Source organism: Necator americanus, chromosome III (genome assembly GCF_031761385.1).
Source record: "Necator americanus strain Aroian chromosome III, whole genome shotgun sequence".
Taxonomy (NCBI): domain Eukaryota; kingdom Metazoa; phylum Nematoda; class Chromadorea; order Rhabditida; family Ancylostomatidae; genus Necator; species Necator americanus.
In genome coordinates, this window is record NC_087373.1 from 3,655,554 (window position 1) to 3,798,812 (window position 143,259).

At 39.8% G+C, this 143,259-nt stretch overlaps 15 protein-coding genes across 29 annotated transcripts; 9 read left to right on the forward strand and 6 right to left on the reverse strand.

Annotated features, from left to right (window-relative positions):
- Nucleotides 1-2,139: 2,139 nt before the first annotated feature.
- RB195_008515 (uncharacterized protein) lies at nucleotides 2,140-17,790 on the forward strand (the record flags this gene model as incomplete). Of its 5 annotated transcripts, XM_064195053.1 has the most annotated exons (8): nucleotides 2,181-2,190; nucleotides 2,588-2,652; nucleotides 4,932-5,053; nucleotides 5,522-5,583; nucleotides 6,503-6,579; nucleotides 7,063-7,168; nucleotides 7,320-7,483; nucleotides 7,746-7,847. In XM_064195053.1, 8 exons carry the CDS (start codon nucleotides 2,181-2,183, stop codon nucleotides 7,845-7,847), a joined length of 708 nt encoding a protein of 235 aa, XP_064046200.1. The 5 variants fall into 5 exon arrangements, with proteins under 5 accessions (XP_064046199.1, XP_064046198.1, XP_064046200.1 ...); XM_064195055.1 differs by lacking the exon at nucleotides 2,588-2,652 and having other exon boundaries at nucleotides 2,140-2,190; XM_064195054.1 differs by lacking the exons at nucleotides 2,181-2,190; nucleotides 2,588-2,652; nucleotides 4,932-5,053; ... (3 more) ...; nucleotides 7,320-7,483; nucleotides 7,746-7,847 and adding exons at nucleotides 14,112-14,174; nucleotides 14,607-14,728; nucleotides 15,267-15,328; ... (2 more) ...; nucleotides 16,961-17,147; nucleotides 17,689-17,790.
- A 2,546-nt stretch (nucleotides 17,791-20,336) lies between these two features.
- RB195_008516 (uncharacterized protein) lies at nucleotides 20,337-20,684 on the forward strand (the record flags this gene model as incomplete). 2 transcript variants are annotated; one of them, XM_064195058.1, is made up of 1 exon in its annotated part: nucleotides 20,337-20,684. In XM_064195058.1, one exon carries the CDS (start codon nucleotides 20,337-20,339, stop codon nucleotides 20,682-20,684), a length of 348 nt encoding a protein of 115 aa, XP_064046203.1. The 2 variants fall into 2 exon arrangements, with proteins under 2 accessions (XP_064046203.1, XP_064046204.1); XM_064195059.1 differs by having other exon boundaries at nucleotides 20,343-20,684.
- A 3,719-nt stretch (nucleotides 20,685-24,403) lies between these two features.
- RB195_008517 (uncharacterized protein) lies at nucleotides 24,404-32,319 on the forward strand (the record flags this gene model as incomplete). Its single annotated transcript, XM_064195060.1, has 8 exons — nucleotides 24,404-24,454; nucleotides 27,367-27,488; nucleotides 27,986-28,047; nucleotides 29,520-29,582; nucleotides 30,564-30,655; nucleotides 31,615-31,732; nucleotides 31,884-32,041; nucleotides 32,218-32,319. The coding sequence occupies 8 exons, from the start codon at nucleotides 24,404-24,406 to the stop codon at nucleotides 32,317-32,319; spliced, it is 768 nt and encodes a 255-aa protein (XP_064046205.1).
- Nucleotides 32,320-40,831: 8,512 nt separating this feature from the next.
- On the reverse strand, nucleotides 40,832-41,092 carry RB195_008518 (uncharacterized protein; the record flags this gene model as incomplete). The annotated part of the gene is made up of 1 exon (XM_064195061.1): nucleotides 40,832-41,092. The coding sequence occupies one exon, from the start codon at nucleotides 41,090-41,092 to the stop codon at nucleotides 40,832-40,834; it is 261 nt and encodes an 86-aa protein (XP_064046208.1).
- On the reverse strand, nucleotides 40,832-43,769 carry RB195_008519 (uncharacterized protein; the record flags this gene model as incomplete). 3 transcript variants are annotated; one of them, XM_064195063.1, is made up of 5 exons in its annotated part: nucleotides 40,832-41,183; nucleotides 41,331-41,627; nucleotides 41,760-42,167; nucleotides 43,323-43,569; nucleotides 43,625-43,634. In XM_064195063.1, the coding sequence occupies 5 exons, from the start codon at nucleotides 43,632-43,634 to the stop codon at nucleotides 40,832-40,834; spliced, it is 1,314 nt and encodes a 437-aa protein (XP_064046207.1). The 3 variants fall into 3 exon arrangements, with proteins under 3 accessions (XP_064046207.1, XP_064046206.1, XP_064046209.1); XM_064195064.1 differs by lacking the exons at nucleotides 43,323-43,569; nucleotides 43,625-43,634 and adding an exon at nucleotides 43,663-43,769; XM_064195062.1 differs by lacking the exons at nucleotides 40,832-41,183; nucleotides 41,331-41,627; nucleotides 43,323-43,569; nucleotides 43,625-43,634 and adding an exon at nucleotides 43,663-43,769 and having other exon boundaries at nucleotides 41,747-42,167.
- A 7,476-nt stretch (nucleotides 43,770-51,245) lies between these two features.
- RB195_008520 (uncharacterized protein) lies at nucleotides 51,246-59,419 on the forward strand (the record flags this gene model as incomplete). Of its 2 annotated transcripts, XM_064195066.1 has the most annotated exons (9): nucleotides 51,246-51,272; nucleotides 51,340-51,461; nucleotides 51,889-51,950; nucleotides 52,527-52,603; nucleotides 56,023-56,135; nucleotides 56,323-56,446; nucleotides 56,687-56,779; nucleotides 59,037-59,174; nucleotides 59,357-59,419. In XM_064195066.1, 9 exons carry the CDS (start codon nucleotides 51,246-51,248, stop codon nucleotides 59,417-59,419), a joined length of 819 nt encoding a protein of 272 aa, XP_064046210.1. The 2 variants fall into 2 exon arrangements, with proteins under 2 accessions (XP_064046210.1, XP_064046211.1); XM_064195065.1 differs by lacking the exons at nucleotides 51,246-51,272; nucleotides 51,340-51,461; nucleotides 56,687-56,779 and having other exon boundaries at nucleotides 51,929-51,950.
- Nucleotides 59,420-64,484: 5,065 nt separating this feature from the next.
- Nucleotides 64,485-75,258, forward strand: RB195_008521 (uncharacterized protein; the record flags this gene model as incomplete). Of its 2 annotated transcripts, XM_064195068.1 has the most annotated exons (8): nucleotides 64,485-64,604; nucleotides 68,125-68,246; nucleotides 68,525-68,609; nucleotides 71,263-71,350; nucleotides 73,791-73,882; nucleotides 74,553-74,670; nucleotides 74,822-74,979; nucleotides 75,157-75,258. In XM_064195068.1, the coding sequence occupies 8 exons, from the start codon at nucleotides 64,485-64,487 to the stop codon at nucleotides 75,256-75,258; spliced, it is 885 nt and encodes a 294-aa protein (XP_064046212.1). The 2 variants fall into 2 exon arrangements, with proteins under 2 accessions (XP_064046212.1, XP_064046213.1); XM_064195067.1 differs by lacking the exons at nucleotides 64,485-64,604; nucleotides 68,125-68,246; nucleotides 68,525-68,609; nucleotides 71,263-71,350 and adding exons at nucleotides 71,838-71,915; nucleotides 73,573-73,669.
- Nucleotides 75,259-80,346: 5,088 nt separating this feature from the next.
- On the forward strand, nucleotides 80,347-86,489 carry RB195_008522 (uncharacterized protein; the record flags this gene model as incomplete). Of its 2 annotated transcripts, XM_064195070.1 has the most annotated exons (8): nucleotides 80,347-80,397; nucleotides 82,421-82,573; nucleotides 83,351-83,478; nucleotides 84,049-84,110; nucleotides 85,017-85,108; nucleotides 85,779-85,896; nucleotides 86,048-86,205; nucleotides 86,388-86,489. In XM_064195070.1, the coding sequence occupies 8 exons, from the start codon at nucleotides 80,347-80,349 to the stop codon at nucleotides 86,487-86,489; spliced, it is 864 nt and encodes a 287-aa protein (XP_064046214.1). The 2 variants fall into 2 exon arrangements, with proteins under 2 accessions (XP_064046214.1, XP_064046216.1); XM_064195069.1 differs by lacking the exons at nucleotides 80,347-80,397; nucleotides 82,421-82,573 and adding an exon at nucleotides 84,796-84,897 and having other exon boundaries at nucleotides 83,309-83,478.
- RB195_008523 (uncharacterized protein) lies at nucleotides 80,887-81,274 on the reverse strand (the record flags this gene model as incomplete). Its single annotated transcript, XM_064195071.1, has 2 exons — nucleotides 80,887-80,979; nucleotides 81,038-81,274. The coding sequence occupies 2 exons, from the start codon at nucleotides 81,272-81,274 to the stop codon at nucleotides 80,887-80,889; spliced, it is 330 nt and encodes a 109-aa protein (XP_064046215.1).
- Nucleotides 86,490-92,101: 5,612 nt separating the features above from the next.
- Nucleotides 92,102-92,623, forward strand: RB195_008524 (uncharacterized protein; the record flags this gene model as incomplete). The annotated part of the gene is made up of 1 exon (XM_013437415.2): nucleotides 92,102-92,623. The coding sequence occupies one exon, from the start codon at nucleotides 92,102-92,104 to the stop codon at nucleotides 92,621-92,623; it is 522 nt and encodes a 173-aa protein (XP_013292869.2).
- Nucleotides 92,624-96,081: 3,458 nt separating this feature from the next.
- On the forward strand, nucleotides 96,082-97,871 carry RB195_008525 (uncharacterized protein; the record flags this gene model as incomplete). The annotated part of the gene is made up of 5 exons (XM_064195072.1): nucleotides 96,082-96,134; nucleotides 96,796-96,824; nucleotides 97,055-97,173; nucleotides 97,471-97,528; nucleotides 97,672-97,871. The coding sequence occupies 5 exons, from the start codon at nucleotides 96,082-96,084 to the stop codon at nucleotides 97,869-97,871; spliced, it is 459 nt and encodes a 152-aa protein (XP_064046217.1).
- A 10,236-nt stretch (nucleotides 97,872-108,107) lies between these two features.
- On the reverse strand, nucleotides 108,108-110,789 carry RB195_008526 (uncharacterized protein; the record flags this gene model as incomplete). Of its 3 annotated transcripts, none has more annotated exons than XM_064195073.1 (5): nucleotides 108,108-108,248; nucleotides 109,517-109,633; nucleotides 109,703-109,831; nucleotides 109,971-110,117; nucleotides 110,688-110,789. In XM_064195073.1, 5 exons carry the CDS (start codon nucleotides 110,787-110,789, stop codon nucleotides 108,108-108,110), a joined length of 636 nt encoding a protein of 211 aa, XP_064046218.1. The 3 variants fall into 3 exon arrangements, with proteins under 3 accessions (XP_064046218.1, XP_064046220.1, XP_064046219.1); XM_064195074.1 differs by having other exon boundaries at nucleotides 110,688-110,738; XM_064195075.1 differs by lacking the exon at nucleotides 109,971-110,117 and having other exon boundaries at nucleotides 110,688-110,738.
- A 1,681-nt stretch (nucleotides 110,790-112,470) lies between these two features.
- Nucleotides 112,471-113,106, forward strand: RB195_008527 (uncharacterized protein; the record flags this gene model as incomplete). Of its 2 annotated transcripts, none has more annotated exons than XM_064195076.1 (1): nucleotides 112,471-113,106. In XM_064195076.1, the coding sequence occupies one exon, from the start codon at nucleotides 112,471-112,473 to the stop codon at nucleotides 113,104-113,106; it is 636 nt and encodes a 211-aa protein (XP_064046221.1). The 2 variants fall into 2 exon arrangements, with proteins under 2 accessions (XP_064046221.1, XP_064046222.1); XM_064195077.1 differs by having other exon boundaries at nucleotides 112,696-113,106.
- A 2,545-nt stretch (nucleotides 113,107-115,651) lies between these two features.
- RB195_008528 (uncharacterized protein) lies at nucleotides 115,652-116,329 on the reverse strand (the record flags this gene model as incomplete). The annotated part of the gene is made up of 3 exons (XM_064195078.1): nucleotides 115,652-115,728; nucleotides 115,801-115,950; nucleotides 116,314-116,329. The coding sequence occupies 3 exons, from the start codon at nucleotides 116,327-116,329 to the stop codon at nucleotides 115,652-115,654; spliced, it is 243 nt and encodes an 80-aa protein (XP_064046223.1).
- A 9,813-nt stretch (nucleotides 116,330-126,142) lies between these two features.
- On the reverse strand, nucleotides 126,143-132,520 carry RB195_008529 (uncharacterized protein; the record flags this gene model as incomplete). Of its 2 annotated transcripts, none has more annotated exons than XM_064195079.1 (14): nucleotides 126,143-126,163; nucleotides 126,247-126,331; nucleotides 126,901-126,962; nucleotides 127,653-127,823; nucleotides 128,095-128,185; nucleotides 128,244-128,345; nucleotides 128,534-128,636; nucleotides 128,694-128,835; nucleotides 129,003-129,153; nucleotides 129,229-129,328; nucleotides 129,584-129,649; nucleotides 130,427-130,520; nucleotides 130,629-130,755; nucleotides 132,264-132,520. In XM_064195079.1, the coding sequence occupies 14 exons, from the start codon at nucleotides 132,518-132,520 to the stop codon at nucleotides 126,143-126,145; spliced, it is 1,572 nt and encodes a 523-aa protein (XP_064046224.1). The 2 variants fall into 2 exon arrangements, with proteins under 2 accessions (XP_064046224.1, XP_064046225.1); XM_064195080.1 differs by having other exon boundaries at nucleotides 132,264-132,361.
- Between the last annotated feature and the right edge of the window lie 10,739 nt (nucleotides 132,521-143,259).

Genomic DNA, 143,259 nt, shown 5'->3' on the forward strand with positions numbered 1-143,259 from the left:
TTAATTAAAGGATAAAATCACTGGCGTATCAACCCACTTGGGATGCGCAAACGCAAACGTTTTACTGGAATTTGTAATCGTTGAGGTTTTTGAAACGCGTGTTGGTCTATACAATGACTTGCGGGGTTAGCCGATAATCAACTCAGTATTTTCGTCTTTCCAGACAGGTCTGATGCCAATTTATCGACCCCAGAGGGATAAAAGGCTTGGTTTGCCCTAGTTCGGTTTTGAACCATGAAAGTCATGAAACGGACCTCTAACCGACTGCACCACTCGGCATGGTTAAAAATATTTGGATAAATATAACGGACTTACTCATTGCCAATCTTCGTGCGTGAGGTAGATGCTTACTCTTCATGTCTGGGAGTGCTCTACAATCATTCGGAGAAGGAGCACACAAGAGCAAGAGTAGTCATTTCAATAATTTGCTCAAAAAAAATTTGTGTTTATGCCAACATCCACAGGAAGATTCTTTTATTGTTGTAATTAGTTACAGCAAACAGCTCTTACAATGTTTAAAGTCGCTCCACCCGCCGGAACTTCGCCAATCGTAAAACAAAAATGACTGCTCTTTGGATCCCAGATGGGCACCTTCTCATGATTGCGCTGAAGAAATGGAAAATTGCGGTTCTAAGTATTATATTCTCCCTTAAGCGTGTGACTTCGAAGAAGAAGAAAAAAGACGGTTTAATCGTGGCTCAATGACACACGAAACAGCAGTGCCTGGGTGGGAATTTGCACTATCAAAGCACCAATAATGGTAAGTTTTCAGTTTGCGTAACCTTTGTTTCAGACATTCGAAGCATGACTTCAACACTGCTTTTGTTAATTATGTTCTGGAAGACGTCCATTCCGGCAAAACTTCTGCTTTTTCCCCGTCAGCACACCTTTTATCTTATACTTCTTCCATAAACTATTGTTGGTCAGCCTACAGTGTGCAACAGAGATCGAGGGAAAAATTGGTTGCCGTGAATTATTCCGATAAACGTAGTAGGAGCAAAAAAGAGAATTAAAAGTCATGGACACCGTCTCGTTGCTAAGAATATCCGTTGTGGAAAAAAATCGTGATGTACGACCCACTATAAATATATGGAAATTATTCGCTGGCTGCTAAGAGATGACATCTAATTGCTGAATCATTGCTGCCAATGCCACATAAAGATGTCCCCATACGTGGACAGGGCTACCCAGATAAAAGCACTGGCCGGAGCTGGGAAACCGGCACTGCCATTCTTCTCGTAACGTTATCTACCGAACGTTTGTACCGATTAAGTCTACACGGAGTCGGTTACGAAATCCTACATTCCAGTTCAGACATAAACAGACATAATAGCAATGCAGTTTGCAGTTATTTTCTTTCAAAAAAAGTGCAACAATATTTCTTAGTTCGCTTTTCTAGTAGTTAACATAAACAACATAAATTGATATATGAAAAACCTGAGGAAGGATTATTTGCGCTTTTCATCTTTTACGTTTGCACCTCCCTATAGCTGTTACAAAATTGAATAAGAACTTAATAATGTTGCTGTAAAATGAACCTGCTTCCGATTCTGTTCAAAAATGAAAAACCTTTCTTGAATTCAGATTCTGACGTGCATTAGATAATCCGGACCGTTCCAATCTGTGCATATCTAGCTGATGGCACAGATACTCCATCTCCGGATCTTTTTGTAATAGGGAACTGGGTCCAGCGGTTATCGCTCAATTTTCTCTTATTTTGCCTAAAGTTTTCGCGGAAATGATTGGATTCACACACCGATAATCTTAACATCGAAACTCATCGAATTCAATCAAAGCGGTAATGTCGCAACCGTACAAATAAGGGTATGATTTCACTTTTAGTTATGGGTTAAGTAGCGCCTACTACTGCTCTTCCATCGTCAAATATGTGCAATTGCATATATGTTTGTGATAAAAGGCTTGAACAACACAAACACAATCCTGTTCATTTTTGGAATTTTTGGAATTCGAATAGTTTTGGGAATTTTAAGCACACTAAGCATTTTTCCTCTAAAATTGCTGGACTCTTCCTCTGGATTCCATGCAAATGTTTTTTTTCTTCTAATCCTTTCTCTTTACTTTTCTTCCTGTTCTATTATCGTATTTTCACTGAAAAAAATGAGTTGATATTACAGCAAAATGGTAGCACTCTGTGTTATGTGGTTCATCGCATCGACTGGATGGAAACAGGTACGAAAATTCTTTCTAAACTTTCGTGGACAGCAATGGTATATGATATGTGTCAGTAAACGCTACTGTTTCATACATTGATTTATATCACAATTGGTCCACGGTGCACGCCGTATGTCATATTAAGATGAAAGAGATTAGTACAAACTGGCTCACCTTAATTTTGCATGTTAGTTTCCGTTTATAGAGACTACAGAAATGTGAAGGATAAAAGATAGAGTGTCTGGATTAATCGATCTGCTTGGGATGCGCGACCGCGGTCACCTCAATTCAGTATCGTTTGAGGTTTACCCACGTGTAACTAGCCTGTACAATGAGTTTTCAGGTCTAACTGATGTATCAAGTCAGTATTTTTAACCAAACAACAAAACCCACAACGCATATATACACTTTGTAGATATCATCGAAGACAACTTATCAAGCTGCCACAAATTGAATACGGCAGGATGCGCCATTAACCAGGTTGTACGTTTACGTTTGTAAAAATTAAAAGAAAACGTCATGTCATTGAAGAAGCCATTGCACATTTTTTGCAATCGGGCTTAAGAAAAAACCCTTCTGGGATCCGTGCAAACTTCCAGCACCCCTATTCCAAACAGGACCATTTCCATTTATAAAAAAAAACATTAAATAGACATTTACTGAAGTGAATAAAATATAGTTAGTGTACGAAATACAGCACGATGTACAGTAACGAGCGAACCGATGCGATTGGTGATCGCGTCACCTTGACTCTGCTCTTAAAGGTCTTAACCCCACGAATCTGAGAAGGATTTGAAGTGGAGTATTCTTATACGGGGTCGTAGATTATGGAGAGAAGGGTGATTCCATCTATTTCTTTCTAATTGCAGTAAAAAACGGCCCGGGAGATACGGCTTCGAGCGTTCCGGCGCGCTACTTTCAACAACAAGTTCGGTTGGAACGGGCCAGCCTTGTGCACGCGCCGCATCTTCCGGGCCATTTTTACGGCAATTAGGAAGAAATGGACGGGATCACTCCCCCCTCTCCATAATCTACTATCTCGTTTACGAATACTCCATGTCGTGCCCGGCACAACTTTCCCAGCCAGCCGGCACCCTCCCTTACGCGGCGCGCGGGAAACATTGCCATTGGCAATGTATTACGGTAACCCTCCCACACTGGCCGCAGTATATAAGTGCTGGCTCCGAGCACTCGGGGTTCCAGTTCCTTTTTTTTTTATCATTTCTAGTGGTGTCGTGATTTCGGGTTCGTCTTTTTCGATCGATTATCGCATCACCACCGCATGTCCGCATATACTATTTAACCCTGGCTGGCTGCCCCTGGGCCCGAACCACAACCACCTACCATCTATCGCCGAGAACCACAACCACTTAGCCGTTGAAAGGCTTCTATATTACCCCGCCGATTATGTCGTGTATTTGTGCATTGCCGTGCAGTGTCGTTATAAGAATAAACCACGTATGTATAACCACTTTTACCACATTATAACCACGGGGGAATGGGTTGGAGGTGGATCAGGGGGCAGCCCCGAGGCCCCCGAAGGGTGAGCCGGGCAGGGGATGGGACCATAGGCACGAGCCCGTAGGGTCCGGATGGGCTAGGCCGCAATTCGGTGGCTAGCCCAGCGCAGGCCCCTCCGGATCCGGACAGCCGGCGCTGGGACCTACCGCCGATGCCCACCGCTCCTCTTCGGAGCGGACCCGGGGCACGACACTCCACCTGAAATCCGTATCACCTCGGATTCGTGAAGTGGTGCCTAAAAGCTGATTCCCACTTAGGTGGGTAGAAATCTTGTTAAGTTTAGCTCTCTGCAGAAATAGCTTGTTCCTTCCGCAGGTTTGAAAAAAAGGAGAAAAAAGGATAGCTATTATGGTAGCTGAATGAATATTATGGTATGGGTATCTGAATGAGTCTGAAGGTAACAGTGGATGGCTACTTCCGTTAGTGATATCAGAAATTCGACGCAAAGCGCAGTAATATAAATCCCCATTTCAAGGTCTGATTAGTTTATAAGAGCAGCTTCCAACAGAAAATAGATGGGCACCGCTCAACGTGTGCATAGCATGAGCAATCGAAACAAACGTTCTCTTTTATGAAAATTGCTATCTCTTTTAGCTGTGGATGCTTTCACTTCTTTACTTCCTAAGTGTACATATCCCTGCTTCCCTCCTAATTTTTTACTATCTTGTCCTCAACACCACGAAAAGTGTGAAAAGTTGTCGTGGGCAGATTTTTATTGTCAAAGTCTTCGCTAAACAAGCTGTCTTTTCTTTGATTCCATCTAACATTTGGAACCATTTCTTGGGTCGAAAATCCGTTTTAGGTCCTTGGAAGTGAGTCTTTGGAACAAAAAATCGCTTGTTAAAAAAGAATAGCTCATCTGCAAGATTTTCCGTAACTCTCCTAGATTGATGTTAATTTATCCCTCAAGAATGATGACGGGGAATTCTCCAATCCCCGAAACAAATCCTTTCAGGCTTATGTGAAGACGCTGAAGCAGATAGTAAATAAATTCTTTAAATTCTCGATTACCTCCCACCTGAAAAGATGTGCTTTAATGATGCTTCTTACAGGATCAGAAAATTTTAGCCAAATAATCGTAATTTTAGACTACTTTGGGGCTATTTCAGAACTTCTTCATTATCTACAGCCCAAACTAGTATCTTTTAGAAAAAAAACTCAGTTTAACTTATCGTTTTAGCATAACTAGAATTTGAATGAAAGCAAAGGACCAGTTCTACGTCAATCTTAGTGCTTAGGGTTCATGTGAGCTCTTCGAGGATGACGATACTTCTCGGCACACTTTCGGAGGAGAAGGGAACGTCGTCAAAAGAAGCGCTCAGACTCCAGCATACTGTGAAGCAATCCTTGGCAAAATAAGGTACTTATTTCGGTGATTTAGAAAAAAATTCAGTGTTCGTCTCGGAATTACCTGAGGATATTTTTCTTCGCCCTTATTAATCGAAACAGAACGATTTTCGGTTTCGTGAACCAATTTTTATTAGTTTTCTCAATTACGATCCAATCACACCAATTAATGAGCTCCTAATTGGACTCGGGTGGGAGTTCATTGGCTGCTGTAATTAATTTAATTTAATTAATTTCACTGCTTTACGATACTATCCTTTATGCTTTACCTCTTCCTATTTTTTCCATTTGAACGGGAAACATACCGGGGCTTCTTGGATAGTAATCACGAAAGTTGATCATCCCAGGTTTTTATTTCGAGGATTTTACCGAAACCCAATGTTTTACAGTTTTTGGTGGGGTGCGGGAGAAAAAGGACGGGGAAGACCGTTGGAAAATGGGACAGTCAATAAACGGATTTCAGAGGAATAAATAAATTTAGGATGGACGGATCTTCTACAGGCTCGGAACGTGATTTGCAAACATCGACGACGAGTTTGGCAGGTTAGGGTTAGAACCGATGGAAAAACTCCGTATATCAGTCTGATTTCTAACTCAAAGCTAAATTCTGTATTGATGAATCCTTCTGTAAAAAATTATCACCCACAATGTTCAGCGAAGAATGCAACTAAAATTGAGTAATTTCCACGAATATTTTTAGAAAGAACATTCGACTGATTCTATTTCACATTCTGTCGACTTGTTAGCATGTTTTTCAGAAATTTACTGCTTAGTTGCTTTGCTTACTATTTTGCTAGTCTAATATTACCATATCAGAGTTTGATTCAACCACGTCAATGCGCAATACCACCTTATCAAAGGTTATTTGAAATTTGTTGAGTTGAACAGCTTTTCCATCAGATAAAAAATTGGCCCTAACAGAAAAACCTACTTTAACTTAGCCCAGTTCTGCGATATCCAAGTAGATGAGTGTACAGAAAAGTTGTTGAAATAAGTGATTAGCTACGGAATGATTCAATCAGCACAGTAATTCATATCCAAGTTTGCTCCAACAAAGTTTTCGTCTAAAGTTTAGATCAGCGAGAATTAAACTTTTGATGGCTCCAGACTGTGACAAGGAATATCAACTTCAACTTGGCGACGCTTTCTACTCAGCTGCTTTGAAAAGACGTCAGAAAGTATCTTGGCTCTGCCTGGTGGCTATTAATCCACGTACTGCTTCTATTTCTTTCAGAATAAGTATTAATTTTGTTGAGAAACGGTAGAATAAAACGAGCTCCAGCAGAGAGAACCATTTGTTTCCTTGGTTGATAATAGCAGCCAGTTCACATTGATCAGTTAGGCTTGGAATTATAATTAATTTTTGCACAGTTAAGGAAAAACTACGTACGAAAACCTCCTTTTCTCGAGCTCATATTAAAATGATGACGACAATGTTCGTGTTCAAAGTAAACTGTTGCAGGCACAGAATCGGAGACAACTCCTGCAACTGATCTGATGGGCTGGGTCTACTATAGTACGACGAAAATGTGCTATAAGGTGTAGTTGAATATAGCTAAATCTTCGACTTCTTTTTCGTACGTTTTTTCCTTCTCGAAGCAGCATTTTTTTTTTCGCACATGAAACAATTATCTTAACGGTGAAGCGAGGTTGGAATCACTGCGGCGGAATCTTTGTCTAATCAGTAAAATATTGAAAGTACAGAACAGCACTGCACACTATTGTCTATCGCGCCCACTTGTAGTGTGTTTCTTGCGATCATCTAACATCGGCACGTAAATCATTGGCGATTATGAAGCATTCCTGGAACTATGCATTTCTGCTTCGCCTTCTCACAAGTCTACTCATTGATGGCGTATTCCGCTGCTCTGAAAAACTTCTCGGACCATCTGATCAGCCTAGCTGCAAGTGTGTCGCGCTACAGTACTTGAGTGTGTTGAACTTTACTGTGTCAGCAAGAAGCCAAAAAGACTTCATTTGAAACGTTAATTTGATAAATTTATATGTTAATTTCCAAAACAGAAATTCAACGTCGATTTAACTTCTGATGAGGCAGAGAAGAAATGCAATGGCTATGATGGACACCTAGCATCCATTCATTCTATGGAACAGAATCAATTTCTTCTAGGCAAGTAATTTTGTCATCAAAAATTTTGAAAGTAACTATGCCCACGTAACTTCAATACTACAATGGCCATGATCACCAAAAAAGACGTCAACGCCTGCAACACATTCCTATGATGTGTTTTCAAATAAATGTCATTTAGATCAAATTCCAGAACTCAACCCAGAAAACGATTCAGTCTGGATAGGATTAAAATTGGAGGGACCATGTGACCCTTCTTCTCGTCAGGAACATTGGTTGGATAGTTCGGACGTCGATTTCCATAACTGGAAAGAATGGGAACCAAATAATCTAAACTGTATAGAACACTCCGTATATGTAAGTTTGGAACACTACATCTTTCCATATGTCGCCTGCAAACATTGTGTGCGTCGGTACGCCTGAAGCTCCTGAAGTTTTCACCATCCAAGGATTATCTCAGCACTTCGTATTTGATTCCTACTTAGGCATTTCACGGTTTGCTTATTTATTGGTTTCCAATCACTCTAGTATGTTGTCTAAAATTGTTTTCTGCTAGTATGTGTTGTACACTATTTAATCTTTGGCTGTTGAATATGAGCTAATAATTGTGTTCTTTCAGATGGATCAAACAGGAGGGTGGTACGACTTTCCGGATAACGAAAGTAATCCCTTCATTTGCGAAACCAAAGACATTTTCTACTGCCCTCAACACGCGACTTGAACGTGCAGTTTAACTTCTTTTCCTTGTGCTTCATGTTTGTGGAATCCGATAGGTTTCAACAATTTCTGCATCGAAACTTGGGTTTTTCATGCATTGTGAAATAATCAGAGCATAAAAATTTGGTTGCATTCAGCACTACGTCATTCATGGATTAACAGTAGTACGAAAAGAAAGATACGTGGAGTGTCGTGAGGTCAAAACGACCTGAAGTGTAGTGCATTCGCCTAAGCAGATGGGGTCGAAGAGGCGCGTTGATGGGTAGCGGCTACGGTAAAAGGGAGACGCACACTGGGACCAATCATCCGTCCAGTTCGAGTGAAACAGGAACTAATTTCTGCGTTCGGTGCAGCAGGTTACGCAACTGCACTGAGCCTCATCTTGTTTTCATCATACTGGACTGCTTATTAATTTGTAAAATGCCTTCAATCCTTTTCTTCTCCTCTGAGAGAGAATTATGAACTGGTGTAAGACGGGCTTCATTAAGATGATTCGCTGATTCGTTTGAAGCTCAGAAATCCACGGTCGGTTACATGACAATTTACTAGGACTCCAACTATGCGATATGATATGTTCCAGCTGGAAGTGAAGAGAAGAACGGTTTATTCTACTAAACGTAGAGTAGTGTCCTAATATAAAGATGTGTATAATATATGGTGTTGGCGTTACTTGAATCGCCTGGGATGCCCCAAAGCGTTCCCATCAATTCAAAATAGCTTGAAATTCATGAAATCTTCGAAACATCAGTCGTGCAGTCGCAGGACATATGAGAAATGTGAAGGAGAGAAATTCAGTTAATTTGTCTCTGGACCAGTTTTATATCCTGATGATAAGGGAGGGTATACAGAATAGTCAGGCTACCAATTACACAAGTAATATGAACGCCGAGAATTCGTCATGCTAACTCATTTGCAACAAAAAAGAAAACTGAAGCTCTCGTTGGTAGTTAGTCGTGTAAAAGAGGGTCGAGATGGCTGCTAAGAGATGCTTTATAACTGCTGTGTACTTACTGCCGATGCGATATCCCAATACGTGGACAGAGTCACCCACACTGAAAGCGCCAAAAGATGCTGAATGGAAGTGAACGCGGTGGCGCATCCCAAGCGGATTGGTCAACGCGAAACACTTTATCCTTGATCTTTTGACTACACTTTATTGAGAATAAAACGCTTTCTCACGCTTGAACAGAAATCGGGATTTTGGCACGTTTATCCTTTCTGGAAAAACGTAAAAGCGTTTTAAAAAACACATATATACAATAGAGAGTTTAAAGAAAAACTCAGATGCGGAAAATTCCCTTAACGGATCGTCTTATTCTTTCAGATTCTAGAATAGAAAAAAACAAAAAAGTTAGAAATTTTTCAAAGCTATTCCCATCGAAGCTGTTTCGTAGTGCAGACCATCTTCTAAGAAAATATAGGAAAAAGTATTTGTCAAGACATTGTAAAGCGGAGTAACTGAACTTACGGCATAATTTTTTCTCTTGTGCTCCATGCTTGTGAAGTTGTGTAATTGACTGCGATTTCTTCAAAACTTTCCTTCTTTCTATCGTATCGGCGAACGTAGCATTTTCCCTTTGTTGGTGTCCTGTAAATAAACATGTGAACTGTATGAGACATGGGAAATTTTTCAGTTGTGAGCTTATCACAAAAACGAGCAGGAAATGAACAGTCATTAAGATACAAGGCGAAACTGCTCGAATATGGTGATGAACACATTTATTCGAACATCGCCTTCCACCGTCAGAACAGTTGACAAGGATCGGTCTGGTTTTTTCTGTCAGAGAACGTACAGTACTGTTGCGTCGCTAACCGCACCCATCCAGTGCTAAGGTCTATTTAGAATATTTTCAGCGTCAAGCGTTTGTTGAGATTTTCTCAATAGGAAGATCTTAGAGGAGAGAGAAGCAGAAGAACAAACAGGAGAAAGTACGATGAGAGAAAGGGAGAAGCGGAGAAGGGAAGAACAATTTGTCGAGTAGAGTTATTTTAGGAATGCAAGACACAAATCGTTCGGTAAACAGTGCATGAGAAGGAATAAACTGAAATGAATAGCATGTTCTCCCTTACGGAAATGAAAATACTACGGAAAAATACTGATTGTGAGAGAAGAATTCTGAGAGAGTGAGTATCAGTGTATGGCACCCAATTCTTGGCATGAAGAAAAAAATCTACTTAAAACCAGCAAACACGGGGGGGTGGCGCAGTCGGTTAGAGGTCCGTTGTAGCCACACGGTCGAGGGTTCGAATCCGCCCCAGTGCTCACCAAGCCTTTCATCCCTCCGGGGTCGATAAATTGGTACCAGACTTGTCTGGGAGGATAAAAACACTGACTTGATCATCGGCTGGTCCCCCGCAAGTCATTGTATAGGCCAACACGCGTTCCAAAACCTCAACGATCAGGAATTCCAGTAAAACGCGTTGGCGCATCCTAAGTGGATTGATACGCCAGTGACTTTACCCTTTATCCATATAGCGATGTTCATGATGTTAGCAATGATCTCACCTCGACCGCAAGCACTGGCTCCACTGCGCGAGCGCAGTAAGTTGCGCACCTGCATCTTCATGTCCCTTCGACCCGATCGTAAGAAGTTATGTCCGTACCTTAGCTTGAATTCAAAGTTAATAAAAAAAAATTCAGGACTGAGGTGAGTATCATGCTCCCATCGTAATCATCATAATCATCATGACAATGAAATATTGACGAATAGTGAAATGCCCCACAGATGCGTACAAGAATATTTTGTTACGAGTTGAAAGAACAGTTCATTTGTTAATGAGAACATAAATCAAACATAATGGATTATGTCTAGGTTATCTTCTCTTGTGTATTCCTTTTCCTATGATTAGACGCCTCACTGAAGGTGTCTTTGTTTTTTCTTCTGTTGAGCTGACGCGACGCGGTCGCGGTCTTAATATTTGAAAAGCGACTCAATCCATTTAGTAGAGTAGCTTAAACAAAAACTAGAACGAAATTAACTAATTCTTCATCGCTTCAAGGACTTCATACACTAATCCAACATATCTAGGAGGAGTTGCTCAAGAGTAGAGCAGGTATTGAAAAGTGGTCATCTTATTTATAAAACTGCTAAGGTTTTTTTTTCAAGTTCATTTCTTCTCGTTTGTGAGATTATTATGTCTGCCATTCAGAGGATGAGAAATGGAAAACTTGAGGAGACGACCGAACTAGCACAGAAGTGCTGAAACATTCTTCTCCGTCTAGAATTCGGGAGTGAGAAAGATCATCCGCTCAGCATGGATAGACGAAAGGATATCTGACTCGTGTAGATACGCTATCATAGCTACTCTCCACAAAAAGTTATCCGCCACAGACCCTATGATATCGAGAAATCTTTTTGCGTTCTGTACAAAATGTTAGAATGCATCATCCTGGACCGACTTATTAAACATGGAGAAGAAGATTCACTGTTTTGAAAAAAAAAAGAAAATGTCAGACCTAAGTGGGCTTCAGTGATCGAAATCAGATATTTGTTTTCGAACGCTTCTCTACGAAATGCTCACTTATTTGGTCTCCTAAGTTTCAATGACGCCAAGTTATCAACGTTTATTTCATCCCACTAAAATTCGTACCATTCCTTCACTCAAATCCAATAATCAATGTTCATAGTTGAAATCACCACCAAACCACTTATAAATGCTGAATATTTACTGCTGCTTATTCATATTTGTTTTGTATAATGTTCATAAGTCGTTAAGTTGTGATTTTTGATATTTAATTATTTTTCAATGTATTTCAGATTCATGGAAGTTTCGAACCATTAAAGAAGCAGCTGTAGGAGATCTGAGAATTTTGAAAAAAAAAGAAATTCTGTTAAAAAAAAAAACTTCCCAAGCTATTTTATCCACCGAACGTGACGAAACTTGCACAAAATAGTTGGGAAACCAGTCGCACATGTAATATGAGCGTCCTTGTCGTGACTGCGTTAAAGGAATGGAAAATTGCGGTTCTAAGTGTTATGTTTTCCCGTCAGTGTGTGATTCCAGCGAAGAAGGAAAAACACGGATTAATCGTGGCTCCACGACGCACGAAACAGTCATAGCTGGGTGGGAATTTCGTCAAAGGAAGCACCAGAAATGGTAATTTTTCAGTCTGCACAACTTTGTCTCAGGCGTTTGAAGCATAACTTCAACATTGCCTTTGATAATTATGTTCTGGAGGCGTCCATTCCAGCAAAACTTCAGCTTTTTCCCTCAACACACCGTTTATCTTTTACTTCTTCCATAAACTATTGTTTGTTAGCCTACAGTATGCAATAGAAATCGAGGAATTGGTTGCCGTGAATTGGTCGGATAAAAGTAGTAGGAGCAAAAAAGAGAATTAAAAGTCATGGACACGGTTCCGTTGCTAAGAATATCCGTCGTGGAAAAAGAATCATGATGTACGACCCATTATGAATAGATGGAAATTATTCGCTGGCTGGTAAGAGATGACATCTAATTGCTGCATCATTACTGCAATGCCACATGAAAATGTCCCAATGCGTGGACGGGGCTACCCAGATAAAAGCACTGGCCGGAGCTGGGAAACCGGCAGTGCCATTCTTCTCCTAACGTTATCTACCGAACGTTTGTACCGATTAAGTCTACACGGAGTCGGTTACGAAATCCTACATTCCAGTTCAGACATAAACAGACATAATAGCAATGCAGTTTGCAGTTATTTTCTTTCAAAAAAAGTGCAACAATATTTCTTAGTTCGCTTTTCTAGTAGTTAACATAAACAACATTAATCGATACAAGAGAAAACTTAAGGAAGGATGATATGTGCTTTTCACTCTTTACGATTGCATCTCCATATGGCTATTACAAAATTGGGCTACGGTTCCTGAACTTAATCAAGTTGCTGTAAAATGAGTCTTTTCCCGATTCTTTTCAAAAATGAAAAACTTTTTTCGAATCCAGATCCTGAGGTGCATTAGAAAATCTGGACCGTTCAAACTGATGGCGCAGATACTCCATCTCCGGATCTTTTTGAAATAAGGAACTGGGTCCAGCGGTTATCGCTTCGCTTTTTTTGCCTAAAGTTTTCGCGGAAATGACTAGATGCACACACTGATAATCTTAACATCGAAACTCATCGAATTCAATCAAAGCGGTAATGTCGCAACCGTACAAATAAGGGTATGATTTCACTTTTAGTTATGGGTTAAGTAGCGCCTACTACTGCTCTTCCATCGTCAAATATGTGCAATTGCATAAATATTTGTGACAAAAGGGTCGAACAACACAAACGCAATCCTGTTCACTTCTGGGATATCAAATTCGGATAGTTTTGGGGACTTTCCTTCAACAAGCAAGGAACAGTAACCAATTTTCCTCTAAAATTGCTGGACTCTTCCCCTGGATTCCATGGAAATGTTTTTTCTTCCAATCATCTCTCCTTACTTTTCTTCCTGTTCTATTATCATATTTTCACTGAAAAAATGAGTTGATGTTACAGCAAAATGGTAGCACTCTGGGTTATGTGGTTCATCGCATTGACTGGATGGAAACAGGCACGAAAATTCTTTTTAAATTTTCGTGAATATCAATGGTGAAACCATATATGATATGTGTTAACATGCGCCACTGTCTGATACACTGATTTATATCACAGTTGGCCCACGGTGCATGCTGTATGTCTTATTAAGATGAACGAGATTAATACAAAACTGGCTCACTTTAATTTTATATGTTAGTTTCCGTTTATAGACGCCACAGAAATATAAAGGACAAAGGGTATATTGTCTGGGTTCGATCAGTCCGCTTGGGACCTGCGCCACCATATTCACTTCAATTCAGTATCGTTCGAGGTTTACGCACGCTTGACTAGCCTGTCCATGAGTTGCCAGTTGTAATTGATGTATCAGGACGGTGTTTTAATCCAAACAAAACACGCAGCGTATGTACACTCATTGTAGATATCATCGAATACAACCCATCAAACTCCCACAAACTGAATAGAGCAGGATGCTACTACCCAGGCGTGTATTTAGAGCCGCTCTACCACAAGAGAAAGAGTTTTTCATCAGGCATCTATATTACGATTCTATAATAATATTGCGTTTGTAAAAATTGAAGGAAAACATCATGTTATTGAAGAAGCCAGTGCACATTTTTTGCAATCGGGCTTAAGAAAAAAACCATTCTGGGATCCGTGCAAATTTCCAGCACCCCTATTCTAAACAGGACCATTTCCATTTGAAAAAAACCTTAAATAGACATCTACTGAGGTATCAAATATAGTCAGTGTACAAAATATGGCACGATGTACAGTAACGAGCGAACCGTTACGATTGGTGATCGCGTCACCTTGATTCTGCTCTTAAAGGTCTTAACTCCACGAATCTGAGGTGGTACGGATTTCAAGTGGATTATTCGTATGCGTGATCGTAGATTATGGAGAGAAATGTGATTCCGTCAATGTCTTTGTAATTGCAGTAAAAAACGGCCCGGAAGATACGGTTGCGAGCGTTCCGGCGCCCTACTTTCTACAACGAGTTCGATTGGAGCCAGCTAGCCTCGTGCACGCCCTACATCTACCGGGCCGTTTTTGCGGCTGTTAGGAAGAAATGGACGGAATCACCCCCCTCTCCATAATCTACTATGTCGTATATGAATACTCCACCTGAAATCCGTACCACCTCGGATTCGTTGTGTGATGCCTTTAACTTATCGGTTTAGCCTAACTAGAATTGTTTGAATGAAAGCAAAGGACCAGTTCTACATCCTGCTTCTTCTGTCTTCCAATTTTCGTGCTTAGGGTTTATGTGAGCTCTTCGAGGATGACGATACCTCTCAGCACACTTTCGGAGGAGAAGGGAACGTCGTCAAAAGAAGCGCTCAGATTCCAGCATACTGTGAAGCAATCCTTGGCAAAATAAGGTACTTCTTTCGATGATTTAGAAAAAATTCACTGTTCGTCTCGGAATTACCTGAGGAGATTTTTCTTCGCCCTCATTAATCGAAACAGAACCGTTTTTGGTTTCGTGAACCCACTTATATTAGTTTTCTCAAATACGATCCAATCACACGCAACGAAAGAGCTCGGACTCGGATAGGAGTTCATGGGCTGCAAATATTTGTTGGTTTCTTCTCACGTTGTTTTCCGCTCCTTCACATTTAATGAAATTAATTTAATAAGTGATTGGCTAATAATTAATTTAATTTAATCAATTCCACTGCTTTACTGTATTATCCTCTACGTTCTACCTCGTCCTATTCTTTCCATTTGAACGTGAAACATACTAGTGCGTTTTGGATAGTAATCCCGAAGGTAGACCATCTTAGGTTTTTTTTTTCGAGGATTTTATCTAAATCCAATGTTTTACAGTTTTAACGAGGTGCGAAAAAAAAGGGTGAGGAAGATGGTTGAAAAATGAGACCGTCATCAAAGGGATTTCAGAGGAATAAATAAATTTAGGATGGACGGATCTTCTACAGGCTCAGAACGTGTATTGCAAACATCGACGACGAGTTTGGCAGGTTAGAGTTAGAACCGATGTAAAAACTCCACATATCAGTCTGATTTCTTACTCAGACCTGATTTCTGAATTGATTAATTCTTCTGTAGAAGATTATTTTACCCATAATGTTCAGCGAAGTAAATAGTTCCCCTCGACGAATATTTTTAGAAAGAACATTCGAATGATTCTATTTCACATTCTGTCGACTTATTAGCAAGTTTTTTTAAAGAAAATCACTGCCTGTAGCGTACTATTTTGACGGTTTAACATTATCATATTAGAGTTTAACATGATTTGATTCAATCACGTCAATACGGAATGCCACTTTTTCAGAGAGTATCTGAAATTTGTTGAGCTGAACAGCTTTTTGTGTTTCCATCAAATAAAAAATTAACAGCCAGCACAAAAATTCATATCCAAGTTTGCCGCAACAAAATTTTCGTCTAAAGCTTAGATCAGCGAGAATTAAACTTTTTGATGGCTCCAGCCTGTCACAAGGAATATCAACTTTAACTTAGCGACGCTTTCTACTCAGCTGCTTTGAAAAGACGTCAGAAAGTATCTTGGCTCTGCCTGGTGGCTATTAATCCACGTACTGCTTCTATTTCTTTCAGAATAAGTATTAATTTTGTTGAGAAATGGTAGACTAAAACGAGCTCCAACAAAAAGAACGGCTTGTTTCCTTGGTTGACAAGAGTAGCCTGTTCACATTGATCAGTTAGGCTTGGAATTATAATTAATTTTTGCAGAGTTAAGGAAAAAGTACGTACGAAAACCTCCTTTTCTCGAGCTCATATTAAAATGACGACGACTATGTTCGTGTTCAAAGTAAACTGTTGCAGGCACGGATTCGCAGACAATTTCTGCAACTGATCTGATGGGCTGGGTCTTTTACAAAACGACGAAAATGTGCTATAAGGTGTAGTTGAATACCGCTAAATCTTCGACGGTTCCCTTAATTTTTTTACTTTTTGAAGCAACATTTTGACCGTGAATGGAACAATTACTATTCTTGGCTGAAGTGAGGTTCAAACCACTGCGGCGAAATGCTAGCCTAATTATTAAAATATTGAAAGCAGATACTGGACAGTACTGCTGGTTGCGCAGTTATACAGATTAGTGGTGTGTTTCTGGCGGTCATTTAAAATAAGTACGGTACGTAAATCATTGGCGATTACGAACCATTCCTAGAACTAAGCATTTCTGCTTCGCCTGTCTGACTAACCTACTCAGTGATGGCGTATTCCGCTGCTCTGAAAAACTTCTCGGACCATCTGATCAGCCTAGCTGCAAGTGTGTCGCGCTACAGTACTTGAGTGTGTTGAACTTTACTGTGTCAGCAAGAAGCCAAAAAGACTTCATTTGAAACGTTAATTTGATAAATTTATATGTTAATTTCCAAAACAGAAATTCAACGTCGATTTAACTTCTGATGAGGCAGAGAAGAAATGCAATGGCTATGATGGACACTTAGCATCCATTCATTCTATGGAACAGAATCAATTTCTTTTAGGCAAGTCATTTTGTCCTCAAACGGTTTGGAAGTAACCGTGCCCACGTAACTATGATAGTACAATGGCAATGGTCATAAAAAAAATGTCAACAGTTGTGACACATTCCTATGATGTGTTTTCAAATAAATGTCATTAAGATCAAAAAAAGTGTTCATTCCAGAACTCAACCCAGAAAACGATTCAGTCTGGATAGGATTAAAATTGGAGGGATCATGTGACCCTTCTTCTCGTCAGGAACATTGGTTGGATGGTTCGGACGTCGATTTCCATAACTGGAAAGAATGGGAACCGAATAATCTAAATTGTGAGGAATACTCCGTATATGTAAGTTTGGAACACTACATCTTTCCATATGTCGCCTGCAAACAGTGTGTGCGTCGGTACGTCTGAAGTTCCTGAAGTTTTCACCATCCAAGGATTATCTCAGCACTTCGTTTTTGATTCCTACTTAGGCATTTCACGGTTTGCTTATTTATTGGTTTCCAATCACTTCAGTATGTTGTCTAAAATTGTTTTCTGTTCGCATGTATTGCACAGCGTTTAAAGGCATTATCCCACGAATCTGAGGTGGTACGGATTTTAGGTGGAGTATTCGTATACGGGGTCGTGTATTACGGAGAGAAGGGTGATCCCGTCCATTTCTTCATAATTGCCGTAAAAAGCGAAAAATACGGCATCATTGTCCACGCCCCGCATCTTCCGGGCCGTTTTTTACGGCAATTAGGAAGAAATGGACGGAATCACTCCCTCTCCATAATCTACTATTCCGTATAAGAGTACTCCATCTCCGTACCACCCCAGATTCATGGGGTGATGCCTTTAATCTTTGGCTGTTGAATATGAGCTAATAATTGTGTTCTTTCAGATGGATCAAACAGGAGGATGGTACGACTTTCCGGATAACGAAAGTAATCCCTTCATTTGCGAAACTGACGACAATTCCTACTGCTCCATCCACGCGACTTGAATGTGCAGTTGAACTTTTTTTGCTTGTGCTTCATGTTTGTAGAATTCGATATGTTTCAACAATTTCTGCATCGAAACTTGGGTTTTTCATGCACTGTGAAATAATCAAAGCATAAAAATTTGGTCGCATTCTGCACTTCATTCATGGATTAAACATGCTACGAAAAGAAAGATACATGGAGTGTCGTGAGGTCAAAACGACCTGAAGTGTAGTGCATTCGCCTAAGCAGATGGAGTCGAAGAGGCGCGTTGATGGGTAACGGCTACGGTAAAACGGAGACGCACACTGGGACCAATCATCCGTCCAGTTCGAGTGAAATAGGAACTAATTTCTGCGTTCGGTGCAGCAGGTTACGCAACTGCACTGAGCCTCATCTTGTTTTCATCATACTGGACTGCTTATTAATTTGTAAAATGCCTTCAATCCTTTTCTTCTCCTCTGAGAGAGAATTATGAACTGGTGTAAGACGGGCTTCATTAAGATGATTCGCTGATTCGTTTGAAGCTCAGAAATCCACGGTCGGTTACATGACAATTTACTAGGACTCCAACTTTGCGATATGATATGTTCCAGCTGGAAGTGAAGAGAAGAGCGGTTTATTCTACTTAACGTAGAGTAGTGTCCTAATATAAAGATGTGTATAATATATGGTGTTGGCGTTACTTGAATCGCCTGGGATGCCCCAAAGCGTTCCACTTCAATTCTAAATAGCTTGAGATTCATTAAATCTTCGAAACATCAGCCGTGAAGTCGCAAGACATGTGAGAAATGTGAAGGTGAGAAATTCAGTTAATTTGTCTTTGGACTAGGTTTATATCCTGATGATAAGGGAGGGTGCACCCGAGAATTCGACATGCTAACTCATTTGCAACAAAAAAGAAAACTGAAGCTCTCGTTGCTAGCTAGTCGTGCAAAAGTGGGTCGAGATGGCTGCTAAGAGATGCTTTATAACTGCTGTGTCCTTACTGCAGATGCGATATCCCAATACGTGGACAGAGTCACCTACACTAAAAGCGCCAAAAGATGCTGAATGGAAGTGAACGCGGTGGCGCATCCCAAGCGGATTGGTTAACGCGAAACTCTTTATCCTTGATCCTTTTATTACACTTTATTCTGAATAAAGAGCTTTCTCACACTTGAACAGAAGTCGGGATTTTGGCCCGTTTTTTCACTAGAGAAAAACGTTTCTAAGAAAATATTGGAAAAGTATTTGTCAATGTGCTCATATTACGAAGTCAATTGGTAGTTCTTCTTGACCTAACAATATACACAGAATCTGAGCTTTTTTGGTCATTGGATTCTGTTTAGTCCACATTGAAGCTGCTGAAGACTATGTAATATTAAAACTTGTATCTTTTTAATATAGCCACAAGTTCCTACCTCTTTCGCAAAAAAAAATCAGAGTGTAGAACCTGTGCGGTCCTATTATCACATTGTCAACACATTGTGCTCTGTGAAAACAAAATCTTGACACTTTCTTGTTACTGCCCTACGCCTGAAAGTTAATATAGTATTATGAAATGATGTAATTATTACATACATTGCAGTATTTTTCTTGATTGCCATGCTAGGCTCCACTCACCTACTGCAACATTGCACCCTTCCTTAAGGTCATCCCTCTTCCTCTTCCCTCACCAACTAGCTGTTCCCATTACGATGCCACCGTAATACCCATCACACACATGGCAATGGGTAAGCGCTCCCCGCCGCATTTATACCTTGGTGTTGAACCAGAAACGAACGTTGATGCTCCGTCTGCCTTCCGAATGTATACCGATAAAGCGATCGATAACACTTTTCGGTTTGCTGAGAAATCCCCCGAATCAATCAATTGTATAATCCACCTAAGTAGATGATGCCTTCAGCTTCAAGCACCCTCAACCGAATCTATGTGGGCAAGAAAACAAGGCTAGTCAGAATTCTTTTGATGAAGTGGTATGGTCACTCTTAAGTATGAGCCTACTACAATACGAGAATGTAGCATTCTGACTGTTGAGCTCATAAGTTTACATTTAAGAAAATCCTCCCGGAATCAAAAAATCAGCATTGAGGAATCACAAAAGAATTGCAGTGGTTATGTCGGGGATCCAGCGTCGGTACATTCTGGAGCACCAAATAAATTTTTACTAAGCAGTTTATCTTTCTGTAATCGAATACAGAATTTGTGTACCGACATTTTATGGGAGACTGTCATCAAGAATTAGACCGTCAGCAGCTGTATCTGTTTCTTCTTTCAAATTTTAGGCGGTCTTTCAAGTTCAAACTATTATGATACCCAGGTCGCATGCAACAAAGCGCTTATGTAAATTGCAACCGAAATAATTGTGTTTTTTTCCAGAAGCTAGAGATTGTAAAGCGATGTAACTGAACTTGCAGCATAATTTTTTCTCTTGTGCTATATCCTTGTGGAGTTGTGTAATTGACAGCGATTTCTTAAGACCTTGCTTCTTTTTATCCTATTAGGGAAAGTAGCATTTTCCATTTGATGGTGTCCTGTAATATGTAGTAATACGAAAGCCTTTGAAAGAGTGCTGCACGCTATGTAAATGCGGATGTTGAGGTGGACGATAGGTGCAACGCTAAAAGAGAAAGTATCCAACGACACTGTACGTTCCATCTTCTTCGTCGTCCCGATAACTGAGAAGATGAAGGAGGCGCGACTGAGATGGTTTGGTCACGTCTTGCGGAAGGAGGAAGATTCTGTTGCCAAAACCGCTCCGAAGCTCGACGTTTCAGGAGTGAGGCCGCGTGGGAGGCCAAAGATTCGCTGGTTAGACCGTGTGAAGCTGGATATGATAGATGCACGTTTGTGTACGGCTGATGCAATGGATAGAACCAAATGGAAGACAAGAAGCAGAAAAGCGCACCCTGCAACAACGCGGGACAAACGTTAGGAAGAAGAAGAAGAAGAAGAAGAGGTGTCCTGTAAATAAATACAAGATATTGACAAGGACTGGTTTTTTTTTCGTCAGAGAACGTACGGTACTGTTGCGTCTCAAACTGCACTCATCCAGTTCTAAGATCTATTTAGAGTATTTTTAGGCTCAAGCGTTGAGATTTTTCCAATAGGAAGGTCTTAAAGAGGGAGAGAGAAGCAGAAGAAGCGGGAGAAAGTAGGACGAGAGAAAGGGAGAAGCGAGGAAGGGAGGAAAAATTTGTCGAGTAGAGGCATTCTAGGATTGCAAGACACAAATCGTTCGGTAAACAATGGATGAGACGGAATAAACTGAAATAAATAGCATGCTTTTCTTTACGGAAATGAAAATACTACGGAAAAATACTGATTGTGAGAGAAGAATTCTGAGAGAGTGAGTATCAGTGTATGGCACCCAATTCTTGGCATGAAGAAAAAATCTACTTAAAACCAGCAAACACGTCATGCAGTAAACAACGTGATAGAAACTGTGATGATAATAAAGTAAAGTTAAAGATAAACAAAATAAAGAAAGTCCTCAAGAAAGGAAGGATATTTTCTACAAAGTAAATATATAAATAGAAGAAAATGTTTTGTATAGATGATATAAAAGCGAAAGAGAATGTTTCATGGTAAAAATGTCTCCTAAGAAACAGAAACGGATAATTATGCACCAACTCAATACTCCGAAAGAGAACGCGATATGTTTGTAATTTGTTAGTGCACTAAACGAAAAGTTCCAATCCATAAACAATAAAATAAACAAGGGGCTTTTGATGTTTTGTGGAATTGGAGGTGAAGATGCTCATGAAGGTTTACATGCTGTCCTTAACAAATGGTTGAAGGTACCCTTACCTGTCTGCGTTTCATACGTTGAAGAAATTATCGATAGTGTCTCAGAAGCAGAATGTTCGCCTTAGAAGCAGATGGCTTTGCTTCGCTTCTCAAAGGCGAAGTTTTGTGTCTTTATGGAGCATTTTCACGATCCACAGACAAAAAACACACACCCATGGACTAAGTAAGTATTGTATAATGTTGTATGATAATGTTGCAGTTAAGTTGTAATGTTTTTCTTTCATAAAGATTTTTTTTGAACATATTTCAAATTTATGAAAGTTTCGAACCATTGACCAAGTAATCGCACAGTATGTAATACACTTGGAATAAGAGACAGGTTTCTCCGTTAAATCCGTTCTCGAGCTTTTTTAATTTCTTGAGTGAGATGAAAGTTGCATAAAATAGTCAGGAAGCCAGGCAAGTTACACAGGTAATGTGTTTTCCTGTTCGTGATTGAGTTGAAGAAACGAGAAATTGCGGTCCTAAGCACGTTCCCAGAAATGTAGAAGGTGGTTTCAACAAAGGGGAAAAAGATAGTCCAACTGTACCTCCTCAATTCACAAAACAACAACACTTGGATGGAAATTATCACCAAAAAAAGCGCCTTTGGGCACATTTGTCTCTGACAAAGTTATTCAAGGTATAAGCTCAACACTGCTTTTGTTAAATATGCTCTGAAAGGAGTCTATCCCAGCAAAACTTTTACTTTTTCCCTCAGCACACTTTACATCTCATACTTTTGCCAAAAACTATTGTTTGTTAGCCCACAGTATACAATAACGGGAGTTAGAGGAAACAACTGGCTGCCGTAAATTAGCCCGGTTAACGAAGTGGCGCAAAAAAATGAATCAAAGTTTATGGACAAAGTCCCGTTGCCAGGGAAATTCGTGGAAATAGGACCATGATGTACGAGTCACTGTAAAAATGTTAAAATTATTGGCTGGCCGCTTAGAGATGTATCTAATTTCAATACCTTTACCATCACTGTCACCTAGAGACGCTCCAAAACGAGGACAGAGTTATCCAAATAAAAGCGCTGACCAGAAGTGAAAACGCCAGAACTCCACTGCCTTTCTTCTCCTAACGGTTCCTACCGAACATCTGTACTGGCTAAGTCCAAACGGAAACAATACGAACTATAGTAAACCTACCTTCCAGTTCAGACCTAAATAACGACACAGCTTTCGTGTGTTAACTTCTCTTGAAAAAAAAAATGTGGCGAGAACATCTTTTGGTTGTATTCCTCTGACCCCTGTCAATAACTTGTTCAAAAACTACCAGATCAAAAATCAGGTTGTATAAAGTAGTGGTAGTATCTAAAATTTATGATATTTCGTAGCTCAAAACGTTTTCGATGAAGTATCTCTGCTTCAATTAAAGGCATCACCCCACGAATCTGAGGTGGTGCAGATTTCAGGTGGAGTATTAGTATACAGGATGGGAGACTATGGAAAGGGGGGTGATTCCGTCCATTTCTTCCTAATTGCCGTAAAAAAAAACAGCCCGGAAGATACGGCTTCAGGGGTTTCGGCGCACTATTTCCTACAAGGAGTTCGACTAGAGCGCGCCAGCCTTGTGCGGCGCCGCATCTTCCGGGCCGTTTTTTACGGGAATTAGGAAGAAATGGACGGAATCACCCCCCTCTTCATAGTCCCCCATCCCGTATACGAATACTCCACGTGAAATCCGTACCACCTCAGATTCGTGGAGCGATGCCTTTAACTTGAATAAACCAGAAGTCCAGCTATGCAAGAAATTTTTGCACCAGCATCAACTATAGCCTTAATAGCTGATGAGGAAAACTTACTTTGGGAAAGCATTTTGATTTTTTGTCACTATCATGCTGACTGCTCTTAAGTTTTCTTTCACACTGCAGAAACGGATTCTCGTCTTGTTTCACTAATAATTTATTTGAACAAAATTAGTCGACACAAAAAAAAAACCTGAGGATGCATGGCTTATGTTTGTCATCCCTGACGCTTGCATCTCCACACAGCTGCTCCGAAATTACATGATACGAGTACTATGGCGATGAAGATCTTAATTCTCACCAACATAATTTTCGTCGCTGACACATTGCATTTTAGGTTGGCTGAACTCCGTGGAGAGGCTATTGTCTACAGACATCAAAAAGAAAGGTAGTTTTACTGTACTCTAGTACAGTAACCACAGGTGACACTGCCAGAAGTTGCCAGAAGGTTGCTGAAAAAATTAAATGCTACCAGTTCTCTCTCGTGTCCAAAATTCAAGATAATAAAGAGTAAAGACGAGAACCTCATTATCACTCCATTCGTCTTTGAAACCAGATTCTGACCTTCACAACGAAATCCGGGCCCGTTCCAATCTATGCATATCTGGCTGATGTCTCAGAAATTTCAGTCTTGGAGTTTTTGATAAGGAAATGGGTCGAGTGATTATCGCTCTATTTCCTTCTTTTTTTTCTTGAAAGTTTTATGAAAATGATTGAATACACAGTGATTGAACTGACTTGTCACATCGATGTTGCATTCTAAACAGCAATGCCACAACCTCACCCAAATAAACACAAATAATGCGACTTCACTTTTAGTTACGGTTTAAGTAAATCCCGCTACTGCTTTTTCCGTCGTCAAATGTGTGCAATTATATAAATATTTGTGATAAAGGCTTGGAGAACAAAAACGCAATCCTGCTTATTTTTAGGATATCAAATTCGGATAGTTGCTGGAATTTTAAGTACATCAAGCCATTTTCCTCTAAAATTGCTGGACTCTTCCTCTGGATTCCATGCAAATGTTTTCTCCCCAATCCTTTCTTCTTATTTTTTCTTCCTGTCGTATTATCGTATTTTCACTAAAAAAAAAGAGTTGATATTACAGCAAAATGGTAGCACTCTGTGTCATGTGGTTCATCACATTGACTGGCTGGAAACAGGTACGAAAATTCTTTCCAGACTGGTAAATCATAAAGAATAAAGTGAGTTGCGGTTATCGCTCCGCTTGGGAGCGCCATCACGTTCACTTTTATTCAGAATCGTTTGGGGTTTACGAACGTGTAACTGGTCTATACTACAATGACTTGTGGGGGCCAGCCGATGCTTAGGTCAGTGTTTTTCTTCTCTCAGCCAAGTCTGGTACTAACTCATCGATCGCGGAGGGATGAAACACTTGGTTGGCACTAGGAGGGGATCGAACATCTCATTGATCATGACGTAGCCACAGGGGAACTTCTTATCGATTGCACAACACTGCCCCACAGAAACATCATGCTATATAGTAACGCGCTTAGTCCGCGTGTCACGAAAATACTACCGGTGAGGTGCCGAACCATTGCCATGCACCTGATAGGCCGGCACTCCACCTTTTCACCATTGTCCAGATTTATGTAAACATCTATGTTGGCCTTGATAAGGCAAGTTAGTTTCTCTCGTATGTTAGTGAAAGTAAATGAACTTTTATGTGAATGTATACTTCCAAATTTGCAAACTATCATGCTGTATAATAACGGGCGTATTCTGTCACGTGTGTGCGTCTGAGTATGTGTGTGTCTCAGTCAAGAAATCCCATAAAGAGAGGGAGACGGATAACATGGCGTCGGTTTGTTGCGCTGGAGCCCCAACTCGGTAATATTAGGTGAGACGGGTTCTACGGCGTCGAATTTGTGCCCTGGAGTCAGATAGCCATAAAATGGGATGGGATGGGTCCCACGGGGTCAGAATGGTGCGCCGGTGCCAGAAAGCTGTAGAGCGGGGAGAGACGGGTGTCACTGCGTCGGATAGGCCCCAAGGCGGTAGAATGGACTTCTATGGCTCCTTCACATATCTATTTCCCAGCATGTATCCATGATGCTGCTAACATCCTTTCTTCAGAAAGGGGAAACAAGCGTGCGAACGGCTGATCAAATACAGCACACCGTAGCCAACAATTTATGCGATTTGACGTAGAACGTTATTTTTATCACTACGATAGTGATATTCACATCATTTTATGTTAGCACATCGCTCTTTACTAATTGTTGAGAACGGAGGAAACTCATACTTTCAATAATGTTTCTAAATTGTGGAGATTTGAGAGAAGCATAGATGTAAAATCAAGTTTAATTGTTCTCTAAATATAGAACTGACGCGCTTAGGGAAAATCTTTTATCTATTCTAATTTTACAAAAATGTCGCTACTATTATTTCTTATTGATCGGTGAATGCGAGAGAAGCGAACAGCAAAATAAGCCGGAAGTTGGCCTCTAGGCGCACGTTCAGGCTTGTAGTCTATAAAGCATACATGCATACACTGTGTAGATATCCTTAAATACAACTTATCGAACCCACACGAATTGCAGAAGAAAGCGCTGTTATCCAAGCATGAGTTTATAGGTGTTGCACCGCAGGGAAAAGAGTGTTTCATCAGACATTTAAATTACGACTGTATCAAAATATGATGTCTGTAAAAATTAAACGAAAACATCATATTAAAGCCGTTGCGCATTTTCGTAATCGGGGATAAGAAAATAAACCTTCTGGCAAATCTGCGGCACCCCTACGCTAAACGGGAGCTGTCGAGCAGTTCCAAAAAAAACCTCAAATAAACAAAGAGTGAGGTATAAAACATAGTTAATGTACAAAATACACCACAATGTATAGTATCGAGCGAACCGATGCGACTGACGATCGCGTCACGTTAGCTCTGCTTCCGAAGCACAAATGTTATTGATAGTCGTGAAGACGCGTTTGTGAGTGTTTGGGCATGAACTGTAGAAGAAATGCAATTCTGGCTCTGATTTCTTTTCATCCAAACTTATCCCTCGCCATGGTGATGGTTTTATGTTTGGTTTCAGCAGCAGTGAGAGTTTTTCCAACTATTTGAGTTCTTGAGGTATCCTTCTGAATGGGTCTGACTTAAGTATGTAAAAATCTTGTTAACTTGAAACCGGTTTAACATTGTTTCTATTCTCCGCGGAAATAGTTCGTTCCTTCCGAAGGTTTTAGGAAAAGGCAAAAAAAGGATGGCTATGATTTTAGACGAGTACCTGAATGTAGCAATAGATGACTGTCACTGTTCGTGTTATAGGGAATTCAATGCAACGCGCAGTTAATGCGAATCGCCATTCCAAGGCATGATTAGCTCATAAGAGTAGCTTTCAACAGAAAGGAATCTGACATCGCTCAACTGATCCATATCATGGACGACTGTGGCGATGCTTCGCTTTCATAAAATTGCTAAAAATTCTACTATTTGTTCGTGGATGCTTTTACTTATTCACCTCATGAGCTTACATATCCCTAACTTCCTTCTCATTTTGCACTCTCTTGTTTTGTATTTCTCAACACCACGAAATGTGAACATGTCGTAAGCAGGTTTTTTTGGCAAAGTATTAATTAAAATGAACTTTTCCACTTCCTCACAGAACCTTTGGAACCATTTCTTGGGTCAAAAATCTGCTTTAAGGCAGCCTTTCGAACGAAGGGTCTCATAGTGAAAACAAGCAATTGCTCACCTGCAGGATTTTCCGTAACTCTCCTAGACGGACGTCAATTTCTCTGTCTACAATGGTGATGGGGAATCTTCCAATTCCCGAAACAAATCTATTCAGGCTTTTGTGAAGACGCTACAGAAGATATTAGTTAAATTCTTCAAATTCTCTATTACTTCCCGTGTGAAAAGAAAGATGTGATAATATGTTGTTTCAAGCAATATTAGAAAATCTCAATCAAACAATCGTAGTTTCGGACTACTACTTTGTGGCTATTTCAGAATCCCTCCATTATCTATCGCTCGAATCAGTAATTGCTAAAAACTAAAAATATTCAAATGAACGCCAGAGATTAGTTGAACAGCAGTCTTCGTTCTTAGGGTTCATGTGAGCTCTTCGAGGATGACGATACTTCTCAGCACACTCTTGGAAGAGAAGGGAACGTTATTAAAAGAAGCGCTCAGAGTGAGGCGAGCTGTGAAGCAATCCTTGCCAAATTAAGGTATTAATATCAATGAATTAAAAAAATCCAGTGCTTGTGTCGGGATTCTGTGAGGAGATTTTCCTTTGCTCTTATTAACCACAACGAACCAGTTTTTGAAAGGGTGAAGCCATGGGTTTACGAGTTTTCTCGAATACCATCCAATCACATGCAAGGTAACGTACACACTCACTTGAGCTCCCAACTAGACACGAGTTGGGAGCTCACGTGCTGAAAATATGTGCAAGTTTCTTCTTACGTTATTTGTTGCTTCGTTACCTTTCACAATTTCACTGTCTTACTGTCTTATGCTTCACGGCTCACTGCGTCTATTTTTTTTTTGCATGAACGACATTTTGGATGGTAATCTCAAATGTAGATCATTTTAGGGCTTTTTTCAAGGATTTTAACTAAAGCCAGTATTCTCAGTTTTTGCGAGGTGCGGAAAAAAGGGCGTGGAAGACGATCGGGGAATGAGATGGTTAACAAAGTAGTTTCAAAGCAATAAATAAATTCAGGTTGGACGGACTTTCTACAGCCGCGGAACGTGATTTGCAAACATCATCGACGAGTTTTACAGGTTAGAGTTAAAGGCATCACCCCACGAATCTAAGGTGGTGCAGATTTCAAGTGGAGTATTCGTATACAGGATGGGAGACTACGGAGAGGGGCGTGATTCCGTCCATTTCTTCCGTAAAAAACGGCCCGGAAGATGCGGCGCCGCACAAGACTGGCGCGCTCCAATCGAACCTCTTGTACAAAATGGTGCGCCAAAACGAATGAAGCCCTATCTTCCGGGCCGTTTTTTACGGCAATTAGGAAGAAATAGACGGAATCACCCCCATCTCTGTAGTCTTCCATCCTGTATACGAATACTCCACCTGAAATCTGCACCACCTCAGATTCGTGGAGTGATGCCTTTAAAGCCGATTGGAATACCCGATTTCATATATCGTTTGATTTCTAAGATGAACCTGTGACAATTTCCTCTACAACTTATGGATCACAGCGTTCAATCTAGTATGCATCCAGCTTGGAATCCTCTCAGAGAATATTTTTAGATGTAATATTTAAATTTCATTTCTTCGCCAGCCGACGTCTGAACATGCTTTCAAAAATTTGGTGCTTATTGCGTACTATTTCATTAGTTAAATTTCATTTGATCACTTTTCAACTTTATCTGACTGAACGATGTCTATTGCGCAGAAAAAATTTTCTAGAAAGTGGGTCTTTAAAAGAACTTCCTTGCCTGAACATCTTTTGTGTTTGCTTTCAATGAGAAATCAGCTTAGAATTGAGCTTACATATTTTAATTTCGTACAGTACTACAAAAATGAATAGATGAGAATAAATTTCTTGGGGTGGAGGTCCGAGTTAAGTTGCGTCGGCGAGATTTTTCCTCGAAAGACCCGCATTCCACGGTGCGCGTTAGGGTCATAGAGGGCCCAACTCTCATTTCCAGTAATAAGATCTTCGAGAGACTCCTTTCGAAACCCGGACGAAGAAGGAGAGATTGACAGATGGGGGCACCCGCGTTAGGGTTATAGAGGGACTGGAGGTGACTGACGACTGCTGAACTGCTAAACCCTTGTCTCACCGTAAGACTGCGGATGTTGATCTCCGGATTTGTCTTCGAAGGTCTCCGCTTGCGGACCAGTGTTTCAGAGTCCTGATGGCAGTGGTGCCCTCGCCCAATCTGCTGTCAATGTGGCGGGCTGCTGCTGTTGCTCCAATGCCGTCACGCCATTCATAGAAGATGATAGCTCGAAGTTGCTCTTGCGTAATTGACATCGCGATTAAAGTTAAAGAAGGCTCCCCGGCTATGTATACTTACTGTAAAGAAGCTTCGAGAATGTTCTGCAACTACAACATGGGTTCTGCACAAAAATGGAAAGTTTTGGAATTTCCGAAAAATGGGTGACTAAACTTTCTGTCTAGCCTAATACGTTTGCACAGGTGAGATAAAAAGTCATGAAAGAAATTCACCTATTCTTATGTTATGATCGGCAGCATGCCGATATAAACTGTCGTTTTCAAAATCACGTTTTGCAGAAGCGGGCGTACTTTCTACATCTACTGAACTCGATTTGCAAACATCATCGACGAGATTTGCAGGTTAGACTTAGAACAGATTTAAATAACCGATTTCATATGTTCATATCAGTTTGTTTTCTATGATGAAGTTATGACGAGTTCTTCTACAACACTTTTTTTTTCCTCAATTTTTCTCTCTCGCTCTCTATTTTCCTCAATTTCAACGCACTACTCACTCATCTTCTACAACTTATGGATCGCCCACAGTGTTTAACAAAGTATGCTCCTAGCATGGAATGACTTGCCTCAGAGAATACTTTGCGACGAAATATTCGAATAATTTCATTCTTTCGCCGGCCGACTTTTGAGCATGCTTTTAAAAATTCTAGTACCTGTTGAGGACTATTTCAATGGTTTCTTTCCATTTAATCACTTTTCAACTTTATTGAACATTGTCTATTGAGGAGAACTAGCAGGTGGGTCTTTCAAACAACTTCCTTACCTGAACATGTTTTGTGCTTCCTTTCAATGAGAAATCGGCTTGGCTAAAACTAAGCTTACATGTTTTAACTTCGTTTAGTACTAGGAAAATGAAATAGATGAAATTACAGAAATTTTGGTGGCCATTTTTGAAAAATAAATCAAAGATTTTCTACAAAATGATTCACTTAGCGCATAATTCAGACACAACTCTTCTGTAATAGAGTATTAGTCACTAGCTTAGTGCAGCAGGTTTCCTTTGTTGCCGGCTCCAGCCCGTTTTGAGGAACAAGAAATTTACTTGAAGGAGAGAAAATATCTTGGTGTTATCTGTTAACTGTTACTGTGGGGATAGCTTCCATTTCCTCAAACATGAGTAAAGATTCCGAACAACAGTGGTAGTCTAAAGCGACTATCTACGAAAGGAAAAAACCATTTGGCTCCACGAAACTTGCCAATAGGTAGATTTCATTGATGTTGATAGTATAATTTAATTTTGCTCAGATGAGGTAAGAGGTCAGGAAAGAGATTCGCTTATTCTTGTGTTCATATCGACAGGATGACCTCTACTACTGTGTTCAGAGTCAACATTCGCAGGCCCGGCACTGACGACAGTTCCTGCATATGAGCTTCTCGGTTGGGAATACTACTACGAAACGAATATGTGCTATAAGGTGTAGTTCATCATGGCTCAGATCTTCTGCCAGAACTTTTTTCGCTCGAAAGAACAGCAGTGTATTCTGCACGAATGAAGTAATTATTATGAAGCCGAAATGAGGTTCTAATCCTTTTCCTACGGCGAAATCACTAGCCCTTAGTATCTAGAAGACAAATTTTGTGTGGCTGATAAATCCTATCAAAAGTGCCTTGTAAGGAGTAACTTGGAAAATATTGGAGACGAACTTCTGATCAATATGCAAGGAATCTTTGCCAACTGTGGTTGTAGTACAACCTGATTACAAGAAAGACAGTGCAGTGGCATTAAAGCGAAATGCTGATAAAATAACTTTTGGCTCATTTAGCTTCGAGTGTCCATACCATAAAAAAGATGGGGACTTGTATTTATAAAGGATAAGATATTGCATGGGTCTGTTCTCATAGAGGTCCGTTTGAAGTTAATGAACGACTGGTTAGCATTATAATTACTTACGGGGCGACGAGATGCGTAAAGATAGCGTCTTCATCCTTTCAGACAAGTTTGCTACTAACTTATCGACACCACACTACACCTACACTTATCGAGGGGCTGAAAGTGCTGAAAGTGGTGGAACTGGGGCGATTTCGATTTGTCGGTCGCGAAGTCACAGCCAAACCAACTGTCGGCTGAGATAATCTTTAGGAACCGACGTTAGTGCTCTGCCTACTTACGGTCCGCGTACCGTATGAATACGGATTCACCGATTCAGCGAACCTAAAGGCGTTTGATATTGGTGAAATGTGATTCGAGCCAAATGATTTACTTCAGACGTGAGCGCGTTGAGCTTCATACGCAGTGAACGAAATCTGTGTGGTCAAAATGCAAACATCAAGTCAAATTACTCCGAAGAAGTTGTATTGCCACTCTTGAGGACGACCCTATTACAACGCGAGCATACTGCATTTCGTTTGTAAAGATTATGAGTTCACATTGCAGAAGTTCCGGGTGCCAGGTGGCGGTAATCAAGATGTAAAGGAATCAGAAAAAAATTGCACTGGTTACGGAGGGAATTTAGCGTCAATTCATTCTGCGGCACAAAACAATTTTTTACAGCGTAAGCAGTTCTTCATTATGTTATTAATTTCAGTATTTGCAAACCGGTGCTTGAGACCCGCGTCATCAAGATCAAAGCTGTCGGCACTCGTTTCTCTCTTCGACATATATTGAATAGATATCCTTCTAACCTAAAATGAGTTTTCTTCTAGAGATGCTCCCCATCACCCCCTGTGTGATCGGATTGAAATTTGTTGAAAATCAATGTGGCGTTGCTCATCGTTATTGGTCAGATTCTTCCGTTGTCAATTTCGAAAATTGGGAACCAGGAGAACCAAACAATAATATGTGTGAGCAGTTCTGTACATATGTAAGTTTAAAATACACTATCTATCCATAAATCACTTGCCGACTGGAATAGTATAAAAATGTGTGCAGCTAATGTTTAAAACTCTTCGAATGATCACTTATGGGTGTTTTGTTAAAAAAAAGACATCCTTGTGTGTAGTAATTTGTTGCCTCTCTGGTTGAATTGATTTTTTTCAGCTGCAAAGTGATGGAACGTGGAACAATTATAGATGTGATGCTAACAGTGCATTCGTCTGTGAAACTGATAATATTGTCTACTGCCCTCAACGCAGAACGTGAACGTGCAGTTTAATTTTTCCTCTAGTGCGACATTTCCGTGGAGTTGTGAAACTGACATCGATTTCTCCTTCAGAACTTTGCTTCTTCTTATCCTGTCCGCGGGCTGGCATTTCACTCTCTATTTCTATCCTATAAAGTGTTTCAAACATAAAAGCTGTGAAATATTAAGGAATTTGTCAGTTGTGGACAAATCATAAAACGAGTAGAAAGTTGTGGATGGAATAAATATTAAGGAGGATATATGGTTAAAATGCTCGGAGGTCAGCATCTTAAAGAACTGGCTTATCCGTATTTGTATTTGTTGTTTTGTTATCCTTATTTGTCTCTGCCTCAGGGAACATGATGTACCACTGCTCTAACTCCATCATTCAGTTATAAGATCCATTTAGAACACTTTCCATGTATGAGGAGAAGTGTATGTTAAGAAGCAGCAGGGATTTGTCGAGTAAAGTTCGAAGGAGGTGATTTCTAGGAGTGAGGGGGTCACTGGAGGAGAGAAGTGAGAACGGAAACGAAGAGAGGAGGAAGGAGGTTAAGGTGAAGAGAGAAAGGGGAAAGAGGAAAGGAGAAGAGATGGCAAGAGAACGAAACGAGAAGGAAGTAGGGAGGAGTTTGATGTTGAATAATGACACTTCAGTAAGGAGGACGAGAGGGCTTCGGTGGACCATAAACAATATGTAGAAGAATAGCCAAAATTGAATCATTTCTTCAATAATTGTTTTCCTTTAGTAGAGCCGTACACGAGGTTGTTATAGTCCTTTATTCGTGGCTAACGTTTCGGCAATATCGCCTTTTTCAGAGCCTGAAAGGGGTGAAATCGAACGTGACTAATCCGATCAAACGCCTTATCCGCCCAACAAGGAAAGTCCTACGTTAACCGTTGGGCCTCATAGCTACCAGTGGAAGAAAACATCGTACCTTAGGATCAGCTGACTATCCTACCACTGCTAGATACCTGATGTGAGGTGACTAGCGCAATCAAATATCAGCCTTAAATAAGGCGTGAGTTCCCTCGTAATGGAGAGGCATTCCTCCTTGCGATTCATATTTGGACTCTTGGAGTGGATCCAAAAAGCCTCCAGAGCCTTGCGCGCCGCAATGCTAGGTTCGCGCGCCAAAATCGTGATCTTAACTTCAAAATCTTCTCCGTTATGACGCCGCACCCTGTGACCACCCAATTCAGTCATATGATTTCCTTTTGCCGTCCAGGTGTTCTTTGATTCGAATACATAGTGGTCTAGCTGTTTCTCCTATGTATTCGTCACCACACTGTACACAGGAAATCATATAAACAACACATGAATTCATGCAATCACCCTCGTTGTTATCCGGGCATATTTTACACTCCGGTGTCGTGCAAATACGATCATATAGGCGATTCCGAATGAGTATTTGCTTAAGGTTACTAGAGGGGAGCTCCACGATGGCGACAGATTCTTCAAGTTTAGCTTTCCTCAGACACCGCCGAATAGCAGCGCTAACCTCATCGGAAATAAATGGTACACAAAAGGGTACTTTCTCCATACCAGATTTATTTCGGGTTTGTGCTCTTTTTGTGATAGACCGCATAGGTGCGTAGCCGTTACCGCATAGGTGTGTAGCCGAATCATTTCTGTCGCATCACAATATGTAGCAGAATGTCCGAAAGTAAGTCATTTCTAGTCCTTAAAGGAGTTTTAAAGAAGTTCCACTGAACATGCTGTTTGAGGGACTTCTAGACAAGTGATTATCATGGAATAACACCCAAGTCTTAATATGAAGAAAATCACATACCAAAGGCGATTAAACATGGTGCGCCATAAGCAATCTTGTTATATGCGGGACTTTCCCCAGTTTCTATCCACACTCTATTACTAGACATCGACAGAATATGGACAACTATTTATTAAGTTAGTTTGGCAAATTGACGTTTCTGTGAAGGTCCGCGCAAGTGTGGATATTGCTGAGGCTCTGCACCTAAGAAATAGAAGAAAATCAATAAAACTAGAATATGATTTGCTTTAATTTTTTGAAGTTAATTATTGAAAGAATAGATCTGAATAGTTAGCTGAGAACCGTGGAATACGCAGAAGTGGTAAATCTATGAAAAGGCCAATACACAATTTTGCATATTCCGATGTGGACACATCCTTCGTTTATGAACGTAGAGAGTAGTTTTTTCCTTAACTTCTGAAACTTAGAGTTCCTAATTTGGTTTATTACGAACATTGAAATGGTAAACCCTGCTTAAAGCCTCTAAAAATATAAGGCTGTAAACATTCGAGAAACATTTTTTCAAAATTTCAGAAGCTTCTAGATTTATTTTTTAAAAACGTATAAATAGGGCAGTTATAAGGCTCATAAATTATCTATCACTAGAAATTTCCTCAAAGCAAGCGCCAGAAATGGTAAGTTTTTCAGTCTGCCCAACTTTGTCTCAGACGTTTGAAGCATATATTCAACACCGCTTTTGTTAATTACGTTTTGGAAGGCATGCATCCCAGTAGAACTTCTGCTTTCTCCCTCAACGCCCCTTCCATTTTATACTTTTGTCATAAACTATTTTTTATTAACATACAATATGCAATGTTACGTCTACAATATGCAATAGAGAGCGAGGAAAGATTTGGTTGCAGTGAATTAGTCCGATTAACGTAGTGGGATGAAAAATGAGAATTAATACTGATGGATACGGTCCTGTTGCTAGGCAAATTCGTTGTGGAAAAAGAATTATGATGTACGACCCATTATAAAAATGTTGAAATTATTCGCTGGTTGCTAAAAGATGACATCTAATTGCTGAAGCATTGCTGCCAATGCCACATAAAGATATGCCAATACGTGGACGGAGTTACCCAGATAAAAGCGCTGGGCGGGGCTGAGAAACCGGCCCTGTCATTCTTCTCGTATCGGTTATCTACCGAACGTTTGTGTTACGTTTGTTACGTCTACAAGCAGTCGGCTACGAAATCCTTCATTCCAATTCAGACATAAATATAATAACAATGCAGCTTCCATGCTAATTTCTTTCAAAAAAAAAGTGCAACAACATTTCTCAGTTTGCTTCTCTAATAATTAACATAAACAACATAAATAGAAGAAAAAATACAGGAAAAAAATTGATGCAAGAAAAAACCTAAGGAAGGATGACTTGAGCTTTTCACCCTTCACGCCTGCATCTCCATATAATTGTTACAGAAATGGGTTAAGGTTCCAAGAATTTAATAAAGTTGCTGTAAAATAAACCTGTTTCCGATTTTTTTTTGCAAAAATAGAAAACCTTTTTTTCTGATTTTTTTTCGGATTCTGACTTACATTAGAAAATCCGGGCCGTTCCAATCTGTGCATGTGTAGCTGATGGCTCAGAAACTCTAGCTCTGGGAGCACTTTGTAATAAGGAGCTGGGTCGTGTGGTTATCTTTCTATCTTCTTTTTTTTGTGTAAATGACTGGATAAAGATATTGACAGTAACATACTTAGATAACAGATAAAAACATATTTTGTCATCACACTGGTGTTCCAATCTTAACGATAATGCAACAACTCTACCTAAATAAAGACGTGATTCCAGATTTAGTTACGATTTAAGTAACACCTAGCACCGCTTTTTTCCTCGTCAAATATGTGCAGTTATATGAAAGTTTGTGATAAAGGTTTGGGTAAGGTAAATGCAATCCTATATATTTTTGGGACATCAAATTCGGATAGTTTTGTGGATTTTAAGTACCCTAAGCAATTTTCTTCTAAAATTGCTGGACTCTTCCTCTGGATTCCATGCAAATGTTTTTTCTTCCAATCATCTCTCTTTACTTTTCTTCGTGTTCTATTATCATATTTTCAGTGGAAAAAATGAGTAGATATTACAGCAAAATGGTAGCACTCTGTGTTATGTGGTTCATCGCATTGACTGGATGGAAACAGGTACGAAAATTCTTTTTAAATTTTCGTGAATATCAATGGTGAAACCATATATGATATGTGTTAACATACGCCACTGTCTGATACATTGATTTATATCACAGTTGGCCCACGGTGCATGCTGTATGTCATACTAAGATGAAAGAGATTAGCGCAAAACTGGCTCACCTAAATTTACGTTAGTTTCCATTTATAGACGCCACAGAAATATAAAGGCCAAAGGGTAAATTGTCTGGGTTCGATCACTTGGGATGCGTAACCGCGTTCACTTTCAAGTTATCGACCAATTTGTCGATCCCGGAGGAATGGAAGTCTTGGTTTGCGATAGGACGAAGTAGAACTTCTGATCGATCATCCTGAATCCACAGCTGAACTTCTTACCAACTGCCTCACACTGCTTCACAGAAATGTAGAGTCTATAAAACATACATGCATATACTGTGTAGATATTCTCAAAGCATGACTTATCGTACACGCACTAATTGAGCAGGAAGCGCTGTTAAAGGCATCAACCCACGAACCTGAGGTGGATTTGAGGTGGAGTATTCGTATACAGGATAGTAGATAGATATGGAAAGGGGATGATTCTGTCCATTTCTTCCTAACTGCCGTAAAAACGGCAAAAATGCGGCGCGTGCACAAGGCTGGCGTTCCATTCGAATTTCTTCGAACAACTTGAAAATAGCGCGCCGGAACGTCCGAAGAAGCATCTTCCAAGCCGTTTTTTTACGGGAATTAGGAAGAAATGGACGGAATCACCCTCCTCTCCATAATCTACGATCCCGCATAGGAACTCTCCACCTGAATTCCGCACCACCAAATATTCGTGGGGTGATGCCTTTAACCATGCATGTATTTATAGCTGCTACACCTCAGGGAAAAGAATATTTCATTGTTTCATTAGGAAGACATCTATATGGCGATTGCATCAAAATGTGACGTCTGTGAAAGTTAAACGAAAATATCATATCATTGAAAAAGCCATTGTACATTTTCGCAAACTGGCTTAAGAAGAAAAGTCTTCTGTGATTCGCGCAAATTTCCGGCATCACTTCCCTTAATCGCTTTGAAAAATGGTGTGAAAAGTGACTTTCCTTTCCTAGCGGGGAATCTAAACGGGAGCTGCCGAGCAGTTCCATTTAAAAAACCTCAAATAGACATAGAGTGAGGTATTACATGCAATTAGTGTAGAAGACACAGAAAAAGTGAGCGAACGCGTGGCGCTGATCATCACGTAGGACAACCAAAGCACAAATGATATTGGTGTTTGTGAGCGACGGTTATGGACGGTTATGGAATGTAGAAGTGGAATCCAGGTTCTTAATTTGCTTTCATCAGAACTAATCCCTTGTAATGGTGGGTTTTTTGCGTCATTTTCTATGGCTCGAATTAATAACTGCTAAAAAAAAACTAGGTTTAACATATTGGTTCACCCTCACTAGAAATATTTGAATGAATGCAAGAGACCTGGTCAACCCCAACCTTCATGTTTAGAGTTCATGTGAGCTCTTCGACGACGACGATACTTCTCACTACACTTTCGGAGGAGAAGGGAACGTAGTCAAAAGAAGCGCTCAGATTCCAGCAAACTGTGAAGCAATCCTTGGCAAAATAAGGTACTTCTTTCGATGATTTAGAAGAAATTCGGTGTTCGTCTCGGAATTACTTGAGGAGATTTTTCTTCGCCTTTATTAACCGAAACAGATCGGTTTTTGATTTGGTGAACCCATTTTTATTAGTTTTCTCAAATTCGATTAACGAATGGACTCCCAATTGGACTCGGGCATGAGTTCATGAGCTGCAAATCTGTGCTGGTTTCTTCTCACGTTGTTTTCCGCTCCTTCACATTTTGAAATTTCACAGCTTTACTGTTGTATCTTCTGCGATTCATTTCGTTCTGTTTTTTCCACTTAAACGAGAAAAATGTTAGACCGTTCTGGATGGCAATCTCGAAAATAGATCACCCTACGGTTTTCTTTCCGAGAGTTTTCCCTTAAACCAGTGTTTTTCGACCTTGGTGAGGTGCAGAAAAAAAGGAGATAGAAGAAAAGTTAAATTGGAAGTTAATAAATCGGATGGTCATCAGAGGGATTTCAGAATAATGAATGAATTCAGGATGGACGGACTTTCTACAAACACCGAACGTGATTTCCAAACATCGCCGACGAGTTTGGCAGGTTAGGGTTAGAACTGATGGAAAAACTCCATATATGTATCAGTCTGATTTCTAACTCGAAGCTAAATTCTGGACTGATGAATTTTTCCGTAGTAGATTATTAGCCACAGTAATTAGTGAAGTATTCGCCAAGCATCAAATAATTTCTCTCGAGGAACATTTTTAGAAAGAACATTCAAATAATTCATATTTCATTTTTCATTTATTCATATTCTATAGACTTGTGAACATGCTTTTAAAAATTCAGCGCTTTCTGCGTACTATTTTATCAGCCTAAATTCTTGATATGACGAAGAGCTTTTGCTGATTTGAGTCAACCGCGGCAATGCCCGAAACAGCTTTTTCAAAGAAAAGGTGGCAGAAAATATTTTTTGCTTGATTTTAAGTGGACAAAGAGCTTCCATTTCTTTGAGAATTAGTAACAATTTTGAGAAGCAATGGTAGGCTAATCACAGTGAAGGAAACCGTTTGTTTCTTCGGTTGACAAGAATAGTTCGCGTTGATCAGTTAGTCTTAAAGGCATCACCCCACGAATCTGGGTGGCACGGATTTCAGGTGGAGTACTCGTATACGGGATCGTAGATTACGGAGAGGTGGGTAATCCCGTCCAATTTTTGCTAATTAGCGTACAAAACGGCCCAGAAAATACAGCATCAGGCGTTCTGGCGCACTATTTTCTACGGGGAGTTCGACTGGAGCGCGCCAGCCTTCTGCAGCGTCGCATATTCCTGACCGTTTTTTACGGCAATTAGGAAGAAATGGACGGAATCACCCTTCTCTCCATAATCTACTATCCCTTATAAGAATACTCCATCTGACATCTGCACCAGCTCAGATTCGTGGGGTGATGCCTTTAAAATCACAATTAATTTTTGACATTTGAGGAAAAGGATGCGCACGAAAACGACCTACTCTGAAGCTCATATTGACAGAACTAATGGCTAATGTCGTGTTCAAAGTTAACTGTTGCAGGCAAGGAATCGCAGACAATTTCTGCAACTGAACGGAAGGGCTGGCTCTACTATAGCACGTCGAAAATGTGCTATAAGGTGTAGTTGAACCTCGTTAAGTCCTCGACAGTTCCCTCAATTTTTTTTTACTTCTCGAAGCAACATTTTTTTCGTGAATGAAACAATTACTCTGCTGAAGTGAGGTTAAAACCACTGCGGCGAAATCTTAGCCTTATCATTAAAATATTGAAAGTACATACTGGACAGTACTGTTTGTCGCGCAGTTGTACAGATTTGCGGTGTGTTTATGGCCATCACTTAACATCAGAGCGTAAATGATGCCAATTATGAATCACTCCTGTAACTAAGCATTAATGCTTCGCCTGTCTGACAAGCCTACTCATAGATGAAGCATTCTGCTGCTCTAAAAAACTCCTGAACCATCTGACCAACCTAGCTGCGAGTGCTTGTTCAACTTTGACCGTGTCAGCGAGAAGCCAAAAAAAAACTTCATTTGAAACGTTAATTTGATAAATTTATATGTGATTTTCCATAACAGAAATTCAGCGTCCGTTTAACTTTCGATGAGGCGGAGAAGAAATGCAATTTCTATGATGGACACTTAGCATCTATTCATTCTATGGAACAGAATCTATTTCTTTTAGGCAAGTCATTTTGTCATCAAAAGTTCTGAAAGTAACTATGGCTACGTAACTACAAACTACTGTCACTACTGTCGTCAAGAAAGACGGCAATGCTTGGGACACGTTCGTATGAATGTTTTAAATAAATATAATTTAGATCGAAGGGTTTTCATTCCAGATGTCAACACAGAAAAACATCACGCCAGGATCGGGTTAAGATTGGACGGACCATGTGATCCTTCTTCTCGTCACAAACATTGGTCGGATGGTTCGGATGTCAATTTCGAGAACTGGTTAGAAGGAGAACCAAGCAGTCAACAATGTATTGAAAACTCTACAATTGTGAGTTTGAAACACTCCATCCTTCCATACTTGCTTACTTAGATTCTCAGATGGTACGTCCTCACTGAACGTCCAGGCTCCAGCATATCTTCCACAATGTTCTTTCCATCTCGTGTCGTTTCCTCGGCATTGTTATCCGAGATGTTCTAAAATTTCATGAGGGGTTTTGGCGAGGACCTTGAGCCATATTCACCTGAGCTGTCAACTGGCTCATCAGTGCAGCGAATACATCAATCCATCTCGTCGGCGGTCTCCCTCGAGGGAGTTTAGCATCTTTTCGGATCCACCCTAGCGTTCCTTTAAACCATCTATCGTTTATTCATTTCATTATGTGGCTGGCTGCTTTGCTTTCGGTATGTATTCCGCTGGGTCGCGAAGACGGGACACTACTCTTAGACGAAGTTGCGATGGCCGTTTAGGTATTGTGTGCGCCGGTTAAACTTCAGATGACATCTCTCAAGAGCCCTGTGGATAGTGAACAATTTCCTAGCAGCGGTGTTTGTTCACGTTTCCGCTGCATAACAGAGCGCTGGAAGAACTGTCGAGTCGAACAGATGGGCACGAAGATCTTGGTCTGTCAGTTGGTCCGTAGCTTCCCTGACGGCTGCAAATGCTGCCCATGCTGTTCTCATTCTTTTATTCAGTTCTTCCTTCAAGTCGTTTTCCATGTTCATAGAACGTCCGAGGTATACGTATGACGAAGTTTCCACGATTTGGGAGCCTTCAAGTTGCACTCCTCCGTCCTCGCAGTAGGCGTTCTTCATGAACTGTATCTTCTTTCTGTTTATTCGCAGTCCTATTCTCTTCCCTGCTTTGTTCAATTCCTTGGGGACCGTTTCTACTTTATTGGTACTTCTCGAAAATAGAAAAATGTTGTATGCAAAACAAAGTTTGGAGAGGAATCTTCCATCAACACGTATGCTCTCACCAAGAAAGTGATTTCATTATCAATTGCAGTGCTGCCGTGAACAGCTTCGGCGATGTACTATTTCTTTGTCGTACCGTTTTTCTAATGAGTATGGTGAAGAGACGGTAGAAATGCTAGTGATGCATAAGTCGTAGCAGTTGGCTAATGCCCTCACATACGATGCGTCCACACTTTGATCGACAAGCGCTGACAGAATTGCATTCGTTTCTTTGCTGTCTAAGCTTTTCTTACAGTCGGCCAAGGTTAGAACGAGGGGCAGGCGGTATTTCGGGCAAACCTCTGTGAACTTCAGCACAGTCTGGATGAGGTCCAAGCAGCTGAACCCTTGACAGAATCCGGCTTGTTCTTGAGGCTGGGCCTCATCCAGCGCCCTTGATATGCGCGTGAGGATGATCTTAGTGAATACTTTGGGTAACACTCTCAGCAAGCATATCAGACGGTAGTTCCAAAGGTCCTATCAGTCACCATTTTTGTGGATAAAAACGGTTCGTCAAGCTTTCCACCCGTCTGGGTTCCTTCCCTTTTGAGGACATGACGTCATGTGCTCTGATAAGATTTCATGAAGTGAGCCTGGTGATATAAAATCAGGCCCGAGAGTTGTGCCAGGTTTCATGCTCTTGATAGTGACTCGTACTTCCGAAGGGAGAATCCGTGGTGGAGTATCACCAGTGCGAATGATCGGGTTTGACACAGGAGTTGATGAACGGGAAAGGTCCGAGTAGAACTTCTCCGTAATGATTTCCATCTCACGACGAGAAGAGATGCGAGTTCCGTCTTCGCTCAGCACGCCTGCTAGCAGAGTATTGTATTCTCGGAGATCCCTGCGGTACTTCTTGAGACTCGTTCTTCTTTGTGCTGCTTCCAGAATCTTCTTCTGCCTGTGTTTTGAAAGATCGCCCTGCAACGCTTTTCTGCAGTTACTGTTTGTTATTAACCGTATGTGCTACTTGATGTGCGATGCATTCGAATCAAGTCTCAAAGTCCTTTTTTCTTCCAACATTCCCCTATGGTTTTAAAATTCAATCCAAGTCTGACATCCGCGGGTTCGGGGCACGTTCAGCGTTTAGTTTCGCTGACCTCTGAGCAGCAGATCGTAGTCCACGTTTGGGTCCTCTCCGATTTGCTAGTCACCTTGGTTGAAGGAGTCCTCTAGCACACAATCGTCGTAGACGATTTCTTTTCTCCTTCGTTGCCAATAGCAGATGTTCTTTTCCATCTTTTGGCTAAGCCGTATTTTCGCACGAAGGAGACGACCGACAAAAGGATGGTACTACTACTGAGACGCCAAGTATTTACCACCACCGGTTGGTGAGTATGTGGTCGAACCATACATCAATGTCCACCGACGATTATCTTTCTTCATGAAAAAAGAATTCCCATGAAAGCGGCGAGCTACGGACAACAGCCCGGCAGACGATTGCCATTTTCGAATGTTCTCTTGTCTTGAAACCTCGGCATATTCTGTCTATGTTTTGTAATAGTGTGCCTGCAAGGTTTTTAGATGGAACCCTTTTTTAAATGGAACCTGGAACCCTTATTTGTCTGACGTTTCGGCTTTTTCGCCGTCTTCAGAGGCCTAAATGGAGGATGACTGGAGCAATGCTAGGTTTATCCCGTCAACTGCCACACTGTCCTAGGTCACTATTTCGATAATCGTTCAGGGTAGTGAAAACAAACCCATCTACATTGAAAACAGTCTTACGTGTTGTTCCACCGGATGTGGCGCGGCTGGTAGCACACACTTGTGTGTGTGCACTTGTGTCGAAACACTGACCCAGGGTAGTGGATAAAAGTAGCATTGCTTCAGCCACCCTCTGTTTAGGCTTCTGAAGACGGCGAAAAAGACGAAATGTCAGGCAAATAAAGGGTTCCATCTAAAAACCTCGCAGGCGCACTATCATAAAACATTGCCATTCTCATTCCGGTCCCCCAGTCTAAATCTTCCGATCCTGTATTCGTCCTCTGTAGCCTTTCCTAGTTTTGCGTTGAAGTCTCCGACAACGAATTTCTAAAAGAACTTCTCGTTGCGGATTACTTCCTATAGCTCCACATAAAACGCGTCTAACTCGGATCCATCAGCTACTGATGTTGATGAGTAGCAGTTGATGATACTGATGGGTTTTTGGCGCAGAGGGCGATGGTGAAGAATGTCCAGACAAGGTGACAGGATCTCGTGAGAATCGAAAAGATGGACGACAGATGGATGCACAACAAAACCAACACCGCCTACATTTTGCGGCGGAACCTTCTCTCCACGAATGACCAGTGTACCGTATTCATCTGTCGTCGGTTGCTCCTTCTGCACTTGGTCTACTGCAGATCAATCACGTAAAGTTTGATACGCTTTGCAGCTCCTAGAAGTGCATACAGGTCAGCATCTGTGGACACTGTTCTAGCGTTATTTACACAATCTGAGACAGTCTCCATGGCGAGTCGTGCATGTATCGGCTTGGTCCAGAATCAAAGACGTCCAGAGCAACCTGAGCTTCGCCTCCCACCGGTCGCCGTATCATCTGACGTCTGAGGCGGCAGGGCCCAGTGTACAGGGCCAGAGGCAGTGAATATGCTAAAGTGTCAAAAAGACTTTTCCCGAAACTAAGCAGCCCTGAGGTGGTAAACCGCTGTGGAGGATCACTTTAGCACTTCATTCAAAATTGTTTTGCACAGTCTGTGGCTGTTCTTTTTGAACTAATAAGCGTCCTTTTTCAGATGTATCCGAATGGAAAGTGGGTAGACTATTCGGATAACAGATCGATTTTCTTCATTTGTGAAACTGAGAACATTGTCTACTGCCCTCAACACGTGATTTGATTGTGCAGTTTAATTCCTCTCTAGTGCATCGTCCTCTTGTGTTTGTGAAATCCTAGTTGTCAGCAATTTTTACATCAAAACTTGGCTTTTTGATGCACTGCAAAATGTTGAGAACATGAATATGTGGTTGCATTCAGCACATCATCAAATATAGATTAACCATGGTACGAATAGAAAAAGATTCTTGGAGTGTCGTAAGGTCAAAAAGACACTAAGCGTTGCATAAGTAGTCGCGCTCAAAGTGGTGCGGTGGTGCGTAGCGGCTGCGGTGAAGGGAAGACGCTCGCCATGACCACTCAGATGTATCCGAATGAATCGCTGCAGTTCGAGTGAAACCACCTCCCAGCCGCTAGCTTCACTGAAACACGTTAAGCCGTGCAGGATAGGCAACTGCAAGGAGCGCTATGTCGTTCTCAACCTACTGGACCACTTACTTATTAATTTGTGAAAGTCCATCAATTTTTTCCTTTTCATCTGAAAGAGCATGAGATCGTAAAAAGAGGGCTCCACTAAGTTGATTTGTTTGATGCTCAGAAGTGCACGGTCGGTTACATGACAGATTGTTACGACTTCAACTATGAGATATGATGTGTTTCAGCTGAAAGGAAGTGGACAAGTGATTTGTTTTACCAAATATAGACCAGAGTGACTCAATATAAAGATCAGGGATAAGGAGTTTACGTCTGGGATGATCCAAAGCGTTCCACTTTAATTCGAAATTGTTTTAGTTCAACGAAAGTTTCGAACCATCTATCGTGCAGTCGCAGGACACGTAAGACGCGTGAAAGGGAGAAATTCTGTTAATTAAGTGCTCGGGGTTATTTTATTTTCTGATTATGATGGATAGTGCATAAAATGCAACGTTACATGGCGTACTTTTGCTGTTCGTTGACTTACAGTATGCGATAAAGTAAAAGCGAGGAGTAAAATGGTGTCGTAAAGTTGTAATGTTAACTTGCAGCAAAAAAGAACAAAAAAGAAACAAAAAAGAAAACTGACGTTCATTGACACGGTCTCGTTGCTACGTAAATTAGCCGTGTAAAAGACCTTTTATACTTTCTACTTATATTACTGCTGAAAGATGTCTTCTAGTTGTAGTATCTTTATTGTCAACACCCCGTGAAGATGTTCGGTTATGTGAACGGAGATTCCAAGCTAAAAGCGCTGGCTACAGCAGATTTAAGCGACTCCGCCTTTTTTTCCATCGTACGGTTACGATCTTCCGAACGTTTGCTACAGTTGCGTTCACTCAAAGTCACCTACGAAACCCAATTTCCACTTCTAACGTAAATATCGACGCGGTGTAAATGATAATTTCTTTCGAAAAAATGTGCAAAAAGATTTGTAGACCGTTCTTGCATTCCATCGATTCTTAACTATAACTTGATCAAAAAGCTGTGCGTAGCAGTAATAGGGGATGTTTGCATTGTTAGATAGGTCAAAACACTTTCGATGAAAATTATCTCCAGTTCAGGTGAACTGGATAAATCAGAATTCCTGCTATGTATAAAACTTTTGCATCGATCTCAATAACAGTCTTTACAGTTAAAGAATACGTAATAATAATTAAATAATAGAAATGATATATCCGTTTTGTAGTGTGAGCCATCTTCTATGAAAAGCTACCAAAAGCATTTCTCAATGTGCTTTTATCACGCAATTATTTATAGTCTTCTGGATATAACAATCTACACAGAATCTGAGCTTTTTTTTTTGAAATTAGCTACTATTTAGTCCATGTTTAAAGTGATGAAAACTACGTAGTATTGAAATCTGTATCTTTTTGGAGTAGTTTCAAGTTTCTACCTCTTCTGAAGAAACTGATTCAGCGAAGTGAGTCTGAGAGTCCTATTATCACATTGTCAACATATTGTGCATTGTGAGAACAAAATCTCGATGCATCCTTGCTACTGTCATTCATCCGAAACTTAATATAGCATTTTGAAATGATTTAGTTGTTTCATAGTATGCAATATTTTGTCATGACTGTCATGTCAGGTTCCATTCACCTACTGCTACTGTCCTGTTCCTTAAGATCCTTCGTCCTCCTCCTCCCTCACTAACGAGCGCTTCCCATTACGATAGCACCTTGATAGTCTTATCACACACTTGACACTGGGTAAACCCACCTCGCCGCGCTTATAACTTGCTATAACTCCACCACCCACCTAATAGGTGAGCACTCTGCCTGAACCATTGATAGTTTCTTGAATCTATATGAAACGCACATATGACATATTACATACGCGGCGAATTTGATATTTCTTGGCTTTTTTTTAGTTCTGTAAGGAAAAGGTACTCAACCACGTGAAAACTTCATAAGAAATTTTTTGAATGAGTATGTGATTTATTAATACACTGAACGAAAAGTTTTAATCCATTTGTATAATCTTAAGACCAATCACTTTCACTGGTCGGCAGAATTGGAGGCTAACATCCCCCATAAAGTGAAGATTTATAATTCTACCCTACCCAACGTCTTTTATAACGACTTTTCTCTTTCAAATTTTACAAACTTAACACATTTAAGAATAACAACTCTATTTCTTTAAAATTCTTCCCTGCCAAGAAAACATATTATGATATTTAGGAGTTTATCCTAAACACATTGCAAAAAAAATAAGGAATTGAAAATGGAGGTTTGCCGTACTCCTCTTTAGTATTAGATCAAATCTTCCTTTTCTTTCTTCCTTATCGTCGTCGATAGTTCTTTTTTTTTCATAAACACAACAGACAGGACAGGTTACTTTTAATCATGGGTTAATAACAGCATATAAACATTCAAATCAGTTATTAAAAAAACAAACTTTTTAAATGATTACACAACATTTTGAGGAATTTCTTCTTTATTTCATTATCATTACAGTTTCCTTCACGTTGTTTATTGCATGTGATGTTTACTAGTTTTATGTTTCTTTTGCTACCGAGATATAAAATATCAAGAGCATAATATGATGAAATGGAATATAATTTTCGACAAGCATCTATACGAAGAAGAAAGTGAAGAATGTTTTTTACAAAAAAAAAATAAAAATAGAAATAAATAAAAGCGAAATGCAATGTTTCGGGGTGAGAATGCCTCCTGCTAAGAAACTACGGATAGTTATGCACCAAATCAATACCTCCGAAGAGAATGCGATAAGTTTGTGATCTGTTAGTGCACTGAACGAGAAATTTTAATCCATTTCTAAAAAAACTTTTACTGCTTCGTAGAATTTGAGGTTACCTTATGCTTATAAAAGTTTATATGCTGTTATTAACCCATGATTAAAAGTAACCTGTCCTGTCTGTTGTGTTTATGAAAAAAAAAGAACTATCGACGACGATAAGGAAGAAAGAAAAGGAAGATTCGATCTAATACTAAAGAGGAGTACGGCAAACCTCCATTTTCAATTCCTTATTTTTTTTGCAATGTGTTCAGGATAAGTTCCTAAATATCATAATATGTTTTCTTGGCAGGGAAGAAATTTAAAGAAATAGAGTTGTTATTCTTAAATGTGTTAAGTTTGTAAAATTTGAAAGAGAAAAGTCGTTATAAAAGACGTTGGGTAGAGTAGAATTATAAATCTTCACTTTATGGGGGATGTTAGCCTCCAATTCTGCCGACCAGTGAAAGTGATTGGTCTTAAGATTATACAAATGGATTAAAACTTTTCGTTCAGTGTATTAATAAATCACATACTCATTCAAAAAATTTCTTATGAAGTTTTCACGTGGTTGAGTACCTTTTCCTTACAGAACTAAAAAAAAGCCAAGAAATATCAAATTCGCCGCGTATGTAATATGTCATATGTGCGTTTCATATAGATTCAAGAAACTATCAATGGTTCAGGCAGAGTGCTCACCTATTAGGTGGGTGGTGGAATTAGTTCGGTCCTCAGTGATCCACAAATTTTTGCCTCCTTATACATAGAGCATTTCCGTGATACACAGGGAAACGAACGAACAAACGAACGAACAAACGAACGAACAAACAAACAAACAAACAAACAAACAAACACGTATACTCACACGAACTAAGCGTGCTATCGCTATCATGTATGTAGCATGATAATGCTGCAGTTAAGTTGTAATTTTTGTTTTTCGTTCATTATAACTTTTAATGTAATCCAAATTTATGAGCGTTTCGAACCATTAACTAAACAATCGCACATTATGTTTTACATCTAGATAAAAAACCTTCCGTTAAATCCGTCCTCGCGCTTTAATTAATGACTGTGAGGAAAGTTGCACTACGGCGTCGATCCCAGAAAAATTCCCGCTCTTTTCCCTCAACACACCGTATATCTCACACTTTTATCAACAACTATTTTTTGTTACCTTACAGTAACCAGTAAAGGGAGTGAGGGGAAAGAGCTGGTTGTTGTAAATAAGTCTCGTTAACACAGCAAGAAAAAAAAGACGACTAAAACTCATCGAATACTGTCCCGTTGCTAGGCAGATTCGTACCGGAAAAAAGAATTATGATGTACAACTCACTAAACTTCGTTGGCTGCCTAGAAATAAATCTTATTTCAATATCTTTCCTCCAGTGACACGAAGAGGTGTTCCACCACGTGGATGGAGATAGAGAAATAAAAGCCCTGGATAAAAGTTGGGAACCAGTCACTGTCCTTTCTCCCGTGACGTTACATTGCGTATCAAACATTTTTTCTATGGTAAAGTCCATTTTTTTCAGTATGAATTCAACTACGAAATCCTACTTTCCACTCCAGACATAAATAAGAATGCCGCTTCCATGATGATTTCTTTGAAAAAAAAAGTGCAACAAGATTTTTTAGTTCCACTCCTCTAGTCTCTGACAATAATTTGATCAAAAACGATCAGATTTAAGAGCTGAGCTAAGTATTAGTATGTTATATTTGCAATATTGAGTCGTTCAAAATGCTTTCGATGAAATATATCGAGTTCATGTAAGCTGGACAGATCAGAAATCCAGTTATTCAACAATTTTTGCGTCAACTACAGCCTTAATGATGATGATAGGTAATGAAGAATTTTTTTTTTTCGGGAAGTAAATCGACTTTTTGCCACTGGGATTCGGACAACTCTAAAATTTCTTTGACATCGTTGAAGTAGATTCTTGCTTTACCTCATTAATAATTAAGTTGAACAAAAAAAGTTGACTCAAAAAAAACCATTTACGTTTGTATCACTAGATAGGTGTCAGAAAATGAGGTTAAGATTCGAAAATTTAATAAAGTTCCTGTAAAACGAACTTCTACCTGATTCTTTTATAAAATGTGAAAAAAATTTACATGTTGTCGCGTTTCTCTCGTAGGTGTCTGACCTGCACTAAAAAAATTCGGACCCGTTCCAATCTATGTGTATCTGATGCTGATGGCTCAGAAAGTACAGCTTAGGAGTGTTTTGATAAGGAACTTTATCCAGTGGCTTTAGTTTCGCACTACTTTTTTAATTTTTTTTTTGAAATTTTTGTGTAAATAACTGAACCCACACAGAGATTACGCTGCGAGATTTGTCATCACATCGATGTTCCAATCTTAACGGGAATTCGACAATCCTTTCAAATGAAGATGTGATTTTAGTTTTGGTTACTGCTTAGACTCATCGCTTACTACTGCTTTTCTACGTCGTAAAGCATGTGATTTTATATAAATGTTTGTGATAAAAGCTGGGTGACATAAACGCAATCCTGTAAATTTCGAAGATGTCAGATTAGTTATGGGAATTGTAAGTATAGTGAACTATGTTAGTGTGAAATTGAAGGACTCTTCTTCTAAATTTTTTGCAAGCGTTTTTTTTTTCATCATTACTTTTTATTCTTTCTTTCTGTTCTATTGTCGCTGGTAAAAAAAAAATTACTTAAAATTACAGTGAAATGGTAGTACTGTGCTTTATGTGGTTTATCGCATTGACTAGCTGGAAACAGGTACGAAAATTCTTTCTGAACTCTCGTGGATTTACAGGGATTTGCAGCAATGATGAAAGAAGCCTATATTATACTACATGTCTGTTGTCGTCTACATGGGTCTTAAACGTTCATCTGTATCATAATTGCTAATCGGTGCATACTGTACATTAAGACGAGAGAGATTAGTACAAAATTGGAGCACACCTAGTTCATATGGTGGTTTTCGTTTATAGACACTTAAAGGCATCACTCCACGAATCTGAGGTGGTACGAATTTCAGGTGGAGTATTCGTATACGGGAGATGGGAGTCTATGGAAAGGGGGGTGATTCCGTCCATTTCTTCCTAATTGCCGTGAAGAATAAAAACCGTTTTCGTCCGGAAAAAGACAAATAAGATACTGGTGTAATATCAAAGGAACCTCAAACTTTGGCAATCTGGACCAGTATCAGAACAACAGAGCGGTTATACACATATATAATGTAAACAACAAAGTGAGATCCATATACATGCAGGGAAACACAAACCAAGACTAAGAACACAACAATAAAATGGAATGACGATGAATCAAATGAATAAGGGACAATGGTTGGGTGATTGAGAAGTGTCGACTCCAGGGAAGGTTCCTGAACTTTCGACCATCGTAGTTCCAGCGACAACATCGAACCATGTGAGACTTTACCGTTGACGGCTGGTGGTGGTCACGGTCGATCGCGTTCCTCAATACATGTATTCGCTGGGCACTTAGCTCCTAACTTCCTAAATGCACATACCCCCGCTTTTCTTCTAGTTTTCCACTTCACTGTTCTGTAATCGTAAACATCACGAGATCTACGCAGGTCCTAAGCAGATTTTTCCCTTGGCAAAGTCTTCACTGAACTGGCTGTCATTTCTGTTATTCGTTCCAAGATTTGTAACAATTTCTCTTGTCAAAAATCCACTTCAAGATATAGAAGCCAGCCTTTGTTACAAAGGATCTCCAAGTAAAAAAAAGGATTACTCGACTGCCAGACCTTCCGTAACTCTCCTAGATTGATGTTAATCCAGAATGATGATGAGGAAGCTTTTAATTCGAGAATTAAGCAATTTGATGTTTTCAGAAAGTGTTGCAAGTGTTATTAATTAATTAATTAGTGTAATTAAAATAATCCGATCCTCGGTTATTCTCAGTTTGAAGAGAAAAATATGATCTAATGATTCTTCTAACCTGATCAGAAAATCTCAGTTAAAGAATCATATAGTAGTTTTAGGCTGCTTTATGGCTATTTCCGAATTTCTTCAATCTCTACAGCCCGAATTAGTAAATGCCAAAAAATCGGTTTAACTTAACGGTTCAGCCTAACTAGAAATATTTGAATGAACGGAAGAGACCAGTTCAACGCCAATCTTCTTGCTTAGGGTTCATTTGAGCTCTTCGCGGATGACGATACTTCTCAGCACAATTTCGGAGGAGAAAGGAACGTTTTTAAAAGGAGCGCCCAGACGGGGGCGAGCTGTGAAGCAATCCTTGGCAAATTAAGGTATTTATTTCAATGACTTAGAAGACATTCAGCGTCTGGGTCGGCATTGTATACGAATTCGATTCTACACGATCCATTCACACGCAACGTACGTGAGCTTCCGACCGGTCGCGACTTGGAAGCTCACGTGCTGAAAATGTGTGCAAATTTCTTCTCACGTCGTTTCTTGCATATTTACCTTTCATAATTTTACTGTCTTACGGTTATATACTTTACAACTCACCGCATCTCATTTTTTTACATCAACGAGAAGCATATTAGGCCGTTTTGGATGGCAATCCCGAAAGTGGATCGTCCTAGGGTTAAGAGGACTCTAACTAAAGCCAGTGTTTTACGATTTTAGCGAGGCGCGGGAAAAGAAAGAGTGGAAGACGATTAGGGAATGAGATGGTGAACGAAGGCGTTTCACAAGTGCAAATAAATTCAGGTTAGACGGACTTTCTACATCCACGGCACCTGATTTGCAAATGTCATCGACGAGTTTGGCAGGTTAGGGTTAGAACTGTTGGAAATATGTCGAATACCGATATCTGCTTAATTTCTGATTCGAACTTGTGGTGAGTCCTTCTATAAGATTTTGATCGTACACAGCGTTCAACAAAGTATGCACCCAGCATGGAGAATTTTCTCTCAGAGATTCACTTTGCACAGTAATTCATGTCCAAGTTTACTGTAATTATCTATTCATAAAAAAGGTCAGATCAGCGAGAATTACGTTGCAGCTGGTTCCAGCTTGTAATAAGGAATAAGAACTTCACCTTGCCGATGTTTTTCATTCAACTCGTTTCGGTGAACGTCTGGAAATTTCTTTGTGCTACTTGTTGATTGTAAGTGTACGTACAACTGCTATTTTCCTGGAAATTAATCATGATTCTTAAGAGCAATGGTAGACCTTCAGCGAAAAAAGTGATTTATTCCCTTACGAGATCTTAGCAGATAGTTCGCCCTTTAATTATGATTAATCTTTGCACAGATTAGAAAACAGGATGCGTAAAAGACATACCTACCTTTATTTCACAGAGACAGGACGGCGTCTTCTTCCGTGTTCAATGTAACATGTTACAGGCGAGGAATCGCAGACAAGTCCAAAAACCGAACCGCCTAGCTGGAAGTACTGTAATGAAACGAGAATGTGCTACATGGTGTGGTTCAAGTTTTAGTTCTTAGTTCTCGACCTTTTTCCTATATTGTTCCCACTCAAGGCAGTGTTTTTGAGCGAATTACAGCACTCTGTGTGAGGTTGAAGTGAGGTCCAAATCACTGCGGCGATATCATCGTTTGTCGAAATATGGGAGATCCATCACAATTAGCTGATAATCTCCTAGTCCTCAGTTCTGGAAACCTTGGAATTTGGAACTGTATCCAAGTTTTCTTGTCGCCTCAATATCGTTCTGAGCAAACTACGCAAAATCTTCAAAACGAAAAAAAACTGACCAATCTCACTGACTAGCGTTGCTGGTGAACCTCCGCGTTCTTAAAGATTTTCAAAAAAAAAAAGAGCAAACAAAGTCTACTCTACTCTTTGTGCAATAGCCATGAGTAATGATGCCTGGATAGTGTTAAGATCTGCATGTGAGACAGTTTTTATAGCTCACAATGTTAAGAATAGCGCAAAGTTATCAGTAATTGGTAATCACTCATTCTTGTTACTCAGGATTGATTCTTGACGGAATTCGTGTCTTTCACACATGAATTGCCGCTATATTGATGATTTCTTTATTTTAACATCAACGCAATACGAAATGGATGAATTCTTTAGAATTTTGAATGAACTTTCGTAGCACATAAAACTTGCTTGAGAACATCCAAACTATTGTTGGGTGTCTTATTTAAATGGTCTGCACAATGGCATTGCAAGTGTGAAATGGTATCGCACGGAAAGCTCGAAGAACATTTTGATAAACCCACCCTCGACTCATCATGTTGGAATGAAAAGGGCAATTGTCCGCAATGTGGCTACAACAATGTGCGCAAGAGAGAACGTGAGGAATCACTAAAACTAGCCATAAGCATAGTTTCTCCGAATGTTCAAACAAGATCGAAACTACCCAATCTCGAGCTATAAATAAAACATTGAGGACACGATGTGACGTTAGTATTCATTTGTGCATCGCTTCGTCTCCGATTCCTTAGCTGCTGTTTTCAACCGTGTTTTTTCTGCGAGCACCGTTGCAAGATGATGTTGTGTTGGAAAAGATCCCGAACGACATCAGGTGACAGTTGGTTCGTCAAGGACTACGACAGGTAACGTGTATCGGAGTGTTGCTTTGTTGGTTCATTCGCTAAAACTGGAGATTGCACGAGTAATCTAAAAGAATGCCTGACGTGCAGTGCTATTTACACTGGAGGAGCTGAAAGAATGCTGAGGCTACGCATCAGAGGATCATTGATCTGAGACGGCCTGGAAACACGGTGACACCATTAGGGCCCCATAAGAATGAGAAACATCATGGAAATGAGTTTGAAGCAAAGTGACGTGCAGACGAGAAAGAAATATCTGCTGGGAAGGCATTGGAAGCATTCTGGATTTCCGTCAGGAATCCATCTATGGACAACAAAACTGAGTGATTATCAATTATTGGTGACCTTACGCATTCGTAACTCTCTTTGAACTATAGGACTGTCCCACAGGCAGTTCCTTGACACTATCCGGAAATCAGTATTTAAGGATTCTCCACAGCGCGTAGATCTCATTCGCCTTGGTGCCAATCTATAAGAACGCGGTTTTAAACCAGCCCCGCTAGTCGGTGAGACTGGTCAGTTTGTTTTCCTTTCCAAGATCTCGCGTGGTGTGTTTAGAACAATATCGAGCCTTTGCACAGAAAGAGAAGGAGTTTGATGGAATATGCATAGAATCAATGAACTCAAACCCTTTTAAGGGGTTTGATGAAAAACGAGTTTGTCGAAACTTCAGGCTAATAATAAAGTTCCACCAAAACTCGTTTACATAACAGGAAAACATATATCAGCTCATAATTCCTGTCAAACAAACTGACAACAACTGAATAATTATGACAGTTTTCAATCAAACTGTTTAACTTTTGCGCGTTTTCTTCCTATGTTCAAGGAAACTTTAACAACACTGCTTCACAGCTCGCCTCCGTCGATTACGAATATAATGGGTGGAAGGTCTTTTTTTGTTTACGAAACTTTGTGTCAATGCATTGCATAAAAGAAGAATAGAGATTTTTCCAGTGACTCGAGTCATTGTTTATAACAAAATTCTGAAAAAAATAAAAGTAGAACAGTCAATGTTTGAACCATCTTCTTAACCATAAAAGTGACAAGTGTAGCAAGCAGATCGCCAATCCAAACACGAATAAAAACATACTTAAAGGAGGAACAGTGTTAGTTTTGACAGTAATGACTGGTTGCTTTACGGAAATCATAAACATGTCCACACTTTGTATTTCTATTGATCATTTAAGAATCGTGCATGCAATAGTTTTTAGGGGTGCGATCCTCCAACAAGTACATATATAGGTAACTATTGCAGTAGGTGTTGACGCGTGATTTACGAAAGGTATGGTGAAACGCTCATCTATTAAGTCAGTGTTTTTTTTTCCTCCCTGACAGTTCAGGCATCAATTTCTTCGATCTCGGAAGGATGAAAGGCCTCGTTGGACTTTCAAACCTTTCGAACCGTTTAAAAACTATCTACACTCTATACTTTCTAGCACAATAGATGTTCACTTCCCAGGGAGATACGGCCAAGCAACGCGATACTGCCAATGATGGGGTCTTCTCATAAACAGATGGCGTGGGCACAGGTGTGGTTTGCAAGAACATGATCGTACTCCTTAGTAATCCACTAAAATGTGTGTAAAATAATCCATCGTGATCCCATTTTCCCAGCGATTTAACTTATTACGTGATAGAATCTGGGCAACTCTATCGTCGTCCAGCGTCCTCAATCCAACTTATGAAACTCAAGTCAGCAACAAAAGCTGCTCCACTCGCGAATCCTAGGAGACATTGAAATGTCTTCGATCTATTACCCATGATAAGTAACAGGGGCGGATGTAGTGTAGCGGTTAAAGGGGTTCCACTGCTTGAATGATCGATTGAAGGTTCAAATCCGCCCAAGTGTTCATCAAGCCTTTCATCCTTCAATGGTTGATTAATTGGTACTAGACTTGTCTAGGAGGATAAAAACACTGACTTTACACATTGGCTTCTCCCCGCAAGTCATTCATTACACAGGCGAGTTACGCGTACGTGAACCTCAAACGATTGAAGTGAACGTGGTGTTTCTCAAGCGGATTGGTTAACGCCAGACACTTTATTCTTTCTCCTTTTATCTGCATGGAGAACCCGAAGTGGTCCACTAAATTTGCAACGCCCTTATACACTTTTCAACAACTCCTGGAACTGAGCCTTTCGGCTTCGCATATCTGAGGAACCCACTAGTCGATACCTTCTTGAGCTGGAGATGTCCTCAAACCATTTGACTTGCCTTGCTGCGAACGCGCCTGAATGTGTTCAGCTTTGAGCGTGCCAGTAAGAAGTAAAAACTTCATTTGGATAGTCAGTTTCATAAATTTATTCGTGATTTTCATAGCAGAAATTCAACATCGATTCAACTCGTGATGAAGCAGAAAAGTATTGCAATGCCTACAATGGACACTTAGCATCCATTCATTCCAAGGAACAGAATCAATTTCTTTTAGGCAGGTCATATTGTTGTCAAAAGTTCTGAAATTAACTCTGGCTGCGTACCTACTGCAATGACTATGCTTATCAAGGAAGACGTCAACCGTTGGGGCACATTCGTATGAGTGTGCTTCAACAAGTATCATTCAGATAAATAAGTTTTCATTTCAGAGCTCACCTCAGATGACTACGTCTGGATTGGCTTAAGATTTGAGGGACCGTGTGACCCTTCGCTTCGTGAAAAACATTGGTTGGATGGTTCGGAAGTCAACTTCCAAAATTGGAGCGAAGAACAACCAAACAATCTAGAGTGTAATGAAAACTCTGTACTTGTAAGTTCGAAACACTCCTTAAAGACATTCTCTACATTGGTGTACCTAAAGGTTCGAAACTTTCTACCATCTTTTTACCACTTTATCTCAACACTTTGCATTGGATTCCTCCTTAGGCATTTCAATGTTTGTTAATTTACTGTTTTCCAACCACTTTAGTACATTACCTAATTGTTATCTGTATTGCACAGCGTTTATTCTGTGGCTGTTAAATATGAGCTACTAAGTGTCTTTTTTAAGATGGATACGATAGGAGAGTGGTCCGACTATCCGGATGACACAACGACTTTCTTCATTTGCCAAACTGAAGACATTTCATACTGCCCCCAGCGCGTGATTTGAACGTGCAGTATGACCTTCTTTTTGCCTCATATCTGTGGAATCTACTGTGGAATCTACTTGTCAGTGATTTCTTCACCAAAACTTTGCTTTTCCTAATGTGCTACAAAACATTCAAAACATAAAGATTTGGTCACGTTCAACACTTCGTCGATTGTGAATCAACCACGGTACGAATAGAAAAATTCGTGGGTTGTCATGAGGTCAAAACGACCTGAAGCTTGGTGTGTTTTCGTAAGCAGTTGCGCTTGAAGTAGCGCAGTGGGGCGTAGCGGCTGCGGACAAAGGGAGAACTTCTACGAAACCACTCATTGCTGATCGATCACATGACAATTTCTTAGGACATCGACAATGCGATATGATATGTTCTAGTTGGAAGAGAGGAGAAAAGCGGTTTATTCTACCAAGCGTAGAGTAGAGTCACTTAACATAAAAATCCAGGATAAGCTGTTCAGGTTACTGGACTCTGGGATGTCCCAAAGCTTTCCACTTCAATTCGAGATCGTTTGAGCTTTATAAGAGCTTCGAACCATCCTACGTGCAATCGCAGGACACGTGAGGCACACAAAAGAGAGAAATTCTGTTAATTAAGTCCGCAGGCTTTTTTTTTCTGATTATGATGGATAATGCACAAATTGGCCAGATTACAAGTTACACATGTAATACGAGCTCCTTCTCGTTTTTTTTTTTAAATTGGGTTCTGCAAAGCAGGCGCTCCTCCGGATCCTGGTTTTTTGCTCCGCCCACGTTGCATGGTATACTTTTGCTCTAAATTATTGTTTTTGGGTTAGAGTATGAGATAAGGAAAGAGAGAAGGAAGAACTGGTGCCGGAAGATCGTCATGTTATCTCACTTGTATGTCATACGTAGAAGTGAGATAAAATGACGAGTTCACGGAATGTGATGCATGTATTGTTATGCATTGGGGTGATTCCGTCCATTCCTTCCTAATTGCCGTAAAAAACGGCCCGGAAGATACGGCGCCGCACAAGGCTGGCGCGCTCCAGTCAAACTTCCTGTGGCGCCAAAACGTCTGAAGCCGTATCTTCCGTTTTTTACGGCAATTAGGAAGAAATGGACGGAATCACCCACCTCTCCGTAGTCTCCCATCCCGTATACGGATACTCCACCTGAAATCTGCACCACCTCAGATTCGTGGGGTGATGCCTTTAACTGGTCGTGCAAAAGAATGTCGTGATGTACCACCTGCTATGACCTACGATGTACGACCTACTATGCTCTGTTGGCTGCTAAGGGATCCCTTCTAATTGCTGAAACGGGGTCCGGGGTTCTATCCTTTCCGCAAATCGTTGTTTCTAATGTCTAGGAGCCATATCTTGTACAGCTGATAAATCCTATCGAAACTGTTTTGTAAGTAATAACATAGACAATATCAAGGACGATTTTCTGACTTCCGACCAATATGCAACGAATTCTTGTCAACTGTCGTTTTAGCGCTGATTTCAACAAAGACAGTGAATTCAAACAAAATTGCGATGAAATAACTATGAGTACATTTAGCTCTAAGTGACTATGTCATAAAAAGGAACCTGACTTGAAAACAGAGGCAAGAATGACGATCAAAAGTTACTGCAACATAACATAATTGTGAGACCATCAAAGCTTGAGCATCATTACTCAAAATTCATGCTCTCCATTCTCGTACTAGAAATTCCACTTACCTAGGTTCCAGAATAGCATATTGTTCGTAGTCCAGCATGTGTATCTATTTCTGATATCCCCAGTTATCGTTGTTTCTAATATTTCCAGTTATCGCTGTTGCCTATTATATTATTTTTGCACTATTGCCACACCCATTACCACCTAGAGTCGAATAGCCCTCAAAGCTGAGTGCTATATTTGTAAAGAATAAGATATTGCTTGAATCTGCGCTTATAAAGGTGCGCTTACGGGTTTCACCTAAATTCGAAGCAGTTTGAGGATAAGGAACGACTGTACGGCATAACAATGACTTACGGGAGCGTCCAGATCCGTGAAATTACTCCTTCCTTCTTTTTAGACTAGTCAATTTATCGACCCAATAGGGATGAAAGGATTTGTTGGAAGTCGGGCGCTCTCGACCTATCGGTAGTGAAGTCACGGGCAAACCGCTTACCTTTCGAGACACGTTCCAGAAACCGACGTTATTGTTCTGCATACTTATTGTCTGTGTACCGCCGGATGGACACTGATACACCGATTGATGATGACTTTAGGTTTGCTGGAAAGTCATTCAAAGTAAATGTTTTAGTTGAGAAGCGGGAACTTTGAGCTTGAAACGCAGTCAACGAAATCTGTGTGGTTAAAATGCAGACATCAAGTCACATTACTACGAACCAATACCAGTCACTACGAACCATACAACATGTCTCAGGAGCTCTATACATATGTAAGTTCAAACACACTATCTAATCATTAATCACTTGCAGTCTGAAATGATATAAACATGTGTGCAGCTACTTTTTAAAACTGTAGGGATTACTTATATATTTTGACCATGTTGATAGAAAAAAGAAGGCCCTTATGTATTGTAATTTGCTAATGTTCTGATTGAATTAGTTTTTTTTCCAGCTGCAAAGTGATGGAACGTGGATGAATTATGATTGTGATTTTTTCCAATGTCTTCATCTGTGAAACTGATGATATTACCTACTGTGCTCAACACGGAACGTGAATTTCCACTTTAATTTTTTCTCTTGAGTGATATGTTTGTGGAGTTGTGTAATTGACATCAATTCTTTCTTCAATATTTTGTTTCTCCTTATACTGTCGGCGGATGTGGCATTTTATCCTTTATTTCTATGCTATAAAGTGTTCCAAGCGTAAAAGCAGTGTAAGGTATTAAGAGGTTTGTCAGTTGCAGACAAATCATGAAACGAGTAGGAAGTGGTACGTGGAATAAATATCAAGGAAGATATATGGCAAAAGTGCTCAGAAGAAAGGAACGATGAATAATTGACTCATTGTGATCTACTTTTACAAGTTACGGTTGGAGCACTGATTGGTGTGGAAAAAATGATGAAAGAGAAGGAGAAAATAATTATTGTAATATTTTTTGTAATGTAATTGTATTGTAATGTATAAAATTTTTTGGCGAGAATCAAAGTTCAAGTTGGACACGTAAAATTCGAACATGATATGAAAATTAGTTTCATTGCAGATTTTGACTACTACAGAAATGATTGCATCCATATTGTTCAGCTATCGTGAAGGTGATTGGATAACACCGATCACAAGATCTAATTCCAGAACGAAATTTCCCTGCCTTCCCCGTTCATAATCTAATTTCTTGCACCTTCATTCCTGCTTAGCAGTTTCTTTTCTTTTCTCTTTTTATCTTGCAGCCTATGTCTATTTCGTTTTCCGTTTCCGTTTCTTCTTGCCTTGAAAGCACTGTCTCACGTTACTGTCTCAGTGAGGGCTGTAGTCAGCTAAGCAACGCTTGCCGGTTCGGCAGATCCTGATTTCGGGCTTTGCTAATCGCGTATCAGTGTCAATCAGTATAATAACATTTTGTTCAATTTTGTGGTCCTCCTACACTATTGACGAAATAAACTTAAGATTATAATTATATTATTATAATTAATGCGGCAGTAGCACTACTACTTGTGGTCGAAAGTGTAGGTCAGGTTTAATGAGGGGAGATTATATCAGGTCGAGAGTTGTCCACCCGTTGTGCTAAACTATGGTCAAGACGCTTGAGTAGTCATTGCAATCACTCATGTAACAATTAATGCGGCAGTAGCACTAACTCTTCCATCAAATGTTAGCGATGATCCCACTTCGATCCGAAGCGTTAGCACCACCGCGCGAACGCACCCAGTTACGCAATTGGGCCGAAGTTTACGCCGTTTCTACTCGATTATAATAAATTATGCCCGTACCTCAGCATCCAAAGTAAATGAAATATACATATTGCAGACAGAGCTGAGAGTCACACTCCTACTATAATCTGTCTTTGAGATATTAACGAATCTATACATGCGTATACATAGTTTGCGTATTTCATTTCCTGAATAACAGGTAATGAGTTGAAAGAACAGTTTACTTGTGGTCGAAAGTGTAAATCAGGTTTGATGAGTGGAGTTTAGGTTAGCTTCTCTAGTGTATTTCTTTTTCCCTAGGTTAGACATTTCATCGAAGTTCTTCATTCTTCTGTTGGACTGCCGCGACGCTGCCGACTCCAATTTCAAAAGCATCTTCCACCAACGATTACAGTAGCTCAAGCAAAAAAAAACACGGAACAAACTAGTGCTCCATCGTTTCAAGGACCTCGTGCACTAATCCGACAAATCTAGGAAGAGTTGTCCGAGAGTAGAGGAGTTATGGAAAAGTGGTCATCTTACTGATTAATTTGGTAAAGTTGTTAAGTCCACCTCTTCTCCTTTGTGAGAGCATTGTGAGTTTATGTAAAGGACTTTTCATTGAGAAGCTTAGCTTGAAATCCGGAAATGTACATTCGGATGCATGTGAATTTACATGGTGTCCGTAAAAGTCATGATGCACCTTCGACCGATCACAGGAAAGGAACACAAGAGGAGAGAAATATGAAATATTCTCCAAATGAAAAGAAAGCATTGCAAATTTCCGTATCATAAGCAAGTGTGTGCGCACACAGCAGAGATGACGGCACACCACCAACTGCGCAGCAGTGGATCGGCCCACATGCAAGCCAGTCGAGATGTAAATGGTACCAGGAATGTTCAATCTGCTCTATGGGTTGCTAAGTTCGAATACATGGGTAAAGTGCAACGAGAATATCGGCGCATTGTTATTCCATCATTATTTACGAGGTTCTGGATGCAAAATTTTCTCAGCGGTGGATATGCAGGGTTTCTGTCAACCCATACAGCTACCACGACGCTCATAAACTTTCACTTGTGGGGTTATGTGAAAAAAACATGGTTGCAGTGAACGCGTCAAGGACAGTAATCATTTAAAACGGAGGATCACAGTTATTCGCTGTGGTAACATTGACGCCTTTAACCTTATGTGAGAAGTTGAGGATCGCTTAGATGCGTGTGGAGCAACAAATGGAGGCGACATCAAATTCCACTGCATTGGTAAGGAACTTGAAGTGTTTCCCTCTTATTTGGTGAAGATCACACATTTCTAGCTTTACTGTGACCGGTCTAAATTGCATATGATTGACTGACACCCTATGTATTGGGATTTCTCCTGCGCTACAAGGTTTCAGCTAGATCCAGAAAAAAAAACAATTCACTCTTCCAAACGCAAGCAGGATGACCTCATACAAAGACAAATGGAAAGGTGTCGAAACGCTAGTTGGACTGGCTGGGATATTCCAAAGGGTTCCACTTTAAATCACAATCGTTTGAGGTTCACGAAAGTTTCGAATTATTCACGATTCAGTTGCAGGTCATCCGAAAGAGAACGACTCCGCTAAAGCCGTTCAATGGCTAATTTTATTTCCTGATTCTGTTGGAAGGAGTGCAAAATAGCTAAGCAACTAGTGACACCGCGATTTCGAAGAAGAAGAAGAATGGGTCAATCGTGGTATCCGATCGCAAGAACAGCTCGGGTAGAACTCTTCACCAAGAGAACAGCGAGCGCCAGAAATGGTAAGCCTTTAAGTTTGGGTACCCTTGTCTTAAACTTTTAAAGTATAGCCTCAACACTGGTTCTGTAAGTTACATTCTGCAAAATATTCCCCCTCCCCCCCAAAAACCCACAAATATCTGCTTTTTTGCTCTGTACATCCTTCCCATACTTTTACTAAGAACTATGGTTTGGTGGTTTATAGTATGCGATAAAGAAAAGGAGTGAAAAGAACTGGTGTCGCAAATTTGTCATTTAACACCGTTTTCAGCAAAAAAAGAAAGCTAAAGCTCATGGATACGGTCCCGTTGCTAGGCAAATTCGTCGTGTAAAATAGTGTGGTGATGTACGACCTATCTTTCACATCGACCACTCCCATGACTGCTAAGAGATGCATTATAGCATCTGTATCTCGACTGCCGAGGCCATGTAGAGATGTTCCACTTCTTGTACGGAGTTACCCAGATAAAAGCACTAGCTAGACCTGGAAAATTGTAACCTCCTTTCTTGCAAAAATTGTCTACCATATGTTTATTATGGGCAAGCCCATACAAAGTCAGCTACAAAACCCTACCTTTCAACCTCAAACGTGAATATCATGGCCCATGTTAATTTTATTAGTAAAAAATTGCAAGAATATTTGCCGACCGCTGTTCTAGCCTTACGGTCCTTCACAACAACTTTATCTAAAAACTACTAGATCAAATAGCTGTGCGTAGTTTTAGTAATAATAATAATAGTAGTAATATTTGCAATACTGAGTACGTGGAAAACATTTTTGATGAAATATCGCAGCTTTAAGTAGCCTGAGTAATCCAGATGCATGGCTATGCAATACGTTTTTGCGTCAACCTCAACTACAGCCTTCATAGCTTAGCAAAAAAATCCTTTTACGGCAAACGGAATGATTTCTTGCCACTAAAATGTCCACTGCTCCGAAGTGTTGTTCAAAAAAGCAGAAACGGATCCTCGCATTTTTGTAATAATAGTTAATTTAAAAACACTAAATTGACGCAAAGGAACCTCGAAAAGAATAAAAATGTTCTTTAAAGCTTGCACGTCCAGAAAGTTGCTATAAAATTGGGTAATTTGAGCACCATAGGAGGTTAATATCTTATTCCTCATCATCAGAGGTATCGACTTCTTCTGAGTATCACCTTCTGCGTTGACGCCATGTTTTGCAAGTTAACCGAAGGTGGTTAATGTCTGCACAGGGCATAACCTTACCGCACTGTAAAAAAAGATCCTCAGGAAATCTTTTCAGCCATAATTTGATAGTGTTGCTGAAAAAATCTTGGTTTCTTCAATAAAAGCACCCAACTTTTTTTTCAGTAAATTTTAGAGGCTCGAAACTTTCGATCTCGAAAATCCAGCAAAGAAAGAAGCAAAGCAAATCCAGAAAGCAAAGAAAAATTGCTTATGCTTTATTAATACTATAATCTTTTTGAATCCGAATTGTCACTTGGACCAGAAAATTCCCAAATTAAAGACTTTTTCGGGAATAATATATATAATAATTCCACGTATAATGGGAAATTTTGCATTAGAATTGTTTGACTCCCTTTTTGAATTTCTTTTTGCAAATATTTGTTCTCAAGCCTTCTTGTCATTTTTTGTTCCTGTTCTGTTGTCGTCTTTTCATCCCAAAATATGACTTGAAATTGCAGTGAAATGGTAAAACTCTGTGTTATTTGGTTTATTGCATTGATTAACTGGAAGCAGGTATGGGAATCTTTTCTAAACTTTCGTGTGTTTACAGCCATGGCAAAAATATATATGTACATTTTATATTTCTGCAAGTGTATAACATTTTGATTATTACTGCAGTCGTTGCTTGGTGCACGCTGATTATCATATCGAGGTAAAAAAAAGTAGTTGGAAGGGAACAGCGCACGTTTATTTTGTGTTTTGGGAGAATCTGAACAGATTCCTCGACGTAGGAACATCGGAAGTTCAAAATCTGCCCAAAAAAAACTTCAAAATATTGTTCAGAAGAGTATTTCAGCGGCGGTGAAAGTGTTTTCCACTATTTAAAATTTTAACACATTCATCAAAATGGGGCAAAGAAGATTTCTATTCAGTTGTGTAGAAATATTGCATGTTTTAGCTCTTGGCGGAGTTAGTTTGCTCTTTTTGGAGGATGGAAAAAGACGGAGTAAGGAGAGTTTCCGAGAGAGGTCAGTACTCGGTGAAAACGATAGATGACTGCTTCCGTTCGTGCTATGCGCATGACGATTGTTTGTACAACGAATATCTGAATGTGAGTGCCTACCTTACCATTTCCGTTTCACCTTCGTACATGACAACGCAAATCAGTTAAAATTTGCAGCCAATGTTGGTTAGTGTTTTTATTTCTTTTTTTTTTCTTATAGAAAAGAGTAGGGCATTATTCAACGTGTGCATCGCGAGGACAACAAGAACATTTTCCCATGAGAAATACGACCAAATGCACTCTTTTTCAATGGGTGCTGATTTGCTTCTCGAGATTTGTATGCGTTTCTGTTTACTCGTAGACAAATTACTTCTCTATACCATCTATTCATGGGTCCACATTTTTCTTCCAATTTTTGTGCTTGAAGAGCTATGCAAGAGCTCGTTCCGCTTGTGGCGCTTGGTGAGCTGTAGATCCCTGATTTTGCATGCGCACGTTAAATATTACATTGGAACTAGTGATTCTAAAAACTAGTACCTACCCGGTATTCTTTGGTACATTGGACAGCGACGAGTGCTTACTACCAGCGACCGTATATTTGATGGAAGTTTACGGTAAGACCAGTTTCAATGGCTGTTCATGTATGTATATGGATTCCGCTGCTACTATCCCTTGAACGATTGTTGAACCACTGACCGAGAATCACGGCCAAGCGAGGGAATGTGACACGGCTCTCTCGAATACGACCACCACCTCCTCCCCTTCCTCTTCTCCGACGCTCCTACGACTTGATATCGCTAGCTGCCAATTCAATAAGGATATGGATAAAGTTTCTGGCGTGAATCAATCCGCCTGGGATGTGTCCCCACGTTCACTTCAATTCAGAATCGTTTGGAGTTTAGGAACGTGTAACTGGCCTATACAATGACTTGCGGTGGCTAGCCGATGTGTCAAGTCAGTGTTTTTGTTCTCTCAGCTAAGTCTGGTACCAATTAGTGTTTTTATCAGTGCCAGAGAAGTTTGGTACCAATCTATTGACACCCGATGGATGAAAGGCTTAGTGAGCACTAGGACGAATTCGAACCTCCAATCGATCGTGCAGGAAGCGGAACCTCTAACCGCTACACCACACTGGCCCCACCAACTCAAAATATTGTTCTACTGTTCCATTTTGTACAAGACCACACACCTTTCGGCGAGCGAGCAGAAGTTGAAGTATTGGCAATTTTTCTCATTCCAGAAAAATTGGACGTGATTTTAAATATATTCGTGTGGGGAGACTGAGGAAATTCCCAAAAGCAAAATTTCTTCTTCTCCGACCGTCTGGCTTCCTCAAAATTCAGTTAAGATAAATCCAAAAAAAAAAGTCGGAAAATTTTAAGTATTGTCTCATCAAAATTCCAAAAGGAACTAACGGGTGGAAAAAATCGATACTTTTTTGGAGCTAACCTTCCTCTCTGAAAGCTACCTAAATTTTTCCTTCTAGTCCTATGATGAAGTTATTCGCGATTATCCAGACCTAACAATTTACACAGATCCTGAGCATTTTTGGCCATTTAACTCCATTAAATCCATTTTTGAACAGCTGAAAACTACGTTTAATTGAATTCTTTATCTTTTAGAAATGATTTTAGGTTTCTATCTGTTTTGCAGAAGTTTGACTCAGTGTGGTGTCGAACCTGCCACATGTCAACACGTTATACATTTTCAAAACAAAATGCTTCCATACTGTCCTACTCCTGAAAATAGTATTAAATGATAGTGTTTTAGAGTAAAACCGTTAAAAAAATTGTATTTGGTTTTTATGCAATCATTCAGTATTATTTATTGTTTTATACTGTTACTATTTGTAGTTAACCGTATTTTTTTATTTCATGTGTGCAAATATGTAATACTACGTAATAATTCAGACGTTCTCTTTTCTTAAAACCTCGACATAGTTCTCTCTATATTTTCTAACCAGCCTGAACGTCCGGCTTAAGCCGGAGAAATAACAGTAGCGACATTCTTTGGAAATTAGAATTGTTTTTTTTTCTATCAACGCTTTCTTGAATTTTCTTAATCCGAAAATACAAGCATAGATGAAAGATTTTATGGTTTTTCCCTAAACGCGTCGGTTTTATATTCGGAGAAGAATAAAACTAGATTTAACATCTATGTTCCTCTCAAATCTCCATATTTTGGAAACATTATTCGAAGTATGAGTTTTCTCCGTTCTCAGCTATTAGCAAAGAACGAAGTGCTAACATGAAATAAATAATCACTACCGCAGTGATTATTCATTATCATTCATTATGTTCATTATTTATTCATTATGAATATCACTATCGTAGTGTATATAGTATAGTATAGTATATAGTATCACTACGTCAGATCGCGTAAACGTTGGCTAGTACGTATTGTATTTAGGCAGCCGTTCGCAAGTGCTTTTCCTCTTTTTGAAGAAAGGATGTTAGCAGCATCAGGGGACATGCTGGGAAATGCGAAGGAACCACAGAAACCCATGCTACTGCGTTGGGGCACTGCAATCTGGCTCCGGGGCACGAATTCGACGCCACAATACCCAACCCACACATTTTTACCGTCTGGGGGGTCCAGCGCACCAAACCGACGCCATAATATCCCCTCTCTTTTTGGAATTTCTTGACTGAGACACACACATACACAGACGCACACACGTGACTAAGCCCGTTATTATATAGCATGACAGTTTGCAAATCTGGAAGTATACATTCACATAAAAGTTTATTTGCTCTCACTAACATATAAGAGAAACAAACTTGCCTTATCAAAGCCAACATACATAGCTACACATCTTTAGACAATGGTGAAAAGGTACAGTGCTCGCCTGTGAGGTGCATAGCGATGGTTCGGCACCTCACCGCTGTAGAGTTTTGCATCATTATGGAGTATTTTCGTGACACACAGACAAACACACACACGGACTAAGCGTGTTATTATATAGCATGATAGTGTGCCTGCAAGGTTTTTAGATGAAATCCTTTATTTGGCTGATGTGCTGGCTTTCTAGCCGCCTTCAGAGGTCTAAATAAAGGTCAATTGGAACAATCCTAAGTTAATTACGTCAAGTGTCACACCACACAGGGTTAGTTGCTTCGGTAATCGTTCAAGGTAGTGAAAACGGAAACCATGCACATTGAAAGAGTTTTCCACCGGATATGCGGCGGTTGGTTGCACGTACCTGTCACTTGAACAGTGTACCAGCGAATGAACACTGCTGTGTGTGGATCACTAATGACAATATCGATGATTTCATCTACACACGCAATATCAACAGGTCACAGGGCTGTACAAAAGTCAGATAAAGGGTTCCATCTATCCACGAGGGCACACTGTTAGAAAATATATCTAAGAAAATATACAAACTCTGCCCATACGATCGCTGATGGGAAAATCTCATCCCATGTTTGACCTTGTTCGGGATACTGTGACAGTTGACGGAGCGAAAGTGAGACGGTTTCATCCAATCCTTATTAAAGCCTCTGAGAATGGCAATAAGCCAAAAATGTCTGACTAGTAAAAGTTTCACTTGTGAACCAGGCGCATTAAGATAAAACATTTCTGAACAGTTGTTATAGTCCAAGTCATCGTCAATCCTTATGCTTAGGGTACGTGCTCAATCTTCGCGACTGGATCTGTTCAACACACATTCAAAGGAGACGCATACACTATTGGAATAGTGCGGTATGAAAAGATCTGTCAACGTGAAGTGGTCGTGGACAAACCAGGGTATCCATTTTATTTATTTATTTATTTATTTATTACGCTCAAAGGCGTGCCTGAGTAACTAGCAAGGAATAAATACAAATAAACAATGGAAAACCAGCAAGGAGAAAAAAGTATAATTATGAATATGAATAAGCAGGGATAAGGCGCGCGAACAGTAAACAAGGGGAGATTTAGTAATTTCAAAAAGCACATAAACTCGACAGGGTGGGAATTAAGACTCTTGGAAAATAAGTAAATAAAGGGAGGCTGTAAAAATTAGTGGCTTCCAATCACATCAGCCAGCAAGATGCCCTCAAAACGGAATTAATAGGTACAACACCGGCAGTTCGGCGAGCGGGTATACTGGCTAACCCCGCTCAACCGGTGAGTAGAAAGGAAGCACTAATATTATAAGCAGATAAAGAAGTAAAGGAGAATAGGAACAGTATAGAGGGGGTTAAAAAGAAGATCAAAGAACTACGCAATAGAAAGCATTAGACTGACCTCTGCTAGGAAAGAAGCAAAAGGAAGAGAGACATAAAGTTGACATAAAACATTTTGATGACGTATACAGAATTTTTTTGTTCATATCGGCATCCATAATGTCTTCCTCTGCCCTTACTTTACCCACGACAAAGCAGTTCTTGAGAGGTTTAAACCACTTTTGTGGGCTTCTCTAAGTAAGACCCGATAATGCAAAACGCATGAGGCCGCGTGAAAAGAGTTCACGCAGCTGTAAATATGTCTAAGGCGCCTATCACGTAGTTTCTTCTTTACTGTTCACTTCAGGCTTAATTTTCATTTCATTTACCATACTAGACTGTATCGCATGGTAACATCGAAAGTAGATCATCTTACAATTTTTTTCGAGGATCTTACCTCTAAAAAAAATAAGAATTTCAATGGAAAATTTTATTGAGACATCTCTGAGTGGTGGAGGGAAACAATAAATTTCCTTGCCCTTTTCTCATCGCTTTTGAGCTAAGCAAGACTAATCCGAATCATTAAATATTGACTGCGTATATAAGGAGCAGCCTGAACGTTCGGCTAAAACTGGTCTTCAGGCTTATTTTGGTGTTCGCCTTCACAGACCAATAAGACCAGACGGCGACCTATCCCCTCCAAACCCTGCGAGGTCGCACCCAGGGTCCCTTTCCCCTCCCCGATTCCCTCTTCGGGGACCTCGCAGCTGCCCGCTGATCATATCCCCAACCTAATCCCCCCTGGTTTTCCTGTGGTTTATATGCGTGGTTTATCCTTATCTCGACACTACACGGCACAGCACGAATATACGACATGAACGGTTGATAACATATGGGCCTGTCGACGGCTTAGGGGTGCTGCTTCTCGGCGATAAGTGGTATGTGGTTGCGGTTCGGGGCTCAAGGGTAGCCAGCCAGGGTTAGGTGGTGCTAGTGATGTAAAGTGGTGTGATGTGGATAAGTGGTAGGGGCGTGGTGATCGATGGAAGAACACGAACACAATAAACGATTACACAAAAGACGGATAAAGAAGGAACTGACTCGGAGTGCTCGTGGCCAGCCCTTGTATATGCGGCCGGCGTGGGAGCGCTACCGTAATACATTGCCAGTGGCGATGTTTATGGCGCGCCGCGTGAGTAAAGATGCCGGCTGGCTGAGAAGGTCGTGCCGGGCACGACACACACGGACTAGGCGCGTTATTATATAGTATGATAGTGGTGAGCAAAGGTGTTTAAGAAGAATTAAGAAATTTAGGCTGGCCTCGCTTCCTACGACGACGGAACGTGATTCGCAGACATCATCGACGGACATTACAGGTTACAGCGAAAACACTGGAAATAATTCATATATCAGTCTCATTTCTAACTTGAAATTGTGATGAGTTCTTCTATAACTTATGATCGTCCATAGCGTTCAGCAAAGTACCTATGTAGCATAGAATAATTTCTCTGAAAGAGCATTTTTGGTTGAGAATTCGAATGATTCTATTTCAGAAGTTGTCGTCTTGTGAACAACCTTTAAAAATAGAATACTTCTTGCGCACTATTTCATTATTTCAATTTTTTGATTTTTTTTAAGTGTTCAGCTTGATTTGACTCACTACGTCCACAGCTCAAAAGGACTTTCTTCGAAGACGTAAATTTAAGATAACTGTCTTCTTTAAATAACTATTTCTCATCTTAATGTCATTAAAATCAAATGGATGAAAGTGCAAAAGGAAACTATTTTTTATTTTGAAGTTTGAGTTTTTTTTTTAGTTTGTAAGGAAGCTTTTAAAAAAGACTATGAATTGGTCCGCTCTGTAAAATAATTCATATTCGTGTTACAGTAATAGAATATTCGACAAGACAGCAGCAATAGTTATAGTTGGGTCAAAACGAGGCATGGACACTTGTGTAAACGGCTAAACTCGAAGTGACGCGGTGGAGCGCTGCGGTTAGAATCGTGTAAGGATCCTAGTTATTGTCACTCATCTCTGCAGTTCTCCATGATCCCACCTCGATTCCAACCACTGTCTCCACCGCACTGTTTCGAACACAGCCGCTTACGCAACTGCCTTTGCTTCATGTCGTTTTGACCCGACTATACCTTTGTGGTCGGCCCCAACTCGCTATAAGAAATAACGACTTCACTTTCCAAAGGCATTCTATTGAACTACCTTGAGAAACACCAAAAGCTTTGTGTTGATTGTAATTGTACGTACGGCGACTATTTTCATGGAAATGAATAGCGATTCTGAAGAACAATAGCAGCCAAAGTTATTTTTACTTTAGTAACGTCATTTCTTTCCCCAACATCCCAGCAAGTAGCTCGCATTGAACATTAGGCATGATGTTAGGTTGATGCAAAAGAAATACAGGATTTTTCCATTCTGTTACATTCAACACTATTTTATAGCAGTGGGGTAGGATTTTTGTACGAAGTATTATGCATTGATGGAGAGTTTATTTTATGTCTTTTCTAAATGTGTATATGAAATTTAACTCAGATCGCCTTTTCTAAAATAATTTGATTTTACTTTTCAAATGACCAATTTTCGTCGAATCTACTTCTAGTTTAAACTTGGACGATCTGGTGCTCAAACTGCTCGAAACACCGATGCAGTATTAGGCCAAGAAAGTGTTGATGATGATAGCGTACTACGTTGGTTCCAGAAATTTCGTGCCGCCAGCACCAGCCTCGAAGGCGAACCACATTGTACATGCCCAGATGTACTCGATGACTATCATCTATGCCTTCGTTGGCACTTCTCTGGCTCCATAGTTTCGAGCTATATTCGAGCGTTTCGTAGGTGATATTTCGCAAGAGTAGATGCTGCCAGCGTGAAATAATTTCTCTCAGAGAATATCTTTGAATTAAATATTGGATTAATTTCATTCCTTCGGGAATCGAGTGCTAAACTTGTTTTTAAAAATTCTATACTTGTTGCGTTCTACTTTATTAGTTAAATTGGGGTGTGGAGCAAGAGGTTCCCGTGAAAAACCGACCTGACCTCCCTTTAGCGCCGCGCGCCTCCACATAATTAAGGCTGCCGCTCCACCAGCTAGACATCTTCCACTACCGCCTGAAATCACTTAGACCCCGTCCCTTTATTGTTCTCTAATAAGCGCCGCGCGACATTCGCGCCGCAATGGCAGTGGATGCTGCGAATTTGGAAGGAAGAGGAGTGAAAAATGAATTCACGCAACAAGTTCTTATTGCGAATATAGTAAGTTATGCGTAGTACGCGTATTGTCAGAAATTAAGGAGAAAAAGTAGATCCTTCTGACCAGTTAAAAGATATGTCATCAGGGGCATATCATAGAGTATCAAAGAGTCAAAGATTTCATGATTAATAAAAGTGATATGCATAGTCTACATTGACCTCATTTGAGCAACTTCACACAAATAAAGAGTATCTCAAAAAGAAGCGAAAGGAGTAACATGCATAGATTTTCACATATCCCATAATTTTAATAATAAATAAATTTCACACATTTGAAACCTTAAATGTTCTATATAAACTCGCAGTCCATAAGTATGTGTCTGTCACAGTGTCGTTCAACAAATTCTTGTTCAACTTTCAACTGCAGCAACTTTATGTCCTTATTACTTTGTATAATTCTTTAAATTCCTTTCTACATTTTACCCTTTCAAAATTTTATATGGATATAATGTTTATATAGGACGCATGTCTAATACTTTAATGCTTGCTTATATACATTCCCAGACATGTATGAGTGGTGTACATCTAACATGTGAAAAGAGGACAATTTCGTTTTCATTCGCATTTGTAAATGGCATATCATTTACACAGACCTCTTTCATTTATATCAGCTTACAAGTATACTTTATCTATAGTTTCAAACAACATCTAATACCATGCACTTTTCTTTCCGTTCGATTCTAAAAAAAGCGCATCGTAAGAGTTGCGGGCTCGCAGAAAAAAAAACTCATCATAGGAGCAGCAGATGTAGCGACATAGGCGGTAGGGGGGGGGGCATCAGTGAGACATAGCACAGGAGGAGCAACCAGACTACTGTAGCGATTATGACGCTGTCAAGAGACGCGCGGTGCAATTAACGACGCTCGTTAGCCTCCAGGATACGCGGCGGCACATCGAACGGGTACCTCTTGACCTTTCCCCGTTAAATTGCATTTGATCAGTTTTCAACTTTATTTCATTGAACCATGTCTGTTGCGCAGAACCACATTTCCAGAGGTGGGTTTTTAGAATAGTTACCTCACCTGAACATCTTATTTCCCTTCAATGAGAAGTTGGTCAAAACTAAAATTACATATTTTAACTTTGGCCAGTAGAACGATAGATGAGGGTTCAACATTTTGGTGGCCATTTTTGAAAAATAAATCAAAGATTTTCTACAAAATGACTCACTCAGCAAGATAAATCAGACCCAACTTTACTGTAAAAGAATAACAGTAATGAGCTTAGAGCGGAACGTTACCTTTGTTGCCAGCTCCAGCCCGTTATAAGGACCAACAAATTTGCTTAAAGGAGAGGAAATATCTTATCTCCAAAATAGCTTCCTCACCTGAACATCTTCTGTGTTTCTCTTCAATGAGAAGTCGATTTGGCCAGAACTAGACTTACATATTTTAACTTCGCCCAGCACTACGATTACGAAATAGATGGGAGTACATAATTTTGGCAGCAGTTCTTGAAAAAATTAAAAAGCGCCTACAAAATGATTCATTCGGCGAGATAAATCAGATCCAACTTTACTGTAGTAGAAGAACAATAGCAAGGAGCTTAGAGCGGCATGTTACCTTTGTTGCTGGTTCCAACCCGTTATAAGGAACAACAATTTAATTTGAAGGAGAGGAAATATCTTGGTTTTATCTGATGACTGTTACTGTGTATGCAGCTTCCAATTCCTCAAACATTAGCAAAGATTCAGAAGAACTGTGGTGGTCTAAAGCGACTATCTACGAAAAAAAACCATCCACGAAACTTGCCAGTAGGTAGATTTCATTGATGTTGATAGTATAATTTAATTTTGCTCAGATGAGGTAAGAGGTCAGGAAAGATATTCGCTTATTCTTGTGTTCATATCGACAGGATGACCTCTACTACCGTGTTCAGAGTCAACATTCGCAGGCCCGGAATTGACGACAGTTCCTGCATATGAGCTTCTCGGTTGGGAGTACTACCACGAAACGAATATGTGCTATAAGGTGTAGTTTATCTTAACTGAGGTCTTCTGCCAGAGCTTTTTTCACACGAAAGAACAGCAGTGTATTCTGCACGAATGACAATAACCATTCTTAAGCTGAAATAACGTTCTAATCCTTCCTTAACGGCGAAGTCACTGGCCCTTAATATCTAGGAGACACATCTTGTGTAGCTGATAAATCCTATCGAAAGTGCCTTGTAAGTAATAACTTGAAAAATATCAGGGACGAACTTCTGACCAATATTCAACGAATCCTTGCCAACTGTGTTGTACTGTGTAGTATACCCTGATTACAAGAAAGACAGACAGTGACATTAAAGCGAAATGCTCATAAAATAACTCTTAGCTTATTTAGCTTTGAGTGACCATACCATAAAAAAAGGAGGGGATTTGTATTTATAAAGCAGAAGGTATTGCATGTATCTGTTCTCACAAAGGTGCGCTTGAAGTTAATGAACGACAGGCTGGCATTATGATTGCTTACGGGGATACCAGATGCGTAAAGATAGTGTCTTCATCCTTCCAGACAAGTTTGGTACTTTTGTGTGGTCAAAATGCAAACATCAAATAAAATTACTCCGATAAAGTTGTATTGCCACTCTTGTGGATGACCCTATTATAACGCGAGTATACTGAATTTCGTTTGTAAAGATTATGAGTTCACATTGCAGAAGTTCCGGGTGGCCGGTGGCGGTAATCAAGATGTAAAGGAATCAGAGAAAAATTGCACTGGTTACGGAGGGAATTTAGCGTCAATTCATTCTGCGGCACAAAACAATTTTTTACAGCGTAAGCAGTTCTTCATTATGTTATTAATTTCAGTATTTGCAAACCGGTGCTTGAGGCCCACGTCATCAAGATCAAAGCTGTCGGCACTCGTTTCTCTCTTCGACATATATTGAATAGATATCCTTCTAACCTAAAATGAGCTTTCTTCCAGACATGCTCCCCATCGCTCCCTGTGTGATCGGATTGAAATTTGTTGAAAATCAATGTGGCGTTGCTCATCGTTATTGGTCAGATTCTTCCGTTGTCAATTTCGAAAATTGGGAACCAGGAGAACCAAACAATAATATGTGTGAGCAGTTCTGTACATATGTAAGTTTAAAATACACTATCTATCCATAAATCACTTGCCGACTGGAATAGTATAAAAATGTGTGCAGCTAATGTTTAAAACTCTTCGAATGATCACTTATGGGTGTTTTGTTAAAAAAAAAGACATCCTTGTGTGTAGTAATTTGTTGCCTCTCTGGTTGAATTGATTTTTTTCAGCTGCAAAGTGATGGAACGTGGAACAATTATAGATGTGATGCTAACAGTGCATTCGTCTGTGAAACTGATAATATTGTCTACTGCCCTCAACGCAGAACGTGAACGTGCAGTTTAATTTTTCCTCTAGTGCGACATTTCCGTGGAGTTGTGAAACTGACATCGATTTCTTCTTCAGAACTTTGTTTCTTCTTATCCTGTCCGCGGTTTGCCATTCACCCTCTATTTCTACCCTATAAAAACTGTGTGAGACATTAAAGAATTTATCCGTTGTGGACCGATCATAACAAGAGTAGGAAATTGTGGGTGGAATAAATATTAAGGAGGATATATGGCAAAAATGCTCGGAGGCCAAAATCTCTAAAGAACTGGCTTTTCCCTTTGTCTCTGTTATTTTGTTATCCTTATTTGTCTCTGCCCTAGGCAACATGATGTACCAGTGCTGTAACTCCGTCGTTCAGTCGTAAGATCCATTTAGAACACTTTCTAGGTATGAGGTGAAGCCTATGTTAAAAAGCAGCAAGCATTTGGCGAGTAAAGGTGGAAGGAGGGGATTTCTAGAAGTGAGCAGGTCACTGGAGAAGAAAAGTGACTACGGAAACGAGGAGAGGGGGAGGAGGTTAAAGCCATCATCCCACGAATCTGAGGTGGTACGGATTTCAGGAGTATTCGTATACTGGATAGTAGATCATGGAGAGAGGTGTGATTCCGTGCATTTCTTCCTAATTGCCGTAAAAAACGGCCCGGAAAATGCGGCGCCGCACAAGGCTGGCGTGCTCCAAGCGAACTCCTTGTAGAAAATAGTGTGCTAGAACGCTCGAAGCCGTATCTTCCGGTCCGTTTTCTACGGAAATTAGGAAGAAATGAACGGAATCACCCCCTTTCCATAATCTACTATCCCGTATACGAATACTTCACCGGAAATCCCTACCAATCCAGATTCGTTGGGTGATGCCTTTAAGGTGAAGAGAGAAAGGGGAAAGAGGAAAGGAGAAAAGATGGGAAGAGAACGGAACGAGAAGGAGGTAGGGAGGAGTTTGATGTTTAGTGGATAATGAACAATATGTAACAGAATGTCCAAAATTAAGTCATTTCTAGTCCTTAAAGGAGTTTCAAGGAAGTTTCACTAAACATGCTGTTTGAGGGAATGTACAGTTTTGCATATTCGGAAGTGGACAAATCCTTCGTTTATGAACGTATAGAGTAGATTTTATCCTAAACTCCAGAGACTTAGAGTTCCTTTTTTGGTTTATTACGATTACAGAAATAGTGAACCCTGCTGAAAGCCTCTAAAAATATTAGGTTGTAAACTTTCGAGAAGCATTTTCTCAAGATTTCAGAAACTTCTAGATTTATTTTTTAAAAAGGTATAAATAGGAAAGTTTTGAAGCTTCTATCGCTCATTCCATTCTATTTTCATTTCCATTAATTGTGGAACTTAAGCCATGTGACCTTCGACTGCTTGGACTTTATGAGTTTAAGACTTTATGAGTTTAAGACTTTATGAGTTAACACCATGAATTGTCATCTGGTCAACGTAGAGCGAGGATCACTGCGTGTCCGAGTTTGCTAAGTTACAAACGGAGCTTCGATTGGCTGAAGAACTTGGTTACTACAGATGAGAATTTGGTGACGCACGCAAATCGTAACCGGAGGCACCATTGGTTCGGTCCTGGTGAACAAGGAAAACCAACATCAATGTCTAAATTGCATCCCAAGCAGGCTCGGTGTATGGTGGGGATGTTCTGGCATTATCCATTCGGAGATACTACCCGAAGATGCTACAGTCAACTATATTGTCAACAACTGGATTGTGTGGCAAGCAAACTTAACCAAAATAAATTATATTTCCCCCACGACAACCCCAAGCCTCATGTAGCCAAAGTCACAGATCAAAAAATTTTGTAAACTTTCTAGGACCTTGGTACCTCATCCAGCCTACTTTTCGGGCATGGCTCCTAATAGCATTTGTTCACTTCAGAATCATATGAAAGGAAAAAAAAACTTTGACAACTTGGACCATCTCAAAATGGGCGTGGAGAAGTTGTTTTAATGACGGTATAAAATTATTATCAACAGGACGGCTATACATACTCGACAACAACGGTTTATGCATATCTCAATTATATTCTGTTTAAAAGAAATAAATTCAAAATGAAAATGTGAAAAAAATGATTCTCGAAAGTTTACAACCTAATATTGGGCAAAGAGGCTATTTTCCCGTGTGAAAAGGCGGTGCCCAGGTGATTATTGAACAGATTTTACCAAACAATGTGATCTTTGTTATATCTGTTCTATATTTTCTTCTTTAGATAACGAAAGGCTGAACTGAACAAAAAACTGAACTGTTGCTTAAACAGAAACTTAACAAATGTTCAAGCGCTGGTGAAGGGTGTTCAGTGAGCGCTGGTGTTGAATTGCAGCTATAATTTTATACCTTTACAGGTTTTGATAGGGAGAGTGTAGTGTAGCGGTTAGAGGTTCCGCTTCCTGCACGATCGATCGGAGGTTCGAGTCCGCCCTAGTGCTCACTAGGCCTTTCATCCCTCGGGGGTCAATAGATTGGTACCAAACTTGTCTGGCACTGATAAAAACACTAACTTGACACATCGGCTAGCCACCGCAAATTACTGTATGGGCCAGTCACACGCCCGTAAGCCGATTCTGAATTGAAGTGAACGTTGGGAGGCATCCCAAGCGGATTGATTAACGCCAGAAACTTTATCCTATATCCTTTATGAGTGGTTGCAGTGACTACACAAACGTCGTGAAAGTAGTTTAGCACGACGGTGGAGAACTCTCGATCTGGTGTAATCCTATGTTAAACTGTAAACGAGGATCATACAATGGAACAAAGTGTTATACTGATTAACACCTATGCGCGATTAGCAAAGCCCGAAATAACAACTACCGAACCGGCTGGTGTTGGTAGGCTGACTACAACTCTCAGAGACGGTAAATGAAACGGTGCTTTCAAGGGAAGAACAAAACTGACAGAAAATAAAATAAATAAAGGTTGCAAATATGAAAGGAGAAAGGAGAAGAAACTGCAAAACATAAGTGAAAGTGCAATGAAATAGATTTTCAACGGGAAATGCAGAGAAAATTCGTCCTTCAATTAGATCTTGTGAGCTGTAGTATCTAATAAAGCGTGTTCTGAATGCGCCTTCTTCACGATTCCTGAACAGGTTGGGACCCAGTCTATTCCATAATAGTCGAACTCTGCAGTGAAATAAATAATAACAATAATAATAATAATAATAATAATAATAATAGAGGAAAAAAGAGGGATCAAGTTGTGTCAAAAATTCGCCATGGTAATACATTTGCAGCAAAAAAGAAAACTACAACTATAAAACTCGTAGACACGGTCACGTTGCTAAGTAAATTTGTCGTGTAAAAGACCTATTACGCTTCGTTTATTGCTAAGAGATGTCTTCTAATTCTAGGATCTTCAATGCCATTGCCACGTAAGAATGTTCCATTATATGGATGGAGATGCTCAGATAAAAGGGCCTGCTGTAGCTAACTAAACCGGCTCTGTCTTTCTTCCATCAAACGTTTCTTGTAGTTGAGTCCATACAAAGTTAGCTCCGGAACCTCACTTTTCACTTCTAACGCAAATATCGATGCAGAGTAGATGTTAATTTCTTTCAAAAATTTGTGCAAGGATATTCGACGACCGTTCTTGCAATCATTCGTTGGTTGACTATGACCCGATGAAAAGCTGTTCGAGGTAGTAATACGTAATATTTGCATTATTAGGCAGGCCATCACGCTCTCGATAAATTATCTCCACTTTATGCGACCTGAATAAATCAGAGCTCCGGCTATGCAACAAATTTTTGCATCAGTCAATCAACCGGAGGCTTTTTTAGCCAAAGAAAAAGATAGTTTTTCGGAAAGCAGATTGAGTTTCCTTACTGAAACGTTGGCTGCTTCGAAATTTTTTGTCGACGTTGCAGAATACTCGCTTTACCCTATTAATCAACTTGAACAAATTAAAGGCACCCCACGAATCTGATTTCAGGTGAAGTGTTTGTATACGGGATCGTAGATTATCGAAAAGGGGGTTATTCAGTTCATTTCTGTATCAGTGGAAACGGACAAGCCTTGAACGTTGTTTCTTACGACGTCCTCAATTGCAGCGCGCCACCCTTACGCCGCTCCATGCGATTCGTCCGAATGGGTTTTCGACGAATCGCAGGCGGCGCAAACGTTGCGCATTGCAACATAAGCCGTCATAAGAAACAGCATTCCGGGGTCATCAGTTTCCACTGATGCAGGGAGAAATGGACGGAATCACCTCTCTCGCCAAAATCTACGATCCTGTATACGGATACTCCACCTGAAATCCGTACCACCTCAAATCCGTGGGGTGATGCCTTCAAATTGGGTGATACGGGTCCCATGGCGTCGGAATGGTGCGCCAGTGCCAGAATGCCATAGAGTGGGGTCAAAAGGGTCACGTGACGCCAGATTGGTGCGCGGAAGCCCCATCGGTAGAATGGCTTTCTATGAATCATTCACATATCTATTTCCAAGCGTATTTCCCTGATGCTAACATCTCTTCTTCAAAAGGTGGAAACACCCATACAAACGGCTGCTTAGATGCAATACTAGCCAACACACGTTCACGTGGTCTGAAGAAAAGTTTCATCTTCATCACTACGATGATGATATTCTCGTCATGTTAGCACACCGTTTTGTGCTAATAATTGAGAGCGGAGTAAGGTCATACTTCGAATGTCTTCAAATTATAGAAGTATCAGAGAAAGATAGATGTAAAATCAAGTTTGATTGCTTCCCAAATATAGTACTGATGTGTTTGTGAAATTCATGAAATCTCTCATCCATGCCTGTATTTTTGAGGGAAAATAGAAGAAAACGTTGACAGAAGGAAAAAAAACAATTATAATATTACAACAAAAGTCGCTACTTTTATTTCTTATTGATAGATGAGGACAATTGAGGCGAACACCACAAAAAGTCGCTACTGAAGTCCGGTTTTGGCCGGACGTTCAGACTGGCAATTGTACAGGTTACAAGTTAGATTTTTCACTCTTCTTTTAATCTGGTGAGATCCTTTCAAAGTTCTCTGCATATTTCTCCCTTTCTCTTATCTCTTTCTTGTTGTTCTGTTGTCGTACTTTCATTTTAGAGTAGTTAAAGTTGAGTTGAAAGTGTAGCGGAATGGCAACACTTTGCATTTTGTGGTTCACTGCACTGTTTGGCTGGAACAAGGTAAAAAACCTTCAACTTTTGTGTATTTACCGCAGCTACAAAACTGTTCAACAAGACAACTATCTGATCCATTGATCTATATAACAATTGTTCCTCGCTGCATGCTAAACATCACGTTAAGATGATAGAGATCAGAAGTACTAAAAATACTACAAAATGCTGTCCCTCTCTCTCATTCTTTCTGACAGAGGCGCTAATATAGCGGTCAAAAATTATCAATTATGTATAGTATCTATAAGACAGAATCAACCAAACTTACTTTACCGATGACTTGACTCATTTGATTTAATCGGCGGGCTGACATGCCTGACACGATTGTGTGCATCTGCTGGTGTGCTGTCCTTTAACATGCGTCTGCCCATTTTACCGATCGCCTGCGTAAGCTTGCGCAGACTTAATCCATTCGTCGCTCTTACTTATCCTGCGAAACCTTACCTCTCGCCTGATCTATCTATCCACGCCAAGTGTCTCCTCTTTCACCACCTCTGTCTAGAATTTCCGTTTTTGGCCAGGTGGATTTTCCTGATTGAGCCTACCAAACTCTTCAAAACGCGTTGAACAAGGTGATCTGTAGCCCATAGGCTGCAACATGATGTCGTTGATGGCTTTGAGAAGGAAGTGTCCTGTTCTTTTATCTTACTTCAATTACCACGTCAAACGGTGTCGTGCTGCGACACCGTTGACAAACGACTGGTGCTCGAATTGTAGCAGTTGTTCTTTGACTGATATCATCAAGTATGCAAAAGCACTTTCCTGGTACTCCATCGATGTGAAGCTCGTTGAGAATACGGCCTCGATGAGGAGAGTCGAAAACAGCTACAAAGTCCAGAAAGGCTAATTGCATCGACGTCGAATATCGCTGCCAGATTTCGGTCATTCTCCTGAGAACACTCGTCAAACATAGATCGGTTGGGACGGAGGCTAGCTTGCTCGCCGCGCATCGTTTCTTAGCGATAAGTGTACAATAAGTCTGTCTAGGATAAGCTGTAACACGTAACGAAGAGATCCTTCAGTAGTCGCTAGGGTCAGTGACAGATACATACATAGCTCCTTTTGGGGGAGGGGGGAGGAATTGCCATACTGTGTTTCCAAGAGTCAGGTGTCCTTTCGTCAATCCATATTGAACAGATGATCTTTGTCATTTCAGGAATCCCAGATTCAGCTACTCCATTCTCAGTGTTGAGGACTGGAGAGGATCTTTTCATTTTGCCGCTATACTGTTTTAGTGAACCATAACCTTCCTACGGGTTCTTGTCCTTCCACGCCTTTTCAAAATCCTTTCCTCTTGGCTTCCATTCGTTTTCGGGGTCATTTTGCAGTTGACGACGAACCTTCCTTCTCAGACGCTTTTCCTAAATGATCACGCCAGTGCTGCTAGTGGCGCATATAGAATTATAAATGGCTTTCGTTTACGCAGATGTCAAGGCAAACATCTTCTGTGACCTTAGAACCGAGAGTGTTTTCGTTGCATTCTCCTAGGGGACTGCTGCTTAGGGGAGAACACGATAAAACTAACTATCTGACACTGATACGGATCTTCTGCAACTTTATTCTCTAAGCGGCAACTGACCGAGCAATTTCACTTAAAAAGAAAACTCTAAGGAGAAATGGAAAGAGGTACAACTAGTGTACGAAATAATTTACAATGTACAGTTGCAGAACAAAGAAACTAAGATGACGCGAATGCTGGGAAGGGGATTGCACCGTGTAGTTCTGTTTATTTGGTGTTCCGAGCAGCATGTAAACAGGTGCGCAGGTGCATTGCAAAGTACATGTGTAATTGATAAGTGGCGACTTGGTTGTGAGCGTTGGACATGGGCTGTAGAAGGAATGCAATCCTAGTTCAAGGTTTGCTGAGGATCTAAATATGTTGATCGAAGAAAGTGTCGCCACCACAAACGCAAGCGGAAATCCCAGCAGCAATGAGAGTTTTTTCTTTAAACCACTTAAAATTTCAACGCATTCTTCGGAATGGAGCGAAGATTTTTTCCATTTAATTAAGTTGAAATATTGTTATTTATAGCTCTCTGCCGAACTAGCTTGTTCCTTTTGGAGAATGGAGAAAAACGAAAAAAATATGGTTGGGATGCAAATCTCCAGTGCGGCTGTGACAAAGGATGACTGCTTCCGTTTATGTTATAAGATGTCCGGCTGCAAGTACATTGAATACGAGAATGTACGCGTATATATAAACATTTCTATTTCATACTTACAGTATGACGATGCGTAAGAGTAAAATTTGTTGTTATTAGGTACTTAAGAAAAAATAGAAATGCTTACAATTGCAATTCTCGAGAAATAATTCTGACATTTTAAGGTTTTAAGCAAAGTTTACCACATCTGTGTATGAAATAAAGCGATTTGCAGTAGTCATATTTTATATGAGGTGCACTATTCTTTCTGTCTGCTCACTTCGCTCACCTACACTGCAGTGCAGCCCTCATGTAATAAGAAAAATTTTTATGACTTCAGTAGTAGTTTACTGGAGGAAGTTTCCAAGAAAAGGGCGTCGGTCATCACTCAACTTGTGCATGGCGTTGGCCTCCGATAAAAGCCTTTCCTGTAAAAAATTTGGGGCGTATCATGCTTATTTCTCGAGAATTGTGAGTGTTTCTATTTCTTCATATGTCACTACTTTCTTGTAATTTTCCCCATTTCTTTTGTATTCCTCAACACCAGAAAAAAATGACAAATCCCAGGCTGGTTTTTTCTACTTCACAGCTTTTTTTGCCAAAGAAAGATGTGATAATATGATGTTTCGAAGAATATCAGAAAAATTCATTCCAAAATTCATAATTTTAGATCACTTTGTGGTCGTTTGAGAATTTCTTCATTATCCACAGCTCATATTAGTAACTGCCGGAAAAAATTCGACTTAATTTATCAGTTCAGCCGAACTAGAAATGTTTGAATGAGTACAGAAGGCCAGTTCAACGCTACTCTTCGTATTAAGGATTCTTGCGACCTCTTCACGGATGACAACGCTGTTCAACACACATTCAGAAAAGAAGCGTACGTTATTGGAAGAGGCGCAGAGATTGATGAGAGCTGTGAACGTGATGTAGTCCTTGACGAACCAAGGTATTTGTTTTGACGATTTACAGAAAATTGAGTGTTCGCTGGGAGAATTACACATTCCGTGAGATGTTTTTTTCCCCTTCTCCTAATAAGCCACTGCAAAGCAGCTTTTGAGAGTTTTCAGGCCCTTCTCAAAGGCAATGCAAGGCACACGATACGCATGAGCTCGCAATCGGACGCGGGAGGGAGCTCGTGCGCTGCAAACGTGTGCAAGTATCTGTTCACATTGTCTTCCTTACCTTCCATAATTTCACTGTTTTACGGGTTTATTCTCCAAGAATCACCAAGTCTCATAATTTCCATGAATGAGGAAAAAAAGATGAAGATGAAAGACAGTTTTGGAACAAATCTCGGAATTGGATCGCAGGGGGTTTTCTCGAGGATTTTACCTGAAAGCAGAGCACCATTGTTTGGATTTGGACGTGGTGCCACAGACTACAGCGGGAACGTAGTATTTAGCTCCAGGCGTGGTTACGCTCATCTCTCACTGGTCGACGTGAAAAAAAGATCGTGGAAAACGGCAGGGGAATGAGATGGACAGCAAAGGCATTTCAAAAGAATTAATAAATTCAGGTTGGACGGACTTTCTACAGCCACCGAACGTGATTTGCTAACATCTTCGTCGAATTTGGCAGGTCAGAGTTAGAACCGATAGAAATATTTTATATATCAGTTCGATTTCAAAAATGAACCTGTTACGAGTTCTTCTACAACTTATTGATCGCCCGCAGGGCTCTACAAAGTATGCTGCCAGCATGAAATAATTTCTCTCAGAGAATATCTTTGCATGATATATTCGAATAATTTCATTGGGGTCAAGTGCTAAACATGCTTTTGAAAATTTAGAACCTGTTGCGTACTACTCTATTAATTAAATTGCATTTGATTACTTTTCAACTTTATTTGTTTCAACCATATCTATTGCGCAGAACCACTTTTGTATAAGGTGAGTCTATAGAATAACTTCCTTACGTGAACATTTTTTGTGTTTTCTTCCAAGGAGAAATCAGCTTGGTCAAAACTAAGCTTACATATAACTTCGTACAGTACTACGAAAATGGAATAGATGAAAAAATAGTAGTAAAAAAATAGTACAAAACATTGTTGGCAATTAAAAAAAAATGAAAGAGTTTCTACAAAATGATTCATTCGGCGAGATAAATCAGATCCAACTTTACTGTAGTAGAAGAACAATAGCAAGGAGCTTACAGCGGCATGTTACCTTTGTTGCCGGTTCCAGCCCGTTATAAGGAACAAAAAATTTACTTAAAGGAGAGGAAATATCTTGGTGCTATCTGTTTACTGTTACTGTGTATGCAGTTTCCATTTCCGCAAACATGAGCAAAGATTCCGAAGAACAGCGGTGGTCTAAAGCGACTATCTACGAGAAAAAAAAATCATTTGGCTCCACGAAACTTGCCAGTAGGTAGATTTCATTGATAGTATAATTTAATTTTGCTTAGATGAGGTAAGAGGTCAGGAAAGAGATTCGCTTATTCTTGTGTTCATATCGACAGGATGACCTCTACTACAGTGTTCAGAGTCAACATTCGCAGGCCCGGAATTGACGACAGTTCCTGCATATGAGCTTCTCGGTTGGGAGTACTACCACGAAACGAATATGTGCTATAAGGTGTAGTTTATCTTAACTGAGGTCTTCTGCCAGAGCTTTTTTCACACGAAAGAACAGCAGTGTATTCTGCACGAATGACAATAACCATTCTTAAGCTGAAATAACGTTCTAATCCTTCCTTAACGGCGAAGTCACTGGCCCTTAATATCTAGGAGACACATCTTGTGTAGCTGATAAATCCTATCGAAAGTGCCTTGTAAGTAATAACTTGAAAAATATCAGGGACGAACTTCTGACCAATATTCAACGAATCCTTGCCAACTGTGTTGTACTGTGTAGTATACCCTGATTACAAGAAAGACAGACAGTGACATTAAAGCGAAATGCTCATAAAATAACTCTTAGCTTATTTAGCTTTGAGTGACCATACCATAAAAAAAGGAGGGGATTTGTATTTATAAAGTAGAAGGTATTGCATGTATCTGTTCTCACAAAGGTGCGCTTGAAGTTAATGAACGACAGGCTGGCATTATGATTGCTTACGGGGATACCAGATGCGTAAAGATAGTGTCTTCATCCTTCCAGACAAGTTTGGTACTTTTGTGTGGTCAAAATGCAAACATCAAATAAAATTACTCCGATAAAGTTGTATTGCCACTCTTGTGGATGACCCTATTATAACGCGAGTATACTGAATTTCGTTTGTAAAGATTATGAGTTCACATTGCAGAAGTTCCGGGTGGCCGGTGGCGGTAATCAAGATGTAAAGGAATCAGAGAAAAATTGCACTGGTTACGGAGGGAATTTAGCGTCAATTCATTCTGCGGCACAAAACAATTTTTTACAGCGTAAGCAGTTCTTCATTATGTTATTAATTTCAGTATTTGCAAACCGGTGCTTGAGGCCCACGTCATCAAGATCAAAGCTGTCGGCACTCGTTTCTCTCTTCGACATATATTGAATAGATATCCTTCTAACCTAAAATGAGTTTTCTTCTAGAGATGCTCCCCATCACCCCCTGTGTGATCGGATTGAAATTTGTTGAAAATCAATGTGGCGTTGCTCATCGTTATTGGTCAGATTCTTCCGTTGTCAATTTCGAAAATTGGGAACCAGGAGAACCAAACAATAATATGTGTGAGCAGTTCTGTACATATGTAAGTTTAAAATACACCACCTGTCCATAAATCACTTGCCGTCTGGAATAGTATAAAAATATGTGCAGCTAATGTTTAAAACTCTTCTAATGATTACTTATAGGTTTCGGTTTTGTTTATAAAAAAAGACATCCTTGTGTGTAGTAATTTGTTGCCTCTCTGGTTGAATTGATTTTTTTCAGCTGCAAAGTGATGGAACGTGGAACAATTATAGATGTGATGCTAACAGTGCATTCGTCTGTGAAACTGATAATATTGTCTACTGCCCTCAACGCAGAACGTGAACGTGCAGTTTAATTTTTCCTCTAGTGCGACATTTCCGTGGAGTTGTGAAACTGACATCGATTTCTCCTTCAGAACTTTGCTTCTTCTTATCCTGTCCGCGGGCTGGCATTTCACTCTCTATTTCTATCCTATAAAGTGTTTCAAACATAAAAGCTGTGAAATATTAAGGAATTTGTCAGTTGTGGACAAATCATAAAACGAGTAGGAAGTTGTGGATGGAATAAATATTAAGGAGGATATATGGTGCTCGGAGGCCAATGTCTTAAAGAACTGGCTTATCCGTATTTGTATTTGTTGTTTTGTTATCCTCATTTGTCTCTGCCTCAGGGAACATGATGTACCACTGCTCTAACTCCATCATTCAGTTATAAGATCCATTTAGAACACTTTCCATGTATGAGGAGAAGTGTATGTTAAGAAGCAGCAGGGATTTGTCGAGTAAAGTTCGAAGGAGGTGATTTCTAGAAGTGAGGGGGGTCACTGGAGGAGAGAAGTGAGAACGGAAACGAAGAGAGGAGGAAGGAGGTTAAGGTGAAGAGAGAAAGGGGAAAGAGGAAAGGAGAAGAGATGGCAAGAGAACGAAACGAGAAGGAAGTAGGGAGGAGTTTGATGTTGAATAATGACACTTCAGTAAGGAGGACGAGAGGGCTTCGGTGGATAATAAACAATATGTAGAAGAGTAGCCAAAATTGAATCATTTCTGTCGCATCACAATATGTAGCAGAATGTCCAAAATTAAGTAATTCCTAGTCCTTAAAGGAGTTTCAAGGAAGTTCCATTAAACATGCTGTTTGAGGGAATTCTAGACAAGTGATTATCATGGAATAACACCCAAGTCTTAATATGAAGAAAATCACATACCAAAGGCGATTAAACATGGTGCGCCATAAGCAATCTTGTTATATGCGGGACTTTCCCCAGTTTCTATCCACACGCTATTACTAGACATCGACAGAATATGGACAACTATTTATTAAGTTAGTTTGGCAAATTGACGTTTCTGTGAAGGTCCGCGCAAGTGTGGATATTGCTGAGGCTCTGCACCTAAGAAATAGAAGAAAATCAATAAAACTAGAAAGAAACCGAAGAACTGCGGTGGTCTAACGCGACTATCTGCGAAAAAAACCATTTGAAAAAAAAAACCATCTCCACGAAACGTAAAAGTTTCGAAGTGGGTAGATTTCATTGATGTTGATATTATACTTTAATTTTGCACAGATGAGGTAAGAGGTCAGGAAAGAGATTCGCTTATTCTTGTGTTCATATCGACAGGATGACCTCTACTACAGTGTTCAGAGTCAACATTCGCAGGCCCGGCACTGACGACAGTTCCTGCATATGAGCTTCTCGACTGGGAGTACTACCACGAAACGAATATGTGCTACAAGGTGTAGTTTATCTTAACTGAGGTCTTCTGCCAGACTTTCTTGTTTTCCTTGGAAGAATAGTAATGTATTCTACGCAAATGACAATAATCATTCTTAAGATGAAACGAAGTCCTAGTTCTGTCCTTCTCCCAAATCGTTGTTTCTTAATATGTAAGAGACATATGTTGTATTGTTGATAAATCCTATAAGAACTATTTTGTAAAGAATAAGTTGGAGAATATCTGGGACGATATGTTGACCTCTGACCAATATGCAACGAATTCTTCCCAACTGTGGTTTTATCTAGCCTCATCTATTAACTCAGTGTTTTGTCTTCCCAGACAGTTCTGACGCCAATTTCTTCGAGGGATGAAAAGCCTTGTTGGCCATTCGAACCCTTTAGCAACTACCTACACTCTTTCCTTTCTGGTACAATGCATGTCCTCTTCCCATGGAGATACAGCACGATAGTGCCAACGATATGATCTTCCCATGAACATATGGCGTGGGCACAGGTTTGGTCAGCGAGTATGAACGTAATCGCACCAGTACTCATTAGTAATCCACTAAAATGCGTGTAAAGTAATTCGCCGCGATCCCATTTTTCTAGCGATTTAACTTATTACGCGGTAGAATCTGGGAACTCTATTGTCATCGAGCGTCCTCAATCCAACTTATGAAACTCAAGTCAGCAACAAAAGCTGCTCCACTCGCAAATCATAGGAGACATTGAGGTGTATTGTATCTATTACTCATGATAAGTAACAGGGGCGGATGTAGTGTAGCAGTTAAAGGGGTTCCACTGCTTGAATGATCGATCGAAGGTTCAAATCCGCCCCAGCGCTCACCAAGCCCTTCATCCCTCCAGGGTGGATAAATTGGTACCAGACTTGTCTAGGAGGATAAAAACACTGACTTTACACATCGGCTAGCCACCGCAAGTCGTTGTATAGGCCAGAAACACGTTCGTGAACCTCAAACGACTGAAGTGAACGTGGTGCCTCTCAAGCGGATTGATTAACTCCAGATACTTTATCCTGTATCCTTTTATCCGTATAGAGCCCAAAGTGGTCCATTAATTTTGTAACGCCCTTATACATTTTTGAACTCCTGGAACTAAGCCATTAGCCATTGCTTCGTTTGTCTGAGAAACCTACTAGTCGATAGCACACTTTGTTGCACTATCGATTAGTAGAGTCCTCAAACCATTTGACATGCCTTGCCGCGAACGCGTCGCGCTACCGCGCCTGAATGCGTTCAGTTTTGACCGTCCCGCGTGAGACAGCGAAAACTTCATTTTAATAGTCAGTTTCTTTGTTTTTTTAACCAGCTATAGCCGGACTTCAGGCTTTTTTTGGTGTTAGCCTCGTTCGCCTTCACCGATCAATAAGAAATAACAGCACCGACTTTTTTTTGTGGAATTAGAATTGCTTTTTTCTACCAACGCTCTCTTCGATTTTTTTACCCTTTAGCTTGGATGTAAAGATTTTTGGTTCTTCGCTAAGCGCGTCAGTTCTACATTTGGAAACATTATTCAGAGTATGAGTCTCCTTCGTTTCTAACTATTAGCAAAGAATGATGTGCTAGCATGAAATGACGTGAATATCACTATCGCAGTGATAAAAATAACGTTCTGTCTCAGATCGCGTAAACTGTTGGGTACTATGTATTGTGTTTAAGCAGCCGTTGGCACGTGTGTTTCCTCCTTTTGAAAAAAGGATGTTAGCAGCGTTAGGGAGACATGCAGGGAAACAGATGTGTGAAGGAACCATAGAAACCCATTCTACTGGGTTGGGCTCTCGCGCACCAATCCGACGCAGTGGAAACCGTCTCTCCCCACTCTATAGCTTCCTGGCATCGGCGCTCCATTCCGACCCTGTGGGCCCCCTTCCACCCCATTTTACAGCTATCTGGCTGCAGAGCACGGATTCGACTCCGTAGGACCCGTCTCACCCAATTTACCTCGTTGAGGCATTTCTTGCACGACGATGTACACTAACCTTTGTTTGCCGTAGTTGGATGACTGAAAATCGAACTGAAATTCTGAATCCATTATTTCTCAGCTTACGACGGCACGATGGTTTTGATAAATGAATGAAAAAAAGCAAATTTTCAGAAAGCCGGAAAGAAACATTCATTCCTTGAATCTTCCACTATGAAACTTCCATTTCTTGCACTACTCTGCCTGATTTTACTAGACCAGGATTAAAGCACCACTCATAAAATTATCTGTGTACTGTGCAGTGCAAGCAGTGCAAAAAATCTCTAATTCGTCCTTTTTGAGCGTGAATACGAAAAAACGATTGAAAATACGTTGAAGTGCAACCTTTTAAAGTTCGAAATTAAGTGCGTCTCACCGAATTTGTTTTCAACTTCAAGAGTGTATTCCCCTCGTCACGAAAGTTCCAAGAACGGATAATAACACACCGTCTAGTTTGGGTGGTTAGGTGTACAGGTGAGAAAGAAAAACTCTTTCTAACTCTTTTAAACATATCGGGTTCAGAGGATGTTTTTTTTCTAAACTAAAACCTCAGTGGTGTATAAATAGACCGGACAAGTTGTGTCGTACATCATCGTCAACAATGACGTATTTATTACATTCACTCTGGATTCTTTTGATTCTTAGCAGAAGGTACGTTTAAACATTGATTTAATGGAACAAGATCCGCCTTTACAGTACACAGATAAATTTATGAGTAGTGGTTTAAAGGCATCACTCCACGAATCTGAGGTGGTACGGATTTCAGGTGGAGTATTCGTATACGGGATGGGAGACTACGGAGAGGGGGGTGATTCCGTCCACTTCTTGCTAATTGCCGTAAAAAAAACGGCCCGGAAGATACGGCTGCGGACGTTGTGGCGCACTATTTTCTACAAGGAGTTCGGCTGGAGCTCGCCAGCCCTGTGCAGGCACCGCATCTTCCGGGCCGTTTTTTTACGGCAATTAGGAAGAAATGGACGGAATCACCCCCCTCTCCATATAATCTACGATCCCGTATACGAATGCTCCACCTGAAATCCGTACCACCTCAGATTCGTAGGGTGATGCCTTTAATCCCGGTCTAGTAATATCCATAGTGGAAGATTCAAAGAATGAGTGTTCCTTTCTGGTCCTACAAAAATTTGCTTGGTTCCATTCATTAACCGAGGCTACTGTGCCATTGTAGGTTGAGGAATAATGTATTCAGAATTTCAGTTCGCTATCCAGCCATCCAGCTACGGTAGACGAAGGTTAGTGTGCGTTGTCAGATCTTTATCGTAAGAACAATTTGAAAAATTCTCTCTCACCCATTCCTCCCCTCCCCCCTCCCTCCCGGGGGATGGGGGTTTCAATTGCAGTAAAGAGTAAACTAAGTTAAACCAGATTTTTGATTTCTCTGATTTCTTCGTGATAACTTTGAAGTTTCCTTTCTCTCTTTTCTCCTCTCTGTTTCTAATGATCATTTTGAGAGGAAGTCATTTACCATGGCAGAGGAGTTCGTTATTTTATCGACTGGTTCAGTGGTTACGTAGGCGCGACGGCGCGAGCACTTAATTCAACCTCAGTCTTGGGTAATTAACCCTAAAATATAAAATATAAAAATAAATAAAAATAATAATGGGTATGAAATAAAGTAGTAAATAAATAATGTAATAAATATAAAATAAAATATAAAAAATATATTAAGAAATGCAGAAAAGAAAGAAGATGAAAGGGAAATAAAAATGGCAGATGCTGAAGTTGTCATATGGATGCCGCATGCGCGTTTTATCTGCTCGAAAACATTCCAACTGCAACATTTCAAACAGGATAAATTCTGTGATAAATGAACATAAATCAATCAAAGCGGATTTCGATCACTCGCGAATAATGATAAGGTGTAGGTGAAATTTCTTAAGCATCGTCGATAAGTATTTTTTCACCAAGTCTGGTCACGAACTAACTTTTCGAAAAAAGATTTGCTGCCCAAAAAAAAATAACCACGAATTTCTGTACCTGTTTCTGTTGAAACTATTATTTCATAATGAGTTCGAGTTTTCGATCAATATGGTTTTTGAACGAGAAAACATACTAAAAGAACATTTCAACGCATTTGTTTCACCATACAGACAAATAAAATTTTTGGCCACAATTTTAAGAAGTAAGAAAAAAGACAAAAAAAAGGACATTAAAAAATCAGCGAAATTTGATACTAGAAAAATTGTTTTACCTGAGAAAAATCAGTGTTCATATTAATATTATATTATTAAAATCAGTGACATATATGATTCCCTCTTTTACAGAAGTACCGGAAGTTTCAATAGCTGGTGAACCAATACCACCGGAATCGGTTGATTCTGCTCCTACTACTCCAGAGGCAACGCTGATGCCTCCAACACAATTGGTGGCACCAGTGGCACAGGTGACGACGGAAAAATTGGTTGTACATCAGCCAGATCCGGCTTCAGCAGAACTCGTAGCGCCAACGTCACTAGAAGAGCAAGAATCTGTCCTGAAACCTGCTCCAATCGTGGCATCGGCATCCGTTCCCGTACCAGCTGTTGATGTCGCACCAGTGCCAGCTCGAATTGCTGCACGAACGCCAATCGCACCTCCGGCAACAGATGTGTCACCACCGGCTTATCTGGAACCAGTATCAGTCCTGGGAACGAAATTGCCTGTACCACCAGCTCCAGTTGCAGAACTTGTAGCGGAACCGGTTATGGCTCCGGTGGCGATGGTTGCACCTCAACCCACACATCACGTCATGCTTTCAGAAGCAATGGTGAGACATATTTACTTATAAGAGCAATTATTTACGTTTGCCATAGTATGACCGTGGCGCATTAGTTCCTTCCCGCACACTTCACCTGTTTGATAGATACGTGTTCTGCGGTAGGTGCTGCGTCAATCGAACTCGCAATCGAAATCGAAATCGAAGTTCGAAAATTAATCGAATATGGTTAGGTGAACATGCGAAACGGAACAACATGTTATTATTTTATTTCAAAGTTTTTTTTTGAAACTCAAACACCCGAAAAAATCTGAATATAACCTTCTTATATTTTCGACCGATGCATTTCTAGAAGAATTCCTGCGATAAATAGTTATTTGCAAAAATAAGCAAATTCTAGATTCTAAATAGTTTTAAATTGTTCTTCTAATTTTTTATTTTTTTTTTGATTTTCAAATTCTTCTTCTAATTTGAATTCTTCTAAAGTGTTTTCAAAATTGGAGAGTGGAGTAGGATAGTGCCACTAAATTTTAGAAAAATAATTCTTTTCAGCACTTCTACGAACATCATCCTCCGACTGAAATTCGACACATTGCACGAACTTTTAAGAGAGGTAGTAATGAATGTTTTTTTCTCTTTTTCGGGAAAATTCTCTATTTAACAGAAAATAACTGACATCATCATCGTTTTTCAGAAAATGAATACAGTTCCACCACCGCTATTGTCTCGGATGATGATCACCACATAAGCGACATTCATTTCCATCCAGAAGATTTACTGAATGATGCAGAATCTCACGAAACACAAAGCAACAATTTCTTCGATAAACTACACTTTCATCCTATCGAGAGCTTTTTCGATCATGATGTTGATTTTCCTGCTTCTTTGCGGCGATCCAGCGTTCGTGGAAGAAAGGCGGCTTCAAAAACGGGTAAAAAGACGCATAAGACGGTCTCAAGAAGAAATTAGGGCCTATAGTTTTCCGGGTAAAAACTGTGCCTGCAAATCTGTCATGTTTATTTTACATTAGATTTTTTCTCCGGTTATTTTTGAGATCTCAGAACGTCTGAGCGATTGTGTGTGTGTTTTTTTTTTGTTGATGTTGTTTATTTTTATTTAATGCGGTATAAAATGTGGCCATCGTAGAGTGGATAAAGATAGTAAATAAATTATTCACGATATGAAATTGAAAATTACAGCCACAAATAAATTAATTCTGCATAAATTTATATTGTATTATGCTATGTGTCGTTTGCATGGTTCCTCTCCATCTCCTTACTTCGGCGGTGGCGTATCGTATGGTATCGTGTGTGATAAATAAATATAAATATAATGATAAATACATAGATAAATAAAGTATATAAATAAATAAAAACGAATAAACAATATATAAGTAAAATAAATAAATAAATAAAAAACAAATAAATACTATATAAATGATAAATAAATAAACAAATAAATAAATAATGCTATATTATATTTGTGTGTATGTCTAGCCGCAGTGTTAGCTGAATATCCACGTTGACAGCTAAGGATTGTTCCTCGATGCCTCGACCTAAAACTGTATTCATTCTCCTACCCTAATTAGTCGTTACATAGAATTATATGACGAATATGGGGAAGTTTTGAATAAAATGTTTATCGTAAAGAGATTCAAGCAAGTAGAGTTAAGTATTTGTGTAGTGGTAGTATAAAACCATAACAAACCTCGAAGATTTTTAAACGAGACTTCAAAGTTCTAGAAGTCTCGCTTGGAAACCCCTAAAATAACTTCTTAATGACAGATTTGAAGGGATTTCAGATTAAAAGCTATGCATCTCACGCATACTACATCCATTACTTCGAACTATAAATTATGATTTCGTCGCTGTTTGGCGCTTCCTCGTTCGACTTCTCTTTTTTTTTTGTTAAAAACAAGGAATCCGTCTCTCCAAAAATCGTATGAATCTCTTCGTGCGGAAATTGAGGATTGGGGATTCATACTTCATCTGAAATTTGACAAAAACACTCACCATTTTAATTTGACGTGGTTGTCTACATGATTTACATCGGCACAAATGTTCACACAAAAATAATTTGTAAACCTTGGTCCACTCGTAAGGGCGAGTGTAGCGAAAGGGAATCAATCAGTGAGAGGTTCTGCTATGACTGCACGACCGATCGATGGTTCGGAACCGCCGTCGTGCCAATCAAATCAAACCTTTCATCCAGGGGTCGATAAACTGCAACCAAACTTGTTAGGGATACGATACTGCTCCATTGTATGTCTGATGTGTTTACAGTCCTCCAGAAAAAAATGTGGGAAGGAGCGTTCACACTGATTTTGAGATCATAGTCTCCTGACCACGACATCCAGACCTAGACATCATCTCTTGCTAGGAATGGATTCTCATAGAAGAACTGGAAACAGTCCGAGACTGTTTCAAGATCTTTTTCTTCCAGATAGAAGATAGTCTCATCGTATGTACGTTCATCGTCAAAATTACTATTCTATTACGAAAATTTCAAATTCAATGATATTAAGCTAAGGTTTGATCGTTTATGTTATCGATTAACGGGTTATGATCACGCTGATCACTCACTCATCGATGCTCCGATTTGAAGGTCACTAGGCGGCTGTTGAAGGAATACGAAGAATTTCGTTTGTTTGAGGTCATAATGACATTGCGGTTGTCAATTTTTTTCCTGAATTTTTTCTTATGATTATTCTTTCGGTACACATCCTGGAAAGTCTCTATGATTTTCTTTTTCGACATTTTCTTTGCCATATTCTTTATTTACATGATAAAATGTCTCTTTTGCTCATAGCTCTCAACTCTGTTCTATGAATTTCTAAGATCCAGACTTTATAAAAGCATTTTTAGGGGATTTTGTCTTTGAAAAACTTGCACCTTAGCGACCAGTGGATCTCTTAACCAAAGCTAGAAAACATCTGATCACCTATCAATCACTGTTTCTCTTAGACTGAGGACAATTGTACTCTCGTAATCCGCCAAATATCTAGGAAAAGCGGTCCAGAATCTTTTGTAAAATGAGGTTTGCTTCTAGAGCATCAGTCTCCACCAGGACACTATGAGAATGTTTCATCCTACAGAATCTCAGGTACTCTTTTGTTTTCTTTTTATTGTTGCCGTTTATAGCGATGAAAATAGATGAATTTGAAAAATTAACGGTAGAATTTTTTTAGATTGCGTTAAGTGAAGACGAATTAATTGAATAAAGTGATTGGCTAGTTAGTCACGTTTTTTTTTTCGTTCTAGTTAATGCGTTCTACAGCTAGTTTTCTCATTTAGAACAACTTAAGTATGGGTAAAAACTTTTTTTCACAAATTACAAGAGTAAAGTGAAGCACTCCGTGCTTTTTGACATCATTAGTGACGCAGAAAGAGTTGAAGCTTAACTTATAAAACCACCTTACATACTAGTTCACTTAATGGTTTTTAGGAAAACGTACGAAACGTACGACGTATGTAACCACTATAAATACCGTTGAGTGAGAGTGGAGCGTTGAACATCACCGACGTGGAACGATGAGATCCTTCTACTGTCTCCTCATCGTTTTCTTTTCCCTCCTCATCCAAAGGTATGCTCGTATCCTTCGATTTTTCGAAAAAAAAGTACATTTATTTCTGTATTTCTTTCAATTTTTACTCTTGAATAGATTTTCTTCTAAAAGTTGCTTAGTTTTTCTTTTTCTCGTTACAGAAATAACAGAAAGAATTTTGCGCAAAAGTAACGTCGAAATAACTCTTCACATGTCACCAATGAATTGAAATAAGTCCTTATTTTCCAATAAACAATCAAAATTAATTTCTATATTGCACCATATTGGATGTAGTGTGGTCGGTATGGGGTTCGTCTATGGCTGAACGATCGATGAGAAGTTCGAATCCGCCGTAGGGGCCGATCGATCCGCAAGCGAGCGATTGAACACCGTACACTTTATCCTTTATAGCTCCAATTAGATAATTGACGCATATACACGTTGAAAAGGAAAACTTGTATTGACGAATTCGAAAAAGGACCAAATTATACTATTTCCAGTTATCGTTTACATTTACTGTCATTTTCAAACACATTTTTTCTCTAAAAATTAGAAAACTAAGAAATAGAGCTTAAACCGTAGATACGACACTTGGAAACCTTTCAAATTTCGAAAAATTCTGAGCATAAGATTTTAATAGCCTTTTTTTCAAATTGTTGTGCCTAATTATTGTAATTGTAATAATTATAAAACATTTCAGCTCCTACGCAAGTTATCCTATGGTCGAAGGTTCGTGGAACAAAGTTTTTCCTCCATCAGTTAAAAAAACGTAAAATTTGGAGAAGTTATTTTTTTCATTATCGATGAATTTTAAAAAAAAGTGGGAAAAGGGAGATTTTTTGTTGAGAAAATTTCAAGTTTCGATATTTCGACTCGCTAAGACCTATGTCCATAACAAATAGTGACATAGAAATTTACCGAATCACGGAATAATACATCATAAATTCCATTGAATTCAGAGGAAGAACCTCACGTGGCCGTGGCACCGGTTCATGTGGCACCTGCACCGGTTGTGGTTCGTCAGCCGGTCATAGCAGCGCAACCAGTTGTTTCAGTACCAGTTCCGCAACCAATTGTTGTAAGATTCGGATTCTTCCATTGTTTTTTCCTTGAATTTTGTGATTGTCGTGATCTCAACGTATAGGAAATGCAGGGAAAAAATCTGTGACTCTACGACTGCGTACGACTATTACGACGCATACGTCGAAGCGCACGCAGCTCGTCCTTCCCATCCTCTTTTTCGTTCTTCTCGACTTTTCTCTCACTTTTCACACTCTTCTGCTTTTCTTCCACGTTTCTGCGCTCGTTTTCGCTGATTCGACTCTAGTTGAACTCCATTTACTCTTAGAAAGGAAGAAAAAAAAAACTTTTGCAGCCGGTCCACCATCACCCTCGTACAGAACTCCGCAATGTTGTGAGTCACTATGCTAAGGGTAATTCTTCTCTTTTTTTTTTTGTTATTTTTCCTAAAAATTTTTGTCCTTAGGCGCCGTGAATCATACATATACATGGGAAAGAACTTTATTCTCTCTATTATTCTTATTTATTCTTATCATTCTTTTTTATTCTCTTCCAGAAACTGGTCACACGTCCGCCACTGACATAGTTTCCGGAGATCATCATGCTTTCGATGGTATGCACTTCCCCAATGGAAATTTTATCGGCGACCATTTCGGGCATGATGGACCGTGGAAGAAGGCTCGTCTTCATCGTCAGAAATTGGCTTCCAAGAAAACTCTCCGAAAGCAGAAATCTCTTGTGAAGAAGAGGAACTAAGACGGAAAATTTCGTTGGTTTTTTTTTTACAATGCAACCATATATTTAATCATTGCTTCATGTGCATGTGTAAGAAGTGTGTCAAGATGGAAAAATCCTACTTTTCCCACATTTTAACCATCATCGCTGCCATATTTCTCAATGGATGGATGGGTTTCATCAATAAAATCATTTTTTTTTTTGAAAAATATTTGTAGGAGGATACTGTGATACAGCGTGGATTTGTGCGACTTTGTGGAAACTGGAGATTGCTGATTAAGATTGAACACTTTCTAGCTTTTTAGGATCTTTTTAGTGTCCCTTGTGGAACAGGGAAAAGGAATACAGTGAAGTTTGACACTTGTACACTCCACATTTTTCCTTTTCACTTCCGGCGGCTGCAGCGCATTCGGTCAGAAGTTCCGCTGTGTTTCCAGATCGGAGGTTCGAGTCCGCCCTAGTGCCGACGAAGCCTTTCATCCCACCGAGATCGACAAATTGGTACCAGACTTGTCTGGAAGGAGAAAAACACTGATTTGTCACATCGGCTAGCCCCTGGAAGCCACTGTGTAGGCCAGCTATACGTTTGTGAACATCAAACGATTCTGAATTGAAGTGAATGTGGTCCCAAGTGGATTCATCAACGCCAGACACTTTATCCACTATTCTCTTTAGCCGTTTCAATCATAAAAGTAGTTCAGCACATGAAAGAACTCGAATATACTACTATGATGAGTTATTACCTTTATTCTTGAATATTTCGAGAAAAAATTACACAGAGGTAACTCGAGATGAACTGAATTCTTATTTAACGTATTTTTGTACATGTATTTATGTATGTAATCAAATCCATCTCCTGCATATGATAAATTGATTTAAAAAAAAAAACTCTAAATCGTCGTAATGGTTGCAGTTCTTGTGGATTTCGTATGAAACCATTTGTACAAAATTTCATTTCGAACAGTTTTGCTGAGGAAAACAATACTGAACGCGTTTGTGACCATAATAAGAAGCATATTGATATCGTACTGAAAGAAAAAAATTCAAAATCATCCTAGTTTTGAAGGAAATTTCTGCGGATTTACCTTTTTCCATCTAGATTTCTATATGAGAAAAAAAAAACTGAAAAACTAAGTAATTCAAGTAAGGAATTGAGGTCTAGATCACCTGATCAATTATCCACATTAGAAATGAAGAGCTGTGCTCGTCGATGTTCAACAGAAATGAAACATCGTATATACATTCGAGCATATTTAAAATACAGTTAATAGCGGTTACAAATATCAAACCCTAAATTATTGATTTTTTCGGACCAAAAAGAGGCGTATGTACATAGGCATCCGTGACAGAAAAAAATCACTTTTACCATATCTTTTCCAATCCTACGACCACTAGTATTGTATTTCTGACGTATGATCCAAATAGTGTGCAGAATCAACATAACAGAGATCAGCTCATAAAGAACGGTGACGCTAGAGGCCATGATCCGTGTTCCCTTTAAAAAAAAAGCAAAGACTTGAAGGGAACATAAATTCGCATTTCAATCAACTGGGTGTGTGTGTGAAATGGGAAGAAAGATCAAATTACGTGAACTGATTCGCTTCGTCCGCTCAATTCCCAACCAAAATCGCATGACTCATAGAGAAATCGGACGGAGTAGAGAGGGAAAAAAGCCGCATAGGCTATAGCAATATCAGCGATCAAAAGCACATACACCACAGTACTTGTCCAGATCTGAAACGTGAAAGAAAATTGGCACCATAGTCGCCGCCAACCGCGTTCATCCGCTGCGGCCGCGTCGCGCGGCCGCAGCGCGCGTCCATTTTCCACCACTTGCTTATCCCTGTCCACCCCTGCTGGTCACGCTCCTCACACGCTCGGAGGTGACTGCAAATCCTACTGGTGTTCTCATTCACATGACCTGAACTTACCGTACCCGATCTGATCCCGATCGTAACAAAACGTTCAGACTCACATTTTCATAATGATGTGGGTATCGAACGGCCGTATATCGATTTACAGTCATTAAAAAACAACCAAATATATGAGTGAAAAAATTTATTCCCGTAGAAGCCATTGCAATTCGAGTCCACGGCTCCAATATAGGACCTTAAGCGTACATTACTATTACAGTACCACATATTGTTACAATACTACAATAGAATTTTTTCACAATTTTTCCAATATACTAGCTTAAAGATTATCTAAAAAAGGACACTGATTTTTGTAGCCGCTGAATACCAGTAGCAATTCACTTGCTGCGATTAATCTTCGCATTCAAAAAATGAAATAGGATCCAGAATTGAGTAGCGAAATATCCAACCCGCGCCCTTTTATCCGCCAGAGCGGATTTATTGTTCACTTGGATAAATAATATGGATAATGAACACGGTCCTTGGCAGCCGAGTAGGTCAAATGAGTCCTTATTATTGCAAGGAAAAACAGAATTTGCACTTTATTTCTCTTGATTTTTCAATATAACCATCTTTTAAATGCAGAGATCAGTTGCCGAAATGCTACTTCGGTACGGAAAATCCATAAGGATTAGAGTATTTTTGAGTATTCAACTAAAAAGTAATCTTTTTTCTTGTAGGCGTCCCAATCAGTAATTGATGTGTAGTAGAGAAGGAAATACCAAAGCCAACTGTCAATTCTCCATGAGTGTATTCGAGTACGATTAGTCCAACAATATCGAAAATACCTGAAAGGAGTAAGGAATGTTCTTCAGTTTTACTTGAGAATGCTGAAATTAAGCAAAATGGCATACAGTCGCCGCCAACATCTAGTAGGGTCAAAACGACATGAAGCACGTACGCAATTGCGTACGCGGCTTCTCTCGACGCGATTCGGTGGAGCGTAGCGGCTGGGCTGGGAGGCTGAAACTCTCGCTGGCACCACCCATAGCCCCGTCGTTTGCAACGATCCCCATTTGGTTCTAACTGCTGCCTCCACCGGGCCATTTCGAGCGCGTACACTCGCGATTCATGTCGTTTTGGCCCGACTATTTGTCCGAGCGATCGCGACGTGTCCGCTGCAATTCACGCCATATCGCTTCTTGGTACATACTCCCTCTCCGTGATGCCTACGCGCGACTTTTCTAGCCAGCGCTCGCGACGGGAATATCGTCACTGGTCCCATCCTATTGTAAACTTTCCACTGCCGACTTGAACCGACACTCATCGCTTTGGATTCCGATTCTATTTCGTAACCTCCCCCCTTCAAACCTCCTTTTCTGCTTTCTGGATCTAAATCCGTTAGATCCGTTTCAAATTTCAGTGGTGTTTTCGTGTATGAATTTAAATCACTTCAGTGCTCGACGACCTTACCTTAGGAACGCTGGCTAGCACTCAAGCGCTTTAAAGCCACCGTGCCGTACTGCAATCGAAATAATGCAGGTTCCAGCCTAACGCCATGTAGCCACGTATCCATAAAACTTGCGCTCTTTCCGTAATTATGATTATTATAATTATTCTTTCATTATGTTGTCGTATTGTCGTCTGCCTACTGTAAGTGGTCGTTATCACTCTGTAGCCATGTAGTCACATTGTAGTCTTAAAGTGTAGTATTGTGTCATAAAAGCAGAGTATCAGGAAATTGACGAAAAGGACGAAAATCCCAGAGAACCCGAAGAGTTCGGGTTGGAAGCCAGCCAGCGTGGCTCCGCTTGTTGAGGGGACCTAAGCGTGAATGAGGGGATTTGTTCTAACGTACCTCGTAGGTACAGGCGTAGCCATCCACGCGTTTTTTTTTTCTTACGACGATTAGCGTAAGATGAGCGGAGCCACGCTCATTTCCGTAATTTAAAACTCGAACTCTACGGTTACCCTGCGGGTTCCATATCACATAAATTTCCTGGTATGTTGCCTTCATACCGACGCCATGTAAACCGATTAATTTGGTGCATTTTCACAAAAATCGCTTTGGTCGGTGGTTTGATCCTATCAGAGGAAGTTCCATTTGGAACTAAAAAAAAGCTGGTGTAATTGATTGAATTGCTAGGAAGATGTTGTAGCCTCCCTCGCCATCCCCGCTCAGTTAGCTCCAGATAAGAGAAGCATGTATGCATGGCCAAGACTGACCGAGGTTAGTGCTGTGCGAACCCAGCTACGGCCATACGCGTAGCTCATGGTGATCGAGAGATCTGAAGAGGGAGTCGGGAAAGATGGTGCAACCTTGATCCCACCCCCGTACAGGCCCAGAGAGGAAGAACCGCAGTTCGGTGAATTAACCCAGTTCCAGCCCCTACGACAGTTCGGACAGTCGTGTCCAAGCGATGCCCACCGATGCCTACCGCTCTCCTTCTTGGGGTGGACGTGAGGTACAACGCTTCTGTTCTCCTTCTCTTGCGTCGCGGTCATCCGAATAAACATAAGTGCGCATATGTTCACACGAAAAAAGACTATAACAATCACAATCTTCCTATCTCACCTGTAACAACGAAAATCCGAAAATAAGCCGATCGAAACACTGTCGAGTTAGACGATATAATTATATGCAATATATAAGCATAATACGAAATACCAAATATAGTAAGAGCAAAATGAATGTCAAAAATTTTGTACCATATGTCACACATTTCTGAAATAGGCCATTTTCATGCGTTACAGATGGTGTTTGGTGCAGTGCGCAGCGGTCAGAAGGTTCATATGTCCATATGTATATAAGCATAATACATTGTTAAGGGTTGAGATCAAAATCAAAGAGAGGTTGATTGTGTACTACTTTTTAAGCAGAACCAAGAATGTTATTGATCTTTATTCTGGCTAACGTTTCGGCGTCGTCGCCTTCTATTAAACTCTACGATGCCAAGATTCAAAGAACGCTGATCTTTGAACCTAATCAAAGAGAGGGTTTTCACAGATATTAAAAAAGATGGATTTTGTTCTGTACAGGTCACTTCATGGTTAGCATAGCCGATAGATTTTCAAGAGCTAAAACTTTGTGTCTGTAGGATGGCCGATTTCGGGCAAATTACTTCGGCACATGGTCAGCGCAAAAGTCGAGAAGTAGCGTAAGCAAAGAATCTAGTAGCGCAAAAGTTCAGAAACTTAATCACTGCACATTTTACTACACTTTTTCTCACTGAGAATGTTGAATGACGCTTAAAAGGGTGTTCAAAAGCATCACCCAAGAAATCTGAGGTGGTACGGATTTCAGGTGGAGTCTAAGTAAGGGATGGTGGATTATGAAGAGGTAGATGATTCCGTCTATTTCTTTCTAATTGCCGTAAAAAACGGCTCAGAAGATGCGGCGCGCTCCAATCGAACTCGTTGTAGAAAATAGCGCGCCGGAACGCTCGAAGCCGTATCTTCCGGGCTGTTTTTTACAGCAGTTGGAGAGAAATGGACGGAATCACCTCCTTCTCCGTAGTCTCCCATCCCGTATACGAATACTCCACCTGAAATCCGTACCACCTCAGATTCGTGGGATGATGCCTTTAATGTATATAATTACAAACAAGATGAACTGATGTAACAGAGAAATAGCGGACAGCTGGACAGCTACAGTAAAATAAATAATAACTGATTTACTTTCAAAAAAGTGGAAGCCTAGAAGAAATACTACAATCGTATCTTGATCACCATATACAGGATTTTTTTTAGGAACGCTAGGGGATTTTGCGTCATGAATTAATAGAATTAAATTTAAATCTAAAATTCTAATTCAACGCAGACGAAGAAAAAAAAACTAGCTGTCCTTCTCACACTGATGTTAAAGACAATACTTGTCGTTAAAAAAAATCCAGAAATCCAGTAACAAAGCATAACAAATCAGTTTTTCAAAAGATTATCTCTGGGAACAACCGTCTGGAAAAAAGGAAATCGGAAAATGTAAGAAAAATCAAAAATAGAAATGAATAGTAACGACTGAAGATTTTGATTTTTGTTCTATTTTTCTATTAATCAATTAAACTATCATTATTTTCAGGTGAGGACCAGTTTTATTTAATATCGTAAAAGAAAAACGTTACTGTTGGCCAGATGGAAACAGAATAAAATAGTTTGTATGAGGAAAAAACTTTTCCTTGTATGAGGCATACCTACTTAATGAATCTGTGCTCTGTCGCGGAGGTTCATGTGAACTGCCCACCATTTTAACTCGCATTATTTCAATCTCCTTGGTGAATGATAGAGATTGTGTGAAACAGACATGCATAAGATTAAGGACGTCTGTACCTTCTCCTTCGAAACTCCCACGTCATCTATATACGTTTGAATCAGAAAAATTCCTGTCTCCTATTCAGAAAACGTCCAAATACGAGGGTGTTCTACGTGGGATTACTGGGGAATTGTGTGATTAAACCGTTGAGAAATACGTGTTTTCAGGTATGGTAGATGAGTCAGACAGTTAATTACTGGTACTTTTATAGTTGCTGACAGAACTACGATCACGTTCCATCTGATGACAGTGATCTGATCTGATTTCACTGAAGCGTAGCTAGAAGCAGAAAGAGTGTATTTGTTATTATTATTTGTTGATTTGTTTATTTGTCGATTCAGAGAAAGTGCATGATTTTCTGTGGACCTGTCGTGGTCGACAGAACAAACGTATAGCACGGTCGAAATCACACGAAGCACGGTACAGTTGCGTAAGCGGTTGGGCTCGATGCGCCGCGGTGGAGGTAGCGGATGGAGTCGAGGTGGGACCAAAGTGAATTGCAGCAATGAACGGTGGTAGCAGAGGTCCTCACTCGATCCTAACCGCTACGCTTCATCGCGTCGCATCGAACGCAACCGTTTACGCATCTGCGCTGTGCTTCACGTCGTTTTGAGCTGATTGTGAGTACCGGCTGCTATGAGTGCTGCTGGCTGTGACTGTAAGCAGTCACAGCTGAACCTCTTACCAACTGCGCTACACTCACTTTAAAAAGAGATTAAAAATTAATTTATAAGTTATTTTATTCATTTTATTTCTTTTCATATTTCGAGATATAACTTATAAATCCTATAAAAAAATAAAAATAAAAGCGCTGCAATACTCGTAATGAAATTTTTCACTGCATTTTCATGTAGTGACTAAAACTACTTGACTGAGATGAGATCAAATCCCTAAAGGGAAGTCTAAGTATCCTAGCTATAGCAAAGTAATTTCAATTTCTGCTAAAATTATGAATTCCTAGATACACGCCGCTGTAGTTGGAAGAACTCAAATGGCATCGGCGATGAAGTACCAGCTGACTGTTTTCATCTTAAACGATTCAGGTGAAGCTGAAGTTAATTCTGATCCAGATTCATGATAAGCCTGCCATCACCTATATAGTGTGTGTTCTTTAATCGTTGGGGGCTTGATCATGATTTATTTTCTTCTGCTTATCTACTTTCTATAACTACTCCTATCTACATTCTAATATCCTTCTATGTGCAGCAATAAAATATTTGTTATAAATAAATGTTAGCGTTGGAAGCCTTTAAACATGGTCCATCAGCTGAGATGTACTCTCCACCACGCACTAACTGCTTTTCGCATGTAAGTAGTAAGTAATCTCTCAAATTTGCATAAGAGAGCCAAGCTAAAGGCAGCATACCACGAATCTGAGGTATATACGGGGTCTTAGATTATGGAGACCACGGTGGTTCCGCTCGTCTCTCCCTGCATCAGTGCAAATAGCCGCCTCCAGAATGCCATTTGTACAACGCCATCTATTGCAACGCCCCACCCCTTGCGCTGCCTCCGCCCTGCGATTCGTGGAAAATCAATTCGTACTCACGGCAACGCGGCTACTAAGGCTCTGACGAAGGCGACAACGCCGAAACGTTAGCCGTAATAAATTTTGTTAACAATCTTGGCTGTTGCTTAAATTCGACTATCAACAAGTTGCAATCTCTATGCCAAGATTCAAGGAAAGTCGAACTTTCGCAATTCGTACTGCCTCGATAGGCGGTAAGGGACGCTACGCGTGCAAGGGTGGCGCGCTGCGATAGAATAAATAGAAGGCATCGTACAAAACAGCATCCAAGGGCCGGCTGCTTGCAGGGATTCAGGGAGAGATGAGCGGAACCACCCCGGTCTCCATAATCTACGACCCCGTATACGGATACTCCACCTGAAATCCTTACCACCCCAGATTCGTGGTGTACTGCCTTTAATCTTATTCTTTGCAGAATCTTCCCCGACATCTATCTTTTCGACTACCATGGCGGGAGCTTTAGTGTCCGCTCTCTATGCGGTTGCCTTTGTTTCTGCTTTCTTCTAATCTCAAGACCATATCCCTAACATCATTGAAGTCAATTATTCAATTGTTCTTATTATGTTGTGACTATGATAGTATTATGTTGGACGATTTGGGTTTGTGCTTTTTTCATGTTTCGTTGTATATCCTTTTTTTTATTTAACCTTTAATCATTCCCAACGCCGAGGTCGCTAGATTCTCCTAACGCGCAAGATTCCGCAAATTTCCGCAAATCTCCTAAATCTTCTGTGAAAGACTTGCGTTTTCTCTCGTCTATCGGAAGCAAGGATGAAGGGGACATCCTGATGTTGGTGCACCAATGTTGTCTCACCCTCGGCTAGAAATGTTCACAATTATTCGTAATTGACTCTCTTTATCGTAATTAAAGGCATCACCACCCGATGAGGTATAGCAGACTTTAGGTGGAGTATTCGTATACAGGATGGGAGACTATGGAGAGGGGGGTGAATCCGTCCATTTCTTCTTAATTGCCGTAAAAAAACGGCCCGGAAGATGTGCGCCGCACAAGGCTGGCGCGCTCCATTCGAACTCCTTGTAGAAAATAGTGCGCCAGAACGCCTGAAGTCGTATCTTTCGGGCCGTTTTTTAAGGCAATTAAGATGAAATGGACGGAATCACCCCCCTCTCCGTAGTCTTCCATCCCGTATACGAATACTTCACCTGAAACCCGTATCACCTCAGATTCGTGGACTGATGCCTTTAAGGAGGACCATTCATCGCGGGGAAATGTTCACAATTATTCGTAATTAATTCTCTTTATCGTAATTAAGGAGGATCATTCATCGCGCGGGGCGGAGTGTCGCTACTGCGATGAATCATAACGCTTCAGGCGGAGCTGAAATGAATTCTGATCTTTTTTTTTCCTTTTCTGAGTTCTATCTTTTTTTTTCTAATTTTCTGAGGTTCATGATGCTGCAGCATGCTGTCACCTATATAATGCGTGTTGTTTTATCGTTGTGGGTTTGATCATTAGAATCGTTGGGCGTCGTCTAATGAGCTAATTAGGACTTTGCCTACTTTCTTATATGGTTCTCTGTGCAGCAACGAAATATCTCTACGGCTTATACAATAAATGTTAGTGTTGGGAGTCCTTAAACAAAAATTCAACAAATTTCAACAACATTCACTAACTCATAATATATCTTAACACGTGATTTTATTTACAATATCTTCCTACTGCAAGATAGAATTACAAGTAACAATTATGCGAAAACGTATTTATTCACATACACCTATGGTGCAAAAAAAAAGAAACAATATTTTCTCCAAATAAAAACGAAAAGAAAAAAGATTCCGCACCTAATTTTCAGCAAAGACGACTGGTGCAGTTCTTGTGGCAACAGGCAAATCTCCTTCTACAGAAGGTGAAAGGTCCTCGTATTAAGTTTCTTCCCCTAATCAAGAACACAATTCATATTAGTCTATCTATCCCCTTATGATGTTTATTCATATCAGATGTGTGTTAAGGAATAAAAACAAAACATGCAAAGATGTAAAGAAGTATAAGTGAGCATGTAAAGAAGTCACAGAAATCCGTACAGAGACTTAAAGCGAGCGAAGATGGGGACGTTTAAAAAAGTGCGTTGCGGACGATCCTAGATGGTGGATCCTGCCAGGCTTTGCGTCCGATTGGATGGAATCTAAAGACATTAGTATAGTATAAAGGTCATAGGGAGATGAAAACCATTTGTGATCTTAAAAAATGAACTACTGCTTGCTGTGTTTTCCTCCCAGTCCGAAATCTAGCTACCAATAAAAAGTGTTCAATATTACTTGGAATACCATTGGAGGTACATACGCGCAGCATAGCAGAACATCAGTTGATCGGAAACTCGCGCCTGTTCCACGTCGGCTCAAAACAGCGAAGATTATTTCCTTTTCGCCTGTATGATTTATTAGCGGAACGAGGTTCATTTAAATTGTAGACGATCATGTCTTGTCCTACGCAAATCCAATTCTGAGAATTTCGGAATTTTATGTCTATTATGACGACAATTGATTCTCAATCTAAGCTAAGGTAATTACTATACTATTACCATTACTATTACTACTACTAATTACTAGTACTATAAGTCGTACACTGATGAAATGTTTGGTGTCGATGTAGGACGGACCCATCTGCGTAGAATTTCGCATCGAACAGCATAGCTTAGAAAAACGATGCTGAACGCATTTGATGTTAGAAGTATGAAGGCGTAGACGTCATACTGAAAGATGAATGGTAGATAAATGTGGTAATGATGAATGATAGATAGATATCTGCGATAAAACCTTTTTTATAGTGTAGAATGACAAACTTTGCATTGTTTTGCGTGAGCTGTTTTTTTTCTTTTTTCACAAACGAACTAGTCATAAGACCACTGCGGATTTCTGACCCTAAAAATCACGCTGCTGAGGTCTCTGACAAAACCCTTTGTGATTGTGGTTTGATACGTGGCCGTCTTTATCACACGGTGGCACTAGCACTAGCCGATATGTTGGTCTGGGTTTTCGTTCGTTTCTGGAAGATGATAAGGTGTTGGAGAGAATAAATCACTTAGACCCTTGACTTTTTCAGACTCTGACGAAGGCGATAGAACCCCGAATTTTTCGCTATAAATAAAAATCCATAGCAGTCTCAGCTATGTACGAGCAAAGCAAATCAATGAAAGCTACGTATTCAATACTAGAAAATTCAATGACAGTTGAACATTGGCACACTACGATATGAACGAAAAAGGATAAAGTTTCTGGAGTTGATCAATCCACTTGGGATGCGTAACCACGTTCATCTCAATTCGAGATAATTTAAGATAAGGTTTACAAACTTGTAACTGGCCTATACAATGATATGAGGTGGCTAGCCGATCTGTTAATCAGTGTTTTTAGCCTTCCAGACAGGTCCGGTACCAATTTATCGATACCGGAAGGATGAAAGGCTTGGTGAGCACTAGGACGGTGTCGAACCTCCGATCGATCGTGCACGAAGCGGAACCTCTAACCCCGCTACACCACACCCACCCCACACCATGATATGATATGGTTGTTGCCAAAGATTCCATGCTCCCTTCAGTCAGTTGACCTTTCGGGTTATGGGCTTTGGCGGTGTGCTGGACGACAGCACCTTTTTGCAATGTATGGGAAGCTTTCGCTATATAACAGTGCAGGTTATATAGCTCGTACGTTCCCAATGCGTACACTCGAACGCCTGATTGCGTTTAGTTAAAGCAGGGTCACCACGTGCAGGTAGCAATCAGACTCGTAAACGCGGCCCCACACTACGGCATATATTTTAGAAAACTGTATTTTTGGAGACGGAAGGATTAGGAAGCTATGTTAAGAATACCACAGGCACAGTTTTAAAGAGTATATCGTAAAAAGGTAAAAAACAGGGAAAAAGGTGAAAAGTTGAGATTTTTGTGTCTAGTGATTATTTCCGAGTTCAAAGCCGCATATGCCGGCTGGTGGCTATAGTTATAAACGAAATACGGCAAACCTGTTCAGCCATCCATACTACAAAACTGTCGCTGTCAACATCAATCAGATACGAAATGTCATAAACACACTCGAGCACACTTAATAGGCAGTTGATTGTGGTAACAAATACCAAACACTAAATAATTACGCCAAATTACAGCAATAATGCGTGATCAATAATTAATAGTAGCAAATGTAGACTTGCCATTTCTTGTGTAATTCTACGTCCATTTACAGTAAATTGACTGCGTATACTGTAAATAGTACGACAGATTAGTACTAGTGAGATAACCTCATAGCACACTGTTAGAACAGAAGAAATTATACGTGTTTCCTGAAACTGCGGAGTAATCTAAGATCTTCTGATCTGATCTTGAAAGAAAAATACGTGTTTCTTGAACTAACTACATATGTAGTTCCCTTACACTGACTTTTCTTCTTCTAAACAATAAAAAATTGGTAAAATTGGTTACATGGATAGGCCTAGAGCGTCCCTTCAAGATCCAACCATGTTCGCAACGTTCATAGGAAAATTTAACGATATAGAGTTGGACAGGAATACTGTGAGCTATGATCAGATCCGCAACCAGCAAAACGCAGACCACACTTTTCGACCAAATCTGTAGCGTGCGTGTTTATTTATTTTTTTTAATCAGGTGCAACATATCAAAGAAGTATGAAAATTAAGTAAAGTAAAATAAATACAATTAACAAAAAAATAACGATAAATAATGAAAATATAGAGCTGGAGGTTTGGATTATTAGTGTGGCCGCACTCAATCCCCCTCAATCGTCCAAATAACGGCGTGAGAAGTAACGTTTCTTCCTACGAGGTACGTGAAAACGCTCCGCTTTTGCGCATGCACCGCATCTACAGGCGAGCGGTCGCCGGTCAATGGGATCTCCTCAGCAGCTTATTCAATGATTAAGTCGCTGAGAGGACCGGAGCATGTAGGGGGGGGGGAAAGGGCGTTCTAACGTACTTCGTAGTAATAAATACCATTCTCACGATGTTTTTCCGAACGACTAAGGGGGAATTGAGCAAAAACCACGTTCATTTTCGTAATTTACATACCGAACTCTCTATTTATAAGGTTTCTACACTATGCCAATCTCATGATACGCGCTGTCTTTAGGCGAGACGTCGTGTGCCACGTCTCGCATCGTAAAATTTACGCCTTTTCGCTCACCTCATGGTAGTGGAACGAATAGCATACAGCTGTATATCTGTTGATCGTCATTAGAAAACATCCGAATATGTGCATAAAAAAAGTTGTCCCAGTTAGTGCCATTGTAAAACGAGTCAGCGGCTCAAGTGATGGTCCTCAAAGGAAAGCGTTATTAAACATATTGAAACAAAACGAGCATATCCCCTATGTATCATATTCTTCCTACTTCATAGCTCAATACACATAAACCGGTTAATTTGATGCATATCGTGCACTTTTTCGCAGAAATCGCATTGTCTAGTAGCGTAATTCCTTTATAGAACGTTCCATTTAGGACTCAGAATAGCTGGTTTGACGCAGCGCCAGAATGATAGTGATCTATGCAGGCGCATACTCAGAGGTCCCAGCCCACCAGTCATTCATTCGTCTGCCTCTTGAAGATCTCAGGGATGTCCCTGTCCACCTATTCTCTTTCCCCGCTGCTTTTTTCGCTGCTTTACCCATCGGGTCCAGTACATTACGCGCCATTTAAAGGTGAAATTGACGATGGAGTTTCTGAATAATTAAATAAGGTGAGGGTGTATCTCATATCATCAATATAAGTTAAGTAAGTATAAGTATCACATAAGTATCACATCAATATAAGTTCAATTTATAAGTTCAATCATTTTCACTTAGTAGTCTAGAAAAGGGCGCGCGCAATATCCTTGGTTGCAAAAATGTCCCCAACAACGCAACTTCTTACGGTTAGTGGAAGGATGGGAACGAGGATGCGCAGCGAACTTGTAACTGCGCAAGTTGGGAAACTTCTGCTTGGGTTTTTTAAGGTTTTTTTTTAGTTGGGTTAACTTATTCGAGTAATTTTCAGTTGTAACGATGTAAGTCAAGCAAATGAACTGATGTCATAAAGACCAGCACAACTTCAGTGTGCCTCTAAGCTAGATACAATTCAATTCGCGTGCCGTTTTTCTGCAATAGCATGTACCTGCTCCACTCTACTCTATAAAGCTACATTCACATGTCCAGAGAGAGTGATGTCCAAGTATCTTCAGCAAAGCACCTTGCCGTTAGTCACCTGAAACTGTCATCATCGAGAAATTTGATGACGCAATCACTCGCAATCGCAAAATTTGATGACGCCCTCACACAACTTGGATCAGCAATTCACGTACAAACCAAGATAGAAAACGTCAATTTGTGACCATTCAAAGTTGAAGAAAATGCTCCATCAAGGCTTCCAGAATCGAAGGATGTTAATCATGTTTATTTGGAGCAAAGGTAATCATCATATGTCACTCCACGCAAGAACAAACCACAGCTGATATTGCATGTAACAAGCGCCACCAAATTAGGGCGTGCACGAAAAGGGGAAAATTAACTGAACTGATTCTCCACTTCAATTCTCAAAAAAATACCAAAGAACTGTACCATCTCATTCTCGGTAGTACAGTCGAGGCTCCACATAAGCGACTCCCTCGATTATGTCAACGATACACAACTTTAGGCGAGATATTCATGAATAACGAAGGATCAGTCGACCCCCTCACCTCCACCAAACCGAGGAACACGATTAAAAATTTTAAGCAAAACACAGTAAAGTGCATAGACTGAGGAAATAATACAAAGCACAAACAGACTGAGATGAAGTTGATGTTGAGAAAATCCAATTTTTCTATTAATGAAAATGTCCAGTGGATTGCTGTCGCGATCGTGTTCCTCGGTTTGGTGGAGGTGAGGGGGTCGACTCAACGGAACGAACATATCCGAATGCACCAGCTACGTTTATCTGGGTCGGGAACTGAACATGATGAACGACCTGACCCCCGAGCTGGGCAAGAAGAGACGAGCGGCTTGGGGAGCGTACAAGAGCATCGAGGATGTAGTGAAGAAGACCAGGAACACCCGGCTCCGTGCTCACCTCTTCAACACCACCGTACTTCCTGCTTTGACCTATGCTTCGGAAACCTGGGCATTTCGCAAGCAGGAAGAAAACGCGGTGAGCGTCATTGAAGGCGCAATTGAGAGAGTGATGCTAGGAGTATCCCGTTTCATGCAAGTGAGGGACGGGATTCGAAGTTCTCTCCTACGTCAGCGATCGAAGATTAGAGACGCCGCCGCGTTTGCCAAGGAAAGTAAAATAAGGCGGGCCGGACACGTGATGCGCTTTAATGACAACCGTTGGGCCAGAGCCGTGAGCGACTGGGTTCCCCGCGATATTAAGCGCACTACAGGAAGACCGCCGACCCGATGGTCAGATTTCTTCACGAAGTCCTTGAAAGAAAAATATGATGCTCTTCGTGTCCCACGCGAAAGGAGGAACCACTGGGCTACTCTGGCACCGATCGGGACAAATGGAAGAATTACTGGCGCCCGCTCGACCAGTTCGAAGATCAACGGGAGTCAAGGTGATCAAGGTGATGCACTTTACGAGACTTTTTGATCAGTAGTAAAGAAGCGAATTTAATTTTCCCTGGAGTTCCTCTAAGCGATAAATCAATTGCACTCTTTTAATGACTTTAAGTGAAAAAACGATTAGTCATTTTCATACTTCCGAATTATTTTGTCTATATCCATGTGATAAACTTTTCTCAACTTAGTCACACCAAGAAAATGCCGTCAAAATTCAATTAATGGATGCGTATATAAGCCCTCTGCCATTTCGTATTTGTTTTTGGTCCACGAATAAAACTTCAAGGAATGACGCAACGATTACACTGGGTGCAACTGAGGCTATTTCTCACGCCTTTTCTGCACCATTATGCATAATTGAGCGTGATCACGCTCCTAGTCATAGTCGTAAACTGCACCCTTACCTCAATGTATTCGAGAGGAAATCCCAACTCTGCTAATTTGGCGTTACGCTGCCATTAACATACTATGTTGTCTGAGTACAAGTGGCAAAGTAACACAAGAAATAAATACACGACAACAACGGTATAGATATCCATATGTTCAACTCGGATCATCAAGGAATCATAATTTTTTCAACATAAAGAGGACTTAAGGTGCTGACCCAGGGTCTAGGGATTGTGAGGTCCTGCAACTCGACTGCGGTGAGCGGTGCTCAGTGCACTGCACGTGCTGTCCGGAATATCGATGTACAAACGAAATCGAGTGCGCAAGCACTGGGCAAGGCTCTCATATACTGCGAGGCGGTATAAAGCACAATAGACAGAGGTAGGCGACGGGACTGTGTGGCCCCGACTACTGGACTCGTGCGCAAGCAAAATATCCGTCTGTATGGTCGGTGAGTCGAAGCCTTTTAATTTCGACCGGATTTGTTTCCAGGGTCCCATTTTTCGTCCACCTGCCTAAAAGCACTGCTTTTATACTTCGGCTAACTTTCGAAAGTCATTTGATAGGCTTTAGGAGTGTTCCTTAACCTCTTCGACTCCAAATCAAAAACGATCACATCAGCGCATTACAAGGTGATTGATCCACGCTAAACAATTCAATTTTTTAAGTCAATCTGAACGTCCGACCCTAGCTATTCACTCCCTTCACTGATCAACAAAAATTTCATGTAGTGCCAGTTTCTGTGGATTTTTGCCTCAGAATTCAATGAGTAATCTCCCTAACAACGCTCTTTTTATTAGAATTCTAAGCATTGTTGCAAGGATTTAGCAATTTTCTTGCTAAATGCATTATTACTACATTTGGAGAATAAAGTAACTTTATTTCGTATCTATGTTTCTTCGATACCGCTACAATTCGAAGACATTATCCGGAATGTTGGCTTTTTCCTTTCTCCAACAATTAACATCAACGTCATCATCATACTGACAGCGTCCTACGTCTAATCACGAGAACTATCACCTGCTATATAGACAATTGTTTGCGTGCGTGTATCCGAGAAAGGATCTGAAGAAACTGATCAGGAAAACATAAGGGAGGTAGACATACGGAAGCATACATTAAAGGCATCACCCCAGGAATCTGGGGTAGTACGGATTTCAAGTGGAGTATCCGTATACGGGATAGTAGATTATGGACAGAGGGGTGATTGCGTCCATTTCTTCCTAATTGCCGTAAAAAAACGGTCCGGAAGATGCAGCGTGTGCACACGGCTGGCGCGCTCCAATCAGACTCGTTGTAGATTATAGCGCAGGAACGCTCGAGGCCGTATCTTCCAGGGCGTTTTTCACGGCAATTAGGAAGAAATGAACGGGATCACCCTTCTCTCCATAATCTACGACCTCGTATAGGAGCTCTCCACCTGAAATCCGTACCACCTCAGATTCGTGGGGTGATGCCTTTAAAGTGAAACGCTACATATGCAGTAATCACGGTCTATGAGTGGTTCACAACGCCTCATTCACTTTCACAATTCGATTGGAGTTATTATTGCTGCGCTATTAGCGGTACAGAGTGCAGTTTCGTCGCAGCGATCCCGTACTGTTGAGTGTACCACAACGCTTTCCGGCGCCGACACATCAATTCACTCCATGGGACCAGTCCCAAAACAAAAGCGACAAGCGACGGGATTGAAATACTTTCACTTTTTTCACCTTTTCCTTCCTACGGTATTTCGTGTCACACAGGTAAACAGAAACAAACAAACACGCAGAATAAGCCACTTGTCATTTAGCATGATCCCTCTCAGAAGCAGGATTCGATTAATTTTCCATGTCGCAGTGCTTCTACTGGAGGAAAAGCTTGAAACGTAGTTTACAAATATCACAGCGGAAACGCAAATTTCTATAAATTCGAAAGGTGTAAGTTGCATCTTTTCACCCAACGAGACAACTCTCTACGTTCCTGAAGGTGTAAAGAGTTGCCTCGTTGGACAAACTAATACCTCTAGTGTCCATTATATCTGATTTCCCTGGATTTCGGTGGTGTTTCAAGTTTTTACTGTGATGTTTGGAACTTTACCTAGTGCTGCAAAAATTTGCAACGGAAAATTTCTCTGAGTGCTGCTTCGTACACTTTCACAGTACATGGAAAACTTCGTTTATATACTTACTTCTATACGTGTAGTTAAGTTAAAAATTACCTAAAGTGAATTTCAACTCTGCATGAGTCCATTCTAGTACAATAACGCCTAATATGTCGGAGACACCTGAAAAAACAATTTTGCGGGATTTTCATTCAAAACTGACGTAGATTTGAAAAAAGAAACCTCAAATATTACCTGTAACGAGATAAATTCGGAAAAATGCGGTCCGGAATATAGGAGATTCTGATGATGCAATCACGTAGAGAATGTAAGAATAGTAGACAACAACTAATATTGTGAGGAAGAATTGAACATCAAGAATAGCGTACCAATTGTTGCACATTCCTAAAGGTGAATTAAACTTACTAGCGCATATTTTCAGCTAATCTAAGTGCTTGTATATGATTTTTACAAAAAAATAAAAAGAATTTAAAACGTTATGCGATTTTAGTTTTTCCATATTGTTGTATGTAGTTCAGTAAAACAAACTTGATATTTATGTTCTCTAACCTAATCTAAACCTAATTTCTCTGTGAAAGATAAAAAAAGATGTGAATTGACTAGTATTTACTACTTTACGTCTTACTTACTTTCTTCTTTTTTTCTACTTTTCATCTCAGATATGAATCGATCCGGTAAATAATGACCGGGCCTTGCTGGATTTTTCCAGATGGTTTGCAAAAAATTCAAAAGATTACGGATTCGAACCTTTCGCGCCGTACATAGAATAGAAGTGAAACATTATTTATTCTCCTATGGATCCTTCACATAATACTGTCGTATATCAACGATATTTCAAGCCATTTGTACTTAGATTTGCAAGTGGCAAATCTTTTCCACCTGTAAATTTTTACTGTGAACAACTTATCGCTTTAGGAAAACTTCAATAATGTTCGTAATAAATGGAGCATCGAAGATTAATTGCAGTGTTTCCTCTTTGTTCAATTTTTCACATGTTTTTTTTTGATCTTATCCTGTTTCAATGAAAAAAAAATAATGAAAAGTTAGCAGATATGATGCTTTCATCGCGAGAAAAAACGAACGGTAGATGATTTAAAAAGAAATTAAGCCGAGACTAGCTGATACAAAGAGTCTTAAATGCATTACCCTACGAATCTGGGGTGGTACGGGTTTCAGGTGAGTTACGCCTACATGGCATCGTAGGTTGTGAGGAAGAGAGTGATTCCGTCCATTTTTCTCTGTGGAATCAGTGGAAACAGACGACTCCGGAATGCTGTTTCTTATCGATTTCTGCTCCAGATTCGTGGGCTGATCCCTTTAAAGGCAGCATACCACGAATCAGAGGTGGTGCGGATTTCAGGTGAAGTATCCGTATACGGGGTCGTAGATTATGGAGACGGGGGTAGTTCCGCTTGTCTCTCCCTGCATCACTGCAAACAGCCGCCTCCGGAATGCTGTTTTGTCCGACGCCATCTATTGCAACGCTCCACCCCTTGCGCCGCCTCCGCCCTGCGATTTGTCGAAAATCAATTCGGACTGCCCCGATAGGCAGCAAGGGACGCTAGGCGTGCAAGGGTGGCGCGCTGCAATAGAAGGCATCGTACAAAACAGCATTCCGGAGCTGGCTGTTTGCAGTGATTCAGGGAGAGATCAGCGGAACCACGTCGGTCTCCATAATCTACGATTCCGTATACGGATACTCCACATGAAATCCGTGCTACCCGAGATTCGAGGTATGCTGCATGTAAAGGAAGAACATTAACGAGATATGCTGACATGTGTGTACAACAAATGAGAATTTAGCTAAATACGGTCAAGGATCTAAACCCACACGCGTCACTTATAGAACTTCAGAAGTCTTGAATGATGATTGGGAGAAAGATATATATGAGTGAAAGCGATACGATGATCTTCACTCGAGCAACTAATTGTCTAATTATTCTCTTTCAACTTAAGCAAATTAATCAGAAACTTAACAAGATGCAGTTTATAGTTATTTTCCAAAAATTTGAAGGAAACAGAATTTTTTTCCGTCTATGTATTGCATTTCTAGAGCATCCTACCTGCCGTTTCCATGATCATTCTGAGAAAACAATAAAAGAAAAAAACAGAAAAAAACCCTACATACTGCAACAAAACTGTGCTACAGAATAAAGTTTAGTCACAGTCCGAAAAGAAATACTTCAGGAGTTTTTTTCTTCAGTTCGAACTTAATCACAGAAAATATCCTGAGATCCTCATTGAGGAAATGAAGAAAGGTCCGAGGTATGCGTGAGATAACGTACATTTCGTTAATTCAAGGCAGCAAAAAGGCTAAAAATACTGAGGGAGAGGCTTGGTAGTTTCAGGAGGTTATTCAAGGAACAAAAACTGTCTACAAATGTGAAGTTGTTATACTTTTCCCTTTCAGATGTTGAGAAAAGTCAGCAAAGGCTGCATTCCAAGAGGTTGAAAAGAGGCTAAAACTTTTAAAAATTTCAAATTGTTACACTTTTTCACTGCAAACATTGCCAGGGCTTTAGCACATGGTATACGGTGATAATTCAGCGACACAGGGGAATTTGAGTGGGTGACGAAAAACAATCAGATAATAGCTGAAGCAGGAAATTTAAGGTTTAGTTGATTAATGGGATTTTCACGTTTTCACTCTATAAAAACAACTTTTTTTTTGTGTGTGCAGGATTTATTAATTCGCTCATCATTGCACATACCACGTAAACATTGTACACAATAAAAAATCTCCTCAAGCATTGTTTTATAAACCCCTTCAAAAATGTGAAATTGTTATAGTTTTTCCCTTCAGACTTTCCCTTCAAAAATGTCAACACAGCACTGCACTTCCAAAGGCTGTGTAGAGGCTAAAACGTTTAAAAATTTGAAATTGTTACTATCCCACCGAATGTTAGCTAAAATCTAAAAGAGGATAAATCATCTTTCATCTAAACCTATTCCGGATAGGTCAATTTTAACCGGGACTACATGGATATTGTTTTGAAGCTACTCTAGGTCAAGCAAATTTTTCGCCCCACTAGGATCGATAATTTAGTGCGAGAGTTATCAAGAGAGGATAAAAACACTTATTTGGCACATTGACTGGACTCCATAAGTCACATTCGATCGCGATCCTGATACCCGTTAATGAAAACAATTCTAATTCCTCAAACGAAGTGAAGTGAAACGTGCTGGCTTATCCCAAACGGGCATCAAATGAACTTACCAAAATCTTGATAAGATTCATCCTCATCGAATATAAACATCTTTGGAGGGATGCATCAAATGCGGACACTGAGGACTACCTGTTTCTAAGTTTGTTGGGAGAAGGCTGAAGGTGGGACCCGATGTCGAGGTCGGTGAGCCCTCATTCGAGATGATTTCAAATGTAGAACACGAATGTAACATTAACATCAGCATATCGTAGAACGTAAAGCCACAAAAAGCTGTTTTAGCTGATTTTTATTTTTTTCCACGAAAATTGTTGACTGACTCAATTCATGTTGAATATTCCTTCTGAGCGGGTGAGATAACCCAAGAATTAAAGAAAAGATACATTGGACTGGTCCTAGACAAATACCATTGGACTGACTCTTTTGGGAAATCGGATAATTGCAAGCTTTCTAATGTAATTATAGTAAATTATAAGAGCAATGGTGCGGATATATAGGTGGGTAAACACGGGTAATCCCAGACTCCAGACTTTTTGTTCTGTTCACATCGCTCGTTTTTTTTTTTGATCGACGAAAAATGAAAATAATGACCCTTTTCCTAAATTTTTGCTCCACAATTTATTTTGTCTTCTGCTTAGCAACGCTTCCTTTCATTTTTTTTCCAGAAATTAAGGCACTGATCGAAGATTTTTAACAGGTTCTTCTCCTAAAGACGTTGACACTGTATTTGTCATTCAAAGGCATCACCCAACCGAATCTGAGGTGGTACGGATTTCAGGTGGAGTATTTGTATACGGGATAGTAGATTATGGAAAGGGGGTGATTCCGTACATTTCTTCCTAACTGCCGTAAAAAACGGCCCAGAGGATGCGGCGAGTGTACAAGGGTGGCGCGCTCCAATCGAACTCGTTGTAAAAAGTAGGGCACCGGAACGCTCGAACTCGTATCCTCCGGGCCATTTTTTACGGTAATTAGGAAGAAATGGACGGAATCATCCTTCTCTCCATAATCTCTCCATAATCTACGATCCCGTATACGAATACTCCACCTGAAATCCGCACCACCTCAGATTCGTGGAGAGGACCTTCAATTTGTTCCTTCAAATCATTCAACCATCGACCACATTGTTCCGCAACAGTTAACACAAACTGATGTACTAGCATTAAATGTGGTAAAAGTCGTCATTATACTGATAAAGATAACGTATTACGTCAGATCGCCCAAACTGTTAGCTACTACTATTTAAACAGATGTTTTCCATTGTTTGAATAGAAGATATTACTCACCTGTTAAGGCAAACGTGCATGGGAGTACTAGTGATGAAACGAAACATAGTTAGTTGCCACGGCTATAAAAAGGTTAACAATGTCTCATTCACTTTTTTTCGACAAATGCGCTTGGAATTATTGAACAGTGCTGTTGCAACCTTGCTAATTCCCGTCTATTGTACCTTTGCACCAACCATGCAGTACAAGATGATGCTGTTTGGTGCTGGCGCGCCTACTCCTCCTCATAGGACCCAACTCACTCCATTTCATCGCTTTCGGACGTCGATGCATTAGTACGACTCCGCTGTACTCGACTCACAGCTTTCTGGAATTCCATCACAGACGTGACAAAATAAGCCTGCTATTATTATTCATATAACATATCATGTATGCTTATATATGGTCAAAAGGACATTAACCAAGTACGCAATTGTGTACGCGGCCTCTCTCGAGGCGCTTCGGTGGAGCGTAGCGGCTAGGAGCGTGGTAAAACCCTTGCTGGCACCAACCATCGCTGCAACGGTCCCAGCTCGCTTCCATCTGCTGCCTCCACCGTACCGTTTCGTGATTCATGTCGCTTTGACCTGATTATAGGTATACGCTTATTTCGGGACCGCTTATACAGGGCTCATCGTATCTGCTCGCGGTGGCTCTGCTTATACCATGTGCAATCAGGCATTTGAGTATACGCCCTCTCTATATAATTTGCACAGTTATATGGAGGAAATTACATATATATTGCAAAAAGGTGCTTCTGTAAAGCACACTACCAAACCCCAGTGTTTGGTAGAGGGTCTTACATGTTTGGTGTGTGCTTGCCACTCAAGGGGTGGCGTGAAATCTTTGGTAACAACTTTTCGTTCCGTTGCGCTGAACATCCGGACACTGCCGACCTTTGTATTCGGGCCAATCGATCTCCATAGATAGTTCACACCCGACGCCAAGTCTAGAGTACTTGGAATGGATGAGTTCTCTGCGAGCTTTTGCTGGAGATCGAGAAGGCTGGGGAAAAAAAAGGTTTCGGCGAAGATGAGGGCAACCGCATCAAGCAGCCTGCCGATTAAAGGCAACATAGCATGAATCTGACGTGCTGAGTGAGTTTGCAAGAAAACCTAGAGATGAGGTCGTAGATTGTGGAATTCAGGGTAGTTCCGTTCACCTCTCCAATTTTCGTAAAAAAAAACGGCGCGGGAACCGCTTTAGTTCCTACGAGGTATGTTAGAACGCTCACTCTTGTACACGTTCCGGTCCTCTCAGCAACCTATTCATTGGTTTTACTAGAATAGGCTGGTGAAAAGACTTCACTAATCTTTGATCCCTCGCACGTGCCAGATGCGTCGCGTCCACAAGAGTGGGTGTTGCAACTGAAATCGTCGTAGAGACTGGCGCCTTCCAGATTTTCCTTCTCCCGGATCCCGCAATCTACAATCTCATCTCTAGCTTTTTCCGCAAATTCTCTCACCTCGTCAGATTCGTGGTATGCCGCCTTTAAAGGCATCACCCCACGAATCTGAGGTGGTGCAGATTTCAGGTGGAGTATTCGTATACGGGGTGGGAGACTATGGAGAGGGAGGTGGTTCCGTCCATTTCTTCCTAATTGCCGTAAAAAATGGCCCTGAAGATATGCGCCGCACAAGGTTGGCGCGCTCCAGTGGAACTCCCTGTAGAAAATAGTGCGCCAAAACGCTTGAAGCCGTATCTTCCGGGCCGTTTTTACGGCAATTAGGAAGAAATGGACGGAATCACCCCCCTCTCCATAGTCTTCCATCCCGTATACGAATACTCCACTTGAAATCCGTATCACCTCGGATTCGTGGGGTGATGCCTTTAAGTCAAGTAAGTCAAGTAACGTCTGTACCTCTACATATACATATGCACATATGCATATACATACAAATACACATGCTCGCACATCTGTATATATAACGACAAATATGCACAGAACGAGTTCCTCACATACGAAATAGCTCTGTAAAGAAGGGCGTTCTTGACGAGCGCAGAAACCTGAAGTGATAAAGTGGGCGGGGTCGGATGGTTTCGCTACGGAACTTAAAGGTATCACCCCATGAATCTGGGGTGGTGAGGACTTCAGGTGGGTTATGCTTGTACGGAATCGTAGATTATGGAGAGAAGGGTGATTCCATCCATTTCTTCCTAGTTGCCGTGAAAAACGGCCCGGAAGATGCGGCTTCGAGCGTTCCGGCGCGCTATTTTCTACAGCGAGTCCGATTGGAGTGCGCCAGCCCTGTGCAGGCGCCGCATCTTCCGGGCCGTTTTTTACGGGAATCAGGAAGAAATGGACGGAATCACACCCCTCTCCCTTATCTACTATGCCGTATAAGGATACTCCACCTGAAATCCGTACCACCTCAGATTCGTGGGGTGATGCTTCTAAACGAAGAAGTTCTAAGAAAATATTGGTGGTTTGGTTTTTGCACGGAACTTCTTCTTCTCCTTAGAACTTTTAGAATTGTTAGACTTAAGCAAAACCAAATTACAAGCAGACACTGGCGTGTGCAAATCTATATGATTATGGAAATTTTGGAACACGTTAGGTCTGTCTACTCGATCTAGATGACATTTTTGGCAAGGGACTTCCATCAAAAAAAAAATTCCCATACTTACAATTTTTACCGAATTTTAACACAGTAAGCATGAAGTAAGTAGTATATATCTATATTCATTAACATTTAACACTAATAACTAATGAATAACAGTAACATAATATATACACTACTTTGTTGAAAACTAGAGTACGACAGATGTTAAAGAGTGCTGATAATGGACGAGCACTGATGAATGAATGTTTTCTGCATGAAAGTAAGTCTAACCAGTATTATTGTAGCAGCTGACGCGAAATAATCAAAGCTCATTAGCCATCGTGTCATGTCCCATTTGTAAAATCTCAAAAAAAAAAAGAACCCGTTGCATTCTTTTTCTAAACGTGTATGAAAAAGTCTCTGACGTATCAATCCATTTAGGATGCGCTAACGAGTTTTACTGCAATTCGTAATCGTTGAGGTTTTTGAATAGGGGGAGGAAGGAAGGTCAGTTGATGATCAAGTCTGGTACCAGGTACCAATTCATCGACTTCGGAGGGATGAAAGGCTTGGTTTGGTTGGCACTAGAACGGTTTCGAACCATCACTGTACGGTCACTGCGGACCTCCTACCGACTGCGTTACAGCACTTCCTCCACAATTCTGATATCTGGCTCTCTTTACTTGTGTTTGCCCCGATCACCGTGACGCATCCACTAGAATTTGCACGCTTTTCACGCCTACGCACCTTCTTTCCTTCTTCAGCACAATTTGAAGTGAATTAAGTGCTGCCGCTACAACTCTAAAAGCATCACCCCACGAATCTGAGGTGGTCCGGGTTTCAGGTGGGTTATGCCTATATGAGGTCGTAGATTGTGGGGAAGAGGGTGATTCCGTCCATTTTTTCCTAGTTGCCGTAGAAAACGGTCCGGAAGATGCAGCGTGTGCACAAGGCTGGCGCGCTCTAACCGAACTCGTGGTAGAAAATAGCGCCCCGGAATGCTCGGATCCGCATCTTCCGCATCGTTGAAATGAACTCTCCTTAAGCATCCTCCTCCCCATAATCTACGACCCTGTATAGGAACTCTGCACCTGAAACTCTTATGACCCCAGATTCGTGGAGTGATGCCTTTAAACAAACAAAATAATAACAATTCAAATAAACAAAACAAAAGAGATTTATTATACACAACAATATGAAACATGGCAACACTGTGAACCCGTATAAAGCTCTTTGTGAGGAAATTGGCAGCGGAGGTGTCGATTTCTCGTACGATATATATCGACTATAAAATGGAGGAAGTAGACAATTTTTACATGAAAAAACTGCTCCACTTATGATATTTTGAGCTAGTATTATTCGCAGTTATTTGTGAAGTCACATTTTAAAAATTAATGACACAAAATGAAGAAAAAATTTGAACCACACGTTAACGAGGAGGTGAAATCCCTAAGAACAAACATTTTCAACTTGTGTCATTTCATGAATTTCGCAACAATTATCGATTGACTGACTTTTTAGCAAGACGTATGCAGGATCGGTAAAAATTACAATAGGAAGTAGTTGGTCCAAAAGCGATGAAAATTAAAATTTAGCCGGCAATAACGTCACTAATCAATATATTTATATATATATATATATATATGCTTAAACATACCGATTTCGCTTGTGATATACTACGCGTCATTTGAGGAGGTTTAAAATCGACCGGATGTTGAGGATTGAAGGTCGATGAGACTGATCTGAAAAAAAAAAATCAGCGGCTCGATTATCGATTTAACGTAGATGATCCGATCTAGAAGGAAAAAAAGTAAAAAAAAATCCCGCTATATTGCTACAACATCACAGATAGCGAAAGCAATAGACAAAAAAAGCAGTGAAAGCGTGCGAAAAATCAATCAATCGTCTATTGATTGATGATGTTGCGAGATAAGCACGTGAAAATATGCACGTGAGCGTTAAAAATAAGAAAAAAAACCCCGAAAGAATGTGGCCAAGGCTTGATCTACACTTACGGTATTCTGTTCTGAATTGTGTTCTGTGAACTCTCTGGAAGCGATAGTGTGAGTGGAAGCCGAAAGAAAATAGTACCGATTAGAGATTAGATCATTTGCAGGAAGACAACAGTGTTCGATCGATATTATTGATTGGTTACACATGCAAGACAGTGTAAGATTCAACATTGAAATTTCACTGCAAATCACTTAACTCGAAAATGTTATGTTCTGCAGTCTGACACAAATTTATAATACATACGTGGTACTAGTATGTATTGGAAATTATGAGCACTGATGAATGAATGTTTTCTGCATGAAAGTAAGTCTAACCAGTATTATTGTAGCAGCTGACGCGAAATAATCAAAGCTCATTAGCCATCGTGTCAAGTCCCATTTGTAAAATCTCAAAAAAAAGAACCCGTTGCATTCTTTTTCTAGACGTGTATGAAAAAGTCTCTGACGTATCAATCCATTTAGGATGCTCTAACGAGTTTTACTGCAGTTCGTAATCGTTGAGGTTTTTGAATAGGGGGAGGAAGGAAAGTCAGTTGATGATCAAGTCTGGTACCAGGTACCAATTCATCGACTTCGGAGGGATGAAAGGCTTGGTTTGGTTGGCACTAGAGCGGTTTCGAACCATCACTGTACGGTCACTGCGGACCTCCTACCGACTGCGTTACAGCACTTCCTCCACAATTCTGATATCTGGCTCTCTTTACTTGTATTTGCCCCGATCACCGTGACGCATCCACCAGAATTTGCACGCTTTTCACGCCTACGCACCTTCTTTCCTTCTTCAGCACAATTTGAAGTGAATTAAGTGCTGCCGCTACAACTCTAAAAGCATCACCCCACGAATCTGAGGTGGTCCGGGTTTCAGGTGGGTTATGCCTATATGAGGTCGTAGATTGTGGGGAAGAGGGTGATTCCGTCCATTTTTTCCTAGTTGCCGTAGAAAACGGTCCGGAAGATGCAGCGTGTGCACAAGGCTGGCGCGCTCTAACCGAACTCGTGGTAGAAAATAGCGCCCCGGAACGCTCGGATCCGCATCTTCCGCATCGTTTTTTTACGGCAATTAAGAAGAAATGAACTCTCCATAATCATCCTCCTCCCCATAATCTACGACCCCGTATAGGAACTCTGCACCTGAAACCCTTACGACCCCAGATTCGTGGGGTGATGCCTTTAAACAAACAAAATAATAACAATTCAAATAAACAAAACAAAAGAGATTTATTATACACAACAATATGAAACATGGCAACACTGTGAACCCGTATAAAGCTCTTTGTGAGGAAATTGGCAGCGGAGGTGTCGATTTCTCGTACGATATATATATCGACTATAAAATGATGGAGAAAGTAGACAATTTTTACATGAAAAAACTGCTCCACTTATGATATTTTGAGCTAGTATTATTCGCAGTTATTTGTGAAATCACATTTTAAAAATTAATGACACAAAATGAAGAAAAAATTTGAACCACACGTTAACGAGGAGGTGAAATCCCTAAGAACAAACATTTTCAACTTGTGTCATTTCATGAATTTCGCAACAATTATCGATTGACTGACTTTTTAGCAAGACGTATGCAGGATCGGTAAAAATTACAATAGGAAGTAGTTGGTCTGAAAGCGATGAAAATTAAAATTTAGCCGGCAATAACGTCACTAATCAATAGGTATAAACAGGCAAATAGGCTTAAACATACCGATTTCGCTTGTGATATACTACGCGTCATTTGAGGAGGTTTAAAATCGACCGGATGTTGAGGATTGAAGGTCGATGAGACTGATCTGAAAAAAAAAATCAGCGCCTCGATTATCGATTTAACGTAAATGATCCGATCTAGAAGGAAAAAAAAGTAAAAAAAAAATCCCGCTATATTGCTACAACATCACAGATAGCGAAAGCAATAGGCATAAAAAAAGCAGTGAAAGCGTGCGAAAAATCAATCAATCGTCTATTGATTGATGTTGTGGCGAGATAAGCACGTGACAATATGCACGTGAGTGTTAAAAATAAGAAAAAACCCCGAAAGAATGTGACCAAGGCATGATCTACACTTACGGTATTCTGTTCTGAATTGTGTTCTGTGAATTCTCTGGAAGCGATAGTGTGAGTGGAAGCCGAAAGAAAATAGTACCGATTAGAGATTAGATCATTTGCAGGAAGACAACAGTGTTCGATCGATATTATTGATTGGTTACACATGCAAGACAGTGTAAGATTCAACATTGAAATTTCACTGCAAATCACTTAACTCGAAAATGTTATGTTCTGCAGTCTGACACAAATTTATAATACATACGTGGTACTAGTATGTATTGGAAATTAATTCGCGATATTGATTAGTATTGACTACCTGTTGATCAGCAGCTTTTCATGTGGCTTGTGTGGAGTGTGAGCGTTAACTGGGAAATACACCTAAACACCACATGCTATTAGATAGAAATCGATTGATCGATCAATATGAATTTAACAAGAGGCGGCAACAACACTCACCATCGCACACACACACATACGTACACAAGTTCAACAAATACAAGTAAAGAGGTATGGTAATTACAGTTCGAATAGCAGAGCGCAGAGAGTTAGATACGGCGAACACCTCTGCGTCTCTGCCAGGACAATAACGGGGTAAAAGCTCATTTTCTACATAATAAAAATCACAGCAATCCCTGTTCTCTAATACATACAGACATGGTTCTCTAATAAGCCACGCCCACTAAAACTGTGCCTAACTGTTTCGTCGGTACAACGTGTACGCCTATAGGTTCAGTCTAATAAGCTTCTAATGATTAAAGGTCCAATGGATATGGTAATCATTGAGTGCATAATATAAATTATTGGTATAGGTGTGGATAACAGAAAGTGGGAGGGACGAGTCGCAAAAGGTGCACGGTAGTGCACGGTAGTACCATATCCTTAGGAACCAAATGGACAAACAACGCTTCAGCTTTAAATAACCTGCTCTACTGCTACAGTTACATACGTAACCATTATTGAGCATCAAATCGTCATCCCACGCTAGAATCACACACAGTAAATATTCGACGATCCCCACTATTGATCGATCTGATCGATCATATTGATCAATACCGTTCCCCCACATACCTTCTGAAAGTGATGTCGTAATGCTTTCTTCCTGCCGAACATCGCATAAATAGCAGTACGAAATTTTTTGTTAAGGAAACAGTATGTGATTGGGTTAGTGCACGAAGAAATGTACGTCAAAAGTGTGATGAACGTGTTCAGATCCGAATTCCATACGCTTAGTTCGAGGCTCTGGAAAGAAAAATCTATATCGATCAATAATCCTCAATCATAATCATCAATCAATCGATCAAACTAATTATCAATAAATAATGGTGTTCGCTCGCTTGTGGCCAGTAGCATGGATTCATGACTAAAAATATACTTACCGCATCCAATTATATACTCAAATTCACTGATACATTCACTTTTGTTCCCATCTTTACCTAACTGATACTTATTCTCCATAGTGATTATGGCACGAAAATCGATGCATCGATTGATCTCCAAGAACCTAACTAACCTCAAAAGAGTCGCCAGCCATCAACAATAACCACCAAATATACGACGGTGTCCAACAACAAAAGAAAATAATCACGACGACAATAAGCATCCTGAAAAACATGAATCATTTACAAAAAGTCGATAATCGATTTCTTTTTAAAGACCCACCTAATCACCCGTTGCTTCGCTACGGCGCTTTTTTGAATATGTGTAGAGCGCAAGCTAGCCTCCAATGGGGGGATGTCGCTTTTTTTCCGTGCGCTGGAGTCTCTGAAAGAGGGAAATGGGCTGAGTCTGAATGTTCAGCGGTTACTGTAATGTAATATCGATTGTTATCGATTGTTTCTCGTAGCATCTACTGTGGACCTATAGATAAGAATAAAGCACTTAGACAATGCTCAAACAGTTGTTCATGAAGATCAATCATTGACCATCCTATCAATCAATACTTATCGTACCTGGATTTCACCACTCCTGTCCTTTTTCCAGTCCTCCATTTCGCAGTTAACTTTCGGAAAAGCGACCTTTTTCTCTCCAACTCGTTGTTCTCCTCGGAGCTGTCTGCAAAATTGCGTGCAAAAGGGTACATTTATAAAATTTTCAAAGTCATGCACGAACCTGAACGTTTACTCTCTTGATCTACTGAGTCAACGGCAGCAATTTCCTGACGTATACCAATCTTTAACGTCCGAATCACTGATCCATAAAGCACCGTCATTATCACTAGTGGGACAGCAAGAAGCACGATGGTCATGTAGACCTAGAGGAAGGGATCAATAAATCGATTATTCTGAGGTGATCGCCGAAGTCTCTTTTAATAATTAGAAGAGTCTCAATGTTTGAGGAATTATGAAGTATGCATAGAGAGGATTGGAGTCGGATTAGGACCGGAGCAGTCAAGTAACCGATTATCGATCGATCACTTACTTGATTGGCAAAATGATAGACAGGTTTGTAGATCGGTGTACACGTTAAACCATTTCCATTATATGTTCGCTCTTCGTACATAAACAACATTAACACATTAGCAGCTAACGCTATCACCCAAACCAACATGATCATCGCATAAGCGTGCGATCTGCAAAAAAATCGATAAAGTACGGGAATTCAAATGTGAAATTGAAGAAAAATCGGTGTTTCACCGTGGATTCACCTTGTCTGCCATATTCGTGAATGTAGCGGACGACAAATCGCATAATATCGCTCGAATGCTATTACAGCCAGAGTGTACGCGGATGCCGTCACTACCATGGCTGAATCAGATCGATTTCGACAGTATTTCTCAACGTACTGTATATTGTTGTGGTTTTTCCGCGGCGCTACTATTTTCACTAACCCATCTACTATTTTTATTTATATTTATTTATTTTTACTTGATTTTTATCACTAATTATTATTAATTGCGGCAAAAATAAACACTCAAATTAAATACCGTCTAATTACTAATTAGATTTAATTTCTATAGTAATTATTAGTTGCAATCCATCGGCTAACTGGTAAAAACTTACGTTGTAAATAAGCGAACAATTTGCATAGAACGTTTCCAAATATCCAACAATTCATCACCATAGAGACTAAAAGTAGGCAGACATTAAAATAGATGATAACAAGGGCAGTTCAGACATTTAGAGAGTTTTGTTTTTTCGAAATTTTTTCGAATATTCGAGTACTCGAGTAATAATACTCGTTTTCAAATTACAACACCATTTAGTGGGCGATGTCGAAAACTTGAAACTTTTTGAATATTCGACTTCTTAAATGGCTTATGAGGCGTTTATTCGAGTACTGATGCCGAATTCGAATGCATCCACGACTTCACTGAATACATCGCTGCATTCCGACATTCGAACGACCGAATTTTCGAATATTTAATCGAATATCGACATTCGATCATAGAACTACTACATTGTCAAACCATTTCTATCATTGGAGACTGTAGTGGAAATGAGATGAATGGAATTACTCCGAGATTTTCTGCAGTAGATAATTTTTAGGAAGAAAATATTATTCAAATCGTAACAGCTCCCGATTAGGTCATGTTAGCAAACCCCTCAGCCATAAAACAACCTCAACAACCTTATCCATTGATTAAAAAAACTTTTGAAAAAATTGTGCGAGGCAAGAACTCCTGAGTTATTCCTAATTGGGTCATTAAAACCTTGCAGCAAATGGGAGAAAATCGAAATCCTTCTTTTACCGTATCTTACGATTAAGCTTGAAAATCAGACATACAGTAATATTGGGGCTGCGATTGGCTAGTGACGTAAACAGTGCTTTTTTCACGCTAATAGGAAATGAGTGTGTAACTCAAAGAAAAAAATCAATAATGTAGTTGAATCACCAACACTCACATAATGTTGGCGGCATACATACTACAGACAGCATCAAGTCTGTTATCGCCAAGTTCATTAGATAGATGTTCGTTATAGATCGCATGGCTCGTTGCTGAAAATAGAACGGATCAATAATCGATTTTTTTTTCGACTGAGACAAAAATGAGTTGAGGCCGACAAATGAGAGCCGAAGAAAAAATCGATAAATCGATTCACTCACCTGCAAGATGACCACAATGACGAGAGCGTTACCAATCACCGATAGCAGAAATATTGTTATAAATGTGAAGATGACGATATAATTTTCAGTAGTACCTCGAAATCGACATGTTTCTTCGACAGTAAAGCTGAAATTTTCAAAATTCGTCAATTCTTTAGTTGAGTGGCTGAATCGTTCTGCTTCATATTGATGAATCATGCAGAAATTCTGCAAGGATTCTATTTTTGTAAGAAAAAAGTGTAAGCAGTACATTCTGTAGCAGATTCTTCTAATCAACTCGTCTTTGGTAGATAATTTATTGTTCAACCCCGGGAAAAATCCGAAAAATCAACTAAATGAAAAGAAATAGAAAACTGAAGTGTTTCTGATGGCGGTACAAGAAAACAGCTCTTCGATCATAGTCATCAACGTGAGTCGACAGATAAATAATAAACAGTGACGGATTAATAATAAATAATCAATAAACGATAGAGGAGGAAACAGTGCCTGGGGTTAATCGATCTGCTTCGGATGCGTCACCGCCTTCACCTCAATTCAGAATCGCTTAAGGCTTACGAACGTGTAACAGTCCTATACAATTTCTTGCTGGGCTAGATGATGTGTCAAGTCAGTGTTTTTGTCCTCCCAGACAATTCCGATACCAACTGGTCGACTCCGGATGTTGAGAAGTTTGGTTGGCACTAGGGCGGCTTCGAAATATCCACCGATCGTACAGTCGCAGGGGAATCTCCTACCGACTGCGCTACACCCGCCTTCATCAGTAATATAAATATTGATAGGAAATAATGAATTTCGATAGATCTACAAGATACATGGCTACTAGAGATCTTCCTCGAAGTACATCCTTTGGATGTCATTCATTCTCATTCTTCTCCACCATCATTCTTCATTCTATCCGGATTGCCCGCAAAGAAATCACTAATCTGACCAAATGTCATATTACAACCGTTGTTTGGTCGACTCAACAGCGATAATCGGCATTCTTTCACGGATGAAAAATGCACGAATTCATTACACTTCCCTGATTGAAAGCTTCTCAAGCATAAAGGATAACTCGTTCAAAGTTCTTAATGTCTTCAATTGCAAAGTTAACAAACGGTGCACTGCCAGGTGTATTTGTTAGGGAATGAAAAAAAAAAAACTAGCCCTTCGAAGAAAATTTAAGTTCATGTACATAAATCTCTCTTCATTCTCTTCTTGTTCTTTAAGAAAGGAGAGAAAGTATTTTTTATCTCTACGAGAAGGAGCGTGACAAGTTTTTCCAGTACTCCACTTTCTGTGAAAGCCAGTTGAGAAGTGTCGTTTTTTCCGGAAAACGCGGTTCAAAATGTTAGAACACAGCTACTGTTCGGCGATTACTGTAGTCAGGATACGGTAGATGGTAGGAGGAACGAGACGTAAATCGCAACTATTATTTCATATTCATTTATTTTTCTCGATCAGAGCAAATCAGAACATATTTCCTGTCAAACCTCTTCTGAAATCTTCTGATTATTCTTTTTAATTCACAACCCAAAAATTTAGAACCTCACTAAGTATTTTCGCCTTTTCTAGAAAAAAGGAATTTTCTAGAAAAATAAGTGGAAATATTTAGGATTCGCGCAACAAATCAATAAATCGATCGGTCAAACTCACTTCTCTATGGACACTCCTTGTTGTGCAGTATTGTTAAGCATAATCACACGAATATCACCATCACCGGATGGGGATGTTGTCGTGATTGATGACGTCATCGTGGTGAATATTTTAGTGGCTAAGGTGGTTGCGACAGTTGACGCGAATGACGACGTTGATGTTGACGCCGCCGTTGTCGTTGACGTATGGGGCGTGGTCGACGTTGTAATCGGCGCACTCTCTATATACGCTGATATTGACCAGTTTGATAAATTCATACTGTAATGAAAGACAGTAAATTTGCTATTTTGATCAATATATATATATACATATAATATACGAACGAAGAGACGACAAAAGAAAAGAGAGGCAAAAGTGTCAAAATAAGAGAAATGAGAAATGTTCGTCATCGTGGTGAATATTTTTTTTTCATGAAGAAAGAGGAAAAGGAGCAGAAGGATCACGTGCAACGAGAAATTCGAAATAAACTAGGAATTGAATAAAAATGACACAGCATAACTATGCTAAAATTACGACTTAATCCTCCGCGAATTGATGTAAAAGTAAACTAACAAGCAATTTCGTGACATTGTTTGGGCGAGAAATCGATTATTGATTGAATTAGCAGATATGACAGAACAATATCCTGTTGCATTGAAATGAGATTTTATTACTATCGTTATCACAGAGAGAGGATGAGATGAGTAGACGATTTTAAATCTCCTTCAAAAAAAAGCTCATTCCCACTGGGCACTGTACTGTACAGTAACTCTACAGTAACCCAGTGATTTTTGTTAGACTTAAAACAATGGCTTAATCTTGAAAAAGAAAACATCTTTCTGAATGAAACAAGGTGTGAATTGACTAAAAAAACTCTCTTTGAGAAAAAGACAGGAAGCATGAAAGGATCAAAGATGAAATTACTGAGTTTCTGAAGACAGATCCTGAAGTTCCAGTAGGGCGTAGAAGTAGTGTCCAGAACATGATTACTGTAAAACAACATTAGTAATAAGATATTGATTGATTAAATGTATTTCAGCATGGCGAAGATCAATCAATATATTCGATAGACGTCACGAGATTTGAGCGAAGTAACACAAATTAGGCGGTTTTATAGGAATCAGAGATGTAGGAGGAGCGAACCAGCAACAATTCTTTTTCCTCATCCCATAAAATATGCAAAGAACATTGTTTTCGTTGATATTTTGATGGTTTTTTCTGGATTAGTTCTGTATCTCTGCGTTCTTTCGATTGACACTATGGAATAACGTTTAGGCGAGGAGAACAACTCCGAGTTAGTTGGCTAGGAGGAAAACAACACTCTTTACCTTATTAGATTGAAGTACATAGAGACAATCGACTAATGAATACTTGGAACCACAAGCGGGGGAATGTTTCCCGGCGAGAAGCATCTTCTAGACAGGGAGAGACGCAGAGATAAATTGATGAGTGCATAATAGGACAGAGACGCAGACATCGTTCCCTCAAAGAGGAGAACAGACGAGTGGATTTTATTATCATGATTTTTAAATGATTACGCAGTCGTGGAGTTTTGTACAGTTCCAATTATTTGACCAAAAAAAAAGAAAATTCGGGAAATTCCTGTCCGTAGCCATGACCGTGCACCCGTTGTCAAACACTGCAAGTGGCGCATAGGTTTTTTTTTTCGGGATATTTGCTGGCGAGCTCATTATGTTATCCTCATCGTGCAACAAATCATTCCTATTTTAATCTATTACTGGACAAATGTGCACGATTATCGCCTTAATATTTTACCAAGAGATAGAGGCAGACATGCGGGGGCAAGAAGGGGCGGAGCAAATGGCAATATAAAAGGATAAAGTTAAAAGGATAAAGTTTCTGGCGTTAATCAATCCGCTTGGGATGCGCCCCCACGTTCACTTCAATTCAGAATCGTTTGAGGTTTACGAACGTGTATCTGGCCTATACAATGACTTGCGGTGGCTAGCCGATGTGTCAAGTCAGTGCTTTTATCCTCCCAGACAAGTCTGGTACCAATTTATCGACCCCGGAGGGATGAAAGGCTTGGTGAGCACTAGGGCGGATTCGAACCTCCGATCGATCGTGCAGGAAGCGGAACCTCTAACCGCTACACCACACCCGCCCATAATATTTTACCAAGAGATAGAGGCAGACATGCGGGGGCAAGAAGGGGCGGAGCAAATGGCAATATAAAAGGATAAAGTTAAAAGGATAAAGTTTCTGGCGTTAATCAAGACATGCAGACATGCGGGGGCAAGAAGGGGCGGAGCAAATGGCAATATGCCGCATAACAATTCCAAGTCTTATGTTGACTTCAAAAATCTCCTAAAAGTATATTACACACTTATTTTATACATGTCAAACATTATTCCAAAAATAAGTAGATAATTTTTGCTATCACCTAGCGAACTTTGTACTTTGTTGCCAGGAGATTCATGGAATGACAGTCATACTAGCATACTATTGATTTTTTCAGACAATAAGCAACTGAGGAGGTAAGAAATCGTAGAATCTCGGACAGCTGCAACAAACAAAACACTACCGATTATCTTGACGACTATGTGAGTTTGAGACGAGATAGACGAAAGAGAATTCGCAGAGAATTTCCAGAAAATCACAGACTTTCGCAGAAAAGAAAAATAACGATGTAAGACAGATCCTGTTACATCTGGAACGGCACAAACGATAACATTCAGAAAATTGTGTACTTTGTAACCGGATAGCAAAACTTTAACACAATAAACATCATCTGTTCGAGTGTAATGTCCGGAACAGGTTGAAAATTATTGAAACTTTGAGCAAATTTCTAAAATAGAAATGAAATGAAAGGGAAAAGAGGAAGAAAAATAGAACTGGAGCACAACGACTTTTATTTTATTACATCTAAACAAGAAGAAAAAAACGATAAAGAAAAACTCACCGATCAGCTGAACTGATCAAAGGTGAGACGATCTATGTGAATCAATAAAATCGGAAGCATAGATCTAACTTACTAGCCTATGAAAGATGGTAATCTCATTTAAATATTGCGGAGACTGCGACTAGAAAAAAGATATCGATCGATAAATGACTTCATGTGAACCGTTGACGGGTAGAATTTCATGGAACTTTGTAAACTTAGCAACGAAAACTAAGATCGAGAAGTATCATCAATCAATAGAAATTGTATGAACGAAAAGACGCACCAAGAAGATCAATATCGATCAATAATCGCTGATACAAGCTATTAGTTTCTGCAACCTTCTGATCCAATCAGAACTTTGCACGAGGGTAAAATTACCTAGATTTCAACGTAACGAGTAAGAACTGCAGAAAGCACCCACTGCCCAAAAATCAATAACGATCAATAGTCGAGAGTTGGCTAAAGTAATGCTTAACACTATTGAAACATAATGTTTTGCCATCGGGTGTGGTTGGTGTTTGTGTGCAGTGGTGTGTGGTAACAGGAACAGGTGTTTATAGAACTTCGCCAACCACGACGACATGATCGCATCGTCGATCGATACGATCAGGTGTCCATGAAAATTCGGACAACGGCTATAAATAATCCGCACTAAGAGCATGATTTCGCCACTGATAAAGCAGCCAGAAAAGCTATCGCCGCATGCAGTGAATGGGGTCCTGAAAAGAAAAACACAGCCTACCCACGCCTCCTGTACCTTCAGTACCGCACTTTTGCAGGTTTACGGTTTTCTTTCTGTTGAATCCAGGACGTTTACGATTTTTAGAGGGTATTAGTGTTTTGTGTGATAGTGAACAGAAATATTGATCCTGAATGATGACGATAAGGATTGATCGAGAAACGTAAATTATCCTGAAAAATGATGATGAAGAATATTGAACAGAAATGATCCTGAATGATGATGATGAGGAATGATCCAGAAATAATCAAGAAATTAGTAATTAAACCACTATCTTTAGAGATTTAGAAGAAAGAAAGATGGTGCGCAAAGACATCTTATGCAATTTATTTATTTATTTATTTATTTTATCATATTGTAGCTGAAGTATAATTAGCGATGGTACGACTAATTAAATGTGGACGAAACTATTGCTGTGTAGTAAGAAAACACATAGAATTAAGAAAAAAATACAAAATACTAAAAAAAAAATATACATTAGAAATAGCAAATAAACAGCAAAGTAGTTGTATGTCCAACGTTCCAGAACAAATCCAGATGACTAACGTATGTAGGCATGGTTATCGTCGTCGATAATTACGTTAGCGGCAATGTTACCGCAAAAAAATCGACTAGGACATTACCAGTAAATAAAATTACGCCTATTATGCGACGAAAATGAAAAGAAAAATTAATTGTGTTCCTCGAGAAACTACGGGGAAAAATGTACGACCACCTTTCGGGAAAAGGGGACCAGTTTTCGTGCCATAAAAATTGCGAATTCTAAGTAAATGTTAACTTCACCATTTACTAGGGAGAAAAAAAGGGACCTTGCTTTTCTTTCCCTAGTAAAAGTTACATTGCGGGAATCAATGGTCTCGGATAGCTGAGTAAACTAGTAATAGGATATTACTGTATAAATACGTCGTACTAATCAAATCTATAGATTTGATTAACGTAAAATGAGAATAATAAGAATAATACGCATGAGAAAATCATTGGTACCGTACATGCTCGATTAGACTATGGGATTAATGGATCGTGATGGATTTACGGGGAATTTACGGTTCGTTTATTCATTTATGGAAAAATTTGCGCTTAGTGCACATTATTTTCGCCGAAAAATCGACATGTACCAGATCTGTACCTTTACATGTTACAGTGAACCTATTATTCACTTAGAATTCACGATTTCTACGGTACGAAAACTGGTCCCCATTATAAAATACAGAATATATTCCTTTTACTCTTTTCCTCTTTTTAATTTTGAAAAGTCAGCTTCTGGAACTTCTAGAAAAAACGAGAAAAACGACAAAACCAAGCCGAACGTGCATTCAATTCGAGAAATTAACAGAACACTGCCCGTTCTGTTTGTGCTAAGCACTGTAAAAGATTAGTGGGAATAAAAAACAGACACGACCTCGGTATAAATCTCTTTCTAATAGAGTTTACCTTAGAGAGGCGCAGAGAAACAGAGAAATTGAGGTTTTTGCCTGCTTATTTCAATCAGTTCTAACCCAATATACAATTACTCGAACGGGAACTGTACTCTTTTTCCAGAAAATGTGCCTTATTCTTCAAACACATTGTTATATATTCATTATATCAAAGCATGCTTAATGTATTTTTGTGAAAAAAGCCCAGGAATCAGATTTCCTACCGTATTACACCTAAAATAATCGGATATATTTGGATAACGAGTAGAAAAGCAGCCTTTCGATCATTGTAATCCCCATCCAAAAGAGAATTTCCTTAGTACGAACTTATTTAAGAAGTTAATTAAAATATTAAGTGATAAAATAAATACTAAAGCATATGACATTTTTGAGAGAATAGAAGAAAAAAACTAAGTCCTGGAACCGGACATAACCTGTTTTTTTCAAATAAAATAGAAAACAAAGCAAAAATAACTAAAGAAAGTGATTTAATCGGGAACGAAAGTCTTAATAGGGGAATATGAATTGACCACATTCCAATTCTTCTTGCTTTCAACTTGAAAAAAGAAAAAAAAACGAGTCAAAATCAGTCCTTACGACGTTGAAGCTGCTTTCGAATGGACTTTACTGCATTAGACTGCTACTTAGTAATGTAAGGCGGCCGGACCATTAGTATTCACATCATAAGAACTCATCCGTTGACGAGTTCTCACGCCTTTTCTATAGGATCTGAATAAATTCCATCTTAATTGCGATAAATAATGCATAGAAAAAAGATCTTTGCGATCCGTAGCGATTCCGACGATTCTCTCGTCGTTGCCGTGCGGTGGTTAGAGCGCAGAGAAACAAAGTTCGACAATTTAATATTTTAAAAACGAAGGTAATGATGTTTTTTTCTTTTAGAATCAGGCACTTTTGAAGTGTGAATGGGGTGCTTTTAAGTGAATGGAAGGAACGACTCGTGTCATAAAACCAACTAAGATATCCAGACTGTCCAAAGGATTGCGTACAGTACAAAATTCACAAAAAAAAAGAAACAAATTCCCATGAAAAACTCTTATTTATAGGATATATTTGCTTTTTTTTTTGCTACTAAGGTGCAGCTGTTGAATTCAATGTGCAAGAACTACAATATGTATCCTTTTTGCTGATTAATGTGCCCGTTTACTCGATTTCTACGTTTCATTGATAGTCCAATTTTATTTACTCATTTAACAATTTTTTTTATTCATTTAACCACTTACTAATCTGTTTACTTACCCTTTACTTTATTTAAAGATTAAAGATTAATTTAAAGATTTATTTATCCGATCTGTAAAATCGTTAGAACTGTCACCGTTGTAAAATACACTAATAATAATCCTAAACTAAAACATGATCAAGAAAATTTCAAGAAAGTGACCTACCTCAAAAAGTTATTCAATCTAGGTGAAATTTTCAGTACAGCTTCGTGAGGACGACCTGCTGCAGCTCTCCACACCAATTATTGCAGAAGTTTTAGTGAGTCCTGCTCGAAAAACAAATTGGAATGAACTAAGCCTCAAAAGATAAAGTGATTGTTTGATTGATCAGCCTACACAAAAATGATCTGTTTAAGCATCTGCTTAACTGCTAAGTAAATAGTGGGTTTTTCAAGGATTTCGATCTGGATTCCAAACGAAGTAGAATAAGGTCTGGATTCCAAACAAAGTAGAATATGTGTAAATTTTTAAGTTTTTCTCCTCCTAAACTTTAATCTCAAAATTTAGAATTTAAAAGCTTGAAAAAGCAATTTCTAGAGGAAAAACCAAGAGAATGAGGTGTAAATTAAAGGATAATTACCGTAAACCTCACATTTGAGTGTATAGTATTAATTTCGTAATTTTCACCTTAATGTTCGGGAAAACCGCATCGTAACGCCCGTTGTGCGGCGGCGTGGGGCACAAAAAATTGGCACGTCTTCATCGATTTTCGATCGTTTTCTTCGGAACAGAGAAATGAGACAACAATTATTTTAGTATTTAGTTTTTAGTATAGTATAATTAGTATTTTTATTTTTAGTATAGTATAATTATTTTATTTAATTTTTTATTTTTGCATAGGACGAATTCTTTGGGAAAAAAGTAGAAAAAAAATATAGAATTTATCAAATGAGTTTTCGGAAAATTCGAGCAACTAAAATAAAACTATTTTTATTCCTGAGAGATATCCCTGATACAGTCATTTTTCTTCGTCAAACTCTCACAAATAAATGCATCACATGGTTTGCACGTGTCGCTACGTTTAAAAAAAAGTGTAAAAAAGTTCGCTATTTCTGTAGGTAATATTGTGGATTTTCACATTGGCACGTGCAGAAAACTTATTTGAACAGTCATTTTTATTTCTTTTTTTTCTCTCGTCTGATCGTACTTTGTACAGCGCTATGGTGCCCGTTTCCCTCTCGTTCTCTCCCCCCCCCCCCTCCTCCCCGGAAAACTATTAGTCAAAACTCTTTCGAGCGAATATTCTTTTTTTTTTAATATCAAGGAGGGATCGCAGAACTCGACCAGATATTATGTGAACGGATGTATTTAATCCAGAGTATTTGATCTACCAATGCTCTGATAGCGTTCACACCATCAGATCACTGGATAATTTATTCCTGAAAAAATTCTTCTAAAGATAGATTCGATCGGTTTTGCTTGAGTGCTAGAACTTTCTAAGTGTAACACTATTTTTGAAAGCATCACAGCCGAGACTATGGAATTTTTTGAGTATTATTATTATTATTAGTTATTATTATTAATTCAAATAATTTGAACACAAAAAAATCTAAGAGGGAGAAAAATCGAAATAATTAGTAATTATCAGAGCTGAGAGAGTTATGGACAAAATTCAGTAGCACGGAATCCAGAAAAGCGACTGCTACCTCGGATACGTAATGCGAATTTCACAGCAAGATTACGGTATTAAAAGAGTGCTCAGATGGCGCGGAACAACACACAGTGAATACTGTAGAAGAATTCGTAGGTGAAGAAGCGAAGAATTTCCAGCAAAATTTTAAAAAATGCGGTTACGTGTAAAATTTCGGTGTCGGACAGGAAAATCCATGATAATGTATGTTCATTGAGTTCGGATATTTCAAATAGTCCTAATGTAAACATCGTCAAAAAGTATCGATTTGTCCGGATCATGTGCCGCTGAATTTTATCCATAACTCTTGTGGACTCTAACGATAGCTATTCATTAAAAGAATTAGATAAAAGGAAGACTTTTGCATAGGATGTGCAGAGATTTTGCATGGAATTGAACGACGCACAAATCATGCGTTCATCATGAGGATTAGATGCGAGAATCGTGCAAAGTGCAGAGGTTTTAGGTGGAGTTTGATGGAGACAGGTGGTATTTTTCAATTTTGATATGGTATGAATCTGGAAAGCGGGAGAAAAGGATATGAGATTAGCTGACAGGTGTCCTGAATGCGTTACATTCCGCTGATATTCCAATTTTCACCAGATGCTTTCAAATCGTTTCAAAATGTGAACGTTTTTGTGTTTTTGTGTTGCGTGAAATAGATTCAAATTTAAATCTCCAGAAAAAAAATTACGGAACTACTGCGCTCAACGGAAGAATTTCTGAGAGGAAAAAAGAAGAGCGGAGCGGAGAAGATCCTGTAAATAGAGCGATTCTTCAGGATCTCGGTGCTGTGAAAAAAAAGGAGAGTTTGTTTAGAAACGTTTCCTATGTCAATCGAAAATGATTAATTAAAATTTCTGCGTGGAATTTGCCAGTCGACGATAAGAACCCTTTGTTTGACGGCTAAATATTTAAGCAACGATTTCCCCTCCTTCTCCGACTGATGACTCCTGGAGAACGTGGAGCGGTGCATTGCGGGACCCTGCGTTACCTCATACGCAACAGTATTAGAGGAGAAAAATCCAGAAAATATGATAAAAAAATACATATGGATACGGTGAAAATAAATAAGGTAAATGGATGTAACGATGTATGTAAACAAATATGTAGGAAATCTTTTGTTCCTTTCAGAAACAATTTCATACATTGACTTGTATTGACTTTCGCATCTTCTAGAGGGTTTCTGGATTGTGCTGGGTAGTCGTTTGTGGATTATGAGGGAAGATGATGAACCTTCTTGCTCATGGTCCCCCGCCAAATTCGCTCAGGATTCCAACGTAAGCTTTTCGGCCAAACCCTGCATTTCTCAGATAAATAGACCTATGTTAGGAGTTCAGACCTATGTTAAGCGTTCTGGATTCGGGTAGTGGATGTCATAAGGGGATTTCTCATTTTCTGGAGCAGCAGAACTACATAAATGATTTATACGCTACTCACCCCGAAAAGGTAGTTGATGAACCCTCTTGCTCAAGGTCCCCCGTCAGATTCGTTCTGGATTCGCGCGTGCTCCTCTTGGAGTACTGCGCCATACTCCACTGACAATAAGTTTCTCAAATTTTTCTCAAATGTTTCTGATTCAGACGAAAGTTTGTTTTCTAGTTTTTTGGTGCACCTTTCGGGCATGTGAATAAATAAATAATTAAACGAACAAATAAATAAACATGGGTGATAACGATTTTTTTCGACAGAAAAGTCAATTTTCATAAGCGAAGCGCGATAAGATGCCGATAAACTCATCAACAACAACATAAACGTTGCGTTAGGCCCGGATTTTGTGCGAAAAATTCCAAAACGACCGAATGGGATCAGTTTTTCACTATGTACTAACCGATATGGTCTGTCTAAAAATAACGTTAGCTGTTGATTTTTGACATTTATAGTTCAGCACAGGTTTTCCACCTCATCGCATCGCGGTTAAGCGCGTACTCACCACAACAACAACAACGTCGTCATACGTTACGCTTCAACTCTTCTCCAATACGTGAATTTGCCACAGAAAATGTGCATGAGAACAGATTTTTCTCATTTTTACACTAAGTGTTGAATTTTTTTCAACATCTGCTTTGAGAATGAGAAGCTACTCAAGAGAAAATCTCAAGAGAAGAAATGGAAGCAAAGTGTAACATGTAAAATTCCACGGAAGAAAGTATTGAACCTAAAATTTTCGCGCTTTCTTCTCTTATGGATTCTCGGAAATTTCTAAAAGACTATTCCAAAGCATTTCTTGCTTTTCATCCGAAAATTGTTCACGTTTACCTTCAGAATAGAAGCTTGATTTTATTTTCTCTTTTTCTCCTTCACCTCAAAAGATTTTCAACGTCGTTGCTGCATAACATAACAGCGCTTTCAGAATTTAGTTTACAAAATTTGGTTAAGCATGGAAATTCTTGAAAAGATGACACATTTTTGCTTTTGATCTCTTGGAAAAGTTATCCACAAATTCTTCAAAGTTTCTAATAACTTTTTTCTCAACATGCCAGAAGAGATACCTCATCTAATTCATTTCACTCAAACTGCCATCTTATAAACCCTATAGTCTACGAAACCCCAGGAAATTTTCGAGGATAAAATCCTCGAAATGTGTCCTTGTTATGATTTTCAGCCGTCTTTAAAATCATGTGAGAAAAATGCAACTTTGAAAATATTTCTTTTGAAGGTAAGACAAGAAAACACTTCCAGAATTTGTGAAAAGTTCTATTATCAATTCGAAATAATTTTCTCAGTATAATATAACAAAAAAAAATCCCAATTATATCAAAGGTGGGGAAACATCCTGGTTTCAAAAATTTTTAATATGCAATTTACGTGTTTTTAAACAATCAAAAACGAAAATATGAGAGCGCAAACTTAAGGAAAGAAATAAACGCTCCTTTATGCAGTAAAAAATCAATCAACTGACATTTCGAGCTCAAAAAATAGCAGTTCGAGTCTCTTGCATCCCCTTCTGGATACAGACGGAAAAAAATAGTGGGAGTTCTTTTTTTTTCCTTAATTTTCTTACTTGCATCGTATTATATTTTTTCAGGAAGGCCAGCACAATTCCATCCTAAAGTTGTGTAATTTTTTCTGAAAACCAGGTTTTAT